The sequence below is a fragment of the Ambystoma mexicanum genome, chromosome 3q (genome assembly GCF_040938575.1).
Source record: "Ambystoma mexicanum isolate Mex_15411 chromosome 3q, UKY_AmexF1_1, whole genome shotgun sequence".
Lineage (NCBI taxonomy): Eukaryota > Metazoa > Chordata > Amphibia > Caudata > Ambystomatidae > Ambystoma > Ambystoma mexicanum.
In genome coordinates, this window is record NC_090926.1 from 1,019,084,137 (window position 1) to 1,019,228,315 (window position 144,179).

The following is a 144,179-nucleotide window of genomic DNA, read 5'->3' on the forward strand; positions in this document are numbered from 1 at the left end:
TGAAAATGCCACATACTGCTCAGTCAAATCAACTGCCACTGGGACTAATCCAAACAGGTTCTAAAGATGCAACAAAATGTTGTGCGCATATAATACAAATGTATATTCTACCTCACTCACCGGAATACCGTCCTCTCACGGATCTTTCCGTAACTTCTGGGCCAATGGTTCCAAGGAAAGCGCAAAAGAGGTGGCGAAAGGAAACAACCTTGTCTCGTGCCCCAACCCAAGTCAAACCAGCAGGAAAAATGACCATTTGCCGTCAACACGATTTCAGACTCGAGCACAGAGCCATAACTCCCTCCAAAATCCGATTCCTCAGTTCAAACTTGTGCAACATTGCCTCTTAAAAGGCCCAGTCAACCCTGTCAAAGGCCTTCTCAGTATCTGCAATGTCAGATTACCCCCTTTCCCTGAGCCCAATTGATCAGATGCAGGGATTTCACATTGTATTCACTCCCTGGAATCCCCGTATAAATCCCACCTGAACCGAGTGGACCAACCGAGGCATGTGTATATTCAATCTGGAGGCAAGGACTCTGGTAATTATCTTGGCATTTACATTAAGAAGCAAAATGGGTCGATAAGATCCACAGGCAAGGGGATCTTTACTCTCCTTAGGTAGCACTGAGATGAGGGCCATCACAAAAGAACCAGGAGCACGTCCCGACAATGAGTTATTATTAAATAACCTTGTCATATGAGGTACCATTACCCCGGCAAACAACTTATAGAATCCGGGCATATAACCATCCTCTCCCGGGGCCTTCCGCCACTGTAAACGGCGAATTGAGGGTAAAATCTCCTCCCTCGTTATAGGGGCATCCATACTTGCCACCTCCTTGGGCTTCAATACAGGCAGAGAAATCCCATTCAGATAGTCCTCCAGAATCCACCTGGCCCTCCCCCCTATACAATGCCTTATAGAAGGAAGCAAAGCTATCCAAAATCCCCTCAGAAGTCATTTCAACTCGGCCACCCGAACCCTTCACCCCCATTATCCATCTTTCAGCGCACTGACCACAAAGGCGGGCCGTCAGTAGCACGTCTGCCTTATCCCCTTTCTCATAATACTTTTGCTGCAAAAAAAGCTTTAGAACTATCATACCTTTCTCCAAGTCTCAGCTCCTCCCTTTTGCCCCTAACCTCCTCTATCCGTTCCTTCACTGCCACATCCGATTCCTGTTACGTTCCTTTCCAGAACCCCAATCTCTTTACGCAACCTATTTTCCACCAAAGTTCTTTCCGTTTTCATCCAGGCCCTTTCCCTAATCAACCTTTCCCTAATCAACTGTCCCCTCCACTTTGCTTTACCGGCATCCCAGACAGTGCACAAATACACCTCACCCGTATCATTAAGGAGACAATATTCCTGAATGGCTTCCTCAAATTCCGCCCTGAAGCCCGTATTCTTCCAGAGCGATTTGTTACATCTCTACAGAAAGCAACGCGCGCTCAGCCTGAGCTACGACAAATCCAATAGCACCATGTCATGATCCAACCAACTAATTGGCAGGATCTCAGACCCAGCGCACTGCCCCACAATTCTCTTGAAATGCAGATAATCAATGCTAGTATATGTCCTGTGAGGCGGTGAGTAAAAAGTGAAGCCCTAAACCGGGGGATGAAAGAGGCGCCACACATTGTGCAGGTCATGGGAATCCAAGCAGGCCTGCAAGCTCTCACACCCCACCGAAGGCACCCTACCACCCACCAATCCCAGAACCAGTCTATCAAGCGTCGGGAAAGCCCACATGTTAAGGTCTCCCCCCACTATCAGATGCCCTTTACATTCTCAATTGCCCTTGATTGGGGGCGTACTTTGTCGCGAACGTGAGTTGTACTCCCTTAATAAGGCCGGAGACCAGCAGTGCCCTACTCATCATCACTTTTCCACGCCACCACCTCCTCCATCCTCAATCGCTAATGAAAAAGGATACCCACCCTGCCCTTCTTGGAAGTACTAGACACCCAATATACTTATACATGGAACATTCCTCTCCTCCCCCTGCAAACAGCTGGTCTGCTGGAGGAAAAGAACATCCATTCCTGTCCTCTGAAATTCCCTAGTTTAGTTGGTGAGTTTAACTCCTTCACATTTAACGTATAAACCCGCAGGCGGCCTGCTCTTTCCCTGCTTAATCACATCCACCATTGCAATATAGCCAATAGTTCAGGACCACAAGATACCGCACTGTCAAAAAATCCAACTTCCCAGGTCATACAACCCCCCTGAAACAATGTCCCTATTCCAGTGCCCAACCACCCTCATTCCCCCACCAAAACATCCAATCCCAACCTCTCTGCTCTCCCCATGGCGTCCAACCCTGCTCAGTTAACATCACGGGCCTAAGACCGGGAAACCTCAAAATGTTGCTCTCAAAACAGAGCACCCCCAGTCAAACAAACCTCTACCCACTGCCCAGTCATTCGGCCAACAGACCGTGAACGCACTTAATCCAACCCCGCCGAGGCTGGGGTTCTAGAACGTTCCCCACCAGATATTCACAATATGAGCCCCTCTACCCTGCCACCTAAAACAACAATATAAGACAGAACAAAACCTCAAAAGAGTTGAAACTTGCAAGAGTATGGCATGCATCAATGAACAGAAGTGGAATCCTACGCATCGAGGGTCACCCCTTGGAGGGGGAGGGTGGGTGTTCAACGTCTGTGAACCAGCGATACAGCGTCGTCTTCTCCCTTTCACCCTTTGAAAGCCATCCCTCTAAGAAAGCCATCACTCTGAGAACCCTCTGCAGCCAGGACTGGGTCATCGTTAGGGCCCATAAGTTCATTCTTGACCCTCTGTACGTCGTCCTCAGTGATTAGCTTATATTTATGCCCCTCCTATTCAAAAGAGAGAAAACCCCAACGATAGTGGATGGCCCTCTGAATCAGCCATTGGTTAGGGGGACACACATTCTCCTCCATGCAAGAGGAACGTCAGACAGGTCCTGATAAAGAGTTATCCTGGAGGGGCCCAAGGAGACCGGACCTACTTGGGAGGCACCCCTATGAGAGCACAGCGACAAACCGATCCACCAAAGGCCAACTTTAGCCCCACCTTGTGCCCCCTCCAAGTGGGAAGCAGCTGCACACACCAAAATTTAGGGGCTGCAGAGCCACTCACCACCAAAGAAGAGGCCTGGCGGGGCATGCACACTGCCCACACCACCCAATGCGATCCCCGCACTTCCACCACACCAGGCCCGAGGCAGGGATGCCACGCGCCTCCCCAGGACTCCGAGCAATGTCAAAGAAGGGATGGCCACCTCACGCCAAAGTCTCTAAAACAAGGGCTGCTAAGTCACCAGGGTCCCAGCACAACCAGGGCATCCACTGCGCAGTCCACAGATCCCAGCAGCGACTCCACGGGGCATAAGGGCTGCGAACAAGCCTTCAGTAGGCAGGGACCAGTGTCACCCCGCCTCCTCCTCCAGCTTCCATCTGCACCACTGAGGCACAACAGCGTCCAATGGCACTGCGCTGGAGGGCCCAAGGGAAGAGTCAGGGCAGCCCTCAGCACAATAAACTAACCTCGAACCTTCCGGGGCTCAAGTTGCTGTCCCTGCTACTGTGTCCCAGTTACTCGAGGGCCTGCAGAATGTCCGGGGCCTCAGATCGCGCAAAGGTCACCAGCCGAAAACTAATGCTGCCAGCAAGGAATGCAACTGGCAAAGCCAACGTTGTCTTTCCCAGTCAGCCTGCACTCACAGGTATCTCGGCCCTGTGACAACCAATCCACACAAAACTTTACCCCGGCGTGCGTGTCATGCTCACCCAGGGGTCTGTAGTGCGGGAGTAGAACGCTCAGACTTGCATCCTTAGCGCACCCCTTGGTGGCCTCCAGTTCCTATATTTTCAATTGCCATCTTACATCTAGCTGGCAGACACATATAGAACCTTGGGTTATCATGGATTGCCTTAGTATCTCTGTACTACTGCAGGGTACACCACCATTAGTTTACCTGTCTGGAGAAATTGTATTTTTCTTGACAAGCCTACTGAACTGGAGATTTAGAATGTGACCCGTCTCTGACAGCTATGCTTTTTTAGTGTACAACTTTAAGCACATCAAGTAGCGCTGCAATTAGCTGTTAAGCTGCAGGAGCTGCCCACCTCTGCCTATTCGGGATATTCAATACAGACTGTGGACATTTACGGCTGTACTATGAGCCATTGGACTCAAGCCCCATCGGTTGACTCCACCCCCTGCCCACCTCCTGACTGCCTCTCAGCGCGAGGCATTACTTTGGTTATTAATTTGGTAATTGGTTTTTGTACTTTTCTTCAGTCCTTGTACAACTTCTGTAGATCATGGAGACTACTCTCCGTAAAGAATGTTCTACTAAGACACAATCCACTTTTGAATCTCCAAAAAATATTCCCTCACTTTCCTTAAATGGAAAACGCTCTTTTCTTTTCATGTCGGATCATACTGAGGAATTAATACCTCATAATGATAGGAGCACTAACCCACATACAGATGATAATATTCCTGATTTAAAAGCATTATGCTCCTTAAAGGCGGAAAACAAAGATATCACACAAGACCCTTTTGCCACTTCCTCAAATTTAAACAATGAACAGAGAACTGTAGCTGAGATTCATGAAAATAAATACACACCATTGGCAGATATTTCCATGCTGGCTCCTGTAATTATGGCAGACCTTGACAAGAGAGTACGTCTTTCTCTTGGTCCCTCCACATCTATCTCAACAAATGGGAAGTACAGAGAACATGTGCACTTTCATAAGTCCAACATGAAGGAGCACACTATCCTACAACAGCGCCCTGATCAACGTGATGCTCAATTTTCACCAAAATTGCATTTTCCTACTACTACTAGTTCCCCCACTGCTGAATATGAGAAAGAAATAAAACCGCAAAGCCACATTTCTGCGAAAGGGATACTGGATACATCAGTTCCCATCTTTATCTTTTTTAATCTGCCCGAAGTTCCTCCCACACAAGAAAATAACGAATATGAACCCTTAGACAGGTACATCAAGGAATTCCCAGTCATTACTAGAATTTTGAATCTCTTAGATCGTGGCCATGAATATTCCCACCTTCTATTACATGAGATAAAAAATGACATTATTTCTAATACCTTAAAACTAACGAAACTTGAAGGGTACATCTTAGCTCAGGAGGCTTGCCATAAACATCAACTGAATTGTCATGAAAGAGCTGTTCTCATTGTAAAAAAGGAACTTTGTAATGGAGTTCCCAATTTAGAAATAATTCACAAGGTATCACAAACTCTAGCTGACCCCTTTCTTCTAAAAGGAATTCCCATGTCATTCGCTCAAATTACACAAAGACAAGGCAATTCAGATAAAGATGAGATGATTAGACCCAGGGGGGAGCCCATTGATTACCTTGACGTTGCGAAAACACAACACGAACGGTTATTACAGGTTAAACAAATTTTAGTTCAAATGAATCCAAAAGCAAAACTCCAAGAGATGTTAGCTACTTCAGAAGTAACAGAAATTAAGACGGTCTCTATTGTAGAGTCTCCAGACAGTCCAACTGTACTTACCAACATCATAGAACAGGCTAAAGTTATTGAAATACAGGAAGATGAAACATCTCCGAGATAAAACTTTTACTACATTTTGAGAAGAGCCAAAAAGAACCATCAGAAAGCTTTAAAAAGAAGACATAAAAATAAAGGGTGTATATCTTGTGCAGAGAAATCGCCAAGGCACAAAAGCCCGGAAAATAAAAATCCCTCCAAGAACCAGACAAGTAGAGAAAAAGTGAAACATAATCTAACTCCATCTGAACAAGTCCTGAAACTAAGCGAATTGGATGAAGAAAGCAAAAGAGTTTTACAGATTAGCTCACCAACTAGACAATGTAGGAGTTCTGATCAGATGGTAAACACAAATAAATGCTTAGATATTAAGCCTAAAGGCTCGGAATTGATTGCACCAAGAGTAAACTCTAATTGCCAGCAAGATTCAAGCTTAAGAAGGGAATTGCGTGGAACAATTTTCTAAATGGCTGGGATGTGTACTTAGTTCAACCGGAAAGTTCACATGCAGCTTTTACGTGGAAACTTGGGTGCTATACTTCATGGATAGATCATGTTTTCCTCCAAGAATCTAGTATGCAAACTAAGGTCAGCACTTTTGAACCTCAATTGGGAGATCATCTAATGATCGTAACTTCTATCCGAGGTCAATTTAAATTTAGGCATAAAGAAACATGCATTTCCTTAATTCAGGTTGGCAGACCTAGATTGTCAATTAATTGGAACTCATCTACTTGTAGAAAATGTACTTCTCTTGTAAACAGAGATCTTTGGAAGAATAATGGGGAGAATCACTAGGAAAGGGGACTCATATTAAAATGGAACATGCAAATGATTGCGATTCACCTACAAACTATGCCTCATGAATTCATAGCACATAAAACACCCAAAAAGGATGAAGTACAATTTTCACAAGAAGTGGTTACACTTAAACAGAAGAAAAACTTTGATATTCGAGAGGCAAGGAAGTCCAATTTGGTCACTAATATAACTACTTATGTGTCATGATGCCTACCTCCAAGGAGCCAGGTCCGACCCAGCAACCCCAGAGGCAGGCATCATTTCCCCCAGGGAAGTGCCAGCGGGCCCAAGCTGTGGCCCTTTGGACGCATTCCTGGCGCCTTAGGCGCCAGGCTCATGTTGGACCCCTGTCCTGGCGCCTTAGGCGCCAGGCTCATAAAGCTAGTCATGTGTTCAAGTGTTTTATGGTGCACTTACCTGATGCAGACCATGCTGCTACATCCAGGCCCTCTTGAGGCCTGAATGGAACTACTGTACCTGTGGAACTACTTTCCCCTGGGTGTGGTCGGGGAAGGATACATACCTGATCGGTGGAAGGATACATACCCGAAACTTCTTCCAAAGCTATTTAAACCATGCCCGATCAGCAACTCACGCTTCGCGTTGTTCTGCTCCTCGCAGCTGGACGCTCACCGTGTCAGCTCCTGCATCTGGACTTCAGCCACGCCTGTCAGCATCCTGGGTCACCTGCTAAGAGAGAATTGGAGAGAAAGAAGACCTTACCTGCTAAAGCTGCATCACGGAGACTTCACACCGACGATCCTGAAAGGGAAGACATCATTTTAAAAGCATTTTGCTTCGATCGCTGCAGCGCTGCATTTCACTCACCTTTCCTGGGCACCGCCATCTTCAGCAGCGATCATCCGGATCCGCAGCCACTTCCCAGAGCCTAGAGAGAAAAAGACAAGAACACAAGGTGAGAGAAGGAAGGGAATAGGAAACGCTCAGTTTCCTTCTAAGACTTACCTGTTGGGTCATTCCCATTTCATTTCGGGTCCTGCCGCTTCCTGGCATTCCGGACCCCGGCCCCTATGGGGAAAAAAGACAAAGACATTGAATGAGCGAATGCAAAGACATTACCCGAACGCTCATCCAGAACTTACCTGTCATTTACTGGAACTGCACGTTTCACTTCGGGTCGGCGCCATATCTCCGGCATTCCGAACCCCGGCCCCTAAGGGGAAAAAGGCATAAGCGTTAGCGCTTGCTGCAATAAGACAATGAGCATTATTATTAAGCTTGAACTTTTGAACTAGCTACAGAACTCTTACAGCGCCTTACCTGAATAGTCAAGCTTATTTGAACTCCCATCAAACCTCAATCCAGTGAAGTAACTGGGTTTCAACGCGCCCCTGCATCAGAAGCAGGATGAAGAACTCATCCTTCCAGACCCTAAGGTGAGACCTCACGGGGAATTGAGGAAGGGGATCGTGGAGGGTTGGAAGGGAGTGGGAGGCTTGAGCATTATTCCGTCAGTAGGTAATACTCCCTTTTCACGCACAGGGGAATATTCCTGCGAGCCAGTGAGTCCATCTTCAGAGTCCTGCGCTTCACCATAGAAGAAGCATCAGCACTCGAAGCCAGACCTGCGCCTCCGTGGGAATCAGGTGAGCGTGACAGAACGCGAAGCCTACCCACAATTTCCCACCCGGGCGCTATGGAGACTTCCGAGACAGATCAGCTGGCCCAGCTTTTGGGGGAATTACGGGCAGAAGTGCACTCAGCCCGCCAGGAGACTAACGCTCTCAAAAGAGAACTGATCCTATCCAAGGAAAGAACAGATGACCTGGCCAAAAGGTTATTGCAGGCCCAGGCAGGGCACACTCCTTTACCTAATTCCGGAGATACTTCCACATCAATGGGTTTGAATAACCTGGTACAAATCAATCTACCTAGACACATGCCTTTGGTGTCATGATCTCTGCTTCCAAAAGGTCAGGGTTTTCCCAACTCCCTTGGAAGCAGATCCATAACCCAGGTTCCGAGTGCCAACCAGTCCCAATTGGGACCTTTTGGACCCAGTCCTGGCGCCAGTGGCACCAGGCTCATAAATATGCCCAGTCCCAGCGCTGGAAGCGCCGGGCTCATAATGCTTGGGTGGACTTACCTGCAGCAGACCATGCTGCTTACTTGCCTGACAGTTGAGCCTCTGATCCTCTTCTGTTTGGAACTACTTTTCCTGTTGGGTGGGGCAGGAGCCACTCCCTAGATTCAGAACACTGGAACTCTTCTGGAAGGCAGGAACTCTTTTCTTACCTAGGCGTGGCTGTGGAAGGAGACACCTAAGCACTACAAGAGGCTATTTAAACCACACCCGGTGGATGAATCTTGCTTTGCGTTATTCTGCATCCTCTGCAGCAGAACGCTCATCGTGTCTTCTGCATCGGATCCTGGGCCTAAGGAAAAAAGGCTTACCATCCTGAATCCAGTCTTCAGCAACACCTATAAAGACAAGAAAGAACAGGTTAGCATTCCGGCATCTGAAAGACAAAGGCTTACCTACTCTTCGTGCGCTCCGGAGGTCTTCACACTGCATTCCGGCATCTGAAAGACAAAAGCTTACCAACTCTTCGCACGCTCCGGAGGCCTTCGGCACTGCATCCCGCATCTGAAAGACAAAAAAAGGTGCGTTTAAAGACATTGGGGAACTTTAATACTCACGTGCCATTACTCCTTTCCACATCTAACCCAGTGGGTATTCCGGCACCCTGCAGCCGCTCCGAACTCGTACCTGCAAAATAAAAAGACAGTTAGAGCGCATCGTGAAGCAGGCAACAAGCGCTTACTTACGTGCTTCCAGGCGCTTCTATTCATCACACGGACTCCATCTTCAACTCACTTCAGCCCGTCATCCGCCATCGCCGGAACCCTGCAAAACAAGAGACATCATTACTAAAGACTTTAAAGACAATAGAATTATTCGAAACTTACCGTTCGTGCAGTAAACGACGGACAGCAGTCCTCTGAAGTCAAGAGGCCTGCGCTACCTACCCAGTGAAGAAACTGGTTACAGCACCCTGCCCCGAGGCAGATGGAGAGCTCGGCATTCACTTACCTAAGGTGAGAGCGTTAACCTTTGGGGGTCTACAGGAGAGCAAAAAAGGGAAGAGATAGGGACACCCCAATAACCCCAGTTCATTAATCCCATATTTTCTATCTGCAGACATCTCACTCTTGAAGTCAGGCATACAATGCACAGAGGTCCAGCCCAAAGAGCCAACCGGGTGCTACACATCACCTTTGAAGATACGGTAGTTGCCCAGTCAAGACCGGCGCCTCTGCGAGAATCAGGTGAGCGTTACAGAACGCAAAGCCTACCGCAAAACTCTCGCCCAGGCGCTATGGAAACCTCGGATACTGACCACCTAGCCCGGTTACTCAGGGAACTAAGGGCAGAAGTGCATGCAGCTCGTCAGGAAACGAATGCTCTAAGAAGGGAACTAATTATTTCCAAGGAGAGAACAGACGGTCTTGCTAGACAATTGCTACAGTCACAAGCCGGACAGACCCCGTTACCCGCATCAGGGGCAAATCTTCCTTCAACATCCTCTATGAATCCAGTGCAGATCAACCTACCGGGGAATGTACCTCTGGCTCCGCCCGAACGATTTTCTGGTGACCCAAAGAGGTTTGCAGTATTTATCAATCAGTGCCGGTTGCACTTCTTATGCCGGCCAGCAGCCTTTCCAACTGATCAAGCTAAAGTAGCTTTTGTACTTTCGTACCTTAGTGGCAATGCGGCAGACTGGTCAATCCCTCTAGTTAATCAAGATGATCCGGTTCTCCATGATTTTCAAGCCTTTCAGCTTAGTATGGAAAAACTGTTCGCAAGACATTCACAGGGGCAGGCCTTGGACAATGAGCTTCTTTCGTTGCGACAGGGTAATCAAGACCTTTTGGCTTATAGTTCATCTTTCAATAGACTAATAGTGGAAACTCAATGGCCTGAGGACAAAAGGATTACGCTGTTTTATAGAGGTCTACGTGGAGAGCTCAAAGACGTTTTAGCCCAAGTAGTGAATCCCCCACAAGACTGTTCGGATTATATAGACTTGGTCGTTCAAATAGATCATAGACTGCAGAACAGGAAGACCGACCGTTCCAAGTTTGATGCTCGAGTATTTTCCAAGTCGCCAACTCCTTCCAAAGGAGTAGACTCCGGGGAACCCATGCAAATAGGGGGTCTGAAAGGTCCTCTAACACAAAAGGAGCGGGAAAGGAGAAAACAGTTGCAATTATGCCTATATTGCAGAAACTCAGGGCACTTTCTTCGAGACTGTCCGGTGAAACCTGCCAAGAAGGCAGTAGGAGCTGCAGTTACCAAAGTTACAAACTCTGAGCAGGGAAACGACCTCGCCCGACAAGAATAGAGGTCCTCTTGCCGAGCGTGAAAACCAGTTCCGTGACCTCGCATTTCGTGATACCTATGGTCCTCATTAGCCCTGATAATCCGGATCGATTACATGCAATTGAAGCTTACGTCGACAGCGGTGCCATCGGCAATTATGTGGATCATGAAATGGTTTTGAGGATGAATCTAACTCTTTGTCCCAAGGCTGTAAAGGACGTCATTACTACAGTGGATGGTACGGAGATAGCCTCCGGGCCAGTAACGCATACCACTCAAGAGGTGACGCTAGTAAGTCAAGATGGACACCATGAGAAGATCGTGTTCGATGTGATCAAGGCCCCTCAGTTTCAGATTATTCTAGGAATACCTTGGTTAGAGAAACACAATCCTCTGATCGATTGGCGAGCAAGAACGGTCCAGTTTCCAGAATGTGTCTCTACTTGTCACCCTCCACCTGGTGTTGCACTGGCAGCAATTTCTTCAGAGACTCCCCAGTTACCTCCCGAATACCTAGAATACCAAGATGTTTTCCGGAAGGATCAGGCTAACTCTCTACCTCCTCATAGGTCTTATGACTGCCAGATAGACCTGATACCTGGATCTACTCCTCCTTGTAGTAGAATTTATGCCCTCACCGAGCCTGAGAACCTTCACTTTCGACAATACCTGGATCAATACCTGGCGAATGGGTTTATTCGTCCTTCCAAGTCCCCTGCTTCTTCAGCTTTGTTCTTCGTTCCAAAAAAGGAAGGAGACCTTAGAACTTGTATCGATTATCGCTCCCTGAACCAGATCACCGTTAAGAATAGATATCCGTTACCTTTGATCCCTGAACTCCTGGACCAAGTCAGAAAAGCATGCATATATACAAAGCTGGATCTTAGAGGAGCTTACCACTTGGCACGAGTAAAAGAGGGCGATGAATGGAAGACGGCCTTCCGCACTAAGTATGGGCTATTTGAATATCAGGTAATGCCCTTCGGACTTTGCAATGCCCCGGCCGCCTTTCAATATTTTATGAATGATGTCCTCAGAGAGCTCATAGATGTGTGTGTTGTTGTCTACATTGACGACATCCTCGTTTATTCTTCATCGGAATCTGAACATCGGAAACACGTGAAAATGGTCCTCGAAAGATTGCGTCAACACAAACTTTTCGCTAAATTGGAAAAATGTGTTTTCAACGTGACTGAAGTTGAATTCTTGGGATTCATATTATCACCTGGCGGAGTACGTATGGATTCAAAGAAGGTCGATGCAGTTCTCAAATGGCCATCACCATCCTCCGTAAAAGGTGTGCAAAGCATGTTAGGCTTCGCTAACTTTTACCGCAGGTTTATCCCCGAATTCTCTCGAATAGTCCAGCCCATCACTGCCTTGTTAAAGAAAAACAAACGTTTTGAATGGTCTACCGAGGCGGAACAAGCTTTCCAGGATTTGAAGACAAAATTTATCTCTGCACCAATCTTAAAACACCCTCGCCCCGAACTCCCCTACATCATGGAAACTGATGCTTCAAGCCTTGCCATGGGGGCAGTTCTATCACAAAAGGACCCGGTAACCAATCAGTTGCATCCCGTGGCATTTTGGTCCCGCAAATTCTCGCCTCCTGAAATCAATTACACGATTACTGACAAGGAACTTCTGGCTATCAAGTCTGCCTTTAAGGCTTGGCGGCATTATTTGCTGGGGGCCCAACACACCGTTACTGTGATTACGGATCACCGAAACCTGCAATATTTGAAAACCGCAAAAGCCCAATCCTCTAGACAACTCCGTTGGGCATTATTCTTTGCCGAGTTTGACTTCATAATTACCTATCGACCTGGTACAAAGAACGGTAAAGCTGATGCCCTTTCTCGGATGGGAGTGGAAGAACACTTGATCAACCCTAAACCTGTACCAATCATTCCCGAACAAAGAATTCTGGGTGTAATCGCCACAGAATCCATAGAGGAAGTTAAGGATAAAGCCAGGCAACTTGTAACTCCAGCAGACATACAGAATTGGCATCTGCAGGGAAAGGACTTTGCAGTAAAGGACAACTTATTGTATTTCCAAGAACGATTATACCTACCCAGCACAGATTTACAGAAAAAAGTAATCTCTTGTTATCACGATTCTTTAATGGAAGGTCATCCCGGTATGGCCAAGACCTCAGAAAAGATCAAGCGCTACTTCTGGTGGCCGTCTTGGAAAAAAGATATCAGAGACTTTATAATGTCCTGTGGAGTATGCGCCCAAAACAAGAGTCAAAAGGAAAGACCAGCAGGCCTCTTACGCCCTATTGACATCCCACCTCGCCCTTGGCATACGCTTTCTATGGATTTCATCACTGATCTACCTCCATGCTCCGGATACAATACGATTCTAGTAATCGTGGACTTATTCTCCAAGATGGCGCATTTCATTCCGCTCAAAGGCTTGCCAACAGTAGCAACTCTGGCCCGAGAATTTCTCGAAAACATCGTCCGACTACACGGTTTTCCTTCGGTTCTAATTTCGGATCGAGGTAGTCAATTTATTTCTCATTTTTGGCGAAGTTGCTGTGATGTGAGACTATCGACCAGTCACCACCCTCAGACCGACGGACAAACCGAGAGGACCAATCAAACTCTGGAACAGTATTTACGCTGCATGCTGCAACAAACTGAACAAACTTGGAAAGACATCCTTTGGATAGCCGAATATGCCTACAATAACTCTGTCCATTCGGGAACTGGGAAAACACCGTTTTTTCTTTTGTACGGCAGTCACCCTCGAACCTCGGAGTTGGATCCCCTCCAAGATCTTGAAACACCAGCAGTAGACTACCTGCATTCTACAATCACCCAAGCCTTCAAGGAAGCTGTTTCTCACCTTCAAAGGGCTAAAGAACAATACAAGAAAGGAGCAGATCAACATCGGAAGGAAGCCCCTCAATATCAAGTAGGGGACCAAGTCTGGTTATCCACCAAATATCTATCTCTAAAAGGGCCACGCACATTCAACCCAAGATACCTTGGTCCCTATTCCATCACTACCATAGTAAACCCAGTAGCGGTCAAGTTGGACTTGCCCCCGCACATGAAGATACATCCGGTCTTCCACGTCTCTCTATTAAAACTCGTGCAACCTCAAACCCGACTAACTAAATCTCCAAAACCCATCCTAGTTGATGGAGAACTCGAGTTTGAAGTCAAAAGCATTCTGGACTCCAAGATCTCCAAATCTAAACTATTTTACCTAATTGACTGGAAAGGCTACGGCCCCCAAGAGAGATCCTGGGAACCTGCTGAATATGTCCACGCTCCTCGCCTAATCAAAAGATTTCACCGAACATTTCCTGACAAGCCAAAACCCCCGGAGAAGCCCGGTTTGGGAGGGGCCTTGAGGGGGGGTACTGTCATGATCTCTGCTTCCAAAAGGTCAGGGTTTTCCCAACTCCCTTGGAAGCAGATCCATAACCCAGGTTCCGAGTGCCAACCAGTCCCAATTGGGACCTTTTGGACCCAGTCCTGGCGCCAGTGGCACCAGGCTCATAAATATGTCCAGTCCCAGCGCTGGAAGCGCCGGGCTCATAATGCTTGGGTGGACTTACCTGCAGCAGACCATGCTGCTTACCTGCCTGCCAGTTGAGCCTCTGATCCTCTTCTGTTTGGAACTACTTTTCCTGTTGGGTGGGGCAGGAGCCACTCCCTAGATTCAGAACACTGGAACTCTTCTGGAAGGCAGGAACTCTTTTCTTACCTAGGCGTGGCTGTGGAAGGAGACACCTAAGCACTACAAGAGGCTATTTAAACCACACCCGGTGGATGAATCTTGCTTTGCGTTATTCTGCATCCTCTGCAGCAGAACGCTCATCGTGTCTTCTGCATCGGATCCTGGGCCTAAGGAAAAAAGGCTTACCATCCTGAATCCAGTCTTCAGCAACACCTATAAAGACAAGAAAGAACAGGTTAGCATTCCGGCATCTGAAAGACAAAGGCTTACCTACTCTTCGTGCGCTCCGGAGGTCTTCACACTGCATTCCGGCATCTGAAAGACAAAATCTTACCAACTCTTCGCACGCTCCGGAGGCCTTCGGCGCTGCATCCCGCATCTGAAAGACAAAACAAGGTGCGTTTAAAGACATTGGGGAACTTTAATACTCACGTGCCATTACTCCTTTCCACATCTAACCCAGTGGGTATTCCGGCACCCTGCAGCCGCTCCGAACTCGTACCTGCAAAATAAAAAGACAGTTAGAGCGCATCGTGAAGCAGGCAACAAGCGCTTACTTACGTGCTTCCAGGCGCTTCTATTCATCACACGGACTCCATCTTCAACTCACTTCAGCCCGTCATCCGCCATCGCCGGAACCCTGCAAAACAAGAGACATCATTACTAAAGACTTTAAAGACAATAGAATTACTCGAAACTTACCGTTCGTGCAGTAAACGACGGACAGCAGTCCTCTGAAGTCAAGAGGCCTGCGCTACCTACCCAGTGAAGAAACTGGTTACAGCACCCTGCCCCGAGGCAGATGGAGAGCTCGGCATTCACTTACCTAAGGTGAGAGCGTTAACCTTTGGGGGTCTACAGGAGAGCAAAAAAGGGAAGAGATAGGGACACCCCAATAACCCCAGTTCATTAATCCCATATTTTCTATCTGCAGACATCTCACTCTTGAAGTCAGGCATACAGTGCACAGAGGTCCAGCCCAAAGAGCCAACCGGGTGCTACACATCACCTTTGAAGATACGGTAGTTGCCCAGTCAAGACCGGCGCCTCTGCGAGAATCAGGTGAGCGTTACATTTGGCCCCGCCTGAACGTTTTGCGGGGGATCCCAAGAAATATGCCGTCTTTATGAACCAATGTCGTTTACACTTTCTATGCAGACCCGGGGCCTTCCCTAACGACCAGACCAAGGTAGCCTTAATACTATCTTACCTCAGTGGCAGTGCTGCCGATTGGTCTATTCCATTGGTAAATCAGGATGATCCCATTCTCCAGAATTTTCAGGGTGTCCAGGCCAGCATGGAAAGATTGTTTGCTCGACACTCTCAAGGACAGTCCCTTGATAACGAACTGCTATCCTTACGACAAGGTAATCAGGATCTTCTGTCCTACGTTGCCACCTTTAATAGACTGGTTGTGGAAACTGGATGGCCAGAAAACAAAAGGATCACATTGTTTCATCGAGGCCTGCGCGGAGAGCTTAACGATGTTCTAGCTCAGATAGTAGATCCACCCCAGGTCTGCGCAGACTACATAGACTTGGTAGTTCAACTTGATCACAGACTTCAAAATAGAAAAGCAGATCGGTTCAAGTACGAAACCCGAGTACCGATCAAAACCCACGCTAACTCCAAGAGTACCGACGTATCCGAACCTATGCAAATCGGCGGCGTTAAAGGACCATTAACACAGAAGGAACGAGAGAGAAGGCGGCAAATGCAACTTTGCCTGTATTGCGGGACTTCCGGTCACTTTCTTCGAAATTGTCCGGTTAAACCACCTAAGAAGGTGGTTGGAGCCACTGATAACGATTTATTGACAACTGATTCGGGAAACGACCTAGCCCGACAAGCGTAGGGGTCCGCTTGCCGAGCTTGAAAACAGACTCTCTGACCTCGCATTTTGTCATGCCAATGGTGCTCGTGGACCCAAAACAGCCTCAGCTGTTGCATGCTATAAAAGCATACATCGACAGTGGAGCTATTGGAAATTACATAGACCGTGAATTGGCTTCCAGGATTAAGCTCCCTCTCCGCCCAAAAGTAACCCAAGATGTCATTACTACAGTAGATGGAACCGAAATAGCCTCAGGGCCTGTAACGCATTCCACTGTTGAAATGACACTGGTGGGTCAGGATGGACATCGGGAAGGAATCGTGTTTGATGTGATCAAGGCCCCACAATTTCAAGTAATTCTTGGAATTCCTTGGTTAGAAACACATAATCCCAGAATTGACTGGCGAGCAAAGAAGATAAGTTTTCCTGATTGTGAACCAACTTGTTGCCCAAGAAATCCAGTTATGGGTCTAGCCTCAGCAACTTCCACCCCTGTACAGCTACCGTCAGAATACCAAGAATTCCAAGACGTTTTTCAGAAGGAACAGGCTAACACGTTACCTCCCCATCGGTCTTATGATTGCCAAATCGATCTGGTACCCAATGCTCAACTACCTTGTAGTAGGATTTATGCTCTTACGGAACCTGAGAACCTACATTTGCGTCAGTATTTACATCAGTACCTAGCCAATGGTTTTATTCGCCAGTCCAAATCTCCTGTCTCCACAGCTCTGTTCTTCGTGCCGAAAAAAGAGGGGGACCTTAGAACATGTATAGACTATCGCGCCCTAAATCAAATAACGATTAAGAATCGTTATCCTCTGCCCCTGATCCCTGAGCTTATCGACCAGGTGAAAGACGCTTGTGTGTACACCAAGTTAGATCTCCGAGGAGCTTATCACCTGGTGCGTATAAAAGAAGGCGACGAATGGAAGACTGCATTCCGCACCAAATGTGGGCTCTTCGAATATCAGGTGATGCCCTTCGGTTTGTGCAATGCACCTGCCGCCTTTCAGTACTTTATGAATGATGTTCTTCGGGAACTTATCGACGTCTGTGTCATTGTTTATATTGACGACATCCTGGTGTACTCCTCTTCAGAAAACATGTTAGGGCAGTTCTTGAGAAATTGCGCCAGCACAGACTATTTGCAAAGCTCGAAAAATGCGTTTTTCATACCACAGAAGTGGAGTTTCCCGGATTCATCCTGACACCTCAAGGAGTCCGAATGGACTCGCGAAAGGTGGACGCCATCCTCAAATGGCCATCTCCTAGCTCGGTGAAGGGAGTCAGAGCATGCTCGGCTTCGCCAATTTCTATCGAAGATTCATCCCGGAATTTTCCAGAACAGTCCAACCCATCACAGCTCTCCTAAAGAAAAACAAACGCTTTGAATGGACTCTTGAGGCCGAACAAGCCTTTCAGGACCTGAAAACCAAATTCACCTCTGCACCTATATTGAAGCACACGCACCCAGATCTCCCTTACATTGTGGAAACCGACGCATCCAGTTCGGCCATGGGAGCTGTCCTGTCGCAAAGAGACCCAGAAACTAACCAACTACACCCTGTGGCCTTTTGGTCCAGGAAATTTTCTCCTCCTGAAATCAACTACGCAATTACAGACAAAGAGTTACTGGCTATTAAATCTGCTTTCAAGGCTTGACGTCACTACCTTCTCGGGGCAAGACACACCATCACCGTAATTACGGACCACAGAAATTTACAGTATTTAAAGACGGCCAAGGCTCAATCTTCACGACAACTCCGATGGGCTCTATTCTTTGCGGAATTTGATTTTGTAATTACCTATCGCCCTGGCTGCAAGAATGGTAAAGCGGACGCTTTATCCCGGATTGGCATGGAAGAACCCAATTCGAGTTTAGAACCTGTGCCAATCATACCTGAACAAAGAATCTTAGGCCTAACTTCATTGCAACTATTGAGGACATCCAAACGCAAGTAAAACAACTTCTAGACTCTTCAGCCTTACTGGAATGGAGTCAAAAGGGTCCTCATTACACCGTTAAGGATGACTTACCCTACTTCCAGGAGCGGTTGTTTCTGCCTAGTAAAGAATTGCAAGAACTTGTGATTGCCCATAATCATGAATCATTAATGGAAGGACACCCTGGTATCGCTAAAACGGAGGAAAAAATCAAACGCCACTTCTGGTGGCCTTCTTGGAGAAAAGACATAAAGTCTTTTGTATTGTCTTGTGAAATTTGCACCCAAAACAAGGGTCAAAAGAAAAGGCCAGCCGGCCTACTTCAACCCTTGGAAATTCCACCGGCACCATGGCACACCTTGTCAATGGACTTTATAACTGACCTGCCTCCTTGTGCTGGTTACAACACTATCCTTGTAATTGTGGATCTATTCTCCAAAATGGCCCACTTTATCCCTTTAAAAGGTTTGCCTTCAGCTTCCACCTTGGCCAAGGAATTTCTGGAGAATATAGTTTGCATACATGGTTTCCCTTCCATATTAGTCCCGGATCGTGGAAGTCAATTTATCTCCCATTTTTGGAAGAAGTGTTGCCAACTAGCACAAATAGATGTGCGGCTATCCACCAGCCACCACCCCCAGACCGATGGACAAACCGAGAGAACCAATCAGACTCTCGAGCAATATCTTCGGTACATGTTACACCAATCCGAGTTAAATTGGAAAGACATCCTTTGGATCGCAGAATATGCATACAACAATTCAGTGCATTCTGGAACCGGACAAACTCCTTTTAATACTTTGTATGGTCACCATCCTCGGACCTCTGATCTAGATCCACCTCTGACCCTGGAAATGCCCACAGTAAATCATCTGCATTCCACAATAACCCGAGCCTTCAAAGAAGCTGCAACTCATTTACAGCAAGCCAAGAAAAAGTATAAAGAAAACGCTGATTTGCACCGAAGTAAAACTCCTCCTTACCAATTAGGAGATCAGGTATGGCTAGCAACGAAACATTTACCCCTCAAGGGCCCGCGAACCTTCAATCCCAGATTCATAGGACCTTATCCCATCAAGGCTATAATCAATCCCGTGGCCTTTAAACTGGATTTACCGTCTAACATGCGTATTCATCCAGTTTTTCATGCATCACTTTTGAAGCCAGTACAACCAGGGACCCGACTGTCCAAGCCTCCAGACCCAGTTCAAATTGAAGGGGAATTAGAATTCGAAGTTAAAGACATTTTAGACTCCAAGGTGTTAAAGTCCAAACTCTTCTATCTTGTTGACTGGAAGGGATATGGACCTCAGGAGAGATCGTGGGAGCCTAGTAACCATGTTCACGCACCTCGATTAATACAAAGGTTCCACCGGAATTTCCAAACAAGCCAAAACCCCCGGAGGGAACAACCTTGGGAGGGGCCTTGAGGGGGGGTACTGTCATGATGCCTACCTCCAAGGAGCCAGGTCCGACCCAGCAACCCCAGAGGCAGGCATCATTTACCCCAGGGAAGTGCCAGCGGGCCCAAGCTGGGGCCCTTTGGACACAGTCCTGGCGCCTTAGGCGCCAGGCTCATGTTGGACCCATGTCCTGGCACCTTAGGCGCCAGGCTCATAAAGCTAGTCATGTGTTCAAGTGTTTTAAGGTGCACTTACCTGATGCAGACCATGCTGCTACATCCAGGCCCTCTTGAGGCCTGAATGGAACTACTTTACCTGTGGAACTACTTTCCCCTGGGTGTGGTCAGGGAAGGATACATACCTGATCGGTGGAAGGATACATACCTGGAACTTCTTCCAAAGCTATTTAAACCACGCCCGATCAGCAACTCACGCTTCGCGTTGTTCTGCTCCTCGCAGCTGGACGCTCACCGTGTCAGCTCCTGCATCTGGACTTCAGCCACGCCTGTCAGCATCCTGGGTCACCTGCTAAGAGAGAATTGGAAGAGAAAGAAGACCTTACCTGCTAAAGCTGCATCACAGAGACTTCACACCGACGATCCTGAAAGGGAAGACATCATTTTAAAAGCATTTTGCTTCGATCGCTGCAGCGCTGCATTTCACTCACCTTTCCTGGGCACCGCCATCTTCAGCAGCGATCATCCGGATCCGCAGCCACTTCCCAGAGCCTAGAGAGAAAAAGACAAGAACACAAGGTGAGAGAAGGAAGGGAATAGGAAAAGCTCAGTTTCCTTCTAAGACTTACCTGTTGGGTCATTCCTATTTCATTTCGGGTCCTGCCGCTTCCTGGCATTCCGGACCCCGGCCCCTATGGGGAAAAAAGACAAAGACATTGAATGAGTGAATGCAAAGACATTACCCGAACGCTCATCCAGAACTTACCTGTCATTTACTGGAACTGCACGTTTCACTTCGGGTCGGCGCCATATCTCCGGCATTCCGAACCCCGGCCCCTAAGGGGAAAAAGACATAAGCGTTAGCGCTTGCTGCAATAAGACAATGAACATTATTATTAAGCTTGAACTTTTGAACTAGCTACAGAACTCTTACAGCGCCTTACCTGAATAGTCAAGCTTATTTGAACTCCCATCAAACCTCAATCCAGTGAAGTAACTGGGTTTCAACGCGCCCCTGCATCAGAAGCAGGATGGAGAACTCATCCTTCCAGACCCTAAGGTGAGACTTCACGGGGAATGGAGGAAGGGTATCGTGGAGGGTTGGAAGGGAGTGGGAGGCTTGAGCATTATTCCGTCAGTAGGTAATACTCCCTTTTCACGCACAGGGGAATATTCCTGCGAGCCAGTGAGTCCATCTTCAGAGTCCTGCGCTTCACCATAGAAGAAGCATCAGCACTCGAAGCCAGAACTGCGCCTCGTGGGAATCAGGTGAGCGTGACATTATGTAGTGATTGAGAACCAAATTTTAATAAGATCCAAGAACGATTTATGACATATTTGCGTTATTATTTCCTTGAAACGTAATCAAAAGATGGTTACTTTGTTATGTAAGCGCAAGACCAAAGATATTTGGAAATACATCAGATCCATAGATAAAGTTAAGAATATAGAATTTGATTCCGCTATTGATGGCTCAACTTGGACTTCGTTTTTTCTCAACAAATTTGCCCTGCCTGCAGAGTTTATGCCTATTGAAAATCCACCTGATTGTCATTTAATTCCAAACACTTGTCCTTGGGAGACTACAGACATATTGAATGCAATTCAAAAGCTGAAGGGGTCCAAATGTGCAGGACCAGATGGTTTGCCTCCTTGTGTCATCAAAGATGATCCGCTCTTTTGGTCGACTATTTTTGGTGACATATTCCAGGAAATGTTTCACTCAAAAGAAATTCTACAGTCTTGGCTCACTTCTATAATTATCCCTTTACACAAAAAAGGATCTATTACTGCTCCCAATAATTGTAGACCAGTCGCCATCATAGACGTAGCTGCAAACATTTTTGCAGCTCTTATTCTTCAGGAGATGGAAACCTTCACCCGTATCAACTCTTGCCTAAGTAATGCACAAGCAGGTTTTAGAAAAGGTATGGGCACTCCTCTCAATGCTTGCATTCTTGCCCATATAATTGCCTGTGCTAACTGCCCTGACAAAAGCCCTATTTTTGTTGCATCATTAGATCTTAAAGCAGCCTTTAATTGTGTTATCAGAGGCAAGTTATGGCAAGAAATGTGCAATGCAAATTACCCTCCTTACTTGATCACCTTGTTAGAGATGCTTCACTTTAACACTAATTTTAAAGTATTCATTAATCGTGATGGCTTTCTAACTGAAGCAATCCCAAGCTGGATAGGAGATAAACAAGGCTGCAATCTGGCAGCCATCCTATTCAATCTCTACCTGGCTGATCTCAATGATATTTGGAACAATGAGAAATCCTTTGCTGCTCGGCTGGGTTCGCTGAATCTCTCCTGGCTAGCCTATGCTGACGATATCCTGCTCTTTGATAGAACTCAGGCGGGATTACAAATGAAATTGGAAAGCTTTTTATTTTATTGTCATATTAACAATCTTACAGTTAATCTGCAGAAATCGAACATCATCATTTTTTGCAACAGGAAAAAAGTCTGTCACTTCACATGGACGATTGAATCTTTGCCTATATCCATTTCGAAAAACTTACCATATTTGAGTCTTATGTTGACAAATAACATCTCTTCCAAAAGAATGAAAGAACTTCTAATGGCGAAACTGCTTCCTTTGAAAGGACAAATGAAAATATTATTTCATAAAATTTGTAATTTCTCGTTAACACCTCTATTTGAATTTTATAATAAAAAGGTAGAGGCTATCATGCTATATGGAGTAGAACTTTGTCTTGATAATCTCAGCCCCCTCCTTCATCAACTTCAAGGTTCCATTTGGAAATACACTTTGGGGCTACTCTCGTCTCTCCCAAATCCAATACTAAGGCACAAATTGGGTCTCAATTCTTTATCTGTAAAATACAACTGCCGACTTATAATAAACTTCTAAAAAATGTTGTTTCCACCCAAAAACTCACTTTACACAGGTTTAAATAAGATGCTCCTTGAAAATAATCCTGGTTCTATTGTTCAGTATAAATTGCGCATGGTCTCTTTGCTAGAGAAAATCAACATGTCTCCTGAAGATCTAGAATTGCACTTAGGTAAGGTAAAAAAAAAAGCTTTTAGAAAATGATTGGGCAGAAAACAGTAATCAACTGCATCGATATTCGTCATTTGCAGAATATTCTAAATTCTTACATAAACAATTGCCACGCTTGCCTTATCTGACGATTTGTCCATGTAAAGAAGTACATGTTATTCAGATTAGACTTCCTACACACAAAGGTGAGAACTAAGCATTTGTGTAAAAATAAAGCTTACACTTTGGATGACATCTGTAGATTCTGTAAACTAACACAAGAATCATTGAAACATCTCTTTCTCTTTTGCACTCATTTTGAAAATGAACGGTGTAGAATAATGAAAGCATTTTTACAAACACTTACCATCTTTGCCAGAAATTGTATTTGGTTAAATTGTATGTGGGGATCAAATAATACTACCATTTTGGTAACTGTAAGGTTGATAAATGTTATAGCAACTGAGCTGGATACAACTGAAATTTAATATCGTAAATGATCTAATTGCTTAATTATAAGAGTTGTTTGTTTTTATGTCTAGAAAAGAGGTTTTATGTGAGTGAGTTGAAATGAGAACCCGATGGACTATGTAAAATAAGGTTTTGTTACTTTTGTTTTTTTTTATTGGAAGTAAGTGTCTTATTGTAGGTTAGAGGTAGAGGTATTGTATTGTATCATATGTTATTTCTATTTTATTATGATAATTTGTATAAGATCAAAATGAATGGTTATGTTACTATATTTGTAAAGGTGCTTTGCGCCAAAAACAAATGAATTTTAATAAATAAAAAAAAAACTTAATATGGTTGAATATCCGCCCCCATTTTGGTTAGGGTGGCTATCTTAATGTTCATGGAAAATTTGTGCGAGTATCTGTACACCTTTTTGCTTGTTTAAGACCTTTTAAAAACATTTCTTGGAATATTGTATTTATAGACCTTTAGATAGTCATTTTCCCAAAATGTGGTATTAGCCTTATCGGTGAAAGGTCTATGGAGGCTGACATGTTGCTGTGTTTAATCTATAATCTTCTTTGAGAAGCATTATGAGTAATACAGTAGACTATAAATATGGCACAGCACCTTCAAACACCCTTTAGGTGTTTGGCTATGCGCAATGCAGCTTGGAGTGGAAAGTCTGTACCAAGCAGTGGTGAGTCAAATCAATTCCTTTCACTTTATTGATGTGCTGGTTTGAGGCTCTAGTTACATTTCATACCTTGTATTTTGCTCGATTTGCAGCGAACAGAGATTTCCCCCACATTATTTCGACCCGCTCATACGTTTGGCATTTCTAAGCATGGCATTTGTTTTTCTTTAAATGTGGGTACATTTAGGGAAGTCCTGTGTGAAATGTACTTTTTTATTGTGGTACAAATTAAAACATCCAGTCGGCACTCTTCTACTGATGGTGGGACTTATTTACAACTTTTTACAGATTTAAATGTGTGTGCTTTAACTTTGAGGCATATTGATAAGTTCAACTGTGTTTGGGGAGTTGTTTCCTGGGGAGCATCCATCATGTACGTCAGTCTTTAATCATGATTGCATCCCTAGCAATACGGCGATTGGTTTAATTAAAGATATTGCTGGTTTCCAGCTCGTTTGGAATAGTTTCCCCTCTGCCTTAATTCCACACGCAATGTACAGCAGCGAGGAGGCGTTGCCGTCTTATTGAAGAATGCCCAACTATGTTGAGCCGTTTTACTTGATTGTGTACATTTGCAGAAAAATGAGGAAGGAAACTATAATTTCTCCATTAAATTGGATTCTCTTGTGAGGTTTTCCTAGATTTAGTGACATTTGCATACAATGTTCCCTATACTTTGGAGGTGCATGTTTCGGAATCTGTACACTGTCCAGGCATTGTGTCCATTCGTCCCTCTTTGGTTATTGTCCATCAGGGATTTCAACATCAGTTTGCATACATATTTTGACATTGGCCGGTGACACTTTTGAGATTAGAGACCTCTGCTGAAGAAGGGCATCTGCCGCAAAGCGTAGAGTCTCATATAATGCACAACTGGGTTTACATTTGGATTTATTCATTGAGGATTATTGAAAACAATACAATGTCATAATATATCTTGATCGCTTTTTGAACCACAACAGGTTTTGAATTGCCATATTGTTTGTGACAGGACAAAACCGTATGCATTATTTAGCAGGTTAGTTAGCAGGTTTATTCTACTACTTAATCTGTTACTATGCTATGTTCGTTGTACTATTTATGAATTGAGGTTTCTTTTTTAAATTTCTTTACTTCTTTTCTTTTTAAACTTTGTACAAAATAAATGATACACAATGTCTTATCTTATGTCATGAATGGCGTAGTCCAAGTTTTCAGAGGACACACATGAAAGGTGCAGGGTGGTGCGACCTTTGATGGTCGTCTCAATCTGGGCCTGTTCATTCTCGGAAGCTGCACAGGCCACCACCAGCATGAATTCCATAACATGTATTGCTGAGAGGCCTAATTGCAGCCAAATGACACCTTACTAAAGGTGAATACAATCACTGCACAGGCCCTGGTGAATAACTTCACCTTCACTTTTGTCCTACACCAAAAAGGCCTTCGGATGTCCTGAGATTGCGAGTTAAGGTGGAAACTAGATTTTCGGCCAACGTTCGTCAGGGGGGCAGGAGGAGTGGTGCTGCGAATGGTGTCCCGATATTCCAAACAGAAAACAGATCCAGTCGAGGTCCACAAACCTGAAAAGCAGATTACAATGCTATGCGGGTCTGCGTTCCTGGTCCCCATATACCCGATTAAGTGTCTGATTAAATGTAGAAATTGTATTTTTCTTGACAAGCCTACTGAACTGGACATTTAAAATGTGAGCCGTCTCTTTTGCAGTAAATGTGTTCCTTTAGAGTCCTTCCTCGCTGTTAGAAGGGGTTTTAAGAATCAACACTTGAGTGGAATTCTGAGAGGCCATCTGTTGACAATTCTCCACTACCTACTTGGAGTAGACACACCTATATTACCAAACACTGACATGCTGGCACTTCTCCACTGCCTACTTGGAGTAATACAAACCATTTTGATCGTGCAATGCCATGATGGCACGCCTCCACTCCCTGCTTGGAGCAATATGCAGCACTATAACCAGTGCCAAAGACTATTCGTAGCGCCGTCCTTGGAACAAGCAAAGATTCCTTTATCCACTGGATACCCATGGACAAAACTCCCTCCTTGGGATAATGAACAACCAGCAAGCAACAATGCCTTTATCCACTGAATGCGTATTGACAAGACTCCCTTCTAGGAGTAAGAAAAACAAGAAATGCTGCTAAACTCCAGCAGTCCTACAGACAGAACCCCAACCTTGGAGTATGGCACTACCACGTTGGTTATTTTAAACTTAAAACTTTAACTCCAGATACCACAGTAGGCTTGAACACCTGCCTAGGTGTGGTTGGTGAAATCCCTTCTTTCACACAATCACATGCTATGTTTGATGCCACGATAAGCTGAGATGGTGCACACCTGTAAATCTCTACTTTAGATACTATACGAGATGCATTGCTTAAATACATCATCAATAGAACCTTAAATACGTTGCCAACAGAAAACATCCTGGATGTGTCCAGGCTGCCACCAGCAGCACAACCTGGTTTATCTAGGTTTGTTCTTTAAATAATTGTGCTATTCTAACCTTCACTTCCAAGCCACTGTACTGTAATTCAGCTGAGGGTTTTTCCACACTTGGGTCTGACTAAGCACTCTCTGGGTAGCGTAGGCTGAGCATTAAAGCTTAGACTTTGAGATCAGGGGTTTGGTGTAGCAGTACAGTTGACAAAAGGGTTATTGTCAAGTGTTGGAGGTCACACATGCAATTAAAAAAACGCATATGCAATGAAAGGTCAAGGATATTAAAAACTACACAAGCAATCATCCACAAACATACACACATACACACACACACACACACATATATATATATATATATATATATATATATATATATATATATATATATAATGGGTTACCCCAAAGGGGGACTACACACGCCTTTACAATTCCAAATAGTTTCAAATAATGATGCAAAGCACAAGCACTACTGTTTAAGAGTCAGTGGGGGAATGAAACATTGTTAGGCAGTTATAATCAATATACCTTATAAGGTATCACGTTTACAAGCCTAAGTTTTTCCTTAGTCAGATAGTTCATATACCAATGCACTAATCAAGTGAGGACCCCCTTCAACATGACTTGGCTAAAGCCAGCCTGTACATTTTTAAAAGAGTCTAACATACTTTAGTCAGGAAACGGGGTTCACAAAGGTAAAGGGATAAGTCACAATTCCATCTAACCAAGGGGATCCCAGGAAGGAATTCCCAACCAGGACACCACCGTTCATGGCGAGGCAAGGGTATTTACATTGATTGGACTATATGCTCTTTGAGTCCAAATAAGGAGAAGTTGGAACCAAAAGCAGTATATACACTCAATCCACAAACTCTGAATCCTGAAAATGCCACCTCCAGGTAAGTAGAAGTAACAGGGGCAGCTGGGCAGGACACAAGACTGGTTAGGACCAATCGTCTAGGGGAGGAAGGCATCTGATGAATGATTTCTCTGGCTGATGTAGAAGGTCTAAAGCCCACCAATGAGAAGGATCTGCACCAGTGGAATAGACAGTGGCTGTCCAATCATGGACAGCCATCAGCTTAACATGTGCCCAGCAATAGACATCCCCATTGCTGGACTGTGGATTGGACCAGACAGGCCCTGTCGCAGTTCCAACCAGTTCCAGGCAGCACACAAAGCAAAGATCGGGAATCCAAGGTCGAGTCCCGTGGAAGTGCATCATCTTATTTGGGAGTTTCTGGCCCCAGAGTTCAGGAAGACGGACAAAAACACAAATGCACAAGTCTTGTACCAGGTGGAGCAACCAATTGGAGTATGTGGTACTCAAAATGGAATTCTCGCCATAACATGAATTGTGCACTGTAGTGCAACGGAAAAATGGTGTAAAACGTGGTCCACGCCACCAGTTTGTCCTATGCACTTGATAGATGCAGTTAAAAGAAAAAGGGACACTAGGGGCCTGATTCACAGATAGTTTTTCAATGGGATTATGACATTATAAAACACTTCGGTGAATCTGACGCCAAGCAAGTGTCCCTGTAACACTCCACTGGATGGGGCTTGTGTTGCAAAGTTAAAAAACACAGGAAAAAGTAAATGGGAGAAAAATATCATCCTGTAATGGCAGTATTTGGGATGGACTAGTGCCCCCAAAACATGTGACCTGAGCATTCAAGAGAAGCTAAAAAAGACCTCACCTCACTCAAAAATCAGACTGAATAACAAGTACATTACGGGTATCTTGAGGGTTCCGTTGAAATCAAGGAAGGGAAAAGCTGCAAGCAGGACATCTTTCCCCAACATGCCCCTATTATTGAATTATCTAATACCCTCTTATCCCATTCTATTCCTTCCTCTCTTTCATGCTGTACCCCGTGTTTCCTTCTACACCTTCTCCCCTCATCTCCTTTTATTCTAGAATGCACATTAAATATGGACCTACCAAAAATACAATTGCACTTCATCCAATGGGCCTAATTCACAGAAGCATTTAATAATAGCAAAGCCCCATTGGGAAACGCTCTGTGAATAGGGGCCAATGTATCCACCTCACCCGAATCTTATTTCAGCACTTGGTCTCATACGAATTGCATGTCTAACAATCAAAACATGTGCCATCTCTAACCTTCAGAACAAATTCCAGTTACACACAAATAGTAAAACATGCATCCAGTTTATTTTGTAATGCCCGATACCTTGTTGGTGAGCAACAAATCCTACTTTCTTAGGAAGATTGGTTTACTCCTACAGATGAGAACATTGTACCAACCTTCCAAAGCTGCCCGTCACTGGATATGAAGAGACAAAGGATCCCGCTAGATTGGTGAGGCTTGAAGGATAAAAAGACATCTTTTAGCTGAAATGCAGTCCGCTGATGGCGAAGCACAGACCCTTCTGACAGTACTTCAACAGCGGTGTCCACACCGAAGCAAACACGGTACAGCACCGTACAGATACTTAACACTGTACATTGCAGCACAGTACGCATCACAATAACATCCGTAACAAAGATCTTATTTACAGGACACAGGTAATGCTAGGGTAGGTGAAGAATGGATCCCATGGGGGGCAGGTGTAAGGTTACCTGGGGTGCTGTGCAATGTGTGAAAGTGAAAGTTCAGTGGGGATCTCAATGTTAACAGGTGACTAATTTTCTCAGCAAAGAAATCTTACAAGAACGTTCTCCTACTTGCTGAAGGGTTTACTTTGGTGGGAGTAAAACGGATATTACTTTTATTCAAAACGGGTCTCTGCATAAAGTTGCCTAACATCACAGCCCCCAGACCAAAGCATACTAGGAATACACTGTACTTCCCAGCACAGGAAGTGCGCTGTATTTCTGGCAGAATATAGTCCCCAACCTTGTGCGCGCAATGAGCAGAATTTGCATTTAAAAAGAAATGGTGAGCAACATCCATTCTTCGACAGAACATATTGCGCTCAGTTTTTGGAAAAATGATAGCAATACATATAAATGTAATGCATTTCAGATTGCTGATAGCACATATGAATTTTCAGTACTTAACAGATGTGTAGATCATGTGCCATTCTAATCCAGGAATTGTGCAATGTCCTTTAACTTAAGTTGTTCATAAATATGTTCAGACTAAATAAACATTAGCAGGGACTTTGGGTTCCTGCTCAAAGTGTTTTCAAGACATTTTGTGCAAATGTTTGGAAATAGAAATTGGTGTATTTTGGAGTTCTTCCCAAGGAGTGTTTGTGATCTTAAGTGGCAAATGGTGCATTCCTAAGCATGCAAGGCCAGTTATACTAGTCGGAACATAGTAGGCTTTACAGATCACTTTACTGGGGTTGCGGGAGTTGCCCACTCAGAATTCATTTGACATGTTATGTCAAATTGTGCATTTTAAAGCACCTTGGCATGTTACGTTGGTGAAAAAGTGGCAAGGAATACAAATAACATTTTTCTGAACCAGCATATTCAAGTTATTTAAAAAAGGAAGCCTGACTATGCATGCCACTTATATGCCCGTTATGCACTTTCTCGCTGTACAAATGAAAACATTTGCATTTTCTCCAGGACACAAACATAGGTACATGGTTTCATTATTTTGCTCATTAATGCATTTGGCAGCTGTGTAAAACATCTGAAAATGACAATTCTTTTAACAATGACACTGCAACAAGTAAAAAGACATTTTCTGAAAAATAATTTGCATGGTGGCAACAAACAAAAATCTTGCATCTACAAAATTAAGCCAACTGGAACCACAACAGGCTCATCGACTAAGATTACTGCACAGCTCAGATGTCTCAGTCTTGGCTATACTCCTAGTGTATCCTCATCCCTTCAGCACCTCCTTCCTGGCAGAAAATTCTCAGAAATGTGCTAATTCCTCTCTACCTTAGAGAGCCCCAGCACGTTTGCTGGACCCTATTTTTAAAAAAATATTTTTAACCTGGAGAGAGTGAGACCTTTTTCCCACCCTCTCATGTATGTTTAATGTGATTTGGACAATGTGTTTCTTTTAACTTTGTATTCTGACAAACTCCATAGGCATCATCTTTACATTGTGACACTCAGCACCTTCAGTGCAGTGGCCCAGGGAACTCTCTTAGATTTCCAAAAGGTTTAAATACCTTCTCTTGGATAAACTACTGTTTCCAAGAGCAGTGAAGTGAAATTGACTTTACTTGCAAATTGTAGCTTTCTAGACCCAGCACACGCTATCTTACAATAGGGTGCTGGATGGGGTTACTTAGTTTCCCCTTTATCTAGTTTCTCATGTTACCCTTTCTACAATTAATGGCTGGTGGCAGTGGTTTACTTTTAACTACCATTGTGTGTTTTTACTGCGGGCTGCAATTGCAGCCTTGGTGAAGCACCCATGGGTGCCCATTTTGTCAAAATGGCCCCAGTCTTCTTTTTTTGCCATTTCTTGTTGGAAAGGTCCTTCTTGAGATTTACTCTGCGCTCCAAACCAGGTTTGGTCCCTTTGTTCGTTTTGTCTTTGGCGGGATTCACAAGTGAAGCCCACCTCTGGCTCCAGTATGTTTGGCAGGGGCAGGAAGTGAGGGAGGTGCCCAAAACTACCTGTGCTTAATCCCCTTGGTTACAGGAATGCACCCAAAGGTGATTGGACGGCTGGCTGTCCCGCAAGGACAGCCTCCCTGCTGTGTGACTGACAGCTAGGCTGGAATGAATGGGAGAAATCTGCATAAAAGGCGAGGCTTTTTTGCTTGGAAGGTAAAGTTGACCTCTGGACGAAGGAATCCGAAGAAGAACTTGGAAGAGATGCCTGCTGCAACTCCTGGACCGTTGGCTTGCCCGGTGAAGCCCTGCTGCTGTGCTGATGCTCCAAATTTGCCTCGACTAGAGAAGCCCTGCAAGGACGACTTCTCCCCTCGAGTTGGTGGGACCAATCAACTCCAAAGTGAACTAGTCTGGACATACTCTCAGAGCTGACTGTACTTCCTTGCTGCTGCAGGAACTGAAGTGACAGGAAGAGGAACACCAAATTGGAGTGCATCACTTTTAAGTCGGACCCGAGCTGCTGGAAGATCCTCCGGACTCCTAGTAAGCAGGACTGACCAAGCCTGAGCTACCTCAACAGAGTGCTGGACCCGAGATGCGAGGAAAGTCCAAACTGGTATCTGAGAGTCCGCAGTGGTGCTATTTGCTCAAACGCGAGAAGCTGAAACCGCGAAGTGCCGCTGAATAGAAGTTTGTCCTTTTCTGTCACCGACCGTCCCGGTGTGTTGCAGGAGTCCCCAGAAGTCCTCCCTCTTGTCCCCACGACTGAGGCACAGGAACAACAGGATCTGCAGAGCCACACAGGAACAGAAGCCAGCTGGAACCATTTCTTCTAACCAAAGGTACTGTACAGTCTAAGAGAACTTGCCTCTTGTGTAGCCTTACTTGATCTCAGTTGAGACTTGTCTTGGTTGCTTCTGTAGAGTTGCTACAGCTTCTTTATCTCCCAAGCCTAATCAGCTTGTGGCCCTACATTGATTCTACTTTTTCTACAAAGACTTCTAAAACATTGTGCAATACTTTTACTTACCTGCAAGAAGTGCTTCAGCTCACCTAGACTTTTGCCCAATTGACTTTGGCCTAGCCTGGCTCCCTGAATGACTCTTCTCTCCTCTGATTGTGTGTTTTTACCTTCCCTCCAGGAAAGGGTTAACTTACTCTGCATTGGGGGGTTCAAAAGTACTTACCTGCTTCAGAATATTTGTGGAATCTCTTGTTTTATTCTAATAACCATTTTCTTTGACATGCTCCTAAGTATTGCTCTTAATGCAACAGTGATATATTAATGTCCACAGTGTCCAAGCTATTTAAGTCACCTGAGGGTGTAGGAAGTGTCTGTGTACCATCCCAAATGGGTATTTGCTGAGTTAGAGAAACTGAGTGTGTGTGTATTTTGGAGTGTATTTGTGTGTTGCCATTATATTGCCCTTTCTGAAGAAGGCTTATTCAAACAGACTGTTAAATTGATATTTGTTTAATAAAGAAACCTTGTGTGTAAGTGTTTATTTGGATACTTGTCACTGTGAATCTCTGTGTAACTACCCTACTGCTCACATTGACCCCTCTTGAGATAAGCCTGGGTGCTCAATCACGCTACCAACTTGTGTAGTACAGACTTATACCAAAGGTTTGGTTCCTATTGCCAGGTCATCAGGGTTGTTGTAGTGCACCCAAAGGGTACTGCATACAATCTTGCCTAACAAACAGCATGTCCCACAGCAACTGTTGAGCAACATTTTAGGGTGCCGCGAGCAACATGTTGCTCCGGAGCTACACGTTGGGGAACTAGGATATGTGGAATGTGACTGCCTCTATCCCAGGCCTTCTAGAAGGATGCCTGTTTTGCTTGCCTCTGACTCTTCTCCAGACCTACATACCTTTTTCGGAGGAAGGCCTGGCATATGAATGCTTCTGCCCCCAGCCTTCTGGACTTTCAAAAGGATGGTTGACATTCAACTGACTCTTTACCAGGCCTTCGAGTCTATCAGAAGATGCCCGATATGCGACTGACTCTGCCCCAGGCTTTCTATGTACTGCTTGCTATGATTTATAAAGCGCTCCATTGCTTCCCGAAGCTCGGTCCACGCTCAGTAAATACTCTAATAATAATAATAATAATAATAATAAGTCCAACCGCTAGGGTCTGTGGTAGGTGACCGCAGGCAGAAGTAGCCTTTTTTGACACTCTGTCTTGGCATCTTGAAGTTCTTAAAGGATAGTTCCGGGACTTTTTTTTTATTGTCCCTACGATTCGGCCATGTGTTTTTAAGCATAACTCGGTAGATCGTAGAAAACTTTCCTATGGACCTTACCCGACTTTTCGTCCATTAACGCACTCGAAATCAGCCGCCATTTTCTGATAATCCTATCATTTCCCCCCATCGCCCTGGCTCACCTGCTTTTGCGGCACTAAATCAAATCCCCCGCCCCTGAGCCTGACATCAGCAGGCGCGTACCACCCATTTCCCAACGCCAAAGCACGTTTCGTGTCAACAATCGCTGCGCCTCAGCTAATGAAGTGTCGCCATGGAAATGGCAGGACGCCTCTTTCCTCAATAAGTATAAACACACCGTTTCACAACACACAGCAGCAGATTTTCGATTCCATTACTCTCTCTGTGTTACTTTGAGTATTCTGTGACTCGTTTCTGTGCTCTGGTCAGCTACCTTCGCCGCTTCTAGGCCTTGTGAACACCTGTACCATCTCTGTAAATTATTTTACTTTCTTTACCACACAATGGCTACAATAATGCCGTATATGTACGAGCCCGAGTACACCGAGGAAGAACTACTGGAAAGGCAAGCACGCGAAAACGATGGGGATTCGGACGGCAGTTGGGAGGACCAGTCAACGGATGAAGAGCCTGGACCATGTCGCATGGACGGCGTCTCCACCTGGTGCACGTGCAATCGGTGCGAGCTAATGCCAACTGAGGAGAACTGCTGCTGCCGTGAAAATTCCGGGTGCTTGGCCTACATTTCGGAAGGCGAGCCAAGTCCGCAATGCACCACCGAGCTGCCAGAGTTCAGGGAAGCCTGCCTCTCACGGACCGTGTTGAGGAGGATGATGGTGCTTATGCATGAACTTCGCGGCACTGTTCGTCCGCGTAATCCGAGTAACAAGTAAGTATACTCTGGTTTTGATGTCAGTGATGCCACTACTATGTCATGGTCGTCTCCCACATATAAAATTACATCTACATATCATTCGAATGCATGTAAATTGGTTCCATATTGTGCATTTTCTAGATAGAATTTTTTTCAAAGCAGAATGACATTTTTTACCTGAATCGACAGTGATAAGAAAGTTTTGTCATTTTAATACAGTTTGCATCTTTCGTTTTCACAGGTGGTACAGGCTGGTGGCCTATCGTTGCTTCACTTGGTGGCTTCACGGGAGGCTCGGACACCGCGTTCGGAGAGTAATACCTGCCTGTGCGGTACTTGCCATTAGACAACATTTCCCCAGCGACAGTGGACAATACCGCGGATTTTCCCTGGATGTGCTGCAACCGGAACTTTACAATGTGTAATGTTTATTATTTATGTTCAATTGAAATTAAGATCTAAAATAAAACCCAACATATATTTTAACAATGGTTGTTTTGATTTTTTAAATGAATCTAGTGTGTCTCCATTGAATAGTCTTCCTGTGCCTTGTCTTGTCACACCACATGTCTCCGGCCAGCATCCTCCCTCACGCTGGCCGCCCACCTTCAATCCACATAACCGTTGAACCCATATGCAGCAGACATACATATGTTATTTTGCGGGTTGGCATCAAGCCTCCCGGCCTTGCCTCCTCCCCCAAAAATACTTACCACACCACTTTGTTCAAGCGTTGGCAATAAAAGGAAGGCCGTTGGATTTTATTGATACAAAACATGGTTATAGGTAAATAATCAATATGGTTGATCATAATAAATCATCCTTTTGGGCACCGGGTACAGAGATGACCCCCTCTGGCGCATGCCACCTTGCCACCACAGGCCAGCCTGCTGCTGACTAACTGCCTAGGCATCCAGGGTCTCCAGGGTGAACTGCACCCATATATTCTCCTGGGAGGGTGAGGTATTTATAAACTCACCCCCCTGCCTTCCATGTACTAGATCCTGCAGCCTGCCTCTTACATGCAGTTAGATGGCCTCTCCTTGGTGAGGCCCTGCGGCAAACGAGTCTTGTCTGCACGACCACCGCCCTAATCCACACCCCCCCCGCCCTATCAAAGGCAGTTCACACCGGGGTACTTGTGCTGCCAAGTGGAGCTGTCAGGGAGCGATAAAGGCCAAGAGGTGCCAAAGACCATGTACACTTCAAAGTGGTCTATAGAGCATGGGTTGTTGTTCCCATGTCTACCTCCAGACCCCGTGTCTCCTGCCAAGCATCCCCCCTCACGCTGGACGGCCCCCTGCAATCCACATAAGTGTGTCTCCATTCACAAGTCTTCCTGTGTCTTGTCTGCACGACCACCGCCCCAATCCACCCCCCGCCCTATCAAAGGCAGTTCGCACCGGGGTACTTGTGCTGCCAAGTGGAGCTGTCAGGGAGCGATAAAGGCCAAGAGGTGCCAAAGACCATGTACACTTCAAAGTGGTCTATAGAGCATGGGTTGTTGTTCCCATGTCTACCTCCAGACCCCGTGTCTCCTGCCAAGCATCCCCCCTCACGCTGGGCGGCCCCCTGCAAACCGCATAATGCCACGACATATACACGTCATTCATTCACAAACACACCCCTGTTTCGAATTCTTTATAACCCACTTCATATTTCTAATGAGAACTTCTTTGCGCTTTGCTAGTCAACCCGTGAAGGTGCTGGTTATCTGCTCTTCGTCTCTGTGAACTTCCGTGACCACTTCGAGGAAACTCGTCAGTTTGCAACCTGTGAACTGCTCCCTGTTCTACGACAAGAAACTACTCTGATCCCTGCATCTAACTGTTTGTTCGTCAAGGTAAGGCCATGTACCATAATCATTTTGCGTCCAATTTCTTTTCGTTCAAGACAGTACATGCAAGGAACTAGTCACATGTTCTGAGTCTAGTCAAATTATCTTTCTATTTTTTTAAAGTTATTCAAATACTTATCCGCATGTGAATAACGTGTATAGTTCCAAGAACCAAAACGAACCTTGCATTGAACCTTTTATGTGTCATTTAATTTTTTAACACATTGGTATTCATAGAGAATTGTTGATCTTTACTTTTCAGAACTTTCCACAATGCCTGCCTGTTCCATTGGCGGTTGCCCTTCGAAGACCCATAATAAATCTGAAGGTACTATAATGCATGTTTTCCCTAAGACAATAGATCAGATAAGAGAATGGGTCCGATATTGCGGATATCCACCGTCTGAGCTTGAAAGTAGAGTCCTAGAAGTCTTTGCGGACAAGAGGGGTGATCGATACCGCATCTGCAGCAGGCACTTTAGCTCAGACATGTACTCCACATCAATGCTAATAAAGAAGAACACACCGCGAGCGAGGCGAAAATTGCTCTCAACCGCTATTCCCACTCTATTCGTCCACATCCCTCCACTGGTGAGTCAAGTTTACGTATTTATCTCTCGGCCTTGCGGTAGTGTGTAGCATTAGCTAACAATAATTTCCCCATTTATGTATCCACTCAATATGAAGGCGGAAGATTCTCCATCCGTGTCGTTATTGCAGTCATCAGCCACTTCAAGCGCCTATCGGGTAATCTTACTTGGCTATTCTGCCACTGACTTGTTTTAGGCATGTAAATCAATAGTTTTAATTGATCGTGTAATTATTTTACCTAATGGTACACCCTTGTACTCGTCCTCTAGTCTTTGTTTTCAGTTATAATTATTGTTATCCAAAATAATGCAAGTACTGTCTTTCAGGGAGATGCTGAGGAGTCCAACGTATTGACGACAACCGTTGATGTCACTCAGATGCTCGAGGTACGTTTCCGGACAGTTCCATCGATGGAGATCATCAGATCTTGCATTCTTGTAGCGTGATTGTTACACACAATGTTTCTTTCGTTTTTAGCCATTGATATGTCCTTCTGTCGTCGCCCTCCTATGTGTCTTCTTTTTTCAATATTGTGTTCATTACTAATGAAAGTCCTATGTTTCAGGGAGTCGATGGAGCATTAGTCCAAGAAGAAGGGGGAGCATGCAGTTACGGGTCGGCGCAACAGCTTGCAGAAGTGTGCACCGCAGTTACATCGTCCCTTAATGTTCTTATGCATTTCGAGGTATGGATACTGACAGTTCGATCAAGCGAAATCATATGACGTGATTACCTCCGCTATATTTCCTTCTTTATTAACGCAAGTACTATGTTTCAGGGAGATGACGGAGCTTCTTCTACAAGAACATCACCCCTAGTAGTTGATGCAGATCTCTGGGTGGTGACACTTCCAACGATCGAGCAAATCGAATCATATTTACATATCCATTATTTATTTTAGACAACTGATCATTTGTGCAGGTCTATTTAGATGAGCCGTTGACGCCTGCACAAAGTTTATGTTCTTTTTAACAAAATAGAAAACCATACTAATGCAATTACTGTGTTTCAGGGAGTTACTGAAGCATCATCTTCAATAATATCATCAATGGAAGTCTATGAGGAGCCCGAGGTATGGATCTTGACAGTTCCATCTAACCAGATCAACAATGCGTGAATAATTGTCGTTTGAATGTTCTACACAAAGCGTTCATTCGTGTTTTGCTATTGAGATGTGAGTGGGTATTGGTCCCCAAGTACATTTTGTGTTTTCTATATTATTATACATACTAATGAAAGTTCTATGTTTCAGGGAGTCGATGGAGCGTCAGTGCGTGATGGATGTGCTTATCATGAAAATATAGTCGTTGCAGCGCAAGAGGAAGTGGAGACGAGTCGGAGCAACAGCGTCCTGATGTTGAAGTTCGAGGCAAGAAAGTTTCAAAGAAAAGAAAGCAAAAGAAGGTTAGTGTCCTGGTCACTATATTATGTTGTTTTTCACTGTTAATAGTTCAATACTGTAAGTTGTGTTTAAACTGAACATCCCTTTTCCAATCTGTCCTCTAGTTGCGAGTGGGTGTACGAACTAGATCTACACAGACAGTGAAGCGAACGAGAGATGTTGCTTGTCAAACCTTTTGGCAGGGACTTGAGACTGGAGATGCATCGTGCCAATGGGAAGAATATGAAGTGATTGACAACGGAGCTATACCACATCCAGCCATTGATAGTGAATGTCCTCCTGGTAGTTCGGATGCAGTCGGAGATCAATTCACAGAATCCACACCCGCAAAAACTAAGACCGCGAGAAAGTTGAAGAAATTGTTTTATTCACCCATCGCCGGAGAAGCAACAGATGTTGCAATGGAAGAGAATGAAGTGGACGACAATGAAACACCATCAATATCACTGAACATAGCGGAAGACGATATCAGAGATTCTACCTTTCATGTGAGTGACATGTCCTCAACGTTACAGGCCGAACCAGCTGGGATACAGAGTGACAGTATAAGGAAAGAGGCCAAATTCATTGTATTCGATAGTTGTTTGATTGATATTATTATTCGGATGAAATGTGGGCATTCGGTTGGTGGGGAAGTATGTGGGGAGCCATTGATTAATGTGACTCGTGCAATTCGAGGCACTAACCTTAAAATACATGCCACCTGTACAAAATATCATCCTTTCTCATGGTCTGCACAACCCATGCTGGGGCAACTGCCAGCAGGCAATCTACTTTGTGCAGCGGCTGCACTTTTTAGTGGTTCAAGTTTTAAAAAGTTAGAGTCTTTCTTCCAGTTTGTGGGAATCCATTTCATTGCGAAAACTCAGTTCTACAAATACCAAACCGATTATCTATTTCCAGCCATTAGCGAAGCTTGGAGAATGGAAAAAATGTCTATTGATAGTACATTCGCGGGCAAACGGTTCAGGCTAGCCGGTGATGGACAGTGCGACAGCCCAGGATTTTCAGCCAAGTACTGCACCTACCACTTTCAGGACATGGAAAGTAAGAAAATTGTGAGTTCGGTGGTCGTGCAGGTGTCACAAAGTACATCCTCAGTGGCCATGGAGAAAGTTGGCTTTGTAGCATCATTGCAAGAACTACAATCACGGGGAATGGTGATCGACCTGATAGCCACGGACAGACACGTTTCAATTGCCAAGACAATGAGAGAAGAGTACAAAAATATAAATCACCAATTTGACGTTTGGCATCTTGCAAAAACAATCAATAAAAAAATGTCGGCTGCAGGTAAAAAAAAAGATATGCAAGATATTTCACAGTGGTCCAAGTCAATCAGCAACCATCTTTGGTGGAGCTCAAAAACATGTGGAGGGTCGTTGGAAATTCTACTGGAAAAATGGCGGTCAGTAATGCTACACTGTAGCAACGTTTACCGCTGGACCACAAACCAACATTTCCACAATTGTGAACATGGCCATTTGTCCACAGAGGAGGCACGGAAGAAGAAGTGGTTGATTCCTTCATCACCCACTCACAAAGCCATTGAAAAGATTGTATTTGATAAAACTATAACAAGAGATTTGAGGGGACTCACGGAATTCTGCCACACAGGAGATTTGGAGGTGTTCCACAATATGTGCCTAAAGTACAGGCCAAAACGATTGCATTTTGGCATGGAGGGCATGATAAATCGGACTCTTCTAGCGGTCTTGGCACATAACCATAATGTTGGCCGTCAACAAAGTAGGACGACCGGAACTTTAGGGACGCTTCGCTACAATAAGGCCTTCACTAAAAGAAGTAAACAATGGGTTATCAAACCAGTGTTTGAGGCTATGCAATATGACTTTATTGAGAGACTTATTGTTGATGTCCTAGATAGGCACATACATGGAGTTGTGAACGAACCTGTGCAGGGGACAACTGCATTGCCACCCAACATTGCCTCTGTTCCATGTCCACCTAAAGAAGAGCTCATTGAGAAATACACATCGCGGTTTAAATGATTGTAATTTGATTGTCTGTTCTCTCGAGTCTCCTCATGTCGCAGGCCCATTGAATATGTGTAGCTATGTATTGTGTAAATAAAAGTGATTGCTCTGTGAGTCCTGTGAGATGGCCTTACACTGAATGTAGCTAACTAGGAATGTGTGCTCGTTCAAAGTGAAGGTCAGCTGCTTTGATTTTTTCTCGGGTGCCGGAATGGCCCACGACTCAGTATAAGGTTCCATTGTTATTTGACCTTGACAGGCCGGGACCATCCCGAAAGACTTCTTTTTGGGGGTGTGTGGCAATAACGTAAGAAACGATAATGAATATAATTTCAGAAACGAAAGCCATTTAATGTTCGTTCATTAGAAGAAATAACGTCGGCATAGAAGGAGTGGTATTTCGGGGCTGCCCTACGCACAGACACAATGGAAAATGCAAATATAATGTAAGTAACTCTCTAGATGAGTTTATACCGCAATTTAATTACTATACAGTAGCTTTAAAGACGGGTTAAGTTGTACTTGTTCGTTCTATGTGGCATATTGTTTTGTACCGCGCACTATCTTGAGGAGAACCATCTCCTTTTACGGAAGCACCTCAAAACCTTCCTCTTTGCTTCTGCTTTCTCTCTCCCTCTCCCCTGCTACAACTGGTCCACTGTCTGCGACCTCGGTCCTGGGCCCTTCCACTCTCCACCTGCACTGCCTCCCTGTCAACCCCTGCACTGGGGGACTGTCTCAGTATCCTACAGCCCCCCCTTGACGTATAATACCCAGTTGCACTGTCCTAGCTATGAAATAATTTCCCGACCTAATATATAAAATGAATAATTTTAATAAAGATCTGATGGTGAGACTAATTTCATTTTTTATGTTTTTAAAACAGGTACATCCTTCATTATTGTATGTGTCACGAGTACCAGACACCGGCGGATGGCTTTTATAACCGCCAGTTGCTTCTCCGCGTGAACAACGTTACCACCCTGACCATTTTATGGGACGATCGCCAAGTACAAGTATGCCCTTATGCGGTACTAACGGCTAGATGCAACATACAGACCGTTGTGGTGGCCTAGTGCCTCGTTGTTGGAACAGCCATGCGATTATCAGTGCGACCGAAGAGCTTATTTTATCGTAAACCAACACCCTGTGTACTGCACACGAACATCGCTTGCCTCAAGACGAACTATTTTGGATCGAGAGCAAAGATAAATGCAATTCGCTGAATATTCTCTAAACATTTGATGTCCAATAAATGTACTTTGCCAAATGTACAATCTTGCCGTTTGCTTTTAAACCACAGTTTCATATTCCGAATTGTGGCACTGTATTGTGAGATGATCTAAGACCCTGTGTACAGCAAAGGAACATCGCGTGCCTCAAAACGAACTTTTTGGAACGTGAGCAAATAAAAATGAAAATCGCTGAATATTCTCAAAACATTTGATGTCAAATAAATGTACTTTACCAAATTTACAATCTTGCGGTTTAATTTAAAAGTACAGTTTCATATTCCCAATTGTGGCGCGCTGTGTTGTGTGAGCTCATCTGTGTTGATTTCCGGGTTCTGTGTGGAGTCGCGTAGAAGACGCCTGGGCGCGTTTGCCTACGCAGCTCAGTCACGTCACGGATAGAGGCGGGGAATATGAATGTTTTGATCAAGTCTGTTTCAGGGGCCGGGGATTTGATTTAGTGCCGCAAAAGCAGGTGAGCCAGGGCGATGGGGGGAAATGATAGGATTATCAGAAAATGGCGGCTGATTTCGAGTGCGTTAATGGACGAAAAGTCGGGTAAGGTCCATAGGAAAGTTTTCTACGATCTACCGAGTTATGCTTAAAAACACATGGCCGAACCGTAGGGACAATAAAAAAAAAGTCCCGGAACTATCCTTTAACTTTGCGGTCCCTGACGCAAGATCACCGCTTTTACCAGTGGCCACACATGGCCATCCTGGCTTACGGCCTCTTAAGCGGCGCTCTTCCTGTGCGCTCCATAAATGGCGCGCTGCAGGCCGCCGGGCATACATGTGGCTCAGGTCTCTCGAGAGATGTCATCAAGAGTACAGCATCCATTTCAGGACATCCCCACACCATCCCTTCTCCTCACACCTCCTTCTGAATCCTTAGTCATCAGTCTTCATTATTCCTGCTCCCAGCATCTCACTCCTCCTCGCTCAGTCGTGAGGTGCCAGGAATAAGAATGATATTTGGTGGGAGAGGAGGGTGACTGGAACAGGAGTAGGGCAGGGCGGGCTGGGCGAGCCCTGCCATTACACCCCCACAACACCAGCTCAGGGGAGTCTTTCAAATTAGATGTCCTCAGCTCTCGGGAGCAGAGTGACTTTTAATAACAAGAGCTGTTGTGCCTATTGAAAAATGTGGCGCTCACCCCCACCCACTTTCGCATGACTAGGGGCACGTGGGGGGAGGAGTGCCACACTTAAGATTCGCTGCCCGTGGTGTTGTGGCTTCTAATGCTGGCCCTCAGGGCCGGGCTGGCTAAAGGGGCGATCAAGCACTGTGGGCACATGACATAAAGGGCACATCACAGCCATCGCCCCTCAGGCCAACCCTTTGCTTTCTAAAGTCAGGGCACATGCACCGTTACTTCGGAAAGAAGGCAGATCATTTCTTTCTGAGCTCCAACTTCAATATTGTAGTGTCCCACGGCACGTCTATGTTTGTGATAGGTTGTCCCCTGTCTATGTCTGCTAGCCTTGGGCTTGGACACAGGGTTCACATAACAGGAAAGGGAAGAGAGTTTGTAGGAGTAAGATAAAGAAGAGTATATTTGATTCCCCCAGCTGAGGGTCGGTGTCGTTATTTGCCTTTGACATTATTGCTGAACATCGTTAACATGTACGAGTCCCGTAAAGAACAATGGCGACGAGGGAGTGAGCTGCGTGCCCCCACGTGGCAGCATTGGACCAAAAGCAACAATCGAGCCGGTCCGTACCCCGCCATCTCGTGCACACGGGCCTACCTCAAGGGCCACACGTTGCACGGGGAGAGGCGTCCCCGCTCGTCCTGCAGAGCACATTAGCTAGGGTGTTCGTTCTTCGAAGGAATAAATGTGCCCACTCAGTCCTGATGAGCGGGTCCACCGGGATGTTTGGTCGCCAGGCGGCGCACCGGACGTAAAGGGGGACGCGCTCCTGTTGAGCGGTCCCTGCCGACACATCTACTTACGGACAATAAAAAATAAAAATAAAAGGGAACGTGCTCCATTCGCATGGCCCCTGCAGACTCGTTTTCCTGGGATACAATTATTTCTGTCAAGAAGGTGTCAAGGACACAATTACTTATTTGGATACAATTATTTCTGTCCATAAAGTGCAGCCCCAAGGACACAAGTACTTATTTGAACAAAGCGCAGTCACCGTGTCAGTGGATGAGCCTGCACTCATAGTGCAGTGTCTACCTGCTTGCTTGCTGCAAGGGGAGGTTTACTGCTCTCCCAAAGTGCACGGACAGTCATAAATCACCAGTACAATTATGGAGCCAATACTTTGAACGCAGGAAGACGCAATAACTTGCAACCACACACTCTTAGAAAATAATGAGCACTTATACGGCTATTTATTCAAAGCTTAGAAGCAACCAGTGATAACATAGAAATAAATCACAGAAGAAACAGAGAATTCAAAAGAAAATACATCACCGTGAGCGTAACTGGATTCCTCATCTCGCCAGAAGCGGCTGGAAGACCCCGATAACAGCCAGGCCGAGAGCACAACAGCCCACAGGTATGCCGGACAGAAGTGTCCCCCCTCCGGCTGAAGTCTCACCTGACCGCTCAGGGGTTCCGCATATATGCACCCTTCAAAAAGGGGTGTCGATTTCTCGAACCTTCTGGCAACGCACTTGCGCATTGATGAGCAGCCGTTGGTTGTCAGCTGGGTCAACCGACAGTACCCTCAAGGAGCAAAGTGCCTCCCTCCTCTAAAAACAAGCACCACGGAAAACAGTCCGATAGCTCATAACAAGACATAACAAAGTTAGCTTTCCCAGCAGAAATGTCCTTGACTGCATACCAGGTTTGGAAAGCATGTTTTCTTCAGCATCGTGAATCTAGCTCTCAGCAAAATGAGTGCAGCTTTTCACTGCGGCATGAATTAAATATCCATCGTGGCTCCGAGCGCTCCCAGAATGCACTGCGCATCAGCGCCATGTTTTAGCTCAAGCATAACAGGAGGATAACAGCACATTGGAGGAGTCACCACCACTACAGACCAGAAACCAGGACCAGCCATGATAAGTGACCTGCAGAACACGTGCACATGTCACTGTACACAATACAAAAGGCAGGCCCTTGCTATAGGCAAGCCCTGAAGACGTGATCATGTCTGAAAGTGAAGCCCACAGCGTCAACGTAACCCGTCAATGTTTTCACCTGGTTTGACTGGTAGAGTGGATGGGGGTCATGAGTCTCTGCAGCTACACGCTCTTCCACCATTTGATATATCAGACACCAGCGGTCTTGCACCACGATGGAGTAGATGGTTGATTACACCACTACCCCAAAGCTTCACGAACTCCTCCCCCCAATCTTCCACCTTCTGTTTGGGAACCAACAGTAATAATTTACTTTCCCGCACTGCCCCTGGAAATAAACTGTGCGGATTCGGGGGTGACCGTATGTTAAAAACATATGAGCTTGTGTTTGTCTGATGGTTTCTACTTTCCTTTTCTGTTTTTAAAGGTTTATTATAAACCAAAAAAAAAACAAACATATGAGCGTTCACTGCAATTGCTGTTACATTTCTATTAAACTGTTTCACAGCCAGTCTCTGTGACTCAAACAGTTAATGCATTTATTTATTTATTTGCATTTTTAAAGCGCTCACACAGCCCGCATAGTGGCGCTGTTCCAGGAATATGTCTTTAGTTGTGTATTTATAACGCGCATAATACCCTGAAGTTTCTAAGTGCGTTCCCGGGGATCGAACCTGTGTTGCTTCGAGCACGTTGCCGCTGAGCTATCCTCCCAGGCATGTGGCTGTTACCTGGAAGGGGTTCGAACTCATCCCATTTGGTATATAATATCATGTTGAACTGTTGGCGATTGTGAAGCGGGACTTTTTATATAACAAAAAAAACTTTCAGGACGGAAAGCTCAATTCCTGGACAGTCCCGGCAAAACCAGACCGTCTGGTCACCTGATACAGCCAGGACAAATGGCTAAATCCTAAAATGGACGTTTTATATGAGGTCTTTCTGGTCTTGGGTGCGTGTAACCTGCAGCCTTTAAGGAGTTCGGGGGCGGATCCTCCATTGTTTCCCTGCTCAACGCCACTTGGTGTGGAGGATTTTGGGCCACGTTGGCATGTGCGCACTCGGCCATAGTGCCTATGAAAGGCAGGTCCGAATGGGACTGGGCAGTCAGACGCATGTCAGGGTGTCAACTTTCTTCCCAAGTACTGGACCCCTATCAGGAAATCTCAACACTTGTCTGTAAACTGGGAATAGAAAGGAGCACAGCCAGGTGCCCTTAGCCCATAGACACACCCTGCCTTTCCGGTCCTGTGGGCTTGCAGCGACGCCGCCATCTGTAATGCAGTTGATTGGCTTGAATGAGGTGAAGTGGCTTTGGGCACTAAATACTATTAAATCTGATTAATTTGGTGTCTTATGCAGACTGCTTAGGCTGCGGCGGGAGAGATCAAGCAAGTACAGATACCATTGGTTTAAAGACAAGTAGCCACTAAAAGCGCCACAGGGTTCCCGACGGAGGGCTGCACCAGATACGCAGGATACTGTCTAGCTACCACGTGCGCCCCGCTCTAATGCGCTGAATGCCCGCTCACCTTTCCATGAACTCCAGTGTCTTGGTACAAAGGCACCACCTGCGATTAGAGCCCTGCTCAGGGGGACACTAGGAACAAAAAGAGCTGGGGAGCCCAATCTGGCTTGGGCCAGCACGGGCTCACAATGGGGCCACTGGCCTTACCCACCCCCCAGATCAGTGCCTGCCCAAAGCAGGGGCCAAGAACGGGGCCCTCATGCTGGCTGCCAAACCTATGACAAATAAAGTATATCACATTTCAACACACATTCTTCCTCCCTGATATGACGGCACATGCAGAGTTGCTGTTGCCTGACTTCCTGTCCCACCTTTCCTCCTCTCATTGATTGGCTGTGTTGGGACAGGAAGTCTAAAGATTTCCTGTTATGGCATTAGGAGAGTGTAGCAGAGTGGGAGCTACCAGGGACTTTGAAGCATTTTGCTTCATAAGGTACATGCTTTACCCTTTCCCACCCCCTCCAATGCTGCCATCCCCCTTTCTCTCCCCTTGACACCAACCACAATTCCCCCAACCTCAGGGCAGGAGCCACCAGCTCCCTTTCTCCACATCTTCCATGTGCCACCATCCACAATTCTCCCTGAGTGTCACCAGGCTCCTTTTTCATGCACCCTCCCTGTGCCACCATCCACAATTTCCTCCCAGCGCACCCTGAGTGCCACCAGCCCAATTTCCTTGCCTCTTCACTCAATCCACCATTCACACAATTCCCCCACGATCCCCCAACGATCGAGCAAATCGAATCATATTTACATATCCATTATTTATTTTAGACAACTGATCATTTGTGCAGGTCTATTTAGATGAGCCGTTGACGCCTGCACAAAGTTTATGTTCTTTTTAACAAAATAGAAAACCATACTAATGCAATTACTGTGTTTCAGGGAGTTACTGAAGCATCATCTTCAATAATATCATCAATGGAAGTCTATGAGGAGCCCGAGGTATGGATCTTGACAGTTCCATCTAACTAGATCAACAATGCGTGAATAATTGTCGTTTGAATGTTCTACACAAAGCGTTCATTCGTGTTTTGCTATTGAGATGTGAGTGGGTATTGGTCCCCAAGTACATTTTGTGTTTTCTATATTATTATACATACTAATGAAAGTTCTATGTTTCAGGGAGTCGATGGAGCGTCAGTGCGTGATGGATGTGCTTATCATGCCGAGTGCCACCAGCCCCCTTTACCTCATAAGCCCTGCACCACCAACCACAATTCCCCTGCCTCGCACAGAGGGCTATCAGCCAGATTTCTCTCCTCCCACCCCCGCGCCAGCATCCAAAAAATACGGACACTAACCTCTCACCCCAAAGTGGCACCCAACTAGTTCGTGTAAATCCTTGTGCGGCAGGAATAAGCGTCCTTGGTAATAAGGTAAACCATTATCTATGGTAAAGTCTGATCCCTTTTGTATCCAATCCTGTAGGACTGTAGGGTCCAGGAGTTGTTTCACTCTGACTTGAATGTCTTCAAGCGTCTGTAACGAAGTCATGCCTAGAATTCTCTGTTCGGGAATTATTGGTACTGGTTCTGAGTTTGTATCAGATTCTCCCATTCCAATTCGGGATAAGGCGTCTGCTTTGCCGTTCTTGCAGCCAGGTCGATAGGTAATCACAAAATCAAATTCAGCGAAAAACAAAGCCCATCGGAGCTGCCGTGATGACTGAGCCTTGGCGGTTTTCAAATACTGTAAATTCCGGTGATCAGTGATCACCGTGATGGTATGTCGAGCGCCAAGCAGGTAATGCCGCCAGGCCTTAAAAGCGGACTTTATGGCTAACAGTTCTTTGTCAGTGATTGCGTAATTAATCTCTGGTGCCGAGCATTTTCTGGACCAAAATGCTACGGGATGCAGTTGGTTGGTTACAGGATCTCTTTGAGACAGAACTGCTCCCATGGCTAGGCTGGATGCGTCAGTTTCGACGACATACGGGAGATCTGGTCGTGGGTGTTTCAATATAGGTGCAGAGGTAAACTTAGCTTTTAAATCCTGGAAGGCCTGCTCGGCTTCTTCAGACCATTCAAAACATTTATTTTTCCTCAAGAGTGCAGCAATGGGTTGTACTATGCGTGAAAATTCCGGGATAAACCTGCGATAGAAATTGGCAAAGCCGAGCATGCTTTGAACCCCTTTTGCAGAGCTAGGTGATGGCCATTTGAGGATGGCATCCACTTTTCTTGAGTCCATTCGGACTCCTTTGGGTGTCAGGATGAAACCGAGAAACTCAACTTCTGTGGTATGGAAAACACATTTCTCCAGTTTAGCAAATAGTTTGTGTTGGCGAAGTTTTTCCAGAACTGCCCTAACGTGTTTTCTGTGATCTGATTCCGAAGAGGAGTACACTAGAATGTCATCGATATAGACGACAACACAAACATCGATGAGTTCCCGAAGGACATCATTCATGAAGAATTGGAAGGCAGCAGGCGCATTGCACAACCCGAAAGGCATTATCTGGTATTCGAATAATCCAAATTTTGTACGGAAGGCTGTTTTCCATTTGTCGCCTTCTTTTACGCGCACCAGATGATATGCCCCCCGGAGATCTAACTTGGTGTATATGCAAGCGTCCTTCACCTGGTCAAGGAGTTCAGGAATCAGAGGCAGAGGATAACGGTTTTTAACCGTTATCTGGTTCAATGCGCGGTAATCAATACAAGTTCTAAGGTCGCCTTCTTTTTTAGGCACGAAGAACAAAGCCGAGGATGCCGGGGACTTTGACGGGCGAATAAAACCATTGGCGAGGTATTGATCCAAATATTGTCTCAAATGCAGGTTCTCAGGTTCGGTAAGGGCATAAATCCTGCTACAAGGGGGTTGTGCACCGGGCACCAGATCGATTTGGCAATCGTACGATCGGTGAGGAGGTAATGTGTTGGCCTGTTCCTTTTGGAAGACGTCCTGAAAGTCCTGGTATTCCGGAGGTAATTGCATGGAGGCAGAGGTTACAGATGCTAGATTAATCTTCAGGTTTTCTGGGTAGCATGTTTGTGCACAATCCGGGAAGGTTATTCTCTTAGCTCGCCAATCAATTCGAGGATTATGTGTCTCTAACCAAGGAATTCCAAGAATAACCTGAAACTGTGGAGCCTTGATTACATCAAACACAACTGCCTCCCGATGGCCGTCAGGACCAATAAGTGTCACCCCAGTAGTGGAATGTGTTACCGGTCCAGAGGCAATTTCAGTTCCATCGACTGTGGTGATGACATCTTTGCTGGTTTTAGGACGGAGAGGGAGGTTAATCCTAGAGGCCAATTCACGATCCACATAGTTTCCAATAGCCCCACTATCGATGTATGCCTTTATTGCATGCAACCGCTTAGGCTTTTCTGGATCTACGAGAACCATTGGCACAATGAAATGCAAGGTCTGAGAGTTAGTTTTCAAGCTCGGCAAGCGGACCCCTACGCTTGTCGGGCTGAGTCGTTTCCCGAAACAGAGTCTTCATGGTTTTTATCAGCGGCTCCTACCGCTTTTCGGGGCGGTTTTGCCGGGCAATCTCGTAGAAAGTGTCCAGAGTTCCCACAATAAAGACATAATTTTAACTGCCGCCTCCTTTCACGTTCCTTTTGAGTTAAGGGTTCTTTAACACCTCCAATTTGCATAGGCTCAGAGACATTAACTCCCTTGGGGTTAGCATGGGTCTTGACCAACACCCGGGTCTCAAACCTGGACCGATCTGTTTTTCTGTTTTGAAGTCTGTGATCCAATTGGACCACTAAGTCTATATATTCTGTGCATTCTTGGGGCGGATTTACAACTTGGGCCAAGACATCTTTAAGTTCTCCGCGTAGACCTCGATAAAATAACGTGACTCTTTTATCCTCTGGCCATCCCGTTTCCACAATTAGTCTATTAAAGGCTGCAATATAGGATAGGAGGTCCTGACTGCCCTGTCGCAGGGATAGAAGTTCGTCATCCAGAGCCTGCCCCTGAGAGTGTCGAGCAAATAACCTTTCCATGCTTGCTTGAAATCCTTGAAAATCACGGAGAATCGGGTCATCCTGAGTAACCAGTGGAACTGACCAATCAGCAGCGCAGCCGCTGAGATATGACAATACAAAGGCTACTTTGGTCTGATCATTAGGGAAGGCCCTAGGTCTGCATAGGAAGTGCAAACAACACTGATTCATGAATACGGCGAATCGTTTGGGGTCCCCAGCAAAGCGTTCAGGTGGGGCCAGCGGCATGTTTCCAGGTAGATTAATCTGCACAGGGTTACTGGGAACCACAGGAGCGGGGTTCCCTCCGGAACAGGGTAGAGGAGTTTGTCCAACTTGACCTTGCAAAAGCTGTCTGGCCAGGTCATCAGTTCTTTCCTTTGATATTATTAATTCCCTCTTGAGGGCATTAGTCTCATGGCGAGCGGCATGTACTTCAGCCCGTAATTCCCCCAGTAATTGGGCCAACTGATCAGTCTCAGAAGTTTCCATAGCGCCTGGGTGGGAATTTGTAGGAAGGCTTTGCGTTCTGTAACGCTCACCTGACTCCCACGGGGGCGCTGGCCTGGTTCGCGCTGCTGTGACCTCGTCTAAGGTGATGCGCAGGGTTCGGAAGACGGACTGGACCGGGCCCCAGATCTGGCTTGTCTAACTCGCAGAAGTGTCCTTCTGTAGGTGAGAATATGGGGTTAACTGTCTGCGGGGTAATGCAATCTGCCTCCCACTTACCCCTCTCACCCTCCTCAAAACCCTTCTGTGCTTCCCCGTAGCGTCTCACCTTAGGGTCTGGAAGGACGAGCTCTCCATCCTGCTTCTGATGCAGGGGCGCATTGGTATCCAGTTACGTCACTGGATTTTCGGATGGGTGAGAACCAAACTTGCTTGGCTTCCAGGTAAGTTTTCTATAAGTGGTTCCCCTTGTGTCCATGCATTAATGTTCTAATGCTAGTGTCTTTTTCCCCAGAGGGGCCGGGGTACGGAATGCCGGGGAACAGGCACCGACCCGAGGTGAGCGGTGAAATCCTTGTGGAAATCAGGTAAGTCTTTAATGAGTGTTTTGGTAATGTCTTTTCATTCACTCATTAACACTGATGTCTTTTTCCCCTTAGGGGCCGGGGTCGAAAATGCCTGGATGCGGCGCGGTCCCGAAATGAAAAGGGAATGACCCAACAGGTAAGTCTTGACATGGAATTTTAGCTTCCCTTTTCCCTTCTTTCTCTCACCTTTGTTCTTGTCTTTTTCTCCCTAGACGCGGGGGCGCGACTGCGAATCCGGATGGTCGCTGCTGAACATGGAGGCGCCCTGTAAAGGTGAGTAGAATGCGGCGCTGCAGCGATCGATGCGATGTGCTTTTAAAAATAAATGTCTTCCTTTTCAGGATTGTCGGCGAAATGTCTCTGGGATGCAGATTTAGCAGGTGAGGCCTTTTCCTTCTTCTGTTCTCTTGTTCCCTTCCTTTGCAGGTGATTCAGGATGCTGGCAGGTGTGGCAGAAGTCAAGATGCAGGAGCAGACACGGTGAGCGTCCAGCTGCTAGATGCAGAACAACGCGAAGCACGTGTGGCTGATCAGGTGTGGTTTAAATAGCCTTGGAAGAAGTTCCTAGAATGTGTCCTTCCTCAAATCAGGTATGTATCCTTCCCCGACCACGCCCGGGTGGTAAATGAGTCCCACAGGTAAAGTAGTTCCTTTCAGGCCTCAAGGAGGCCGGGGTTCTGCAGCATGGTCTGCATCAGGTAAGTGCACCCAAACACTTTCATAATGAGCCTGGCGCCTATGGCGCCAGGACTGACGTTTTCTATGAGCCTGGCGCCATAGGCGCCAGGACGCTGTCCAAAGGGCCCCTATAAGGGGTTGCTCGGACCTTCCCCGGGGACTTGATGTCCGCTTTCAGGGACGCAGGGCCTGAGCCGGCTCCCCGGGAGCGGGCATCGTGACACGCCCCCCGGAGACGCCAAGAAGACGGGACCGAAGGTAGAAGCGCTGAGCCCTGGTCTGTGGGCGCGGCCCGAGGCGTCGTGGGAAAACCTAAGAGAGGCGGCGCTGCAGCCAAGAGAGCGGATCACCCCGGGAGAAGTGGCAGCACGGCACCAAGGAGAAGGGACCCGGACGCCAAGAGGCCCGTGGCGAGGAGTGGAGCGAGAGCCCAGGGGTCGCAGCTGACGCCGCCGGGCTGAAAAGGAGACACAAGGTGAGGAGCTAGTGGGGAGGGCTGACCCAGCCATACTGTAGTACCCTTGCACCCTGGGGCCTGGGCAACCTTCCCCCCGCAGGGCCGAGCCCACACGGAGGAAGTAGACGCCTCAGCGCAAGATAGAGAGGAGCCTGCAGCAGAGCACATAAGGCACATGAGGTGGACTGGGAACAACTACCGTGGGCACCGAGTGGAGGCGAGAGTGCAAACGTGGAACAATTCAGTGGCAGGGCGGGCCCTGCCTGTCCCACGGCGCTGCGCAGGCGGAGGACCCGGCTGAACCGGGCTCTGCCTCGGAGGAGACTGGGGGTTCCCCTAATCGCAAAACGCACTGTGGGCGCATGAGGAAAGACGGCGTCCTGACAGGGCGGAGTGCCCGGGCATTGTGAGCCCAGCTGCCCTATAAACAATAAAAAGGGAAATAGGTAACCCACGAGGTCATTACAGGCCCACGAGACCACTCAGCTCACCCCAGGGAGGACGCTTGAAACAATGCCAAGAGCCAAAAAGACTCCCTGTACGGTGCCCGCGGCGGGTGCAAAACTACTGCGCTACCCCTGGGTTATGCACCGCCCGCGGCAAATGCATAGCACCAACTGAAAACTGAGAACCCCCAACCCCTGGTGTGATGTCCACAAAGGGGACGAGGGATAAACAAAAACAGACCACCATGGAGACCTATGCGGCTGGAGGACTAACGAGACCCGATTCCTGCACCAAAGGCACCGAAACAGCGCTGCCTGAACCTCCTGAAAAGGCGGCAGAACCAGGCAACTCACAGATCCTGGAGGCCATTAAAACGCTCCAAATGACGATGGAGAGCAAAATTGATGCAGGGCCTACTACGACACAGAGGCCAAAACACAGCTACTGAAAGATGTTGATGAACTGGTGCTTAAAGTAAACACTTGGAGGATAGGGCTGAAGAAGCCGAATGGCGTGCACGTCGAAATAACATTAGAATTCTAGGCCTGCCAGAGGGCATCGAGGGAACCGACCCCACAAACTATGTTGAGAATCTCTTAATGCAAGATATTGGAGCAGAGAAACTCTCACAAGGCTTCACCACCGATCCCTCACCAATCGGCCTCCCCCGGGGGCTCCACCTAGGCCAGTAATAGCAAAAGTGCTGAATTACAAAGATAGGGAGGCAATTCTGGCCTTTTCAAGATCAGGAGGCCAGATTCGAAGAGACTCTGCGAAGATAGCCATTTATCCCGATTATACTTTCCAAGTCCAAATGAATAGAGCACAATTTATCTATACAAAAGCAAGATTGAAGAAAACAGGCCTGCGCTACATGCTCTTATACCCTGCAAGATTGAACGTGCTACACGACAACAAAGTGCTTTTGTTTGACACTCCAACGGAAGCCAGCGAATGGATGGACGCGAAACAGATTCAAGACCTTGAAGAGGAAGGGCACAAACTGCACTAAGCCATACCCGGGGGGACCACATGTAAGGCCAGCCATCAGGCGTGGAACACAAAACAGGCAAGACCCACATCTAAGCGCACCAAGACTGATTTTCCCCAGGAGCCATACCGGATATGGACTGCTCCTAACGAGGAAGCAGCCGAAGCAGATTTCTTCTGCCCCCAGGAGAACCTTGGGTTCACTTAACCCGCCCGTAGGGACCACCACTCGGTCAAATGGAGCAGAAACGGGGTAGTCATAGCGGGGGAAACCTTGCTGGACAGTTTTTGTTACAGGGAAGTTTAAAGTTGAGGGAGGGAGGGAACACAGGAGTTGGTGTTATAGTTTGGGAATTACACAGGGAAAGGACAAGACCACTAAGAGCTTTAAAAAACGCTGATACCAGAAAAGGAGCCACCAGAGGCGACACCCTTGAGAACATTTGGGCACTCAAAGCTCATGGCTGACAAGATTAGAATTATGAAGTGGAATGTCAGGGGAACAAACAGCTTTGTCAAACAACGCCGCATCCACGCCTTCATAAAACGGAGTAAGGTCGGAATTGCTTTGCTGCAGGAGACACACCTGGATGCACGTAAGCTAGAAACACTAGCCAAAACTTGGAGAGCAACATTGATTGGCTCCACTTACTCCACGTACGCCAGAGGGGTCCTATTTGGATTGCTCCAACAATCCCCATTAATATAATACGCAATAAGCACCAAATAAGATGATGAGGGCAGGATGGCCTTGGTACACGGCACCATAGAAGGAAAGGAGGTCTGTTTAATCAATACTTAGGCCCCTAACCATGACGCCACAGTCTTCTACCACTCATTACACAGACGGCTCAGCCCTTACAGAGATAGCACCCTGATCTGGGGGGGGCACAACTGCACTCTGGTCCCCCGAAAAGACAGATCAGACAATAAACACACCCGCCCATCCCCACCCGCCAAAATATTAAATGCACTGATGCAACAGCTTGAGCTTAAAGACTTATGGAGGGAGCAACACCCTGAAAAACGGGAATACTCCTTCTATTCCCCCCCGCACGCTGTCTACACCAGGTTAGACTATATATTCGTAAGTGAAGAGCGACTAGCCATTTTTGAGGACACACAATACTTAGCCAGAGTGTTGTCGGACCATTCCCCACTAGCAACCACCTGGATGGTGTTCGCACCCAGGCCCCCTGTACCCACATGGAGGCTTAGAAGTTATGCCCTGCTAGACCCAGCCTTCCGCGAACAGATAAGGAAAAGCACACACGACTTCTGGCAGATAAACAAAAACAGCGTGCGACACATAGGTACAGTATGGGAGGCGTACAAAGTGGTCATGAGGGGAGAAATGATTGCAGCTATAGGGGGAGCCCAGAGATCCATCGTAACCTCACGAGCACACACTGAAAAAGAATTGGTGGAATTAGAAGCGAAGGCCAGCTTAGACCCAGAACATATACAAAAGAAGGTCAAGCTCAGACAGCCTGTTTGACGTACTGGGAAAAACTGGGGAAACTTAGCTGCACAAAACATATTGAGAGGACCCATGCTCTTGGTGACAAACCAGGGAAACTCCTAGCTTGGCTTTACAAACGGGAAGTCCCCAGGACGCCGATTTGCCACGTCTGCGGGCCAGATGGTGCAGTAGAACATACACAGACCGGAATAAACTCGGTGTTCTCCGGGTTTTATCAGGATCTTTATGCCAGCACCACGTCTCCTACAGACATCGAAATAGATGATGTCTTAGACATCATCAAACTACCCAAATTGGACGCACAAATGGCAGAGGCCCTGGACGAACCCATTACCCCGGAAGAGGTGATGGTCACCATCAGATCCCTGCCGTCCGGAAAAGCCCCATGAACCGATGGGCTCCCAGGGGAGTTTTATAAAGCGTACGAGGATCTTAGCCCAAGTGTACAATGAAGCGTACGAAGTAGGCACCCTCCCAGACACCATGAGAGAAGCCGTAATCATCCCACTATTAAAACCTGGCAAGGATGGAGAGGAGTGCGGCTCATACAGGCCCCTATCCATGTTAAATTCAGACAACAAGATCCTGGCGCCACTACTGGCGAGAAGACTACGTAAAGTAGTCCCTCTACTGATCCACCAGGACCAGACGGACTACGTGCCAGGGCGAACCATTACCGAGAACCTGCGTAGATTACACCACGTTATTTACAGCACCAATAACAGACCCGGGGAATGCATAGTGGCGTCCTTGGGTGCAACTAAAGCTTTCGACTCAGTTAGGTGGAACTGGCTATACGCTACCATGACAAAGATGGGGATAGAAGCGGCCTTCTTAAAGTGGACCAAACTGATATACACCGACCCCATGGCCAGAGTGCACACGAACAACACATACTCTGACAAATGGCACCTCTACCGAGGCACACGGCAGGGATGCCCACTCTCCCCCATGCTTTATATCATAGCTATCGAGCCTGTAGCTGCATACCTACGACAGGAATATGGAGACGGGGGTATAGTGATAGACGGGGTGACCCATCTGGAGTCGATGTACGCTGATGACCCACTCCTATACTTAAACAACCCGGAACACATACTACCTTACATCCTGGAGACACTAGACGGGTTCCTTAGATATACGGGGATCCAAATCAATAACGAGAAATCATGCCTCTTCCCCCTAGCGGCTTTCAGCGAGGATGGAGGTGAATGTCTCCCTTCTATGGCCTTCCAGTGGAAGACCACATCCTTCAAATATTTGGGAATCACTATCCACCGAGACCCCAAAATTGAACACACCTTTATCACGGTAAGAGACAGAGAAAGCCTAGAAAAATCAATGGTCTTCTGGGGAAAATTGCCGCTCTCAGTGGCAGGAAGGGCTGGCCTTCTTAAAATGGTGGCGCTGCCCCGACTTTTACATTGCTTCACCAATGTCCCATTCAATATCCCCCCGCAGTTCTTCACAGATCTAAACAGGCTCTGCAGACGATTCCTCTGGCAGGAAGGAAGGCACAGAGTAGCGCTAGAAGTGTTACAGAGACCCTACGACAAAGGAGGTCTGAAAATCCCCAATTTTGAACTATACTACTTGGCAGGCCAATTGAAACATGCAGTGCAATGGATGGCGGACGAGATCACAACTGATACCCGATTCCTGAAACCGGCTATCTCCCAGACGCTCCTCAGGGACCTATTCTGGGTCCCAGCAAGCGCAACACAAAACAGCCCCTACTTGGTGAAATTGGGGATACAGATCTGGAAACGAGCCAGCAAGACAGCAAAGATAAACGACCCATACTCCCCTCAGATCCCTATTGCAACTATTATGGCAGGCAGACCCTGGGGACAAAAAGAGGTAAAATGGGAGCCCTGTGTAGTGGCTACACTTGGGGACTTGGTGAACGACCAAGGGATCCTAACATTCGCTGAGCTACACGAAACCACAGGGCTGCCAACAGGACAGTTCCTGCTTCATAGAGCAGTCGTGCAAAGGTTTACGGACCGATGACCAGAGGTAGAGAACCTAGAAACAGGGCACGAGATCATTGAGAATATGCTGAATGCAGCCGAAGGAGGACATAAAACCTCAAGACTTCACGAAACATTAGTGGACAGCATAACCAAACAACAACTTAAATGTAAAGCGAAATGGGAACATGAGCTGGGCCTGGAATTTGAGGACAAGGAATGGGAATCCATAACCCACTACCACAAAAAGGCCTCTAGGAACGCCCGATTGCATGTTATACAATTCCACACCATCAATAGAGCGCACCTTACACCAGAGGTGATCTCCAGATTCAGAGGGGCAGGAGTTACCGAATGTCCTAAATGCTATGAACCCTGTTTTGGAATGACACACATGTTTTGGGGATGCCAAATAATACAATCCTTTTGGACACAGATTGCTGCAAAGGTGGCTGAGGCAGATATCAATCTAGAAGTGCAAACACCAACGGCATGCATCCTGGGCAGATATTAAAAAAAGTAAGAAGAACAAACCCCTAAACAAACTCAAGGGTTTGATGTATATTCTAGCGAAGAGACGCATTGTTATGGGTTGGAAAAGCACTAAAAGCCCAAGTGCGGTACTGTGGTGGGAGGACCTTCATAAATGGGTGACGGCGGAGACTGGGGCGTGGGAGAATGCATTACAAGAACAGAAATTAGACACCAGCGAAGACTTACATCAATGGGTGGTGCTCACGGTGCCATTATTTAACCCGAGGGAGAAAGAAGCCACCACAGACGAAGCATGCAGCCCATGAGTGGAGTCTGGTAAAGGCAAAACTGAAGGACAAATTTTGGTCTTGGGAGGGGGAGGGAGGGGAGGGAAGGGAGGGAGTTACAGGTGAAATCATAAATGACACATTGATGATGCTTACATTTCTGTTTATGTTGTTTAAAATCCAATAAATAAATTTAAAAAAAACCAAAATAGATTAATAGTTTAGAAACCGATATTCATCCCTGGACTACTGGTGCCCCGGAAATTGATTCTTCACATTGGTGGCAGACGGTCGGATTTAGTTGGAGCCTTGCGCACAGCTTAGTCACCCAATGATAAAAGTACCTTTGCAGGCAACATTTAGACACTGCTAGGTATTGTTCAATAATCATGGATCTTGACATATAGACTGTGAACGACATGACCAAGGATGCCCTGCACTTCCAATGTCAAGAGAGGGGACTTCCCAACAGCACCAAGGTTAATAAACCTGAATTGCTGACTAGCAGCCTCCAAGCTTGGGTAGAAGCAAGGGCGGTTGGGGAGAAGTCCTCAGGGGATGGGCTAGGCCCGTGTATCCGAATGAAGACCTTCCAGGATGGGTAGTGGAAGATGACGAGGAAGACAGCATGAGCGGCGTTTCTCGCCAAGCATCCCTCTGGGGGCTAGTGTGGCTTCCCAACACTCGAGAGTGTCCATGAGGTCAGGGGCTACTGCTGCATCCCACAGGTCCCAGGCCTCGACACCGTCTCTAAGCGGTCCTGTAATTGTTCTGGCTGTTAACAAGGTAGCAGCCAGAAAGCTCCTGCTGGTGGAGAGGAGACTAAAGCTAGAGGAACAGAAACAGTGGGACAAAGTCACCATAGTGCTGTGCAAGCTCACGCTCGAAGAGAAGAAGGGGGCCAACAGATCCACTAGCGGATGCAGCGGTATGCCCGGGTACCCGGATAATCCCCAGCGCCACATCCCCAAAGACTTAGTGTAGGCTTAAGAAGTGGGGAAGGATATTTTTGACTGGTTTGAAGCGCTTGGGCTTGCTTTTCAGCTGCAGATGGAGGATGAGGTACTGTGGGGTGCAGCCCTGATGAATCGCTTACCGATACCAGGGACTGATGCAATTCTTCAGTTCACTCCTGAGGAAAGGCTGTTTATGAGAGCATTTAGGCAGCCTTCCTCCGGAAGTTCTGTAAAACCCCTGAACAGTTTCTCAAGAGCTTCAGAGAGCTTGAAAAGAAAAGTGGGCAGACATTAGAAGCGTTCACACATTTGTTATTGATATATCTGAGCGGGTGGGTGGCTGATAACAAAGTTGACACATTTAAAGGATGAACAATTTGATCGCGTGTGAGCATGCATTGAAGAATTATGAGGTTGACCTACACCAACATCTTGTGGACAAGACTTTCACGGACCTTAGGGAGCTTGCATTGGCTGGCGAAAGGTTTGTGAATACTCAAGTCCAGAAAAAGGCTCTTGCGAGCACACCCAAACCGGAAGAGAAATCTTCAGCCAAAAAAGTTAACAAGGATGGGAAGGACAAAGGTCCAACCAAATCCTCTTCGAAGTCAGGTCCCCAAAAGAATGAAGGTAAATCCCAAAACTTTAGTTCAGCCGTACACACTGAAGAGAAGAGCGCTGGCACCCCTAACACTGGGACTCCTGCGTTCTCACCGGCCAAAGGTTGTTTTGTGTGTAAAGAGCTGGGCCATAGGAAAGAGCTTGATTTCTGCCTGCATGTAAAGGTATACTTGTGTTGTGTTTTGCTCTAGGAAATTGAGAAGTTACTTGGAACAAATGAGATACCTCGTATCCTGTGATTGTGTTTCTGCATATTACATCGTGTTTTCAAGCAGAGAGAAAAGCACTCTCATTTTTAGATTTCAGGTTGCTGTGCCGTGTTTGTAGTTCTTTAAACCTACGTTAGCCAAAAATCAGGTGCACAGTATTGGAGGCGGTGTAGCTTCTATTGCTAAATCCAACCTCCACCTCTTTGAATCTTAAATCAAGTGTGCGGGTTGTGAAATATATCATTTGAAGCTTAGTTCTAATTACAACTGCCGTGCCAATTTCATCTTGATCTACTGCCCACCCAATGACATGCCAGGTTTCAACTGCTCTACCATCTTGCTTGGGGATTTTAATAGATGGTAAAGGAATCCAAATTGATAAAGAAGCTTTAGATTTAGAACAACATTTAAAAAACCTGAACTTTACCATCCTTAACACAGAACCTACGCACTCGGGAGGTAACACTCTAGAATGGGCTCCTGCACGAAACATCTGCATGAGCGTTATTCATACCAAAGGCTGTATCTGGTCCGACCACTCTATTATTGAATGCTCCATTTCTCTTTCAGTTCAACCGCTGAAGATCCGCAATACCCCTAAAAGGGTAAATAGTAGGAACGTAAGAAAATTTGATCAGAACAACTTAAACAGTGTTTAGATGCTATTATGCACACCACTTCAGACTCAGATACCCCAGAGATACTGGCGAGTACTTATGAAGAACAGTTGACATGCCTATTAGACAGAACAGCTCCATTGAAGTCTAACATTGTCAGAAATAAAATATGCCATCAGACATAGTTTAACATCACTCTCATTCCTTAAAAAGAGAAAAAAGGAAGGCAGAACGGGCATGGGAAAAAGATAAAACTACATAGAACATGACAGCATGGAAATTATTACAGAACTCCTAAAAATAGCACATTTATGACGCAAAACACATTTATTTTAACAACCAGATTGAAACAGCAGGCAACCATACTAACCAACATTTTGAGATATATAAGAAGCTTGAGAAGCCGCCTGCCAACCTCAGTCCTTCACCCCCTCAAATGAGGACTGGTGTACCATACAAAAAGCCTTCTCAAATAAAATGAATACAGCCCGTGCCAAAATAGCTTGTGACAATGAAAATGAAACTCCTTTTGCTCCTTAGGTGTCAGAGAAGAGAGAGGGCCACAGCTTCGGCTTTAAATAGACATCCGAAGATGAAGTGAGGACATTTCTTAATAATATGCGCCCTACTATCCCAGCCAAACCGGTATTAAATAATCCTGAAGTATTCATCCCTTTCTTAACGCACTTTGTGAATGCATCCTTTAGTCATAACTCTGTACTAGATTCCATCAAGCACGTCATAGTAGCCCCATTGGTAAAATAAATCTGGCCAAAATCCAAGAAACCCCAACAATCTGCCACCTATTACCAACACCCAATTTCTATGGAAGTTGATGGACAAAGTGGCAATTATCCAACTCCACCAACATCTGGAATGTTCAGGTATTTTTCACCCCAATCAATTGGGCTTTAGAGCCAACCATGGAACTGAGAGTGCTTTGTTAGATCTGCAAACCCACATGCAGGGCACTATTGAAAAATGTGGAGTCAGGGCTGCTGATTCTTCTAGACCTATCAGCCGCGTTCGATCTGCTGGACCATGGGTGTCTCCTGAATATGCTAGACTTGATTGGGGACTGCTCAACAGAAGCGATTAATTGGATCCAGTCATTTCTGAGCAATAGACAATCTCGTGTGTGCTGGGGCGATGCCAGCTCAGAAACAGAACACATTGATTGTGGAGTCCCACAAGGAGCCTGTTTGTCGCCAACACTGTTTAAGCTATATGTCAGACCTCTCTGTGATCTCTTCACAACTGTGGGGTCCCACTTTACAAACTATGCGAACGACACTCAACTCGTGATGGAGCGGAGTGGATGCTATAGTACAGACTCAGCAAGACTTGACTATATATATGGACTAATTAGGAATTGGATGTCCAAAAATAGGATGTGCTTAAATAGCACTTAAACCAAGCTGCTAATTTTTGGCTCCACTCAAGCCAGAGCCAAACTCAGTCTACAGCACAAAAGCCTGAACATCGATGGTATCCGCATTGATGTTGTTGAGAAGGTTAAAACGCTTGGAATTTACCTGCACCCGTCTCTTAGATCTGAGGCTCAAGTTGATGGAGTGATTAACAGTGCACAGTACCACCTACGGGTGCTAAAACATGTCAAACCTCTCTTGTCACCCAAGGATCAAGAGACCTTAGTTAGGGCAGTCATTATGCCAAGCATTGATTTTTGTAATGGCCCATTTATGTGGAGCGGACAAGAAATGCCTGAATAGGCTGCAAGTCCTCCAGAATGAGGCGGTTAGAATTGTTTGTGACATCACTAGAAAGGACCATGTGACTGATGCTAGGAAAAAGCTTCTCTGTCTCTGGCCCATCAATGTATTTATGGATGTGCGCCTGGTTACCTCAAGAAGCAAATGAAACTCTATGCCCTATCTAGATCACTTCGATCTAGCTCCAAAGGACAATTCGAAGTCCCAAGAGCTAAAAGAACAAAGGGCCTAGGCCTAGGGCGTCACTTCCCCGTTCTTGAAGCCCAAGCTTGGAATAACCTTCCCACAGCACTGCGATGAGAAAATCGCTTCCTGTGTTTCCGGAACCCTTTAAAGACCTTCTTTTTCAAGTAATATCCCGCTAGTGCCGACTTTCTGTTAGTTGAGGCGCCCGAAAACACCTAAGAGATAAGACTCGTTGCTTAGTCATTTACTGACAATATTTTATGTTGTCCTGTTGAAGCAGGTCCTTTTTTGTCTGTGTGCGCCCTGATGCTTGCAGGCGCATTATAAATAAACAAATGGGATTATGCTGGCAAGGGCTTACCCAAGCAAGCCATAGTGAATGTTGGACTCGTGGAAGAGACCATCATTAGTGTGGGCCTCCTACTAGGCCAGGGAGTGGCCGAATGTGGATTGGTTACACTGAGTGGGAACAGTAGCGGGTCTCCAGAAGAGATCCTAGTTCCCAATAATACTTGACTCTATTTAGAACATGTGTACATCAGATCCGCTAGGGGGCGCGGCGCAAGATGGCTGCAGGCTAACGGAGCGCCAGCAAACACAGGGACGGCAACGCAAAAATATGCATGAAATAAACGTATGAGGGTGCAACAAATGTCAGGGAAGTGAAGCGCTTTCGTCCAGGATCCAGAGGACACTAAGCACAAGTAAATCGGACCACGGAAACCGGAGATAATACTAGGAAGCATCTCCGGCTCGCAGCATGGCCTAAAGCCCGCCAAATCTACTCCATCCTGGGAAGGCAAGCCCACCGGCATTGGACTGCCTGCATTGTGCCAACACGGGCTGTGCCCCCGACAGAGAAGGAACGGGCTGCCTGCCACACCTCCCAAGCAAGCCTGAGCTCACCCGCCACCGTGGCTCACCCCCATGAGAAGCTCACCACCCTGACAAGAGAGAAACCCCCCCCGCCGAACACAACGGTCATGCGCTGGACATACTATCCAGCGGGAAGCAGGGACAGCAGACCCAGCAACTCCGCACCTCTGGGCACCCCCGGACCATCGGGCCTTCCAACAACTCACAGCCCGCACAGGGGCACTGCGGCCCCCCCACCGAAGAACACCGCCACAGTCTGACCAGACCGGCCAGCAGACGCCCACACAGGCCCGCCTCCAACAGCATCCAGCAGCCGGGGACCAAGCACCTAATAAGCGGGGAAAAGTTGGGGGGGACTACTCAGAACTAACAGAAAGCAGACATCCCCCCCGTAGGGGTGCGGGCGCCACATCAGCGCGAACCCAAAACAGACAATACCAGCGCAAATCCAGCACAGCCCCAGGTGGGACCCCAGCGGCTACTCAACCCCCCAGCAAATAGTGGGCATACAACCTACAACAGCTAACCCCACAGGCATCACGCCAGGCTCCCCAGCCCCTGCAGCACGCCATCATGAGCCCGCTCCCTCCCTTGCCTGCCTACATCCTAACAGAGGACCGGAGCGGGAGCCTCACACACGCCGCAGCCGGCGGACAGGAGAAGCCAGGACACCAACCCCGACACTGGAGGGGTAGGGGCAACCACCGACAATCAGCAGATCACACTGCTGCCTACTTGGCGTTCAGCTGCCCTGCAGCGTGTGGTGCTGGGGACCCGACAGCCTGCCACAGTGCCCGAGACCTGGACCGGGAGCAGCGAGGAGCCACGCCAGTAGAGGACAATACAAGTAAGAGGGATAGGGGGGGAAGAAGGGTTTAGCGAGTGGAGGCCGCCTCATCCCCAAATGGCATTAAGGGCTCAGCTAAGCCAGAAACTGGGGCGACTCCGTATCAGGGAGGCCATAACTCTGTGACCCGCACAAAAGTCAGCGGAGGGGCACCCATCAAATAAGTGCATAGGACACCCGCAGCCCCCCCTGGTGGGGCCTCCAATCGCCAGATGGGCGGAGGACCCCTCAAATCACTGTAAAAGGGGGAGGGCAAGACTCCCACATGAAGACCTGGACCCTTCCTGTACCCACACTCCTATAGAGTGGCGCTGCGCCCACGTAACCACCTCACACAATACGGGGGGCTCCAGCTAAAACTGAGCAAATCGCTGCACAAGGTAGCCAGGCAGCGGTTAGGAGTCGTGTGTGGTGGGCTGGTGTCGGCAGCCCACCATACACGGCCCCTAACCCCCGGCGGGCCTGACTTCAAACTCACCAGGGCCAACTTGCCCCAACCTAACCACCCCACAAACCGACAGACGCGACATAGCTTTGCCGCCCCCTTGGGACACCGGCCGCAGGACCAAAGGACAGGCGGGAAAGCATGCTGCACCTCCGGGAGGGACCCCTCAAGTGGCGGCAGGCACAAATAATTATCTGGGGGCCAGGAAGCTCTCCCCCAACGCACACAATCACTATCAAATCCAAGAGGGCAGCGCTCCTACACAGAACCCAAGTTGGCAGATCCATAAATTCAGCTACCAACAAGAGGAGGACCGGGCAAAACAAGCCGCGCAGGCATGCAAAAAGAAATCCGCGCCCCAACAACAATAGAGAACCCAGCACCCGCTACACCCAGCCAACCACGGAGATTCTGTCGAAACAAGGTGGAAATGGATGTCCAAACGTAGTTGCAGACCATCCTGGAGTAGGGAATCAACCCTGTGAACTATTGGTCAGCAAATTGGGATTTAACCCTGTGAATTTTTTGGACACTTGTTCAGGTAATATATTGGTCAGGAATTGGAGTGCGCGCCTCGCCCCTGCTTTTTTGAGCAGTTGCAGACCATCCTGGCTGAGATGCGAATTATTGGACAAAGGACCCAAGAAACAAACAGCACGGTACTGGACATTAAGCAGGACCTGCCAGAAGTCCAAACTCGCCTATCAGCGCAGGCCGAACGTATCAAGGACAATGAACAACGTATCAGCGCACTGGAGGACAACTATACAACAACGGAAACGGACCTTGATGGGGTCATAAGGGAGGTCCAGAGACTGGGCGGGAAATTAGATGACCAAGAAAATCGCTCTCGCCGGAACAACCTCCAGGTGGTGGGCCTACCAGAAAACACAGAAGGGACGGACCTCGAGACATACATTCGCTGCTTTTTTCGCGAAAAATAGAGAACCCACAAGACCTCATAATCAAAAGGATCCATAGGGCACCTATACCTAAACCAACGCCGGATCAGTGACCCCGGATCGTGACCATGCGCCTACTCAACTTCCAGCATAAGATGCTGATCCTTAAAGCATACAAGGCAGCAGGCCCCATCAAAGTAGGGCCAGCCGACATCCGCATCTACAATGACTACTCACTGGAAGTCTCCAGGCGCCACAAAGAACTTAACCCGATCTTCGAGGCCATGAAGGACTCAGAACTCTGCCACTACTTAAAATTCCCAGCAACCTGGTGTGTTCAAATGGGCAAAAAGTGGCATAGCTTTGAAGATCTGGAAGCAGCCTGGCGCCTACTCCAGCAACATGAAATAGTCACAGCAGACTTTGAAAGGCCAGCACCAGCTTCCCAGACGCTCACCAGCCAGGAAAGGTCGCAAACAAACGGGAAATGGCAGAAGAACAACAGACGTGCAAAAGGCTGGGGGCCAAAGCGCTGAAATCTCAATTTATCACCGACGTACCACACAAAACTCCCAAATGCAAGAATACCGCCCGTGGTTCCAAATAGGGACCGGACTGGCAAATAAATCTCTGCATCCTGCTGAAGAACGCAGTCACCGCATATCCTACACAGTCAAGCAACTATGAGCCCCACAATACATTAGCCGTCCCCAGGCAAGGAGAGGCGGACTGAAACCTCGTCTGGCTCTTTGGGCAGCAAGAGGCACCCTGTGTAGGGTGTGGCATGTGGTGAGGGAGGATGCAATGGGTAGTGCCTTCCCCCCAACTCCTGCCTGGGTACAAGTGCCATCTGTTGGGATCGGGTTACTGGTTAGGCCTACCCAAACAACGTTTGAAATGTTTGGTTTGTTTGAAAGTTTATTTATTTATTTATTTTATTTGAAAAAAACTTGTTTTTACATAGAGAAAAAACTTTTGTTTCAAAAAGAAAAAAAAAGGCTAAAATCCTTCATTAAGTAACAAAATTAACGTACCATTCACATCTCTACATTAAAAGACAGAAGGACAAGACTTTGTCTCAAAGTTCCGTAACTCTCTCTAGAAGGTAAGTCTAACGTTGGAGTCATAGTGAGTTGCTCACTCCCAGGGCAAATCAGCGATGCTACCAAAACACTGCCACCACAAACTGCCACAAACTAAGTCAAATCCACAGATAAACAACAGGCCAGCAAATCGTACTCACACAAACTATGGCACTCGGCATTAACCTTCTGACACTAGACATCCAGGGCCTGGGTCACCCCATCAAGCGCAAGTGAATGCTTAACAACTTAAGGGTCCTTCAGGGGGATATAATCTTCCTTCAAGAAACACACCTGTGGAGCACGGAGTCAGCGAAGCTACAGAGGGGATGGGTGGGGACAGCGATTCATTCCCCATATCACGGTAAAAGAGGGGTATCCATTCTAGTCAACAAGCGGATCCCGTTCAAGGTCAAACACACAGTTACTGACAAGGAGGGTAGATTCATATTCGCGCAAGGACTTACGTACCACCACACCATCATGCTCCTCAACATCTATGCGCTCACTACTGACACCCAGCATTTCTTCACAAAAATGTTTGTGACCTGTACACAGTACATGGGGAACCTCATATTCATAGGTGGTGACCTCATCCTCACCCTTGACCCCCTCCTTGATCACCAAAGGGACACTACGGGCAGCGCCAGCTCACTCAAGAAGCGGACGGCTATACAGACCATAATACACAACCTCTGTCTGATCGACATATGGAGAAACACACACGACCAACAACAGGACTATACGTTCTATTCACACCCACACAACACCTACTCTCGGTTGAATTACTAGCTTATCCCCGCAAACTCACGCTACCTTGTCAAGGATTGCACGATCCTCCCGACCACCCTATCAGTCTATGCCCCAGTTCGCCTACCAATCACCCTCTCAGACAAACAACACCAGCCTCCCCCCCTGGAGACTTAACCTGCGCATGCTCCAATACCCCGACCTGGAGGAACACCTAGCAAAGGACACTGAGCGGTTCTGGGAAGCCAATCTGGTTCACGATTACTCTACCCATAAATTCTGGGACGCCTTCAAAGCTTACATGAGGGGACAATGTATATCGAGATGGGCGCACAAATGTAAAGCGTGGGGGGAGGAAGCAGCCCACCTAACGGAGGAACTAGAAAAAGTAGAGAAAGTCCACAAAAAAAATAGGAATAAACTACTGAAGCCTACACTAAACAAACTCCGCTCCAGAATCGTCCAGCTATCGACCGATAGGGCCCAAAAACCATACAACAGCTGGTCTCAGTCATACTACGTAGAGAGCGATAAGCCCCTTAGGTCAATGGCCCTGGCCCTAAAACAAAGGCAAGCAGCGCAAACAATAGTCTCCATTCAAGACAAAGAGGGGAAACATCGGCATGGGGACGCTCAGATTAATGCAAGATTCAAAGAATTTTACCAAGAATTGTACACGGCCTCCGACACCCCCCCAGCCCGAGATATTGATTGTTTCCTTGACTCTATTCAGATCCCTAAAATCCCCGCAGACCATGAAGCAGCCTTGGGGGTCGGAATCACGGCAGCAGAAATATCTAACGCTATAACCGCACTGTCCGCGGGTAAATCTGCTGGACCTGACGGGATTCCCATAGACTTCTATAAGGAGTTGAATGAAGATGTAGCGCCCAGGCTGGAGGAAGTGTTCAAGGAGGCAATAACCCTAAGCCACCTGCCACAGTCTATGCTCGCCGCAAATATTATAGTCTTTCACAAGGGTGGGAGGGTCCCGGCAGGGTCCCGGCATTATGCGGCTCATACAGGCCCATCTCTCTTATAAACGCAGATGCCAAGATCCTAGCGAAATGCCTAGCTAAGCGCATTGAAAACAGCCTCCCTAGCATCATCCACAAAGACCAAATGGGCTTCATACAAAATAGACACTCAAGCGACAATATAAGAAGACTGCTGCATCTAGTTGCGGACGATAGGGACCCAGATCTAATACTAGCAGTTGATGCTGAAAAGGCTTTCGACAAGGTACAATGGGAATTCATATTCAAGTATTGCCACGATACGGCCCCCCACCCCCATCTCGTCCAATTGATTAATCTGCTCTATATGGGCCCTACAGCTGCCATAGTAACCAATGGCATTACCTCCCCCGCCTTCATACTACAGTCGGGCACGCGCCAAGGATGCCAGCTATCACCAATATTCTACGCCCTGTCCATAGAGACAATCGCCATCAAGCTACGGGCCGACAAGGGCTGGGCGGGGCGGGCATCGTGCAAGGCAGGGAGGAACACCACGTATCCCTCTACGCCAACGATATGCTACTCTATATTAGCAACGGCCCCACAGCCCTCCCATACATCCGGACACTCCTGATAGAGATAGGGCCAATGGCGGGATATCAAATTAACTGGAGCAAGTCCGAGATCATGTAGCTGTGGCCAGATATCCCCTGGGACCCGGGGGGGGGGAGGGCTGCCCCCTTCTCTCTACAAACACAGCATATTAAATACCTCAGTATTCTCATTAGCACCTCACTGGGTAAACTCAGGGACCTAAACTATCCCCAGACAATAACTGACATATGCCAAGACCTAAAGAGATGGGACATCCTGAACCTCCCCAAGCTCACGTACATCGCAATGATGATCCCGGTCCACCCAACAGCCATCTCCCTAAAGGAGTTAGACAAAGACCCAAGTTCATTTGGAGAGGGAAGAGGATGAGAATCCGCCTCTCAGTCCTTCAAGCCGCTAATACGAACGGTGGACTCGCCGCCCCGTCCCTCAAAGCATATTACCAAGCGGCGCAAGTGTGCTGGATGAAGCGATGGCTTGATGCAGCAGACGACTCCAGCTGGAGGGTAATGGAGGTCGAGCTGATGAAACCCCTAAACCCAATTGAAACAATGGCCACACCTCCAAGTAGGCTCCCGCCCAAGATAAGAAACCACCCCATACTCGGACCAACACTCATCCAATGGCACAGACTCAGGGCAGCACAAGGGATCCAAACTAAGCATGCACCACCTTTGTCCAGTATCAGGGAGGTATTATCCTATGGGCTAGCACGCAGAACTCACCCTAAGCAGGACCTAGAATGGGCTAGCGTTAGGATAATGAACATACTGGAGGGGACGACACTGCAGAAGTTCCAAGACGCTCGCACATAACTCGGCATAGGGACGAGCGATTGGCTCACATACCACACTATTTGCTCCACTATACGAGCCACATTGCACATCCCCCCAGCCCATTAGACCACGCTTCACTGCGAGACGGAGATGGAGCGACACCTGGATTCCTTCCCTTACCTCCGTACATTCTACCAAATGGCAATTCCTAATAACCAAGGTCGGAATTATACATTAGCACGCAACTGGTCTGAAGACCTGGGGTTCCAAATAGAGGTTTCTGACCAGCTAAATTACTTCACTGCTATACCACAGGCTTCCACCGACCTCAGGAATAGAGAGATCCAATTTAAAATAGTGCAGCGGCTATACTTCACCCCTCCACCCAACATAGGATGGGGATCTCCCAAACAGACAATTGCTGGAGAAAATGCGGCGCATTAGGCAGTCTAATAACAAAAAATTATCCAAAAAGATAAACAGTCAGACTTATTCTGTAAGCAACCAGTAGACTTCCCTGTTGTTTCTTATGTCTGCTTCCCCATAGGGTCCAGTTGTTTTGTCGCCCTGAGGAAGACATCTTTTGAACTTACCGCCCGGCAGGTGGCACTGTTGCTGAAACGTGTTGTGGATGTACATTTGGACACCAGCACGTAGGCAGACCTGCTATGTGACTGATAAGCTCAACCAAGAAATGTAAAGTTTAGAAATTCTTGATTTCTCTTTTTTTTCATAAAAACTGTTTTTTTCACACAACTTATTTTTTACAACTTTCTGCTCACCTGTTTGTGTGATTTTGTTTTTAATTGTTTTAATACATGTTCTTTTTCTGTGTGTATATATATATATATATCAGAACACAAATTTAGCTAAAATATGGCGCTCTGCCTCTAAAAGTGGCTGGTGCTAGGAAAACGAATTTAGCCAAATCCGTTAATTATCAAAAACACACAAGCCCCTACGCGGTTGTAACACTACGAAAAAAACAACATATCAGGCAAGTACAAAAAGATCCCAGCACACAAAACCGTGCTACTTTAAAATAACATCTTTATTATAACGAATCACAGCACATCATTAAAAACAAAGGTGAAAGCATTCACCCCTGTGACAGCCATAAGGTAGCATAAAAGTCACTACCTTAATCTGATCTGCTTTAATTGCCAAGTTTGGCAAGACACCTACCCAATATCTTAAAAGGTTCAGGGAATTTAAGAAAAGAGAGAATGTTTCTTGGGTTGACTGGGTGAGTGCTGCACATATGAACATGATGGGGTGGATTGATGGATACAAGGTGAAAACGTTTGTTGAATTGTCCCACCTTTTGTTTTTTGAGCATTTTTCTGAAGCCTGTTCACCAGAGCTGCATCAGTATGTTGCTGACCAGAACATTTTGGATCCCTTTAAACTGGCCAGGCTGGCTGACGAGTGGGTCTCCCACCGGGTGTCCCCTAAGGACTCCAGTGGGAAGGACAAGGACAAAGAAAAGGGGACCTCTCAGAAAGCTGAGGAGTCCCAAAAGCAATCGCAGTCGGGTAAACCAAAACCTTCTTCTCCTAAGACCCCAAAATCTAGTGGGGATAAATCCTATGTGGGTGGGAATAAGAGTAGTGGTCCACCTGCTGCAAAGCAGGCTCCCAGTGGTTCCAGTACCGTACCCCACATTCCTGGCACTTGTTGGGACTGTGGGGCACTGGATCATAAGAAGGGTGACCCCAAGTGTAAAGGTAAGGCACTTGGAGTCCAGGCTGTCAGGCCACTGTCCTCCACTCCTCTACGGGGATAACATTCAGTGCTCCTGTAGAGATTTCCTTAGTGTCCCTTGGGGCCTGGGACCAGTATGCAGAAGTACTAGCGACAATCCCACAGAACACCCGTAGATTTTTGAGAAGTGTCCTCTTGAATGGCCAGACTTCTACTGGATGGAGAGACACTGGGGCAAGCATGACCATGGTGGACAGGACTCTGCTCAAGCCAGAGCACTATGTAGGTGCTCCTCTAAGAACCACCAGGTTAGCTGGTTGGCCTCCCAAATTATCGCCTGGAGCCTTAGTCACACTCAGGATTGGAGACAAGACAGCAAAGCTTCCTGTCCTGGTTCAGGACAATGTCCTTGCTAACATTCTGTTAGGAAATCATCTAGTAGAGTTGGGGTTGATCTCTGATGGTCTCCCCATGACTGCTGCTGCAGTCACTAGGTCACAGGTGACACAGGGTCTGGCTGTGAGTCAGGTACCCAAGCCAAAGGCGAGGCCTAAGGCAAGAAGATAGAAGAACAAGAAGGCCACCTCTGTGAAGGGGGCCGCTTCTTTTCCTGCTGTTCCTACAGCACCCATAGGGATCCATGCTCCGGACGGGCTGGGTCCAGTGGAAAACCCAAACTCAACTCATGAGAGAGAAGAGGCAGAAGACCCTCCTGCGGGAGAGGTGCTCAACCCGGAGGACTACCTAGACCTTCAATGCCTGCTGGCTGAAGGGGGACCCTCCTCGGTGGACTTCTGTAAGGGACAGAGTGAGTCAGAGTCAGTCTCTCTCTCTCTCTCTTTCTCTCTCTCTCTCTCTCTCTCTCTCTCTCTGGCCCTGTCCCAGGCATAAGGAGAAGTGCCCAGGACATTCCGGATCTATTGGGAGGGTGAGCTCCTTTTTAGTGAGCCCACTAAGTCTGAACTTGGTGCCCTCAAGAGGTTGGTGGTACCCCAGGTTTACAGGCCCTTCCTGCTGCAGTTGGCGCATGAGGTGCCCTTAGCTGGTCATCTTGGTACCAAGAAGACTGAGCAGAGGCCCTCTGCACATTTCTAGAGTCCCACTGCAGGACCTGCCCAACTTGTCAGTTGTCTGGCAAGACTGGAGGCAGTGTCATTGCCCCACTGCAGCCGTTGCCAGTGGTTGGCACACCGTTTTAGAGGGTGGGCATCAACATTGTCGGTCCCCTTGACCCTCCCACTTCAGGTGGACATCGGTTCATCCTGGCCTTGGTTGATCATGCCACCAGGTACCCTGAGGCTATACCCCTTCGGACTGTTACTGCCAAAGTGGTTGCCAGGGCTCTCCTGGGCATTTTCACCCGGGTTGGATTCCCTAAGGTTGACAGAGGATCCAAACTTATGTCTAGTTACATGAAAACCATGTGGAAAGAGTGCGGGGTAACCTACAAGTTCTCCACCTCTTACCATCCCCAGACCAATGGTCTGGTTGAGAGATTTAATAAAACTCTCAAGGGCATGCTAGGGACTCTTCCAAAGTGCCTAAGGAGGAAATGGGATCTCCTCCTGTCATGCCTACTGTTCATTTACAGAGAGGTACCTCAAGAGCGTGTTGGCTTCAGCCCCTTTGAGTTACTCTTTGGACATCCCATGAGGGGGCCCCTTGCCTTGATCAGAGAAGGTTTGGAAGCCACCCCTCCAGGTCCTGCCAAGCAAGTGGGGGACTATGTATTAGGCCTCAGACGGAGGATGACACCGATGATGGGTCAGGCGACAGCGAATCTCAAGGCCAGCCAAGAATTGAATAAGTACTGGCATGACCTTAAAGCCTCGCAAGTGGATTGGACTCCAGGCCAGGAGATCCTTGTGATGGAGCCTACCAATCCTCAAGCTTTGGCAGACAAATAGACTGGACCCTTCCGGATAATCTCCAAGATCGGCAAGGTCAATTATCTGGTTGGCATGGGAGTTTATGGGGTAGCCCCTCAAGTATTCCACGTCAATAGGCTCAAGCCTTTCCATAAGCGAGCGGAGGTCTCATGTCTCTTGCTAGCTTCAGAGCAAGAAGAGGATGAGAGTGAGCCCCTTCCTGATTTGCTGCATAGCAACCCTCAGGACGGCTCAGGGGAGGGAGTACATCTCTATCCAGATCTGACCAGAGAGCAGCAGAGGGTCTGCAGGGTTTTGCTCTTGCAGTATGCCTCTCTGTTCTCACTGACACCAGGCCGTACACTGTGGTGGCAGCACGAAATTGTCACTGGTGACAGTGTGCCTGTCAAAAGCAGGTGCTACTGTATGTCAGATACCGTTAAGAACCACATCCAGGCAGAGGTTGCCAAGATGTTGGATCTAGGTGTTATTGAACCCTCAACCAGTCCCTGGTCTAGTCCTGTGGTCCTTGTCCCCAAGGCAAGTTCCCAGGCAGGTTCCAAGCATTGGAGGTTCTGTGTGGACTACAGAGGAGTCAATGCCGTCACCAAAACTGATGCGCACCCATTGCCCAGGGCTGATGAGCTTGTGGACACCATAGGTGCTGCCAAATTTGTGAGCACCTTTGACCTTACCTCAGGCTATTGGCAAATAGCTCTGACGGACCATGCCAAGGAAAAGACGTCGTTCCCAACACCTGAGGGACTCTACCAGTTTAGTGTCATGCCTTTTGGGTTGAAGAATGCCCTTGCCACCTTCCAGAGATTGGTCAATCATGCGCTCAGTGGGCTGGAGGCCTTTTGTGTGGCCTACCTAGATGACATTGCTGTCTACAGTTCCACCTGGGAAGAGCATTTGACACATCTGGATAAGGTGTTGCAGGCCTTGAAAAGGGCTAACCTCACTATCAAGGCCACCAACTGCCAGATAGCTCAGGGGAAAGTCACGTATCTTGGTCATGAGGTAGGAGGGGATCAAATCAATAATTGTGGTACCACTTAGAACTGTATATATTTGCCATTGTAGATTAACTGAGCACAAAGTGAGTTATTGTGATTAAGTATATAACTTAAAACTTCATTATATAAAGCCTGTGCTTTCACTAATACAGTGTGTGGACATTCCTTTGTGGGTGCTTGGGGACTACACTGCACTTAAGAACCAGCCCACATCACCTCCTGAGAAGCTAGGCCTTGATTGCTCGACTACATTACCAATAATAGAGAATATTGGCTGGGATCATCTGTGCCTCTCCTCTGCCATATAGAGAGCAGGAGTACAGACACCCCACTCCAGTCTTTACACCCCAATCTTGGCAGTTTGTGTGTCCCACCCACCCGTGCCTGACTGTCAAGCTTGAGGTCCGCCTACATATTGAAATAACTCCCCAATATGTGGCCCAAGGCTTCAAGCATTATCTTTGGGAGAGTTTTCATCAGAAACCTCAGTTGACCCTGGTTCGGGCAGTAGATTGCGGCAAATGTGAACCCCACTTTCTTTATAGTCCCAGAAACCAGGAGGGCCCTACCTTCCTCATCAGCCAAAACCTTTGTAACCTCCATTCTTAGCCCTTTACTCATGAGAATTCCCACTACCGCTTTCCTCAGGGGCCCAGAACCCCAGTATTCCTGACCCAGCGCACCACCATGGACCCTCTGTTCCTCCCCTCTAGCGTGTTTAGTCTCTTGGAGAAACATCACATCAAAGCCGGCACTACGAAATTCCCTAGTCACCAATTACTTTTTCGTGGGTGAGTTCATCCCCTTGACATTCAACGTCCCCACCCTCAGGTGACCTCCACACGCATCATCTGGAACTACAGCCATCCTACTATTCCCCCCCCCCCACATGGGTCCCCTTTGCTCTCCGGGCCGCCAGTGCGCATTACTCCTTCTCCCAACAACCGAAGACCAGAACTTTGAGAAGACTCGTACCCTAACCCTGCTGGTGTCCCTCCTCCCCTCCTAGTTACCGAAATGGGTGCCTGACTCCTCCTGGTTGACTTCACCAGGATAAGATCGGACCACCAGCTGGAACCAACTCCCCTCCAGTCCTGTGCATACAGCGCCTCATTACCTTTGAACTCCCCCCAGCCCCACGAACCAAACTGAACCGCAACTATTCAGGCTACATCCGGCCTGCGCCGTCTGCAAATAGCCCTTTCAAACAAACAGCTATGACATGACACAATGGGGGTCCACCTGGTCCTATACCACCACCTTACACTGCGCAAGAGACCTCCCAAGTCATGTATTTTCGTCCTGGCTGCCTTTCGGCAATTAATCAAGTATCTGCCATAAGCGATGTGTTCAGCTTCCTATATTTCCTGGATTCTGGCATCCGTCTTCTTCTGGGTCCCTTGATCTGCCACTGCCGGTCACCTTCCTCCTTGTCTCCCTGGTTCTTTGAAGTGTCGGCTTCTCCAATCAACTCCCCCGTGACCCTCCGAATGTCTTCTTCCATCGTCAGTCGGTATTTGTGTCCATCTAATTCAAAGGAGATGGAGAATGGAAACCCCCACCTGTACCTCACTCCTTTCTCATTTAGCCACTTAGTTAGGGGCGAGCGCATCCTCTCCTTGGTTAGGATCAAGGAGGACAAATCCTGGAAGATCGTTACTCTGGATGCGCCGTACATGACCGGGCCCCTCTGTTTCGCTTTCTCAAGGATTTTCATTTTGTGGGAGTAGTTATGAAACCGGGCGAGGACTGACTTCGGACCTCCTATCGCCCCACCCGCTCGATTAAATTCTCTCTATCATAGCTTCATCAATGGTGTCATCCTCGAAAACCAGTTTCGTGACTTCATGTAATATTCTATTCAAGTCTAGCTCCGTCTCCCCCTCCCTGTCTGGTATTCCGAAAGGCCTTAGGTTGTTCCGCCTTTCGCGGTTTTCTGAATCGTCCATTTTCATTCTGTCCTCCTCCTCACGTTGTTCCATTTCAGACATCTGCACGTCCAGTTGTGTCTCTAGGTTATTGAGGGAAGATTGATTGTTCTCGACTTCCTCAAGTCTCTCCTCCATTTTGTCTATTCTTTTGGTGATTTTATCAACACTGCTTCAGATGTCTGCCCTCCTGTTCCCGATTTCTTCCATCAATTCTGAAACATCTTTTTTAGTGGCAGCGGATTCCTTTGAGGCAGTGGCCATATTGGTTTGCAATGGGGCTCCCACTCCAGGACGACCCGGTGCGTATTTGTAGGTGGCCAACTTCAGTTTCGCCTCCATGCACTCCTTCATGTTATTCAAAATGGGTCTCCCCTTGGGCACTCCCAGTCCATTCCCAGCGGGTGATGGTGGCTGGTGCTCTCCTTGCATCTTTCCCCGGCAAGGACCTCAGACTCACCAGATGCTGCTCCTCTCCATGACATGGGAGGCGGGCACACGCCCCGGTTTCGGGGGACCTCACCTCCCTGCTCCAATTTCGGAAGCCCTCTTCCAACTCCAATCGACAGCGCAGTGCCGCAGCTGGGGGAGCCTCTCTCCTGTGGCCTGGTTCTAAAAAACCCAGTTGTCTTTTCCCTTGTGTGGGGTATCAGTGTTGAGCTCCCTGATACCCCGGTGTGTCCTTGTTAGGGAGAATTCCCTTATAAGGCTAATTTCCCAAACCTAGTGAGACCCCCAGCAGCTTTGCTGGATTTTTGGGGTTTGTTTTTTTCTCCTGCTAAGAGTGGGACTCTTTTCTTCCCACTCTTAGGCATGATTTGAGGTATGTCTTTGACTTAGTATGTGTTCATGGGCTATGGGGTAGCCTTTTTACTCCATAGGGTATCATCTGTTTTACTATGTGTGTTACACAGCACCCTCAGTGCAGTAACACAGGGGTGTCATAGTGACCCCCAAACATAGACTCCATACCCTGGGACTGACTACTGTCTCCCAGGGCATGTAAAGTCACCATTGACTTTACTAGTCCAAAATTGTGAACAGAACCAGTACAAACCATCATATTGTGATATAAGTACTGGAAGGGGTTAATTCGATTGCCCCTAGGTCTGTTTTCAAGGGGGCACTGTCCAGTCCCCCCTTGTCGAGTTTCTGGCTGGTGGCAGTGGTTACCACACGAAATATTCCACCAGAATATTCTCAATGGGATTTTCCCATTGATTTTAAACGCACCACTTTTTGGTGCAATGTTAAAGATACCGCCGGTTGGGTCTTTTTGCCAGAACTCTTTTCTAAAATGGCGTGTGTGTCCGTCTCTGTAACTCTAACCAAGGTCGAGTCCTTTGTTCCACTTTTTGGCGGGCTTCTCCACAGAAGCCCTCCAAATAGTGCCACTCTGAATGGGTTCCACAGGAGGGGTCGAGGGGGGAATTGGCACCCTGGACTGCATTGCCTTAGCAACTCAAGTCGCACTCTACTCTGATTGGCCAAGTGGTGAGCCGCCCAGCTCACCACTTAGCATGTGTGAGTGACAGCTAGGCAGTTGAATGGGGTTTTTTTCTGCATAAAAGCAGGGCCTTTGGGACTGGAACTTCAGAAGTCGCCACAAGACCTAAGAATCCAAAGAGGGAAGAAGCTGAGCCATCTGCAACGACGACACCACCGGTGGAGCCCTGCTGCAACAAACTCACCACTTTCCCAACGACAAGAGAAGATCTTCTGCTGGACGAGTCTTCTTCCTTTGAGCTGGTAGGATCAACTAGTTCGCCCTTTTCGTCTTCCAAAGACGTCTCTTGGTCGATTCGCCCGTGCCAAGCACCCCAGCGGCCGGATAGCCAAGCTTCACCACTTTGACCGCGAATAAAAGGAACACACATTTTAACTGGAGAACTCCGCGGCTGGTTTCATCCCTGTGCAGTGCATCGACTCCAAGTTTCCTCCTCGACGAGATCCTCTCATCCCCTGGTCGGAACCACGAACTGCAACCACTGCCAGGAACAACTGCCACCGCTGGAGCTTCCTCTCTCTTTCAGGTACTGTGTTCTGCCTGGCCTCCCTTTCCATGGATTGCTAAAGATGACCCTTAAATCCTTGGCTTTTCAACTGAGTTGGCTCCAGACCTTCTAACTTTACTTCTTGAAACACCCCAACCTCTTTTGAACATTCTGCAAAGACTTTTAGTGCAATTTAAACTGTGTGATCTTGGGCACATTTCGCTTTGCTCCATTTAAAGTGGGCCTGGCCTATGAACTTTGGTTCTACAGTCTATGCTGCCTTTATTCCCTTGCTTTGAACTCCTAAAAGTGTTGGTATCTGTATTATTTTTATGCCCTGCCTTTTTCTCTCCCTTTAACTGAACTATTGGAGTGCCATCTAGGTTATGAGCTCACATCTGTTTTAACAAATAGTGGTGCTTTAACCCTGACTTGTCTGATAGTTATCAAGGGAGGTGTTGATACTTTACCTGACTGTGTTTTAACTTGCTTTTGATTTAGAGTGCTAGTGTATTGCCTAAAGTGTGTTTTAAATAAATAATTGTATACTTTTGATACAAAGCTCTGGTCAGTGTTTGTTTGCTTTACTGTGTTTTTAGCCCTATTGTGTATATTCTATATACTGCCCTACTCTTCTTGAGAGAAGTCTGACTGCTCAGCCACAGCTACCAGGTAAATCTGGGTGGTGCAGACTGCTACCAATTGGGTTTACTGCTTACTCCTGTAGTCTTAATCTTTTTACAGTGTTCCCCAAGGGAACTGTACAGGATTCTGCCTAACAGTCCTGCTTATTACTTTTGGCCCCTGTTGGGGGTTTGTCCTTGGCCCCAGGCGTGCCCGCAAGCCCCCACCCTGAAAGGACCACACTGCTCACACGTCCTTCCAGTTCGGGCTTCGCCCCGTTTATTATACAGCACGCGGTGGCGTGCAACGTCATGCTGCCGCGTGCGCGTCCCACAAGGGGCAGCGCCACACTCCTCCTTTTTCGGAAGTTTTGGGAAGGTCACATAACTGCTTTTATTACTAAACACTACAAACCCCACAACACAATAACGGCAACATTTTACGCCCATACCCCTTTAATGTCAGCCACCCGGGTCCCCTTTAGTCGGGCATACTGTCCACATGTCCCAGCACGTATTCGCTGAGGTAAGCAAGTTTCCCTCGCCCAGCCCTCTGGGGGTACCTCCCGCTTACCTCCGGCACGGGAAGTCCTTCCGCCGCAGTCCCCCGGACAGGGGAATGCGGTGTGCCCAAGGGACCTCCAGCGTCCTCCGGCACCTCCGCTACATCCGGGTCCAGTGGTGGTTCAGTTTGTGGATCACCCAGCTTCTTAAAGAAACTGACGTTTCGGGTGACGGCAGATTTTCCATCCGAGGCCGTCACCATGGACCCCTTTACGGCTACCACGTCCAATGGCTCTGGCTCATAGGGGAGCGAGAGCTTACCATGGGGGTGTCGGTTTCGAATGAGCACCTCATCTCCCGGTTCCAGCCGCTAGGGGCGAAGACCCCTTCGCAAGTTCTCCTGGTCAATCCTGACCCGCCTGTCGGCCTCGACCTGCTGGTTGTCAATTACGCCCGGCTCCTTCTCCCGGACCTCGGGCAGTAGGCCCCGGGGACATCGCCTGAACAGAGCCTCCGCCGGGGCTACCCCCGTGGAGGCATGTGGGGTGGTGCGGTACACTCGCAGGAACTGGTAGAGGGCTCGTTGAAGTGGCTGCCCTTGTCCATGGGCAATCCTGAAGGTCTTATTGAGTGTCTGCATCAGTCTTTCAGCGTCACCATTAGCTCGGGGCCACAGCGGGGATAGCTTCCTGTGCTGAATCCCGCAGCTCTCCAGGAACTCCGAGAACCGCTCACTTTGGAACGGCGACCCATTGTCCGAGCACAGAGTGATGGGGAAGCCATGGGCCGCAAAAACATTCTCCACGGCCACGACCACGTGTTCGAAGGCCACCGACTCCACGAACTCCACCTCCGGGTATCGTGAGTACTCATCAACGATTACGAGAAAATGGGTGCCTACGGACGTCGACCCAAAGTCCGCATGGACGACCTCCCAGGGCCGGGTCCCCCGGGGCATCGCCTCGATGGCCGGCTCTCGTTGCAAGGGAGAAGCCGCCTGGCACCACACACAGGCCGCCACAAAGTCATCCACCCTTCTTTCCAGTTCCGGGAACCAGACCTTCAGCCACAGCCTCGCCTTGGTCTTGGCGGCGCCCTGATGTCCATGGCGGGCCAAAGTGATGACCTCCGTTATCTTGGATTGGGGGACCACTATGCGATCACCTCGGAGTAGGAGGCCCGATTCCGAGAAAGACAGCTCGTCCTTGACCTTCCACAATTGCTCGAGCCCTGTCCTCGCCTCCTGGGTCCGCCCCGCCAGTGCCTCCAAGATGGATTTCCAGGAGCCGTGCTGCATTGAGTGCTTTAGGATCTGGAAGCACTCATCCTCGGCCGCGGCCGCCTCCAGGTCCGACAGGGGCATCGCATTCGGCGTGGCTCCCTCCACCACCATTCGAACATGGTCGTCGGCCTCCTCCGCACAGGTGTCGTACTCCTCTCCCCTGCGCACTCCAGGATGCTGGGAGAGGTAGTCTGCTGCGTTATTGGCCCCGGGCCGATACACCAGGGTAACTCTTTACTCAAGCAAGGCAAGCATCCACCTCTCAATCCTAGCCGGGGGCTTCGAGGATGACCCAGCCAGAATGGGAAGCAATGGTTTGTGGTCTGTTACCACGGTCACTGGACGCCCCAAGATGTAGAGTCGAAAATGTCTGCAACCCCAGAGGACCGCCAGCGCCTCCCGCTCGATCTGGGAGAATCGTTGCTCTGTCTCCGAGAGCGCCTTGCTGGCGTATGCCACTGGGCGGACGCTCCCGTCCCGGTCCACCTGAGTCAGTACAGCCCCCAGGCCGAACGGACTGGCATCCACGATGATCTCGGACGCCAGCGCCGGGTCTAAGAATGCCATGGTGTCCTCTGCTGTTAAGGCGCTCTTAATGTCCTCAAAAGCCGACTGCTCAAGTGGGCCCCATTGCCAGGTCGACTCCTTTTTCGTCAACGCCCTGAGCAGCTCGGACCTTGACGCGAGATTTTGAATGAAGCGCCCGCAGTATGTCACCATACCAAGGAAGCTCCTCACGTCGGACACCGACTCGGGGGGCTGCGCCTTCTTAATGTCCTGAACCTTCCTCGGATCGGGCGACACCCCCCCCTTGAACACGAACCCGAAGAATTCGATGGAGGGGCGCGGGAACTCACATTTATCCCTATGAAGGGTGAGGCCCAGTGACTGAAGCCTCTCAATGGTCTTTCCAAGCCTCCTCAGATGGTCCACCTCTGTCCTTGCGAACACCAGAATATCATCGCTGATATTAAGGACACCCTCCAGATCTGCTAGGGCGCCCCGTATAATGTTCTGAAATACTTCTGCAGCCGATGACACCCCAAAACTCAACCTCTTGTACCTGTACAGCCCACGGTGGGTGGTAAACGTTGTTATGTACCGGGACTCTGGGTGGAGGACAACCTGATTATATCCTGCTCGAAGGTCTAGCTTGGAGAAGAAACGGGCCCCTTGTACTTCAGCGATAATGTCGTCGATGGTAGGGGTGAGATGCTGCTCCCTCTTAATGGCCTTGTTGGGTAGCCTCATGTCCCCACAAATCCAAACAGAGTCAGGTTGTTTAGGTTTTCTAGCCACCACAATGGGGGACACCCAGGGCGTCGGGCCCTCGACCTTTTCGATAATGTCCAGACTCACCAGGTTGTCTAACTCCTTGTCCACCTGCTCCCTGAGATGGAACGGCACCCTGCGGTGCTTCAGGGCGTTGGGCTGTACAGAGTCATCAATGTGCAGCCGGACCGGGTCACCGGTCATCTTTCCAATGCCGTTGAAGAGGGCAGCATACTTGTCCAGGAGGTCATTGATGTCTTCCAAGTACACTGAGTACGCGAAACTGACAATTCCGAGAGCCTCGGCAGCAGCACAGCTTAGGAGAGTGTTGTTACTCACAGGGGTCACATAGAACCGAGCCCTGATCCGGGAGCCCTCATGCTCCACACTTGCCACGAAGGCACCGTCCAGCGGTATTGGTTGTAGTCCTCCAAAAGCGAATATGCGGGCTCTCGGCGTAGCCAAGTCCGGGGGCGGGTCAAGGGCATCATAGTGTCCCCTGGCCATTACATTGACCGACGCCCCTGTGTCCACCAGCACCGGGACTGGAGAGTGGTTAACCTCCACCACACACCTCGGCTGCCTCCTGCTCTTCCCCTTCAGGACTTCCACACTCGAGACAAAGAAGATGTTCTCTTCCTCTTCCTCATCTGCTTCGTCCACCTGGGCCTCCTCTTCACCTTGCTCCACCTGGGCCACATTTGGTGGTCGGCTCTGGCGCTGAGTCCATGTCCGGGCCGGACCTCTAGGTACCATCACGGGCAGGGCCGCCTTGCACACTCTAGAGAAATGGTCAGGCAGGCCGCACCTGCCACATGTTCTTCCCGTTGCCGGGCACTCCGTCGGGTGGGCAAGGTCATAGCCACACTTCTGGCACGACTCCCCTGATCTTCCTGCTCTGTCCTGGGGTCCTCCGCCCGGCCTTCTCATTCCTCGGCCGCCTCGCCACACAGCACACACTTCCTCTGACTTTATTGAGCGGGACCCCGCCTCCATCTTGCTGGCACGAGCCTCTGCCACCTCATGACATCGGCCCAGTTCCAATATGCGGGGCAGAGTGATGCCTGGCTCTCTCAGGACCTGCCTCCTGAGCTTGCCGGAGGAGCACGCCTGAATCAGCATCGTGCGCATCATGTCCTCCGTGTCCCCCCATGCACAGCCCAGGGAGAGGCGGCGCAGGCGACCACAAAAGGTGTCCAGTGTCTCATCGTCCTTTTGTTTGGCCGACAGCATGACAAATCTTTCATAGTCCACGTTGGCAAGGGGCAGAAAATGCGCAAGGAGCACCGCCTTGGCGGCATCATAGGATTGGTCCACCGGAGTAAGCGACTCAAAAAATTCTTGGACTGCAGGCCCGCCGAGTACAGCATAGTGGCCACCATGCTGTCGTCGTCCGTCACCTGAGCAGCCCTGAAATACATGTCCAGGCAGCCAACCCACCTCCTCCACCGGGGCCCCATGCTGGAAGGTGGGCCCGATGCATCAAATTCGGGAATGGGCTGCAGGGCAGCCTGGGCTCGTGCCTGAGCCATGACAGGGAGTCCTTGCTGAGCACCTGGCTGTGCCACCGGCAGCACCTGGGGTACAGGAGCCTGAGCACCTACTTGCAGGGGCAGCTGTAGAGCCGCCACTGGTTGTTGAACTGGAAACACTGGGGGCTGCAAAACCTGCTGATGTTGCGCCGCTTGGCCACCATCCTGAGGAAGCTGTGCAGCTACGGCGGCCTCACCCTCCTGATCATCAATGTCACTCATGGGCTTGAGCGCACAGGCACCCTCACCTAGTGTCCTGAGGGCCGCACCTCAACCACCCACCACCACCATGAGGACAAACAAAAGCCTCCCCCCCTCTTCCAGGCACAGCAACAGTCCAAGCTGGGGGAGAGGCGGTGGTGACTTGTCCCTCGCTCACCTGGGACAGCTTCCAGCCACAAAACCACCGGAGGAGAAGAAGACACCCACTGCAGCCAACCTCGTGATGATGAAGGGGACAAAGAAGAAGCCACAGCGTCCTGATGATGAAGGGGACAAAGAAAAATGCTGTGTTTCCACCTTGCCGTGGTCCACAGGGGTGTGGATGTTCCAAAAATTAAGCTACAATTGTGGAGTGGACTAAACAGGCCCTGCCATGATAGTCCTTCCCCTAGCTTTCACTCGACGTAGGAGTCCGAAAACTGGATTAAAATTCACAAACCAGGCATGGCCGTGCAGGTTAGTCTGCCTGCAAGCAGAATATCAAAAAATTAGATCTGGATCACCTTCACCCTCCAAACCGGAGCCTGATAAAGTTCCACGGCCTCAGAGACAAAATGGCCGACAGCCACGTGTACGATCCGCAGCCACGGCGTGAAACGAAACATCCGAACGTTCCGTTTCAGGGAAAAATTCCGGAATGCCTTCACCGCCGGGCCCGGGCATCCGTTGACACTCGTCGCCACTGTTGGGGGTTTGTCCTTGGCCCCATGCGTGCCCGCAAGGACCACACTGCTCACACGTCCTTCCAGTTCGGGCTTCCCGGTCGCTCTGCGGCGGCCGGGAACGCCCCGTTTATTTATACAGCACGCGGCGGCGTGCAACGTCACGCCGCCGCGTGCGCGTCCCACACGGGGCAGCGCCACAGCCCCCTGGGCCCCACCTGTCACCCACTTAGGGCCCCCACACATGCTATGAACTGATGACTTCTCTGCAGGGGGCAGTGGGCTTGTCCCAAGCAGCTAGGTCTGCGCCTCTGTGCTGGGAAGCTTCTCTGCGGGGGAATGCGTTTTGTGTGCCCTCACATGGGCCTCTCCTTCCCACTTGCAAGCAGAACGTCGTCTCGCCCATTGCTCTCTGCCTGCTTCGGGGCCTGAACCAGCCCCTCCTTCCTCCTGGGGTGGTGTTGCTCCCAGGGTGTGTTCAGGCAGTTGTCTCCATCCAACACCGCTGGCCACCCTTGTACCCAGGTCGCTGCGGGGGCCTCTGTGTCCATGGGGCGCCCACCCCCAGCAGGCTCGCCGCAGTCCTATACAGGATCCTCCCCTCCCCGAGCGGGTTGGTTTGTCCTGGCCTCACCGATGCGGGCCGCTTCTCTGGACGTGCAGGGGACGGGTGCCCTATCAGGACCTCCAACAGCCATACACAATGGACCCGGGGGTGCACAGACTCACCTCCCCTCTATCCACAGGTCTGCCTTCTTCACTCTGCCGGGACAGTGGCCTTGCCGCCGGAGCTCCTGCAGGCCGCGTCCCTCCTCCCCTCCTCCGCACAGCTTTCAAAACCGGGCTTTTCCACTTTGACTTTCGCTGTTCCAAGCAGGTGGCGAATCTCCAGTAATACCGGGCCAATTTTCACTGTTCTCCCTGCAGCAGATGCGGTGGGGGTTCACATCCCCTCCTGTTCTGGTTGGGGGGGCCTATAAGTGGGGGCTCAAGACACTTTAGGGGACGGAAGTATGGGAGGATCACACTGAGGCTCCATACATCAGTGCGCCCCCTGGTGACCTCCTGAATCACACATTTTAATACACTATTTGCCCTTGATACGGTTGATATATGATTAAGAAAGCGAAGACATCCAGGGCACCTGGTCCAGGAGGGCTGAGTAATTGTGTGATCAAGGAAAACCCTGAGGCTTGGGCTACGCTTTTGTATGTTCTTCTTACAAAACTAATTGAACTACAACAAATTCCTGATACTTGGCACGTGGCCCATACATTCCAATAAAAAAAAGGAAATTAAATGGATCCCAGAAACTACCGCCCAATAGCATTATTAGACGCAGAAGAGAAGATATTTGCTTCTTTAGCATTGCGAGAATTAACATCTTGGACGGAATGGACGGGGATCCTAAAACCTTTCCAAATGGGATTTAGGAGGGGGTTGGGACTATCCTTCTTGGGTTGATTCTGGATTTAGCTCAGCATATAGCCGGTTCAAAAGGTGTGTCGGATATCTATGTGGATAGCATAGATCTTTCACTTGCCTTCAATACCATTAACCGGGGCACGTTATGGCAAAAACTAAAATCTTGGAAGATCCCCCCTCTCCTAATTATCCTGATAAAGCAGTATTCAAATACTAAATTGCGCATTGGGCTTAATTTGGATGAGGTGCTTTCTGTCACAGTAAACACCTTTACAGGCCTAAGACAGGGGTGCAAATTGGCCCCTCTTATTTAATTTATATTTGTAGGACCTCAGGGAGTATTTGACAAAGGCCTCATTGATTTCTCCTAAATTATTTGGAGTCAAATTCACCTAGATTTCTTACGCAGATGATATCGTCTTGTTCAACTGCTCGAGGGTCGGGCTTCAGCGAATGTTCCACGCGTTTTCTAAATTTGCAACTGAGCACAGCTTAGTAGTCAAGGAAAAAAAGACGAAAATAATTCATTTTAAGGCAGGTACAAAAAATACCTGGCCAGTTGGTGGTTAGCTAGTAAGAAATTGGATGTAGTAGATTCACTTCCGTATTTGGGTTTTACAGTGATTTCCCGGCTGAACAGGGCTATTCTTCTGGCCTTGATTAGGAAAAAACATTACAATTAGGTCATCAAATGAAACAGTTTCTGAATCAGTATAGGAAATTCACCATAGAACCTATATGCAAGATCTAAGAAGGCAAGGTAGTACCGGCCTTGCTATATGGCTTAGAAATTCATTAAGTATTATTCCCAATTGACATGACCCATTTTGAGGGGTTGATTTGGAAACTTGCTTCCTATGTATGTTCCGATGTTTTTTGTGGGTCATGAATTAGGTCTGGTATCATTGAATACCAGACTACTATGAAAGACTATTGCTATGTCTGAAATTTCGTGATCCCCCAACATTTTGTATTATTTGTGGATTTTGCCCCTTGTACTAGCGAACCAGAGAATCGTTATGTACAGGTATGCAAGACAATATTTTACAAATGGGGTCTTTTGCCACCAGATGATTTGATGAATATGCAGGCTTTTAAGAGGAAGCTCTACCAATTACATTGGTGTGATACATGTACAAGCATCAGTAAATATAAGTATGGTGACTTGAGGTTAGTACACAAGCAGGTTGGTGTCATGGCAGCTTACCTACAGCGATTTTCTTCCGCGACTGCAAAAATGAAGATTTAGATTTAATTTATTAGAAACAAATGAAGTATTGTCCCTACGTAGTAAAATCAAAGGGAAGGTTTTATCGATTTGCAGATTTTGCACAAGTGAATGCGAGACTCTCAGGCATGTAGTTTTGTATTGTCAGAACCTAACGGAGGATAGGATATTTTTCTTTGGTCGTTTTGTTCACTCCGCTGAATTTATATGATCTGAGGCTTTATGGGAAAGACTACATACTACAAACTCTGTTGCCCTGATTATTGCGCTTCTGCAGTTTAAAAAAAAAGACTGGCATTATTAAATAAGACTAGAAGTCTAGGTGCTGGTCAAAATATAGGCTGGATGATTTTTATGTGATGTATGATCAAATGACATTGGATTTGTTTATAACATGTTTTAATGATGTTCTTTATATTTTGGTTTTAAAGATTTGAGTGTAAAAATTCACTTTTGTGTAAGGTTTATTTGTAAACCGTTAACACAATAAAAAATTCAAAAAGAATATGGGACATCAGGGGCCTGAGGTGAAACCCTGCCTTGGGAAACCAAGTACAACCATGAGGAGTTCACTTGCAGTTAGCCAGTCCTTTTCCAAGGCTTGGATAAAACTGCCTGTATATGTGCTTCCTGTCTACTAGAAGGAACACTTTCCCCTGCCTAGTACAAAGCTAGGCTACTATGAATGTCAGATCTTGGGGTGGAGGTAGGTGAGATTTCTGCCAATTCAGCAGGCAGCCATATTCCTCCTGAGCCTGACACTTCCTCTGCAGGTGAGTCTTCCTCTGGGAGGCCTTGACCAGTCAAAAATCTGGATGCCATCCAGATGGAGCCATGCCACTGTGGGAGCCACCACCTTTGAAGAAACACTGGCAGCTGTTTGTAGCCCAAGTGGACACCCCTGAAGCTAATAATGTCTCCCTGGCCCCCACAGCAAATCTGAGGAGTTTCTTTGACTGGGCGTGATCACAATGTGATGGTAGGCCTCCAGCAGATCTCCCGATGACAACCATTCACCCCTGGACAGCAATGAATTTCTGTAGGGGATCCATGATGAAATTTCCCCCTTTATGAATGCATTCAGGGCTTTGAAATCCAATATCAATCTGAACTTGCCGTAAGGCTTCATGATGCAGAAGACTATGGAACAGAACCCCTGCTGTTCCTGCTCTGGAGCGCCTGCTTCCCCGCCAGTGGGGCTGTTCTTGAGAAAAAAGTGGTTGTTTTCTCAAGAAGTTCTAGGATAGCCTCCTCCATGGCTGTTTTTTGATCTTCCCTATGGGCTATGTATCATGGTCATGCATGACTGCACTGGTTGGTCTAATAACTCTACCTGTTAGCCCCATCATACTGTCTGAGTGGCCCAGGCATCTGCAGACCACTTTTCCCGTGTGCTGAAAAAGTGCTGGAGTCTTCCACTCATCAGCCGGTTTGTCAGGATGTCTGCCTTTTAGCAGGGGACTTTGTTCTTCCATGGCTGGCCCGGTACCCGTGGGCCTTGCGAATCGACCTGGGCTTGTATCCGGATAACTTCATGTGATTCTTGCATCCTGATGATCTATGACTGGTGGCTGAGGAGGCACTCTTTTTCCTCAGTTTATCTGCATGTTTATCAGCTCAGAAGACCTTATGGAGCTTGTCCAGTAAAGAGTGACCAAATAGTTTATTTCCTTCAAACACGATTTTTAGAGCTATGTCCCTTTGAGAGAACTCCGTCCTCCAGTCTCTTAAATGGCTATGGCGTCTGACCAAAATGCTGGCTCCCATCACCATAGCTCCACTTCTGACTACATTTTATGCAAGGTCAGAGAGGATTTCAACCTGCTTCTGCACATCTGTTAGTAAAGGAGCACAATTGGTCCTTTCCACCATGGCCTTTTGTAGATACTTGAACCTGGATAGAACTGTCTGACAGGTTATGGGGCTTGACCCGGTCAGGGGACAAGGACCACACCCGTCCTGGGGTAGGCAGCCTCCCAGGGTGTAGGCCAGAACCGCTACTGCCCCAGAAGCCGAGTGATGTAGTTGGGATGACCCCAGTCCCCGAACTCTTACATGTGTCTTGATTGTTGATTCAGGTAATACTGTCATCACCATCACCTTACACCCTCAATTCGACCAAGTTCTCTTTGCTTTGTTTCAGAATTACATGTACTGCCAAGCCATGCAGTACCGGGAGAGCCCAGCAAACCACTGGATAAAGCCAGCGACTTCCGGACAGATTCTAGCACTCTGGTGCCGGTGAAAAGAGAGAAGTGTTATTCATTGCAGCCCAAAGTGAGAGGAAAGCTACATCTATAGACAACAGAGAAAATAACAGAGACTGTTGTGAGCAATCTGCTGGTTTTCTCACTTGTTTTCCCCAACAGTCCTCTCCTCAGGTGGCCACTGAAAGGACAGCGCTTTCGGATCCCGACCCTGGGGGCGGATATGCGAGGGAGGATCACCTGGGAGGAGGATACTTAGGGGCAGGGGATGAGAACCCCTTAGGAGAGACGCAGTATTCCCCATTTCACTTTTCCCATGAAACCGATGTTCCTCAAACTTTCATGGGATATGTTAAGTCCTGCTCCACCCCTTCCCCCATTTCCAATAAACACTGGGAGTAAGAAGAGGCAACTGAGAGCAGTGGCGATTACCTCTGAGAAACACTTTAAGAAGCAGAGGAAATACTACTACCACCCACCACTAGGTTGTCCCACTAATAAAGCCAGACAGGGTCAGGTAATCAAGCACAACCAAACACACCTGACTTCACTTAACTCTAGCTGGGAGCATAAAGGCAGCAGCCAGAAACAGCATTTTAAGTGAGCTGTAACTGCAGAGAGGACCTGCAGAAGGAGGGAGCAGAAGAAGCTGTGGAGAGAGTCCAGAGAAGAACGGAAGGGCGAGGCGCTGGCCCAGTGCCCATGAGGGGCGGCAGTGCAGCTGAGGAGCCGTGTCTCCCAAGGGCCAGAGAAGGCAGACTGCTGTCCACTGCAATGCCCGTTTCCCCTGAGCATGTGAAAGCAAGCCCAGGTGTCTGAGGGGCAGGTGGAGAGACCCTGACCGTCACCCAAATTCCCAAAGAACTGCCCACCAGCGCTGGATTAACCGGGTGAGTCTCGTGACCAGACAAAGAAAGGAACCTGGTAAGCATGTGTGTGGCTGGAACGGTGGAAGGAAGCATAAAGATTAATGAAGGTGTAAGGCATTCTGGGACTCGTAGTTTGGGGAACAGCATGAGTAAAGAGCCAGAAAATGGAAATGCCCAAGATGAACATCATTTTGGGACTTGCGGTGTGAATGACAGCAAGATTCAAAATTCCATGAAAATATATGTGCAAGAGGCACGAGAGAGAGAAAGAAGGAAGAAAAGTCAAGTATACATTTGCAAGTTGTTTAAAAAAAGGAACTGCGAAAACAGACACCAGCTCTCCGAAGGTGCAGGGGAGCTGTGTGAGGCTCGAAGGAGGAGGGAAGTAGAGAGCAAGTGAAGGGGGGCTGTGCAATAGGGGTAAAGCGAGCTAAGACCCCAAGAAAAGTGTGTGTACATTGACATGCTGTGAAAGGCCCTAGAAGAACAGAGGCCCTGCACAGGGCTAAAATAATACTGTGCACTGTCGGAGGTCTCTAGTACCAGGAAGTAGGGAGAGTTGTTGAATTGTTGGGGAAGGGAACCCCATTGTGAAGTACTAATGAACTGCGAAGTGTCAATATTGAAGCGGAAGGAAACCCCAGAAGGAACCAGAGCAAGAGAGAATCTTGTGACCCCTTTAAGTTGTGAACTATGAATTGTGAATTTCCTGAAAGAAGGTAACAAGGAGGGCTTCAGGAGAAAGAGAGCTCTTAGTTCTTAGTAACCGGAAGGAACTTTGTTTGGAAGGAACAAACAAGTTACTTACCTGTAACTGTTGTTCTCCAGCATGGGCCTGGCATGGATTCACATGCTCATGAATATTCCCCGTCGTTAGGCTGGGAATCCTCGGTAAAGAAAAAATCAGTTTCAGTTTCGTTTCTGAACTGTCTTTCTAGTAGTAACCAATCACTGGTCACTGGGTCATACTGCCCCCAGCCAATGACTGCCCTCTACCTAAGCCCCTCCTCTGGCAGCCATCCTCAGATCTGGTAGCAGGTAAAGTGGCAGTAGGACCAAGAGGAGTGCCGCAGAGGGGTAGGAGGGAGGGTTCGCATGTGAATCCATGCCAGACCCATGCTGGAGAACAACAGTTACAGGTAAGTAACTTGTTCCTTCTCCAGCATGGGGTCTGGCATGGATTCACATGCTCATGAATACAAGAAAACATAGCAGTACACACATGCACAACCACGGGAGGTGGCAAGGCTCAACATTAAGCATTACATCAACTCAACATTAAGCATCTCTTACCTCCTCACCAGGCCTACCTTCAGGCGAACAGATTGCGCAGCACTGCCTGGCCGACTCTGGACTCCTCCCTGGAATCCCGGTCGACGCAGTAGAATCTCGTGAAGGTGTGCGTCGACTTCAACGTAGCAGCCCTGCAGATGTCCAGCAGGGGCACACCAGATAGGAACGCCGTGGTAGCAGTGATCGCTCTGGTCGAATGGGCTCTCGGACGGCCGGGCAACGGTCGGTTTGCCAACCGGTGACAGTGCATGATGCAGCCGGAGAGCCATTTGGAAATGGAAGCCTTCGAGAGGGCCTTCCTTTGGTTCACAGGTCCAAAGTTCACACACAGCTGTGATGTCTTCCGAAAACTCTTCGTGCGGTCCACGTAGAACTTCAGCGCTCTAGCTACATCTAGCGAGTGCAAAGTCCTCTCGGCCGGCGACGAAGGCGATGGAAAGAAAACAGGCAACACCAAGGGCTCGTTGAGATGGAAGTCCGACGACACCTTGGGCATAAAGGAGGGGTGCGTTCTCAGCACCCCCCTCGTCTCGTGGAAAGTCAGGTATGGAGGCTTGCAGGAGAGGGCCTGGATCCCTCCCACTCTTCGTGCGGAGGTGATGGCCACAAGAAACGCTGTTTTCCACGACAGGAAGTTCAACGGTGCCAAATGCATAGGCTCGAATGGGGGCCCCATGAGTCTGATCAACACCACGTTGAGCTCCCGCGGCAGGAATGATCGGAATAGTCCCTTCATGAACCCCTTCACAAGGCGACGGGACCACAGGGATCTTGATTGAGCATGGGCCAGCCCCGCCTTGGCCAATGATAGCAAGTACGGCAGTACCTGTGGGGCCGTAATCTGCAGAGGGTTAATCTTCTGTGCCCGGCACCAGACAGAAAACCTCTTCCACTTGTGTCCATAGCACTTGAGAGTTGAGGACGCCCTGACCTTTGCAAGCACCTCCTTGCAGTCCGCCGGGATATCGTACCCTCCAAACTCTCGTGCTGCAGGAGCCAGGCCTGCAAGTTCAGCGACCCCGGGTCGTGGTGGAGGATGGCGCCTCCTTCTATGGCAAGGAGATCTGCGTCCGTTGGCAGTTTGACTGAAGGGGATGCTGACATGTCCAGAAGGTCCGGGAACCAGATCGGTCTCGGCCACGCCGGTGCGACGAGGATCATCCTGCACCGAGACAATCTGAGTTGGTTGATGAGTCGCAGCAGCAACGGTAACGGTGGGAACGCATACAGGAACAGGCCGTCCCAGGGGAATGAGAAGGAATCGCCCATGCTCCCCGGCTGGGGAAACCTGCTGGCGAACCTCAGGCACTTGGTGTTCGTCGCTGTCGCAAATAGGTCGATCTGGGGTTTGCCCCATCGTTGGAAGAGCAGATCCACTTGATCCTGACGCAGCTCCCACTCTTGGCACGAGCGCAGCTCCCTGCTGGGTGAGTCGGCGACAGTGTTCTTTATTCCTGCCAGGTGGAAGGGTACCAGAAACATCCCCTGGCCGACGGCCCAGTGCCACAGATCCTGGGCTTGCAAAACGCACAGTCCTTCTCCACGTGTGTTTTGTCTTCGTGAAGGCAGTAGTGGCATCGGGAATGCTCGTCCTCCTTGAAGAAATTTTGTAGTCTGCATCCAGGGCAGTTCCTGAACAACTTGGATCCGTGCGCAGTGTTCCCTTTGTCCTGGGCCATGTCCACGCGGGTAGGCCTCAAGGTCTTCTGGAATCCTCCAAGAAGTGAAACTCGACGATAACTTGCCTCTTGAGGGGCATAGAAAATTCTGAAACGGGTCCCCGTTGATCGGAAGTAGAAACGGTGGAGCTTGAGGCTCGACTGACCGAAAAAATGAGATTAAACTCTCTGAAAAATCGCAAAATGCAGTAAAAGCTCGAGGGCTATAGCACGAGGACTTCCAACACTTGAACGTGCGGTAGAAATCTGAGGATGGCTTTCAGAGGAGGGGCTTAGGTAGAGGGCAGTGTGACCCAGAGACCAGTGATTGGTTACTACTAGAAAGACAGTTCAGAAATGAAACTGAAACTGATTTTTTCTTTACCGAGGATTCCCAGCCTGACGACGGGGAATATTCATGAGCATGGAATCCATGCCAGACCCCATGCTGGAGAACTATTGAATTTGAAGAACCTTTAAGAAACCATTTATAATCTGTTTAAGTCTACGGAATTTTGTTAAATCCAGAGTTCCTAAGCTTGGGGAAGGGAGCTGTGTACCAGCTCCTCTACCAGCGAAGATACCAATACAAGAGAGCTGCAGAGCCACTGCAGCGCCACCTTGACATTTCTTTTGATTCACCCCTTTTTTTTTTATTTAGTCCAATTCCATACACATTATTGTTATAGTAAAGTTAGGGCAAGCTTCGTTTTTGACACGGACATCGTTATTAGTTTGATTGACTTTAATTTCATGGATGAGATCACTCTCATTATAAAAATAAGGCCAGTTAGGCAGTAACCATCCCATCCCTTTTTAGTTTTTTGAAACTTGAACATTTGTGTCTGTGTTCATCTCTGATCACCATGGGTTCCTCACACTGTTAAAATCACCTTGCACCAAAGGGGGAAGAGCTGTAAAGGGCTTATGTAGCGTTGCACTACACTAACCCAACCATGGTGGAAAAGATACACAGAGATTGCCACCCCCAGAGTCAGGTGGAACACAGACCTAACTGGGGGTGGAGATAAGAGCTGAAACAGACAGTCATGGGTATAAAAGACCCGTAGGAGCAAGACAGAGTAAAAGGTGTTGGGTGACCTTAAGAGGCGTGGAGGTGGATCGAGAGACCAGACAAAGGACGAAAGGTGGAGCGGACTCTGTGGAGAAGTTGGATGCAGGTGAGATACTGTGTGTGAGAGAGAGAGTGGTGCCAAGTGGAAAGAGTGTAGCTGTGTTTGTGAGGCTATATGCGAGAATCAGTGTAAAGGGTGGAACGAGGTAGTGTGGGGTGAGAGTGCAGAGAGTGGAAGGAAGTATTGTAGTGTGAGGGTGTAAAGAGACAGGGAGAGAGAGAGATTGTGAGGGAGAGAGAAAGATGAAAGAATTGTAAAAGGGACGGTTGGAGAAAGTAGTCAGTAGGGGAGGGAAATGGTAAGAGATAGGAGTGTGGATAGAGCAGAGAGATGGAAGAGGAGCGAGGTTGGTGGAGAGAGAGGAGAGGAGGGATGAAAGTGAGTAGGAAGAGAGAGGTGAGGGAGTGAGAAGACCGGAAGGAGTAGGTGGGTAGAAAGAGGGATGAGATGGTGAGAGAGAAGGAAAGAGGAGATGAGAGAGGGAGTAGGAGGAGAAAGGGGAGTGGTGAGTAGGGAGCCAAGATCAGGAACAGAAGTTCTAGGGAGAGAGAGAAAAGGGGAGTATCTGATTCAGCCAACTACCCATCCATATTATCAACAATTAAGGCAGACCTCCTAAGATGGAAGGGGCTTAAGATTTCATGGATGGGCACAATGGCGGCAGTGAAGATGGTGACACTCCCCAGATTACTCTACCTATTTCAGGCACTCCCAGTGGCGGTCCTGAACAAACTCCTCTGCGACCAATGGAAAGCAACGGGCGACTTTATTTGGGAGGGCAAGAGAGCACTGATCAGCCGAGCAATACTGATGTCCCCACAGGGGGAAGGTGAGATAGCGCTCCCGAACTTTAGATTGTACTGTGAGGCATCCCAACTGTGAATCATACAGGACTGGTCCACGGAGAGAGGGGGGAAACCAGTGGGTAGCAATGGATTGGGCAGTCGCGCGGCACAACCTAGCAGAAGTTCTGTGGCTGCTGCAACAACATAGACTGAAGCAAATTACTAGGCTAGTGGCAGAAACATGGGACAGACTAATAGGGAAGTATGGGATCACGACCTTCCCGTCCCCATTCACTCCCATACTCAACACCACAGACTTCTCGCCAGGGACAGAAGCAGGGGTGTTTAAAATATGGCGGTCAGAAGGAATCCTAGAAGCCTATGGAGACACTGGAAGATGCATAATCCTCGACATGCTCAGTGGAATTAAAGATGGCACCTGCTCGACAATGTTACCACTAACTAGCATTGCAGGTCTAGTCTTCCATTCAATATGGAGAGCACGCTGTATACCATTCATTCGTACTTAAGTACCAAGAACAGACAGGTAACTGCGTTGCTACTCTACTTCTACATTTAGCATTGCTCCGAACTTGCTACTTTCTCTCAAACCTTCCCGAGGTTATACCCTTGCTTGTTCGTAGTTTTTCTCTTTCTGCCTTAGTAAGCGGTGTCTCATTCCTCCGGAGACCTGCCTCTTCTGCCGCCCTCGGCTCCATTCTACTTTTCGGCTCCCTGCCGCTTGCACCGCCCTCAGCTTCATTCTACTTTTCAGCTCCCTGCCGCTTGCGCCGCCTTCAGCTTCATTCTACTTTTCAGCTCCCGGCCGACTGCGCCGCCCTCGGCTTCATTCTAACTTTCGGCTACAAGCTGCTTTAACCTCACTTGTCTCCATTCTACTTTTCGGCTCCTCGCCTCCTGCGCGGAGTTCGACTCCTCTTACCTTCTGACTTGCTGCATTTCTTCGCCGCCCTTGGCTCTCTGTGCTACCTCGCGCTTTGTCTTCCAGAATCTTTCTCCACTCTCCTTCCTATCTGACATTTGTCAACTTACCTTTTCCGTTTCCTTGTCCATTCCTTTATTTTTCTGCCATTCTGTAGTCCTTTTCTTTTTTTCTTCTTCTCAGCCTTTTTCATAGCTCTCAACCATTTGTCTCGCAATGGCGGGTGAAATCACCCGATTATGTTTTTGGCGGGTGAGACGCCCATTGGAATGAATGGGCGTGCAGGAGGCTTGGCGGGTGAGTCAGCGCTTTGCAAGGCGGGTGACACCCGCCAAAAGCGGGTGAGTTGAGAGCTATGCTTTTTTGGTAGCTTGGAATTCACGAAAGGGTACAGTTCCAGTGAGAATCCTTTCCTGCATTTTTCTTCTTGCCTTTGGACTCCAATTCTGCCATGATACCGCTGCAGCTAATCTTCGCTCCTCCACGTGGACGTTTGAAACACCTTTCCATTGGACTTCCATCTTGCCATCTGATTCTGGGTTTTCTTCCCCACAAGGGTTTCCCAGGGGGTAGCCCCCTGGTTGCACAGAGCACAGTTGTATGGTCTCTGGACTTCCGGGGGGACGCCTCTTACCTCTCCAAGACTACCGCTGAACCCGAAGACCCGTGAGTACCATCATCGGTGAAAACAAGGATTGTGGTGTTTGTAAGAATGGCAGGAGGTGGGGTGCAGGAAACGGCGAGACATATTTCAGGGTTCTACTATCAGACCTTACATGGATTGGAAACAGTGCTTTGGGGTGGGAGAAACCAAAAGGCTTAGGTACTTCCAGTTGCAACATTGGCCTCAGAACCCAACGATTAAGGCAGCGACCCGCCGCAACCTAACCGCATTTGAAGAATTCCTAGTGACACAGGACGGAACTAAGGGACTAATTTACAACATATGCAAAATGTTGGACAAAGCTATTCCCCTGGCGACATGGCCCTACATGGAACGATGGGAGGGAACAGTGGGAAGGGAACTGTTGAGGGGGATATGGGAGAAACTATGGAACAAAATAGCAAAGGTAGTTAAAGCAACTGCAGGAATGCTGGTACAAGCTGCTTTAGAAGTGGCATTATACCCAGGCGCCACTGTATAAAATATATCCCAGTGTTGGAAGGGGTATGGCGGGGAGGGCACATGGTCACACATTTGTTGGATATGCCCAAAACGTGTACTTTTCTGGAGGGAGGTACAGGAGGCTCAGGCCCAGGCATTTGGGGATAAGGAAATTATATCACCAGACATGGTCCTATTGGGGTTTGGTGGAAGGAACCGAGAAGGGTAACAGGTGGGGTCACAGGAAAGTGAGGACAATATTAACCCTGCCCGCAATGCTACTAATTGGTCAGAGGTGGAAGGGAGAGACCATCCCCACGTTTCAAGACTGGCTGCGGAAAGTGTGGGACTTTGTGGCACTAGAGTGGGAGACATACGCCATGAATAACAATCTGACACATTTCTCCAGAGACTGGGAGGAGGTCCTAACCTTCCTAAAATAAGATTTCAGAGTACAATGGTGTCCACAACGCTTGAAGCTCCTAGATTTGCACCATTCAGAATGTCACTGAAACCATTTGTGTGGGAATATTAGCGCCGGACACTCTTAGGAAGTCCAGAGGAAGTTAGTTATATAAGGCCTGCCCTCCCATCGTAGAGATATTAGACCAGGCTTTAGGGGTTACCAATCTCTAGGATTCATGCTAACTGTGGTTGAAAGGAAAGCCTGGGTTGGGGTGAAGGGAGCCCGGAGAAGGTTGAGAGACCAATTTGAAATACCCATTAGTCAAGTCTACCTGCAAACTCAAAAGCATTCTGAAGTCAATCTTAAAGTGCTATTGATAAAAACACTTGAACCATCATTTGGACTCAAGATTATTATGACCATCTGTCACAACTGTCTCAGTTGTATAAGAACTATACGCATTTGCCCTTAATCCCAGATAGGGAGACCTGTGTACCATTTTTTCAGGGCTGCGTTCAGCTTTTTGTCCACAGAGTCCCTGACTAATGCTTCTTCACCACCACGGAGGACCGGCTGGTTAGGATGTTGTCTACTTCAGGAGCTTCTGGGAGGACAATGTTTTTACCTTTTAATGGCTACAGCTTAGATGTGAACTAGGGCATTGTGATGGGATCTGCATCTTTCCAATCTTTCAAAATCGTGTCTTTGATGTCAGAGGTAAGTGGAAGACCCCACTTCAGGGTAAGCGTATGCTGCCCATAGCTGCAGGCTCCAAAAACCCAATGCTTTCCCCAGCTCCACCTCCTCTCTGTCCAAGTATCTGCATGTAGGATCTTTTTCATCTCCTGAGGCATAGGTCATTGTCCGCAATGTCAAGGAAGAGGATGATGATGGGAAAGAAGACAAAGAAACAAAGAAGGGGACTACCATGCCTCTTTCGTTTTCTTGCCTTCATGTCCATGACTGGCCAGCGTCACAATGTTCTTGATTTTATTTCTGGGATGAAGAGAACTTCAAGCCCAACCAATTCTTTTCTCTTTATATGCCCCCTTTTATCCACTTCCGAGTCCTTCAGATACTTACATTTGTCCTTCCTTTTCCCTATCTGAAATACAGCGCCTACCCAAAACCAGCCTGAGAGGAGCCTGTAGCGTAGAGTGGACAAAGCACCTCACTCGACACTGTAAGGGCACAATAAGTGTCAATTCAGTAACCATGGCAATGCTTCAGGCTGTGCCATCCCATTCCTACACAGAGGCCGCACCTGCACATGTTTCCCAGTTCTCTGCCCCAAAACATTCCCAGAAATACAGCCGGCCTCCTGGATGCAGGTGGGAGGTACCGGCCAGAACAGATATTGGCCTGCCTCTACCCCCACCTTACCATAAGCCCCAGATGTGGACCGGTATCCGCTCCTGGGCCGTTGATCCATGGCGCCATGTCCCCTCCTCACTCATTGGCCTAACGCCAACAATGCTCAATGGAGCTCCCTTGCTCTGCTGTCGGCCCAAGAGCTTCACCAATCATCTTGGGAGTCATATGTGCTCAATTGTGGCCCCTTTCCCTGCAGGGAGCCCTAAGGCATACCTGTCAATCTTGTCTCTCCTGCCCCGCAGGCAAGGATCTGCGCAAATCACAGAACGTTGCTCCTAAAATCCCACAGTGGAGAGTAGCTGCACATCGAAGGCTCCTGTTCGGAGATCAGGAATATTTTTTGACAAATTATAATAGTTAAGTGGAGATATTATACCTTCATCCTGGGGTGGGGTAAGGTGGAAAAGTTCAAAAGAATGTTTCCCATTGGGGAGGCGATGGCTCATAGGCAAGTACTGGGACGAGGAAGAAGAACATGGAGCAGGAGGTAATGTTGAATTACCCTGCAGGATGAAACTTTCAGATTAACATCTTGTATCTGGGGTGGAAGTCTGGTCTCATTGCTCTTGCCTGTTTTCCACCTCATTTTAAGAGGAACCAACTGTAGTGCAATCTGTGTTAGCGGAAATCATTGCCCTTATCGCTGTTCCTGTCTGAAGGGTTACAGATTAACTTCCATTTAAGGTGGGAGGAGTTGTTTGATAATTTAGTGGCTAATTTTGTTCTCTCTTCTGTGCAATTCGGATCCCTTCTTTAGCATTCTCATCAATCATTTCTGCTGCTATTGGATTGTGGCCAATATGCGTGATTTGGATAGATTTGATGGATTTGGAATGGTTGTCTTTTGTAGGTCTTTAGTGCTGTTAAGATGCTTTCATTCTCTTATTTTCTCAAGCTTTGGGATGACTTCCTCGGTGCTTGTGGTTTGACAGTCCACACTCTAGGGTACCTAGAATGGCCGTCGACAACTATGAGAAGTTCTGATCTTTTGGGGAGTGAGCAAAAATCATGACTTACTTTTTCCTAATGGTGGGTGTTGCCCTCTTCCTTGTGTGCATACAGGAGGAGGCCTTCCTGTGGGTTAGATGTTTGACACAGGACCCATGATTACACTACATCTTCAGCCTTTTAATCAAACCATGGGAGCGTCACCTGCATAGGTAGCCATCATTATTATTATTATCGTTGTAACTATGCTGTGATGACATTTCCTTCCATTCTCATACACTATTTGCTTCTTCTACTGATTTTTTCCTTGAGCTCTCCCTCCGATCATTTTCAAACCAGGTGATAGCTGTGCTTAGTTTTGTCACCTTATATGTCAACCATTTTTCATTTTTTTCTCCGGTCAATGTCATACTCTACTGCACACCAACTGGGAACCCAGAAGATGCTTGTTCCCCATGGTAAAGTGCCCTTGAGAGGTACACCTGGTTTATTTTGTAGTATTGTAAGGCCTTTTTGATCAAAAGATAATGATATACCCTGTATCACATTAAATAAATAAATGATGGGCTTCATGATCCGAGAGAACTACCCTCATCAAAAGAGCCGTAGGGATCTCAGTTGTGGCCCCTCCAATCAGAAATCAATGCTTTTGATTCAGGTGTGCGGAGTCAGTTGGCATTTCCATGGCCCTATTCAAGTGCATCTATGATATTTTTTTTGTGAGGAGCCATTACAGTCATCCGCACAAGTTAACTGCCTCCTGCATTTATTTGGGATGTGTTAGTCTCAGATGCAGAAACAGAAGATTGGTGGTATTCTCTTGCTAGGGTGAACAATCAGATCAGCGATGTTCCCTTAAAAACGAGGGCTTGGAGGCTTGTGATCAGTTACTGCTGTGAAATGATGTGCATGAAGAGATGGGAGTGATGTATGAGGCATAGCACTGAAATTGCTTTTTGGAAGTCTGTTCTGCAGGAGTCTGTGCTCTACAGGCATAAGCAAAGCTGAACGTTCTGCCTTTTAATTCCTATTATGTAGCTACATCTCCTAGAACGCACCCACTCTCATCTAGTATTAGCTCAGTGTAGCTGTGTCAAAGTAAAACATGGTGGCTTTGGTAGTGAGTGCATCTTTTATTGCGTATTTGATTTATGTATTTTATTTAATGAAAATTACAGAGAAAACAGTGCATTTTGGCACAAAAATGCTTCATAACCTTTTAACGTCGATTTACAGAGTGGAGGACTGGTGCCCTTAACAATGGTTGAGAAGATGTGGACATAAGACCAGATGATGCAGGGGAGGTAGAAGCATGACCAGGGACAAGGACAGTAGAGCATGGTATAAGAATGGGATAGTGGAGGAAGTGCTATGTTTGAGGAAGAAGGGGTGGGGGATAAATACTGTGGGGTTGTCGTAGAGAGGTAGGAGGAGAAGAGAACAGGGAGATGTGGTGGTGTAGAATTCTATGCAAGTGGTTCTTCAGAAAGGAGTAGAGGTAGGGGGTTGGATTTAAATAGAGAGAGTGGGAGTAGTGTGGGAAGAGAGAGGAAGAGCATTCCAGAGTAAGGGAACGAGGAAAGGAAGAAAGCAGAAATGAGAGGGTACGCAATGGGCATGAGAGGTGACAAGGAGATGAGACGAGGACGATCGTAGGGAGCAAGAGGGTGAGTAGGGAGTGAGATGGGCTTATAGGTAGGGTGGGGCAAGTCCATGTACAGTTTTGAAGGTGATGAGAATGAGTTTATACTTTGCCCTCGGTCTCATAGATAACCAGCCTAACTGATGACGGGTTGGGAAGGTAGAAGTGAAGCTGGGAAGGTTGAAGAGTGTATGGACAGGAAAGTTGAGAACTTTCTCTTGAGCTGAAAAAGCATAGTTGGGAAGGCCATAGATTAGACAGGCACAGTAGTCAGATCGAGAGAGTACTAAAGAGAAGTTTAAGCGCTTCGCAGTGTTGAAGGGAAGAAGATGTCTTATTTTTCTGAGGTAGCAGAGATTAAGTCTGGCCGCAGGTGCAGATTTAGAGATGAAGAGCGAGATGTTGTGAGATGCGTCTAAGTTTATACCAAGGTTGCAAGCAGAAGCAGAGTAGGGAAGGTAGTCTGGAGAGACGAATAGAAGAGGGGGAGAGAAAGAGATAGCTTGTTTGGAATGAGAGAGAGAAATTCAGTGTTAGTGGAGTTGAGCATGAGTGAGTAAGATGCCATCCAGTATTTGATGGCTGAGAGACAGTAAGATATTTTTACGGTAGCTCATGAGATAAGGAGGGAAAGGAGAAGAAGATCTGAGTGTCATAAGCAAAGAGTTGATAGGAGAAGCCATAGGAGGAGATGAAGGTGCCAAGAACAGAGTAATAGAGAGTGAAGAGAAGTGAACCCAGGACCAACTCTCTGAGAACACCAACAGTAAGGGGATGAGTGAGGAGCCAATGCTGTTCCTGGAATCCGGGAAGTCTCTGGGGCGAGATATGAAGCAAACCAAGTGAAGGCCCTGTCCCTGATGCCAAGGAGAGAGAGTGTTGAGAGAAGGTCAGAGTGGTTGACGGTATCGAAGGCAGCAGAGAGGTCAGGAAAATAATAATAGATGAACGGTTAGCATGATAAGTGGAAGAGATGTTGTTGCTGACATTGAGGCGAGCTGGCTCAGTAGAGTGCAGACGTTTGAAGCCATATTGAAGAGAATCCCAGAGGTTGTGTGTGTCAAGGAACTCATTGCATCGGTTAAAAACCACATGGTCTTTCATGGATTTTAGAATAGTGAGGCAGAAGAGAAACAGGACAATAGTTGGCAGGACAGTTAGCATCTAGGCCACGTTTCTTAAGTATAGTGATGGCAATAGCTGACTTGTAGGATGATGCAAAAGTGGCACTGTCAAGAGAGGAGTTGAAGAGGGAAAGAAGATGTGGAGCAACAATGGATGCCATGAATTTCACGAGATGTGGGGATAGAGTGTCGAAGGGGGCATATGAAGGGTAAGCCCTGAGGAGAAGATCAAGAATCTCATTAGAGTTAGTGGGGGCAATGGAGGACATTGTCGCAGGAGAGAAGGGTAGAGGTGGTGGAGAAAAGTGAGCAGGTGGGTGATAGAATGTAATTTGCAGGGGTATTTTTAATGTTGGACATTTTTTAAGCAAAATAGAGAGCTACATCATTAGCTGAAAGAGTAGAGGAGATGGACAAGGGTTTAGGAGGTGAGAGAATTGAGTTGCTAGATTTTTGTAGTTGCGCAATTTTGAGAGGATTGAGAATAAATGAGAGCGAGATAGATGTCACGTTTGGCGAAGTTGAGAGCAGAGGAGTAGTTTTAAGGTGCAGTTATAGAGTTGAAGATCCGAGGAGTGTTTAGATCTTTGCCAAGTGCAAATTATTTCCTCATTTATGTATTCCGGGTGCGGATTGGTAGGTGTAATCCACAACCGTGGAGGGGCGGGTTTAGGAGTGAATGTAGTAGGAGGGAAGTGCGAGGAGAAGGGAGCATTAAGAGCAGCGTTAAAGTTAGTGAAGGCTTTATCAGTGGATGGAACAGAGAATTTTGCTTTGGAGGAGAGATAGTGGTGTAGGTCAGAGAGGTAGACAGAGAATTTGGAGATAAACCTGCGCTAGGTAATGGAAGTGGTAGATGTTGAGAGGGGGGTGGAAGTAGGAGTAGAGATTGAGGCAAAGATGATGGAATGATCAGAGGGAGAAGGAGCATTGGAGATATTAGAGGCAGAGTGTTGAGAGGAGATGAGAAAAAGGTCAAGGGGGTTACTGTTTGAATGGGGTTGCAGAGAGAGGACAGAAGAGAGCGAGTCGTTAGGAGATAAGAGCTAAAGTCACTGGACAGAGAAGTGGAGATAGAGGGGAGGTTAAAGTCACTAGTGACAACGAGGTGATGGAGAGGAAGGGAGTCAATTAGTTGGGAGTGGTGGTCAATAATTTGACCAGTGGGACCAGGTGGCGGGTAGAGAGATATAAAATGAATGCCATAGGGAGCAGTGATTGAGGAGATAGAGCATTCGAAAGAGGGAGAACTAGCAGGAGATCGGGGAGTAGGAGAAATAAGAAGGTCGGAAGATGCGAACAGTCCTACACCACCACCCCTACCAGTTAGGCAGGGAGAGTGGGTGAAGGCATAGGTAGGGTTGTGAAGGGAAGCAAGGGTTGCAGAGTCTGAGGGAGAAAGCCAGGTTTCTGTAAGGGTAATGAAGTCAAGAGGAGAAGAATGGGAAAGAAGGAAGTCAGAGGTAGTTTTGTTACTGACATGTTGTGTAATCCAAAGAGCAATATAGAGAGAGTGAGATATAGAAGCATTTTGCGTTGAGTCTGCGACGTAGAGGCGCGCTGGGGCTAGATGCGAGAAGAGGAATTGTGATGAAAGTTAGGATTGGAGGTTTTGTGAATAGAGGGAGTAGGTGAGTGAGAAGAGGGATGGCGTTGAGGAAAAGAGATGATAGGGAGAGAGTTTAAATGGTTTTTAGTAGAGGAGAATGAAGAGATAGTAAGGGCAGTGCATGGTGAGGGCGGTGCTGAGCACAGACATAATTGGTATGCACAGACTGTTCCGCCTTATCCCGTGATATAACGTGGGGAAGGGAGTAGCCTAGTTCAGCAGTCCTGAACTATGGAAACCCTTTTTGGACATTTCAGTTTATGCTACACTCTTTTGTCATACATATTTGTCCCACACCCTATTGTTATACAGAGTAAGGATTTGGCAATAGGTTTTTTAGTATAGGTCATTTTGTTTTGACACGACACCACTAGGACAGTGTTTTCTTTATTTTGATGGTTTTAGCTTGCTCCATCTTCGATTTAGGCTTAGATTAAGCGTTTATCTCACCCTTATTCTGTTTAATAAACACCCTTGGATTATACTCCTCGTGTCTGTCGTGCTTCTGATAACCATGCCTTCCTTACAAGACACATATCCCTAGTGAAGAGCAGTTATAAGGCATCTTTAGCAGCAGAATGGCTTTATTGAAGCACCAACATTTCAGTAAGATCATTTATTTAACTAGTGCAATACAAAACGAAAACCCCTTGAAAGATTATACAGATAGGTGAACATCAGCACTTTGGCATCGAAAGGTTATCAGAAATACATTTGTTCTTTAAACCAATATTTATGAAAAACAGAATTTATAAGCAGCCTTATTCCAAACTCTAGAACAAAATTGACAAAAACGTAATTTGCAGTCTGCTCTTTAGAGGGGCAAGGCAGAATTAAGACATGTATCTTACATAATGTACGACGAGTTACCAGGACATGATTCAAAAACAGAACATAAACATTATGAAATATCAAGGAATGCATAAACAACCTTACCATCCAGTGTCTGGATATGCACTAGATGTCGGTCAAAGAAAAGGCAAGTTAACAAGTGCAGAAACCATGGCATGTACATGGGCAAATAAGATAAGAACTTTCAACACTTAAGAGTCAGGTAATGCAGGAAGATGTGGCTGGAGTGCTTTAGGCGGGTTTGTGCAGTCTTGATTCTTACTGTGAAGATCAGGTTGCCAGCGGATGACAGATATAATTTATAAATAACTGATCAATATGTGCTCTGAAGTACCTGATCTGAACAAGAAACACAATCCATGTATAAGAGTGTGAACGAGTAACTCAAAATGGACCAGTAGACTTTCTGTTCACGGGAAAATATGCATTTCGTCCCCTGTATTCTTGGTTAGTTTGAATATTCAAAAGACTAAAATATCAATATAAAAAGCTATCAATGCATCTACAAAGAACATTTATTGTAGGCACCTCTGAGGTGGAGTGAAGGATGGTGAGACTATGCTGCACCCTTAAACTACCAGTCACGTGTGAGATGCTCCAGACCTTGCTCTCCAGCGAACCCCAAATATAGCCTGGTAGCCACTTAGATCAAGAGGTGGGATGGGCACTAAACGAGGATTGAGTAGGATTTAGAGGGAAAACTAGTGCAAAGTGGAAGAAACTGCTTTGGGAAGTGTTGGTGCGCAAATACTGCAAGCTGTTTAGTTGTTCTTCATGTAGGACAACTGGCAAAGAAGGCTACGGAGAGGCAGCTAATGCGATTCTATGTTAGGGCAGCTAAGTGCTGTTGGACAAAGTTGAAAACGTTTACATTAAGTGCCTGGTTTGGGTTGTGTAACTTAACAGTGTAATACCCCATCATAATAACTATTTACACCATTACGAATACTTACATATGATAAGTGCTGCAGAAAACAGCGAGGGAGAACAGGCGCATGCCTGGTATTAGTACTGTTCCAGGTATGCAGCCAGGCCACTGAGTGCAGTGTAAGAAATAGGAATCGGGGTGTCCTACTCATTCAAGCATGGGCACGGAAGAGCGTAAGAAAACGGTGCAGTAAAATCAGCTATGCTGTCATCTTTGGGCAAATGTCATATTATTCTTTTTGGGAGGGTTGTTCAAATGGAATGTTTTTTGCATTAACTATTGTCAACATTAGAAGGAAAGACAATAGTAGGTTTGAAACAAAGTTCCAAGTGCTCTATTGGATGGCTACAATAACCGATCCCACAGGAATCCACTGTGCTTTTTGGTGTGCATCACCCCTGCTATGCACATGCTCCTGTTATGAAACGGAAAGGAAGGAGAAATACATAGGCACTTTGAGAGTCATCAGTGCAAAGTGCTGGGCAAGAGTTCAGCCGCAGTGCATCCAGAAATGATTCCCCATCATGACACATAGGCACCTGCCACTGGTTCAGAATTGCTCATTACTACAAAACAAAGTACAACATAGCAAGCAAAAGCATTGTGCTCATGGGTGCATGGCAACACTGAGGCACAGAATAGCTCCGCAGGTTTAAGACGCACAGCAATACAACTTCTATGCAGCCAAACGATGTATAGTTGCTGCAGTGTCTCTCCAGCGGGGTGGTTAAAGGACCAGAGTGAAGTATCCAGCATTGTAGCAGTCAACCAAATAAGGATGGCGTCAGTGCAGTACAGTGGTGTTTGTCCCATTCACAATGTCTGGCGGAGCTATTTGTCCACAGGCAATGGTTCTTTTGGAGTGCAAGATTGTCCAGACGTTTGTCAAAGCACAACTCCAAACCTGAGGCAGTTTTGTTCCTTCATAGTTCCCAGAAAGCAGCGCAGGACGCTACTGAACGTCTGTGCTGGAGCAGTCCAGGAATGTAGGAGGTATGTGCAGCAGCGTTTACATGGAAGGCAGTGCATCTCAAACTTTACCAGTCAGGTGAGCACTTATGGTCAAATATCTTCATAAGGAGTGTCTGGAAGACCTGGTTAACTTTTCACTTTTGGCGATCACGTCTCATAGCCGCTGCTGCCTTCCAGGCCTCCACGCATTGGGAAAGGAGAATCTCTCGGGGAAACAGGTCCTCCAGCTCTACGTAGGGTTCCTCTCTTTTGGTCTCGATGTAAGAGCCTAGGGTCTCGTATAGGCTGCAAGGGAGAAACAGAGAGGGTCATGCAACAGACAGACCACCATCCCTCATTTGCAGATCAATCGGATACACAATAATCAGTGAGCTAGCAGAAGCAAAGCCACTCCAGGAACTACAGAGAACCTAACATGCCTATGGGGCCAGTGTGAGAGGCTGCTGAGTGCAAGCTGTATCTGTCAATGTGGAGCTATTTGAGAAACCTTTACCATTGCTTGTTCGTAAAGTAAAGCTAATTTAACGAGCGAGGTGTTATACCCAACCACTGAAATATGGAAATAGGGACAGTAAAAGGGAGGAAGGATGGAGATTATGAAGAAAGAACAGAAGAGTGAGTAGGAGTAGATTTGTTAATGCCTTAGGTTTTTAATAGAACTCAAGTCTTGGGTGGGCATGACAGAGTTCACACTAATAGAAATCGACATTTAGTCAAAGGGTCAAAAAGCAGCGACAGTCACATACAGAGCATACATTATCATCATTATTTCATTTAGAGACTAAATGGGGCAAGGAGGCTGCCTTAGCCGTCTCCCCCAGAAAGGCCCATTTCACCCTAGCTGTGTATAACTGGAAGACCTATAGTATCCATACGGTGCATCACGGGCCTCCCTATTATATAAATTAAGATTGGTGTACACACGGCAGCGTTTAAATGATGGGTGCCAACAATAATTAAGCAATATTACCTGGTTCCCAGGGCTGTAATGGCCAGAGCGCAAGTTAATAGGCTTGAGGGCGGTGAAGCCCTTCAACAATGGTCCCTGAGCCGTAACAACACAATGCAGCCCTTGGAACCATATACTATTGCATCAACCCGCGAGTATATGGTTGTGTGTGTGTGAAAGTGTGCGCTAGCATTTTGACAAGCTAAAAAAAAGAACAGCAAAATAAAATGCCTACCAGGGTAAAAAGGAAAAGGGACTACCTGTTTTCCCCTTTCCATTTCCCTGGCAGCCATGTCCCTGGCAAAGGAGGTTATGGTAAATAGCGAAAAGTAAATGGTTTGGGGAAGTTGGGGAAGGGGAGAATTATGGGGGAATGGTGGTTGTGGGGGTCTATTAGAGCAGATGGAGGAAAAATGGCTGGGGTAGTTATCGGTGGGAGAAAGGAGACAGAAACCAGCAGATGGATGGGAGCACGCTGCTTATTCTGAACGAGGGCTTGGATAGTTTCAGCCTGCGTTGGTGCAGATTAGTCCATGCACTTGCCCAAAGTGCTAAGCAATAAATGCTCCATCCAAAGGGCATTAAATTATTGCTATTAGACCATTTCACATAAAGAAGGTAGAATGTTCTTTTAAAAAGAAGAATACAAAAGAGAATCATTAGAATGCTGCGACAGTAGATTTATACCTGCCATTACAGCCGTCTGGCACTACATTGGCTGCCAGGAACTGCCAACATTCCAATTTTCTAACTCTGCGTTAGACCCAATCTGGCAGGCAGGAACAGGTGTTATCGACCCAGTGCCCGAGTTTAAGGCCTGAGCAAAGCGAGCAGGTTTAACGAGTGTCCCCGCGCTGTTTAGACCCGATCCGGCACACCAGAGAGTCTTAACGCTATTAGCACCCTGGGTTGCCAATCCAGTAACCCGGTATGCTGAGAGCGTTGTATTTTCTTTCAATGAACGGGGAGCCTCACGGCCGTTCATTAAGTAAAAATACTTCATTAAGATGGTTGCTTGCCATGAATCTGGACGACGGGGCCCCTCTTTCATGTCCATGAAGGCCACAACGGACCAGGCGTGGAAGCGGAAGCAGCTGCGGCATCTGCCGCCTCTGCCATCAGGTAAGACGGGGGAGAGGGAAGGGACAGTGGGGGGAAGACGGTGGGCAGGTGAAGCAGCCGTCAGGCAGCTTGGAACGTGGGCTTACATCGGGAGATTCAGCCTGTGTTCCTTGCTTACAGATTGGCTGCTTCCCCAGTGCCGGCTTCTAATTAAGCTTTAAAAACCAGGCCCGAGGGCTGTAACAGGCCTTGTTAGGAGGGTTTTTCAGGGTCACTACCTAAGGTAGGACTTGGAAAAGGAAATCTCGAATTAACAAGCTTATTCACAATCCCAGTTGAGCAAAGTGTGATGCTGGAAATGCATCAGAGGGCCAGGGCCTCCGTATCCTTGTCTTTTACTGCTTTTTATCGTGTGTTCTGTCGTGTTTTCCGTGCAGGAGTTCATGTGGGACTCCTGGCGGTGCAGCTCTCTCTTTTGGTTTGGTGTACAGACCCATGGGATACCCTTATGGCATCCATTGGAGGGGGTACAGCCCTGTGCCGCTAGTGTATGTTTTTGGGCGTCTGTGGCCCCAGAGCAGGGTATGGGCTGGTGGCAGCTTCATGCTGAATTTAACAGGTGCTCTGAGTATCCTCCATTTTGGGATAACCAGGCCCTGTCATTGGAATCAGTAGATTTCTGATGGAAACAGGATGGCCCCCTGTGGCCTCTTGACTTACATCGCCTGTTACCTCTGTCCCTTCCCCCCGACTGGTTGTTGGGTGGAAGTTCCATATATGGTAGTTTGGGGAAGTGCCGTTGATCTGAAAGCTGCTGTGTCTTCAAGAACAGATCCAGAGAGGACCTGGTTAGGCACCCTCTTCCCGAGCTACGAGGGACCATCGTGCACTGCTAACCTTTGCCGAAGCTCCCTGGAAGTCAGACCCTCGACAGGCTGCCGACCGGAGACGGTGACCGCCAAGGAGAACGAAGAGAAGCACCGGACATTCCGTCCACCGTTGTCGACCAGGGTTCGCAGATTTGCTATAACCGCTGGAGGCCCGTCGAAGTTAGTTGCCCAGAAGCGGGGACTGCTTGATGCTGTGCCGTCGACGACTGGAGCCACAATGCTCCTTTGATTAAGACATTTGATTCCCGGACTCACTCGTCCGCACCGCCGACCGCTTTATCCCGCCAGAGAAGGCCAGGCCGTCGACTCGCCGAGGAACATCCACCAGTGGGTTTCCCGCCACCCAAAGACCGTTGACACGCCGGACAACTCGACGCCCTTGCTGGGCCACAGTTCTTCATAAACTCTTTGCGGTTCTGAACTATCGACAACAAGGTGCCCCGTACGCCTCATCCTTGCAGGGTGTCTTCGACTCGTCGTCGACGAGCACCGTCTGGACCGAAGCTGCTGCCTCGTCGCCAAGTTCACCTTCTCCGAGGCCCATCGACAATCCGTGGCTCCTGCTTAAAAGGGAGTCACTCAAGAAAGATCCATCGACGCCTCCCCTAGGAACTCTGCTATTCAAGGTACTTTGGGGTGGTAGAAACACTTTAGAAGTAAATAAGACTCACTGAACAATATATGGACTGGGCTTGTAGTATATCTTTATTTTACAGGTTGCCCAGGTGTGGGGGAATATCCACACAGAACTGTGTCTAGCGGTAGGGGCCAGTATTCTGCCAATTGTTCTAACCAACTGCTTTCCTCCTATGTCTATTGTTGGTTACCTTTATTAATTGATTTGTGTGACATTTGACCAGAGTACAGTTGATACACTTTAATGAAATCTGATAATAATGGTGGTACCACTTAGAACTGTATATATTTGCCATTACAGATTAACTGAGCACAAAGTGAGTTATTGTGATTGTGTATATAACCGTGAACCTTAACTATATAAAGACTGTGTTTTCACTAATACAGTGTACGGACATTCCTTTGAGGGTGCTTGGCGACTACACTGTACTTAAGAACCAGCCTGCATCACCTCCTGAGAAGCTAGGCCTAGATTGCTCTACCTGCGCTACCCTATAGAGAATCTTGGCTGGGGTCCTCTGTGCCTCTCCTCTGTACAGAAACCCCCCTCCAGTCTTTACACAAAGCCACTCTCTTAAGTAGCAGTGACCAGCAGCAAGGCTTAACTAAGGAGGAAGGGGCACTGTTTTGTACTGCAGTTAACGCTTATACTTGATAAGAAAAAGACTCACACAGGAAAGTTATGAAAATAACAATCATGTATTAAACTCCTACACTACAGCACGCTTTAAATATGTTAAGGTAAGTATAATACTTCGGGACATATACACAACACACAGTTCAGAACCCCACTATGGGTTACGCACTACTTTAAAATCCCATGCAGTTGTTCACAAAATACGTTTTTCATAGTCTTTTAGGTGTTCCAAAGAGTTCCTGCGGGAAGAAGTGTGTAGCCAGGATGGCTGTTTAGTGCAGGTAATGTATTGAAGTAAAGGCAACAATGCAAAATACGTTCTTTACAGTCTAAAAGTGAGTTCCAGTAAAAAGAAGAGCATCTCCCATCACTAGGCTTCTCAAGGATGACCCGCAGAAGTACTAACCCAGACATCACCATCCTGGGACAGCCCCAGATAGCGCAAAGATAAGGTTTAAGTTACTAACCTGTAACTATAGTTCTACAGCATGGGTTCACATGCTCATAAATATTGCCCGTCATCAGGCGGGAATCCTGGGTAAAGAAAAAATCAGTTTCAGTTTTATTTCTGAACTGTCTTTCTCCTAACAACCAATCACTGAGCTCTGGGTCATACAGCCCCCAGCCAATGACTGCCCACTACCTAAGCCCCTCCTCTGGCAGCGATCTTCAGATTTGGTAGCACGTAAAGTGGCAGTAGGACCAAGAGAAGAGCGGCAGAGGGGCAGGCGGGAGGGTTCGCATGTGAATCCATGTCAGACCCACGCTGGAGAACAACAGTTACAGGTAAGTAACGTGTTCCTTCTCCAGCCTGGGGTCTGGCATGGATTCACATGCTCATGAATAAAGAATACATAGCAGTACCTCACCAGGCTCACCTTCAAGCGAACAGGTTGCACAGCACTGCCTGACCGACCGACTCTGGACTCCTCCCTGGAATCCCTGTCGATGCAGTAGAATCTAGTGAAGGTGTGTGTCGACCTCCACGTAGCAGCCCTCCAAATGTCCAGCAGGGGCACACCAGACAGGAACGCCGTAGTAGCAGCGATCGCTCTGGTCGAATGAGCTCTCGGACGGTCATGCAACGGTCGGTTTACCAACCGCTGACAATAGGTTACGCAGCCGGAGAGCCACCTGGGAATGGAAGCCTTGGAGAGGGCCTTCCAATGGTTCACAGTGCCCAAGTTCACAAAAAGTTGCGACGTCTTCTGGAAACTCTTCGTGCAGTCTATATAGAATTTCACTGCTCTAGCCACATTTAGCGAGTGCAAAGTCCTTTCAGCCAGCGACGAAGGCGTCAGAAAAAACACAGGTAACACCAAGGGCTTGTTTCGATGAAAGTCCGAGGGCACCTTGGGCATGAAAGAGGGGTGCGTCTTGAGCACCACTCTTGTGTCGTGAAAAGTCAAGTAAGGTGGCTTACAGGACAGGGCCTGAATCTCACCAACCCGTCGTGCAGAGGTGATGGCCACGAGGAACGCTGTTTTCCACGACAAAAACTTCAGTGGAACTGTCTGCATAGGTTCGAATGGAGGGCCCTTGTGCCTAGTCAGCACCACATTAAGTTCCCACGCCGGGGCTGGAGCCTTCACAAGCGGGAAAGGACGGAACAGTCCTTTCACAAACTCCTTAACCAGAGGGTGAGACCATGACAACCGTCCCGGAGATCTGGTGTAGCGGGAGATAGCCGCCAGATTAACTTTTATGGAGGCATGGGCCAGTCCTGCTTTGGCCAACGACAGCAAATATGGTAGCACCTGCGGAGTCGTGTCTCGGAGAGGGTCGATCCTCTTTGCACGGCACTAAACGGTGAACCTCTTCCATTTATGTCCGTAGCATTTTAGAGTAGACAATGCTCTGGCCTTGGGAAGCACCTCCTTGCAGTCCGTTGGGAGATCGTAACCCCCAAACTCTATTGATGCAGGAGCCAGTCCTTCAGGTTCAGCGATCCTGGGTCATGGTGCAGAATTGCGCCTCCTTCCCTGGCGAGAAGAGCTGCGCCTACCACCAGCTTGACTGGAGGGGGCACTGACATGTTGCGAAAGTCCGGGTACCAGATCTGACTCGGCCACGCTGGTGCAACGAGGATCATCCTGCACTGGGACCGTCTGAGTTGATTGACGAGTCGAAGAAGCAATGGCAATGGAGGAAACGCATACAGGAACAGGCCGTCCCAGGGGAATGAGAATGCGTCCCCCATGCTCCGTGACTGGGGAAACCTGCTGGCGAACCTCTGGCACTTGGCGTTCGTCACCGTCACAAACAGATTGATCTGGGGATTGCCCTATCTGCGGAACAGGTGGTCCACTTGGTCCTGGCGAAGTTCCCACTCATGGCAAGAGCATAGCTCTCGGCTGAGAGAGTCGGCGACAGTGTTCTTTACTCCTGCCAGATGAAATGGAATGAGGAACATCCCCTGGGCGACGGCCCAGTGCCATAGGTCCTGCGCCTCTTTGGAGAGCGCTGGGGATCTGGTGCCCCCCTGTTTCCTGATGTAAAACATTGCAGTGGAATTGTCTGTGTAGACCCGCACCACCTTGCCCTTGAGGGACGGAAGGAAGGACTTGAGGGCCCAAAACACTGCCCGCAGCTCCAGCACGTTGATGTGCAACATCTTCAGGCCTCTGGTGTGGGCTCCCCATCCTTCCAGAGAGGCGTCCGTCGTGACCGTCTCCTGGTGCGGTGGGGTCTGGCAATCCACGCCTCCGGACAGATGAGTGTGCACTCCCCCCCATCTTGTCGCTCGGCGGAAGCTCTCGTCGAGCGGGATCTTGTCCTGGAAGCTTCCTGACACTTGTATCCAACGGTCATCGAGGAACTCCTGTAGTGGACACATCCGTAGTCTGCAGAGCCGGATGAGATAGATGCATGACGACATCATGCCGAGCAGAAACTTGATGGTCCTCACTGTGGCGACCTGCAGCACCAACAGCCGTTGTGCCTTGCCTAAGATGGCCGCCATCCTCGCCTCAGACGATGACGCCGGGCACACGACCGCGTTGAGCCAGGATCCCAGAAGCAGTGCGTCCTGCGATGGAGTCAAGCAGGACTTTGCATAGTTCACTGAGAACCCCAGGTCCGTCAGAAGGTGAACTGTCCTCGCCGTGTGGTCGACGGCAGCTTATCTTGATTTTGCCCGGATGAGCCAGTCGTCCAAGTAGAGGTAGACGTGGATCCCCTGCAACCGCAGATGGGTCGCCACAGGCACCAGGCACTGAGTGAAGATCCTGGGTGCCGATTTCAGTCCGAAGAATTGTTAATGATTCCCTTGGACGACGATGCGCAGAAACTTGCAGTTTCCCTTGTGAATGGGGATGTGGAATTACGCATCCTCCAGGTCCAACAACGACACAAAGTCTCCCTCTTCCAGCTGTCCGAGCACGTGTTGAAGAGTGACGATTTGGAACTTCTGGGACTTTATGTATTTGTTTAGTCGTCGCAGATCGAGAATGGGCCTCCAGCCCCCGGTCCTCTTTTTCACGAGGAAGTATCTTGAGTACACGCCCGGAGCGCCAGAGCCGCCTTAGGACAAGCTCTATTGTGCCTTCCTTTAGCATGGCTCGCACCTCCAGCAGCAGCTGAAGGACGTGGTTTTCCTGCCAGGCCACCAGTGGTATTCGGGAACACTTCCGTTGAACTTCCAGGGTGTGTCCGTGGGCGAGAGCATCCAGCACCCAACTGTTGGTGGAGATAGTCTTCCACACACTGACGAAGTTCACCAGCCGGACTCCCACCGAGGTGCCCGGGTGGGGGCCTGACACCACGGCCGGTTCACTCCTGCTTGGACGTCGAAGGGCCGCCTTGGGGACCTTGGCGATGATGACGTCCTCTTCCGAAAGCCCTGGTTTCCTGGGCCGAGGAGCGGGAGGGTTGTCGGTTGAAGAGGAGCTCCCGCCGAAACCCTTGGATCCTTGGGACTTGCTGCCTGAGGGCTGAAAGGACGGGCAGCACTGTTGAAGAGTGCCCAAGGCATGCGCCGTCTCCGAGTCCGTCTTTATGGCTTGTAGAGACTCAACCACCGCCTTCCCGAAAAGGTTGTCTCTGTCAAACGGCATGTCCAAAACACTTGCTTCAACGTCCTGTCGAAAGTTGGCGGTCTTGAGCCAGTCATGACAACGAAGGCAAACGCTGTTGCCCATCTGGCGGAATCCAGCATCGGCAATGGCCGTGGCCACCGTGATGGCGTGGTCCGACGCCACCTCACCTTCCTGTAGGATTTCCAACGCTTCTGACCTCTTGTCGTGGAGGAGGAAGTCCAGGATGGGAGTGATCTTGAAGCAGAGTTCTCTGTTGTAGCACGCTACGATAGCGGCCGCAGAGTAGATAACACGTCATCCCATGGCATCTAACTTCTTTCCCTCACTGTCCAGAGGGGTGGAGGCCACAGAGGAAGAAGCGCAGAAGACTTCATCTTGGACCTTGCTGATACCACAGTCTGGAGATGGTTGGGCCCGCAAGCATTTGGGGGCAGAGTCCGGCACCCTGTACTTCTCCTCAAAGTGATCCCTCTTCGCCAGGGCCGTAGAAGGGTTCTTCATGAGGGACAGGCCTTCATCCCAAATTTCATCTAGGAGCGGAACTGAGAGGATGGTCTTTCTCTTCGCCTTGCGGCACTGGTAAAGGAAGCCCTCCTTCTTCTTCTCCTCTGGAGCGAGCTGGAAGAGCTCTGAAGCTCTGGAGATCATCGCATGAAACAAGCCTATCTTGTCCGGCAGAGAGGATCAGGGCGGCGGCGACGGGACGTCCCCCATCCCACCGTTGTCATCCGTGCCAGACGTGTCGGGGGTCTGTGACATCCAGCGGGGGGGGGAGAGGGAGGTGAAGGGTGACAAGGTTTGGCCGTCGCCGGTGTCACGGGAGGGAGCGCCGGTGAAACAGGCATCCTCATCTGTATCTCGGAGACCAGCGTATGCAGCGCAGAGAGAATGTCCACTGACTGGTATCTAGGAGGCAATTGAGGAGGTTGTGTTGGCAACTAAGGCGGAGGTAGAATAGGAAGCTGGGGAAGGAGGCCCAGGACCCCATCGTCCTGCTGCTCCCCGTCGCCTTCCTCAACAGTATCCTCATCGGCGCCCTCATCGTAGGGCCCGCTCCCGACGTTCTCCTCCACCTGGGTGGTTTGAAGGTAGGTGAGCTCCTCCTCCGATGAGATGTCCGTGCTCTGGAGGGCCTCCTCGTCTCCGCCCCCTTCTTCGCAATCAGAGGGGACAGATTTGGGGAGATGACTGGCATCTTCTTCTCTGGGGTCTTCGCTATGCGTTGGAAAGAAGACTCCCTCCTGACCGGGAGGGACACTCTTGTCTTCGGGGGTGCGCCCTGCAGCTCTGCCTCAGCGGGTTTCGCAAGGGACGCCACCACCCCCTCGATGGAAGGCTGGGCCTTCAGGATCAGGACCAGTCCCTTGTCCTGCTGGGCCTTGGTCGTCTCGGACGCCTTGTCCTGCTTGGCCTTTTCCTTAGGTTGAGGGTCAGAGCCCCGATCCCCCTTGGCCTTCTCGGGTAGGTCGGTCTTGGGCTTCTCCTTAAATTTGCCCTGATGGTCCGACTTCTTCTTGGACGAAGAGGAGCGTTGGCTGGTGACAGAAGTCACTAGAGACGTTGGACGCGCCTTAGCCGCCAAGGAGCCCGCTGCAACGGCCCTCAAAGTTCTTAGAAGCCCACTCAGCTTTCTTGGAACCTAGAGAGGCATGCTCACGGGACTCACCCGGTGCAGCGGCCTTGGCCTGATGCCGCTCCTTCAGCCGCCTATGCCGATCCTTCAGCGTGCGGGTCGTCATCTTCTGACAAAATGCACAATCTTCCTCCTTGTGTGTCGGGTACAGGCAGTAAAGGCACTGGGAATGCTGGTCATCCGAGAAGACATTCCGTAAACCACAGTCGGCGCAAAGCTTGAACAGGGGTGCTGAATCCTTCTTCTCCTCCGACATGATCCACACGGCATAGGCCTGAAGAATCTTCTGGAAGCCTCCACGAAGAAACTCAATGAAATACGCCCATGAGGGGCGCTGAAGAATCCGAAAACGGGTCCCCGTTAATTGGAAAGATGATCGATGGAGCACAAGGCTCGATTGACCGAAAAATAGAGTAAAACTCTTCCGGAAAGTAAAAAAACGCAGTAAAAGCTCGAGAGCTAAACACAAGGACTCCCAACACTCAAACTTGCGGTAAACATCTGAAGATGGCTGCCAGAGGAGGGGCTTAGGTAGAGGGCAGTCATTGGCTGGGTGCAGTATGACCCAGAGCTCAGTGATTGGTTGTTAGGAAAAAGACAGTTCAGAAATGGAACTGAAACTGATTTTTTCTTTGCCGAGGATTCCCAGCCTGACAAAGGGGAATATTCATGAGCATGTGAATCAATGCCAGACCCCATGCTGGAGAAATAAATAAAATATGGCAGAAGTTTCGGGGCTGTGACCCATAGCGGGATAATCTGCGTCCTGCACCACACAGAGAAGCGTTTCCATTTATGCCTGTTGTACTTCAAAGTTGACAAGGCCCTGGTCAGGATGTCTTTACATTCATCGGGTAGAGCATAACCCCCAAACGCTAGGGCTGCTGGAGCCATGTACTCAGGTTCAGAGACTCTGGGTCGTGTTGCAGAATTTCCCCTTCTCTCTGGTGAGAAGGTCTGTGGACAGAGGTATCCTGATGGACGGGGCCACTGACCGACGCAGAAGGTGTGGATACAAGATTTGTCTCGGCCATGCTGGTGCGACGAGGATCATCCTGCATTGGCACTGTGAGTGCGTTGATCAAATGTAGTATCATCCTGCAGCGGCACTGTGAGTGTGTTGATCAAACGCAGTAGGAGAGGAAATAGGGGGGAAAGCGTACAGGAACCGCCCCTCCCACGGGAAGGAGAACATGCCCCCCATGCTCTTCGGTTGAGGGAACCTGCTGGCGAACCTCTGGCACTTGGTGTTCACTGCTGTTGTGAAGAGATCGATCTGGGGTCGTCCCCATTTGTCAAAAAGAAGATCCACCCGGTCCTAGCGAAGCTCCCACTGGTGACAAGAACGCAGTTCCCTGCTGAGCAAGTCTGCGTTGGTGCTCTTGACTCACGCCAGGTGAAACGGAACAAGGAATATGCCTTGACGAATGGCCCACCGCCACAAGTCCTGGGCCTCCTTGGAGAGTGCCGGTGAGCTGCTCCCCCATCCCCCGTTTACAGATGTAGAACAGGGTGGTAGTGTTGTCTGTGAAGATCCCCACCACCATGTCCTTCAAAGATGGCAGAAAAGACTTGAGGGCCAAGAATAGAGCTGGTAGTTCCAGGACGTTGATGTGCAGGTCCTTTTCCTCCGGTGGTCAGAGGCCTCTGGCGTGCAACTGTCCGGTGTAGGCTCCCCATCCCTCTAAAGAGGCATCCGTGATGACCGTCCCCTGGTAAGGAGGAACCTGAAACAGAGATCCCTGTACGAGATGCTGCCGAACAACCCACCACTGTATCGCCCGACGGAACTCTTCGTTGAAGGTGATCTTGTCACAACACTTGCATCCACCTCGCATCCAGGAACTCCTGGAGAGGTCTCATGCTCAGTCTGCATAGGCGAACAAGGTTGATGCAGGAGGACAACATGCCCAGAAGCGACCTGATGGATCGCACCGTCGCTGTCTGGGCTGATGACAAGCGCTGCATCTTGCCTTGTATGGATTTCACCCTCTCCTCCGAAGGAGATGTCAAGCATGTCACCGTGTTGAGCCGTGCACCTAGGAATAGAGTGTCCTGAGACGGCTTCAAGCAGGACTTTGGATAGTTTATGTAAAACCCCAGCTCTGTCAGCAGAGGCACGGTTTTCCCTGTGTGCTTACTTGCCAGAGATTGTGAGCGGGAACGCACCAGCCAGTCGTCCAGGTAAGGGTATACGTGAATGCCTTACAGATGAAGATGTGCCCAGGCACTTCATAAACACTGCACGGGCCGACTTCAGGCCGAAAGGCAGAGCCTTGAACTGGTAGTACTGACTCTGCACAACAAACCGTAGGAACTTTGGTGCTTTTTGTGAATGGGGATGTGGAAGTAGCCGTCCTCCGGTCCATCTATGTCAGAAAATCTCCTTGTTCCAGGTGTCCGAGCATGTGCTGCAACATGACCATCCGGAACTTTTGGGACTTTAAGTACTTGTTGAGAGAACTAGAAAGTATCTGGAATATACTCAGAGCCCCGAAGCCACTTCGGGACCACACCTCCTGCATAAGCTGGGGCCTATGTAGTGCTTGCTGCTCAATCAAAGGAATATGAGGACACCTGCGTTGGAACTCCAAGGTGTGCCCCTATCCGAGAGCGTCCAGCACCCATCTGTCCATGGGGATCTTTTCCCACGTGCTGACAAACTTAGTCAGCCGGACTCCCACTGGAGTGCCTAAGTAGGGGCACAGAGTCAAGGCCGTTCAGGCCTGCTTGGGGGGAGGTGTTCTGCCTTGCGGACGGCCCCCGCCGCAGACCTCCGCTGCCTTGATAGTGCCCCCTGTACACTTGAGTGGAAGAATGTGAAGGCTAGCTGTAAGGGTTACTATAACTCCTTGAAGATCTTCCTGTCTTTCCTCCGGAGGAGCAAATGGACGAGGATTGTCGCTGTTGCAAGCTTCGGAGGGAGCGTGTCATCTCAGTGTCGGTCTTTATCGCCTGCAAAGACTCGTAGACTACCTTTCCGAAGAGGTTTTACCCGTCGAACGGCATATCCAGTACCTTAGTCTGAACGCCCTGGCGGAAGTTTGTAGCCTTCAACTAACCTTGACGGCGCAGTTCCCCATCTGGACCAATTGGCTAGGGCGTTCGCTGCCTTGATAGTAAAGGCTGCCATGTAAATTATCCTCTTGCCCATCGCATCCAGTTTCTTCCCCTCCTGGTCCGGATGTACTATGGCTACCGATGACGGGTTTGCCGAGCGTTTCCTAGCTGCGGCTGAGACCACCCAATCCGGGGAGGGCTGAGACCTTAGGCACCTGGAAGCTGAATCTGGCACCCCGTACTTTTTCTCCAATCCGTCCCGCTTGGTTGGGGCCATACTTGGATTTTTCATTAGGGCTAAGCCCTCCTCCCAGATATCGTCCAGGAAGGGAATGGACATGATGGCCTTTTTCCTCGATTCGAGTCTTTGGTACAGGAAACCCTCTTTCTTCGTCACCCCTGGAACCAACTGAAACAGTTGAGGGCCTCAACATGACCTAATGGAAGGATCTAACTTCATCCAGCAGGGAGGCCCCATGGGGCTCGTCCTCGTGTGGAGACTCCCCCGTCAGTCGCATTGAAATTGTTGCCCTTGTCGGTACCAGTAGCCGTGGTAGCTGTGTCCGTGCCTGTGTCCGTGTGCGGATCCAAGGCTCCGGGAGGAGTCTTCTCGTGATGAGACGGCAGTGGCAGAGGGGTTCAAAAGCGGCTGAGGACCAGCGCCCCCTTTGGACTTCCTCCTTCTGCGGGGGAGAGTTTACCCTCAGGGGTTCTGGAGCCTCCCGTGGAGGTACTGGCCCAGATGGAGGCATCCTTTGCTGGATTTCGGTGACCGGTTTCTGCAGAGTTGATAGACTGTCCAGAGACACGTCCCTAGGTCTAGGGATGAACAGAGCCAGCAGAGTGGGATCCGGGCTGATGCGTCTCCTCTTCCGCACAGGGGACTGAGGTTCTCCTCCCCTAGATCCTCCCACTTCGTGGTCTGAGTAGCACACATCGAGCAAGTCATTCTCCCGCTCATCGGTACTCAAGTAGATCTGCTCCAGTCTATCTGAGGTAGCCTGCTGGTCCACATACCTTGGAGGTTCTACAGATCGGACCGTTTCCCTCTCCCTCAGGAGTTGCTTTGTCGGAGCAGTCGCCTGGTCTTTCCCTAACCCCGGCTTCTTTGCAGCGGTCTCAGCAGTCGTATCTCGCCTCGGAGGCAAGGACACACTTTGAGCGGTCACTACTTACTTTATGGACCTGCTCTCTTTGGTATGATGCAAAGTCTTAGCTGGCTTGTCCCTCGTTGGATTATCCACGGACACAAAGAGTTTGGATGGGGTTAGTGACTTTCTCTTCGAAGATTCTCCTTTCGTTGGCAGGTTCACCATAGAGGTTGACGGTGATGGCGATCGCCTTTTGTCCGAATAGGGACCCACATCAGCGGGGAACCCAGAGGAGCTTGCATCACAGAGCTTGGCCTTCTCTTGGACCCACGCGAGCAGTGCGTCCTCAAAGGATCTCGTCCTCCTCCAAGAGGAGCCTCGGACCGGCCGGTCCTGAAAGTAGCTTCACCTTGCCTGGCTTGAGCCACGCTGATAGTCTGCTGTATCAGTCTTTTTATTTTCCTCGAGAAACCACGGCACACCCTGATTCCCTCCTCATTGTGGTCCGGGTGCAGGCAGTATAAGCATTTATGGTGCCAATCCCACACAAAGACGTTTCTTAAACCACACTTTGTGCAGAGATTGAAGAGGCTTCGACCTTCCTTCTTCTCTTCAGCCATGCCTAGAGGTGCAAAGTAGGCCCAAGGCCGGGCCTTCTCGAAACTCTGATGATCCAACGGTGGATGAAGATCTTTTCCCGTAGCAGAGCCCTGCTGCCCATCTCCGTCCTTCATCGGAGACGATAAGCAAAAATCAATCAGACTTTTAATTATTTTGGGAAAAAATGTGCAAACAGGAAAATAGCTCGGAGAGCAACTTGAGAACTCCCAACACTGAAGTGTGTGGTAAAAATCTGAAGATGTCCACCAAGGGTGGAGCTTAAGAAGAGGACAACCATTGGATGAGGGCAGTATGACCCAGAGGACAGTGATTGGTTTAGAGAAGAAATACAGTTTTAAAGTGAAAGTGAACAGTTTTTTCTTTTACCGTGGATTCCCAGCCTGACGACGGGGAATATTCATGGCATGTGAATCCATGCCAGACCCCATGCTCTGGAGAATTAGGACATTCCACTCAGTCCAAACGGGGGCAGTATAATGGGGGGGGGAGGTTTGAGCAGTCCAAGATATAGGGGATCACAGACCTCCGAGCCCCTTTTAAGTTAGAAACGGTCCCAGGTGACAGTAAATTGCTTGGGAAACCAAGGCTCACTAGTAGTTGCTGTGCAGCATCGTCATGTAGCGGGTTTAACAACATGCACCATGATCGCCATTAGGTTCCTTTTCGAGACATCAGACTGTAAGGTGGGGGACACACACTCAGATTTGGTTCCATGATGAAGGAGATCCCCTCACAGAGATGTTAACGGATGCACTTCTTGCATTGACCCTGGATGGAGTTAGGAGTAACTCAGTAAGTTGGCGATTGAACTTTGGTCGTCCTTCGGCTCGTCTCCTGGTGGAGGGCAGCACAGTGGTTTCCAGAGTCCCAGCAGAGCCTTGAGGACACACACAAAAAGTTCCAGCCATTTGGCTCATTAGAAGTCCTTGGAATGACAAACGGATGGTTCCAGGCTTAGCAGATCAAAAGCAAAGATGCATGCTCCCAAGACTGAAAAATGGTGATGTACCTCGAGTAGGACAGGTGACTGGTTGAGCCCACTAGTCTTGGGGAGGAAGGCACCTCGCAGCAGTGTTCCCTGTTGATATGAAGGAGGAAGGTTGAAATTTGCAAAGTAGTGTTATAAGCTGATCCAATGCTGGTTTCTGAAGCAGTCCTCCCGAGTCCCTCTGCCGTCTTCTTCGGATCTCTTCAGCCCCAATGGCCGACTTGGTTCAGGGAGTAATTTCACTGTCCAGTTCATCTCCTTATAGCCAAAAATGGCCTGGGGGCGACTCCAGCCCTTCAATAAGGACACATTGCAACATTCAAACTTGGAGGTGGCTGTCCAACAGCCAGACTTACAGAATATGCTCATCAACAAGTAAGCCCCTGGAAGAATGTGGATTGGAAGGCAGACAGCCCCATCCTCACCTCCTGCCAGCACACACACAAAGGAGAATCTTCTTTCAGGAAGCCGGCAAAGCCTGCCAAGGTGAATGAGGAAAGAGAGCCCTGCCCTCAGGGAAAGTTAAGATGGCGGCCAACAAAGGACAGGCCACCTTTGAACGAGGCTTACAACATGAAGAAGGGACACTTTGAGTATATGGTCCCCTTTGGTGCATTATCTCAGCTGTGAGTGCAGTCCGGGACAATGCATAAAATAATAGGTACACAAATAATAACTGCCACCGGCCTGGTTCGGAGGATGCCTTGAAAGTAGCAAAAATTCTACTTGGAACAAAGAGAAGGAGACACAAAGTGTCCCCACAGCATTCCATGCAAGATAGCTTGTGCTGCAAACAGTAAACACAAAAGTCATAAAAGGAAGATGACCCTCCTGCACTGGTGTTTCAGGAGCTCACCAGTGATCCCAAAATGCCATTGCAAAAAGGACTCCGAGTCCCTGCCAACACACTATATAAGGTGGGGTGCTGCCACAGGAAAGCATGGTGCCAAAACTAAGGGGAGAGGTCTCTGCACACTGTAACCTTGTAAGAAGAGTCCAGTGGTCCCAGAAAAAAGTATATGCAGGTAAGTGAGAAAGTCTCTGAGGATGTTTAGCATTGCCAAAGCCAAGTCCTTGCAAAGCCCTACCTTTGAATGATGTGAACAAACAGACCAGACAACTGCAATAATAGGACTGCCATTAGAAGCTGTCGGAAGTGTCCCGGGTAACATCCTGTGGGATGATTAGCTTTGCACAAGGCCTCTGCAGACCACCCCTACTGCTGTAGCTGCTCTCCTGTATGAAGTGGCTCCTTCCTGGAGGTTTGCCTTCTTCATCGTCACGAGTCTCGCCGGCTGCCCCCGATCAAGTTAAAGTTCACTGCTGCCGATTTTTTATATGCCCTGTTGGTCTCCTTTCCTCATGGGACCAGTAGTGGCTGGTGTCCTGTGGAGCCTGGGCTGTCCATTTGGAAATACTTTGGAACTGTCCCATTGGAGCAAAAAACTTTGTCTAACCAGACCCAATCCTAAAGCTGAAACTAGCCACTGCACCTGAGGCAACTGGACCTCTTGCGAGCAGACCTATGGCAGAATTAAGTGGCCCCAGCGAATTTGAGTGAGCTGTGGTGGTCACTCTGAAAATCAGAGTTCAGGGCAAGAGCTTGCATATCGGTTTTCTTGCCCCCTTAGACTGTAGAGATTGTAAGGGAGTATTGTCCACTCCCTTGCCTGGTTGTGGTTTGGGAAGTTCTGGTCAAAGATCTTCCACAGGTTAACTTAACCCCTGGTGTAGTGGAATTGGAAGAATACCCCAAAAACCATTTTACTTGTCATGAAAATCCTAAAGTGCTTTCATCTTTAAATGTAGTCACCTGTTCGCTTTGGCAAAACCTGTTCTGTGATTTTTGAAGACTTCTTACCCCTACACAGGTACTCAACCTGGACCACTGACTCATTTAGAGGCACTAGGCCAACTTACCTTGTAGGGAAGGACCACTTAAGTGATAGGGGATTTACATTTACTATTTTAAGTGTAAAGTGTGGATTTCCTCAATTTGAGATCCCTAACTGTTTATATGTGTGTTTATAAAGTGGTTTTGGCACATATATTTACATTTAGTATCCAGTCCCTTGTTCTGCCACACCGCTCTAGTCAGGCCTAAATGTTGTCTCTTTTTCTCCTGACTACATTATTTACTTTATTCACAATCCCCTTGCCGACGATTGCGTCCAAGAATAAGCTATTTCATCTCTGAAGCTTCACTGCCCTTTATTGGTCACTATTTGATTAGACTATGTGCTGAGTACAAAGGAGTTCAACAAATGTATGTTGCAGGTGTTAGTGCAATAAAGCCAGAATGAAGTTTCACAAATAGTTAGAGGATCGTGTACAAATTCCCCAAGATATTTAGAGATTGAACGCCCCAGAGTCGAACACTCAGTCAACAAATGCTTGGCTGTTTCCAAACATTCAGGCGATTTGCATAAGTGGCAAACTCCCTCACTGGCAGGGATCTTTTCCCTGGCTCCTACTTTATACAGGGTGGGTAATTGCTCCAGACGGAACAAAATAATGAAACGTCTGAGCCTTTTGGTGGGGCAGAGATACAGATATGCTTGTGGTTGCATAAAATTATAAAGTCTATATTTTACGAAGTGAAAGGTCTTTAGGCTGCTCAGGTGTGAAAAATTCTCTAACCAGTCCCATAGGTCCACCTTTTTGCTGAGCACTTTTAGAACATCCTTAGAGACAGTCACCCCACTGTGCGTCCAGCCTATATCCATGAGAAATTTGGTCATGTCTTTCAGGAGGGGAGAAGTGGTGTGTTTTTTGCTCACTTCTTAATGGATCACAGCCAATAACGGATTGGCAGGGCTGCCCTTCATTTTAAGATAGAATCCTGCCCTCCTTTTGAGTACCAATGCTTTGAGTGAGGGAAGGCCCAATTCAAGCCTAATCAGGGCCACTGGGACACTCAAGGTAATCCCAGTATCCGGCGCCAGAATTTACCCTCCATCACTTGCAGCCAGGCAAAATCGAAAGAGAGAAGAGACTCAAGGCCGTAGGTAATCATGGGCGCAAACACTTGGATGTATATGTGTCTAGTTCTCCACAAGGTAAAGCCGCCCTGCTTGTTTGTGAACAAAGATATTAATGCTATTACTTGCAATGCCCTGGTTATACGTCCTTGCCGGCACATGGGATAATCGCCCAACGGCTCAATTTCCACTCCAAGATACCGGTAGGATGGAGCGTAGAGTATATGGTTATTATGTACCCATAAATTGACTCGGGATGCTCTTTTCCTAGTGAATCTGAGTACCTTTGTCTTGTCTAGGTTTATAGTCAAGCCATTGTACTTAGCGTAATCCCATAAGGTGACCGCAGAGCGCCTGAGTCCAGCTATGGTATTATCAAATACAACCAGATCATCAGCATATGCTAGGACAGTGCATGGTGCCTCACCAATTTTAGGAGGGCAGTTGTTAGCCTCGGCAAGTGCTGCAGGGATGTCATATACGTAAAGGTTGTAAATGAGGGGTGCAGTTACGCATCCCTGCTTTACCCCCCTGTTCTGGATCACCTGTCTAGTCATACTGCCTTCCTGGTTTAATCTGAGGCACGCAGAGGTATTATGGTGCAACTGTCTTAGATAGTATAAAAGACCAGGCGGGCAACCCATTGTTTTCAGCTTAGTCCATAGCCTTGCTCTAGGGATAGAATCAAAGGCAGCCTTGAAGTCAATGTATAGGGCATAAAGCGGGGGCTGCCCCTTGCTAAGTGCCCGTGTGCGAAGCATGTCCATCACCCAAAGATTGTGAGACGTGGAAAAATCTCGCCGGAAACCACATTGGAATCTGCTGAGTATATTGGTCTGTTCCACCCACTTCTGCAGCTCACTAAGCAGTAATGCGGCAAAGAGTTTTCCTGTGATGTCAAGCATAGAGAGGAGCCTGTAGTTGTTAGGATCTATGCGGCTACCTTTTTTGAACACAGGGACGAGAATAGCCGTTTGCCAGGAGCAGGGAATAGTCCCCTGAGCTAAGATCTTTTTGAAGAGAATAGAAAAGAGGTGTGCCCAAAATGCAGGGTAGTTCTTAATTACTGCATTGGCCAGCCCATTAGGGCCGGGGGCTCTAGAGGCCTTAAGGGTGACTATTTTGTTGTGAAAGGCCTCCGCTGAAACATCAAACGGCGGGGGGAAGGGAGACTTCACTTGAGATATACTAGGAGCCTCCGCCTCTCCAGAGTTACGATAGGGTTGGCTAATGGTCCATTAGCCTTCTCTCTATTCTCGTTTAGGAGTGACCATATACTACGAGAATTTCTAGAGCAGATGGTTTGTACGAGCCTTTGATATCTGTTATTCCTCTCTGATATTTTTATGCTCTTAATGCAGGCTCTATATCTATATTTAGCTTTTCTGACTTTCTCATAGTAGTCGGCTCCCACTAAGTTCATGTTCTTGAAACCCCGAATCTCAGCGCTGTACCCTCTCTTGGCCTCCTGGATTCCCTTGTTATAGGGGATATTTCTGCCCCCAATCTTTAGCATGTGCCTCGTTTTTATAGTGGCATCTAGGCCAGAGAATCCCAGAATCCAGTCTTCTATGTCATCTACAGTCATGAGATCGAAGTGAGGTAGACCCCATAAGGCGGCGGGTCTAAGAGCTTCAGTGACCGCTCTTATGTTCTTCTCTGACCAGACTATCCTAGTGCCAGAGCAATTGGTTTGAATACTACCAATATTAGAATGGGAGGTGGAGTGGGAAGGGAGGTGGAGTGAGCAAAGAAGCAACGCATGGTCGCTCCATTTGTTGGGAGTTACACTCATGTCAGCAACTCTGGACTGCATCTCGGGGCACATAAATATGTAGTCCAGGGTACTGCACGATGTACCATTAGTCCAAGTGTGTTTCCCAGGCCGATCTCTCAGTGTGCGGCCATTAATCATGGTAAGATCCCATGAGTCGAACAGTTGCAGCCAGCCTAACCCTTCACCCTCCCTTCTTCCATGGGTCATCAGGCATCTTGTGCTAAGGTCGGGATTAGAAGATACCAGGAGGTCGCCTGTCATATGGCAATTAAAATCCCCCATGACCACTACCGCAATGTTGCCAGGCCTCAGTGACCAAGAAGACAATAGATCCTGAATTGCTTCTTGTAAAGGTTCTCTTGTCACAGCACCAGGGGGGTTGTAGAGGTTAATCAATAGGAATCTACACAAACCACCTTCATTTGAATAATCAACCTCTACCGCCAACAGATAGTCTTCAGCTGTACACCGTATCTTTCGTGAGATGACCGTATTAACCACCCCTGTAAGTAAACCCCCAAAAGGGCGACCCTTGTCACCCCTTTTAGCAAGTGCCTGATATGTAACGAAATCATCAAGTAATAGGGTAATATAGGTTCATTGTGAGCCCATCATGGCAGCCTCCACATTGAGCCTAACTGGTTTAGGCCACTATAGATCTCTGGATTATACCTCTTACTTTTTGTGTGGGTGACTATGGCTAAGTGTCAGTTGTACTGACCAACCAGTATGGTTAGTCATTTGACCTTTGCCTCCAGCTCCTTAGTGATTGTCTTGCTGGCCTTTCACCAGTCATTTTGTACACAGGTATTTAACCTTTGTCCTGTCCCTGTTGCACACTCTTACTTTCTTGTTCCTGTTGAATGCCAGAGGAATTGGGGATTCGCAATAACATTTTCCCAAATTAGCAGAGTATGTCAAGCCCATGAAAACTCCCCAATGCACAAACCAAAGACTCAGCCATGGGACAAAGTTTACTGTCTTTATTTTTCCATAAAACAGGAAAAGACAATTCTCAAGCAATCTCAGCTCCCGAACCCATGTCACAGGGTTTTATGCCCTAGTGACGTCACAAAAATCAGGTTCACCGCAGAAACTTACAAGGTATCCCTGTTGGTCAGTTCAGGTTAATCAACTATAGAAATTCCATATGTTAGTTATCCCATTGCCTTACCAGGTCAGGTGGCTCCTCCTGAGACTACCCCCAAAAGTTACCCACTACATCGTTGCAGGGTTGTAGGACGACCATTGCCCTGTCTAACATTTTATACCACCTCACAAATGGAGCTTCTGGATTGGCTAGAGCGGGTCCTTCCAGGCCTGTGACCCTTTCTGGTCACAGATCTCCATATACCTTTTCAAGTTAATGAGAAGGGTTATCGAGTGATGCGTGTTCCATATTGCTGCTACTGGTCTGATCACCTAGCCTGAGAGAGTGCCTGCAGGCCGCAGTTTTGGTGGGCAACACTTGTATCATTTCACTCTGCCTCGGCTAGGAACAGCTTCTCTTCCCACCACAATTAAATGGATATTGTCTTGCTCTACTGGGTCACATGTGTAGGGGCCGCAAAACGGAGCACTCCTGTCTCCAATTATGAGGATTTTATTCTGAATTCTTGCAGGTGGCTTGGCTCTCGAGAGCCAGGAATGTGTCACCCGCCCTTCTCCTTGGCTGTGAGCACCAGCTCTGTGCCTCATGCTGCAGTGACCGTGTCTCACCTTCCATTTTGAGGCCTGTTTCCAGCCTCATTCACTTCAGTCAACCTGTATGTGCCCTATGTGCTTTCATGGTTTGGTATGGTTAGTTGCAATAAAGCATACGCAAGCTTAGTCCACATATTTTATGCGTCTTGCGGTTTCGCTTTGGCGAAAGAAAAGAAAGGTTCTTAGCATTATGTAAATGTATCTGTCCTAAACCTACAGGAGTTATAAGCATGTTGTTCATGTCTACAAGCAATAAACTAGTGTATGTCTGTGTAACTTCATGCATGATTGCAGATTTGCTTAATGACTAACACGGCTATATCGTGGTGTCTCTAATGACATCATCACTGCCCCCGCGAAACCATCAACTGGATACAGTTTAAATAGCTGTCTGAGAGAATATCTCTTGTCATATCTGTGATACATTGGTGCATTTGGTGACTGGCCAAACAACGAGATACTAATGCTAGTGCTGCAGCTAACACCTTCAGCCTGTTGGCCATCCACGTTGGTATCCATGAGAAGATGTAGGTCAGCCAACTTTCATCCTTTCCTGCAGCATTTGTCTCTGCCTCCATTTTAGCATGCAACTCTGATAATCTGGTAACCGCCTCATTGAGTGTCCCATTGTCTTTGTCATTTGCTGGAACTAATGTACAGCAAGAGGACCCGAGCTTGGCGCAAATTCTCCCTCCATTGCTGTTAGTAAATCTAAAACCTATCTATTCTGTAGGCCATGAACCTCACTGCTCGGAGCTCTTCTTTGATTGTATTGAACCCCTTGACGGTCAAATTTATTGTCTGCATCAGCTTCCACCTCGTGATCTGGAGCCATTTTGCGATTGTGCTGGCCTTCATTGCTGGAATGATGGATGCAAAGAATATTTCTGTTCTGCTAAACAGTCTATGGCCCTCATTACAACTCAGGCGTTAAGGGTTAACGCCACCGTTAACCCTTAACGCCTGATTCTGATTTTAACGCCTGCTTTTAGCAGGCGTTAAAATCCATGGCGCTAACCCGCCATGGCGCTAATTACGCCGCCGTAATTTACGGCGGCGTAATTAGCGTCTTCCCCACTCCCATTATGCCCTATGGGGCAAAAATGGGAATGGGGAAGGGAAAATGGGAAATGGGGATTTACCGCCCCACTCACCTTGGAATGGGGCGGTAAATCCGCCATCCACCATGGTGTAAACAGAGTTTACACCATGGTAGTAAAGTTGGTGCACTTAGCACCAAGATTGTAATGACCTCCTATGTTCAGGTGGTATTGCATCCAGTCAGCTCTACAGATCTCTTATTCCTTCTGTTAGAGTCCATCCTGGGGGAACCATCTACCTTGATATCCTGCACCAGTGAGCACGGCCCTCCCCAGTTGGGTGGTTACTTCACTTATGCGTTTGATCCGCAGGCCCAATAGTGATCCATCAATACAGCTGTTCAAACCTTCATACCTGGAACTTTTACTGTCTGCTTACATTCCTTATTTTCTCCAACGTTTACTGGACCATCGTTCATAATGCTGCTCCCTTAATCGGTATTATGGGCATTGGTCCAGCTTCATTCTCTACTCATGTCTGTAACTTCGCACTTGATTCCCATTCTTGTAGACATTTGTCATTTTCTTCTTGTACTATTCGAACTGGAACTGTGAGGAGCGCATGTGCCTTGCTCCCCACCACTCCTTCTTTCCATCGTCAGCTGTGTATACTTGTCGTAAAGATGTAGAGTCAAAAGAAGGCACAAAATATCACTTATTTTAATAATGGTACCCATCACTTACTCCTCTTCGGACTCGTGTGTAGCTCCAAAGGTGATGAAGATTGCGCCTGAAATTCATGTAAAATGCATAATTACATTGTTAATATGTTAGCTAAAGCTCCACGGGTCTAGTATTCTGTGAGTGCAATGAAGAACAGTCGTTCACACACAATACGATTCAAGGGTGTTAGGGAGAATTCTCAGAAATGTGCTAATTCCTCTCTACCTTAGAGACCCCCAGCTCTTTTGCTGGACTTTTTCATTTTTACCTGGAGAGAGTGAGACCCTTTTTCCCACTCTTGTATATATTTTAATGTGATTTTAACAATGTGTTTCTTTTGGTTTTTGGAGTCTGACAAACTCCATAGGCATCTTTTTACATTGTGTCACACAGCACCTTCAGTGCAGTGGCACAGGGAAGTCTTTCAGATTTCCCAAAAGGTTTAAATACTTTTCTCTTGGATAACTAATGTTTCCAAGAGCAGTAAAGTGAAACTGACTTTACTTACATTTGTAACTTCCTAGACCCAGCACACACTATCTTACAATAGGGTGTGTTTGCAGCTGCAGTAAAGCACCGTTGGGTGCCATTTTTGTCAAAATGGGCCCGGTTTTCTTTTTTGCCATTTCTTGCTTGAACACTCCTTCTTGAGATTTACTCTACGCGCCAAACCAGGGTTGGTCCCTTTGTTCATTTTGTCTTTGGCGGGATTCACGAGTGATTATGTCTACATAATCTATGTGGAGATGTTGGAACGCACCCAGTGGGAAAAGTATGGCTCCTCTCACTACATTTAATGTATGCCCTGCAGTGAAACTCTTGCAAATAACACAATTCTCCACAAACACGATCCACTAAATTGAGACAAAACCATTTTTCTCCAAAGTGAGCAGCAAGTACATCCTTTTCCATGTGGGTAGGATGGGGTAGTTGTGTGAGTGAAGTCTGTAATAATGCTAGTGGCCGCACCAGCTTGCCCGTACTCTCCTATCGTCATAGGGCGTCTGATGAAGATATAGAGCATCCCCTTCTCACCCATTTTCATCCCTTGGCGCACCTCCATGCAACCCCATTAATTGTCTCACTGGTAACGTGCTGTACCCTTCCTATAACAGCATTGTGCGCACACAAACACGCGTGTGGGATGGAGTATTGAAATCTTAAATGTCAACAAATTATGCTGAGTGCTTCGCTGCGGCTTCTGCTGCTTCGTTGCCCCTGGAGACGCGGTACTCCCCTCTTGTGTGGGCTTGGCACTTCACGACCGCTATGCCTATTGGGAGTTGGAGCGCCTCTAGGAGTCTACCCAATAGGGGCGCGTGCTGTACCAGCATGCCGTCAGCATGCCGGAAGCCCCTTCTTAGCCTGTGTGACAATCCAGAATGTACTGTAGAAGTCACGTAGCCGGAGTCCGAATACACTGTCACTACCTGGTCCTTGCTCTGTTCTAATGCCAATATAAGAGCCACTAATTCTGCTGCCTGTGCTGATAAATGTGACGGTAACTGTGCGCTTGCTACTACTTCAGCTGTCCCATCTGCCTTTATTTACACTACCGCCGTTCCCGTATGTCTCTCCCATGTGGTTGGTCTATACTTGAAGAACCGTCAATATAAAGTACTTCTCCCCCCTCAATTGGCTTCTCCCTTACCCTCGGGAGGTCGTCATACTGCTCCATGTTTGTGGTGCAATGGTGCACATCCCTCCTCTATTGGCTCAGCAACAAAAGCCCTGCATTTTACTACCTTTATGGCTTGATTCGATAGTATTACTTCGTACCCTGAGGCCCTCGCTGGGGTCAGTGTACTCTTGGGTCATTTGAGTATTGCAAAGAGAGCATGCTCCATGAAAAAGGTAGTGCTGCACACCATTGTGATACTCGCTGACTTCTCTACTGCGAAAGCAGCAGCAGCCAGTGCTTGCTCACAAGAGTAATGTCACCTCATCACTATATCTAACTTCCCGCTATAGTATGCCAATGGATTGTGTCCTAAAGTAGTCTTCTGTGTGAGAACTGCGGTTATTACTACTCCATTGGAGTGTGAGAACAACTTTTGTCCTGATAATTTGTCCTAATAATCTGGGATCCCTAGCATGGGAGCTATGCATATTGCTTTCTTCAGCTCCTCAAATGTATCGGTCATTTCTTCTGTCCATTGTAGTGTGCCCTCCCCTCCTTATGCTTCTTTGAGGGCACTTATCAAAGGTCTCTTATACTGTCATGATGCCTACCTCCAAGGAGCCAGGTCCGACCCAGCAACCCCAGAGGCAGGCATCATTTCCCCCAGGGAAGTGCCAGCGGGCCCAAGCTGGGGCCCTTTGGACACAGTCCTGGCGCCTTAGGCGCCAGGCTCATGTTGGACCCCTGTCCTGGCGCCTTAGGCGCCAGGCTCATAAAGCTAGACATGTGTTCAAGTGTTTTAATGTGCACTTACCTGATGCAGACCATGCTGCTACATCCAGGCCCTCTTGAGGCCTGAATGGAACTACTTTACCTGTGGGACTACTTTCCCCTGGGTGTGGTCGGGGAAGGATACATACCTGATCGGTCCAAGGATACATACCTGGAACTTCTTCCAAAGCTATTTAAACCACCCCCGATCAGCAACTCACTCTTCGCGTTGTTCTGCTCCTCGCAGCTGGACGCTCACCGTGTCAGCTCCTGCATCTGGACTTCAGCCACGCCTGTCAGCATCCTGGGTCACCTGCTAAGAGAGAATTGGTGAGAAAGAAGACCTTACCTGCTAAAGCTGCATCACGGAGACATCACACCGACAATCCTGAAAGGGAAGACATCATTTTAAAAGAATTTCACTTCGATCGCTGCAGCGCTGCATTTCACTCACCTTTCCTGGGCACCTCCATCTTCAGCAGCGATCATCCAGATCCGCAGCCACTTCCCAGAGCCTAGAGAGAAAAAGACAAGAACACAAGGTGAGAGAAGGAAGGGAATAGGAAAAGCTCAGTTTCCTTCTAAGACTTACCTGTTGGGTCATTCCCATTTCATTTCGGGTCCTGCCGCTTCCTGGCATTCCAGACCCCGCCCCTATGGGGAAAAAAGACAAAGACATTGAATGAGCGAATGCAAAGACATTACCCGAACGCTCATCCAGAACTTACCTGTCATTTACTGGAACTGCACGTTTCACTTCGGGTCGGCGCCATATCTCCGGCATTCTGAACCCCGGCCCCTAAGGGGAAAAAGACATAAGCGTTAGCGCTTGCTGCAATAAGACAATGAACATTATTATTAAGCTTGAACTTTTGAACTTGCTACAGAACTCTTACAGCGCCTTACCTGAATAGTCAAGCTTATTTGAACTCCCATCAAACCTCAATCCAGTGAAGTAACTGGGTTTCAACGCGCCCCTGCATCAGAAGCAGGATGGAGAACTCATCCTTCCAGACCCTAAGGTGAGACTTCACGGGGAATCGAGGAAGGGTATCGTGGAGGGTTGGAAGGGAGTGGGAGGCTTGAGCATTATTCCGTCAGTAGGTAATACTCCATTTTCACGCACAGGGGAATATTCCTGCGAGCCAGTGAGTCCATCTTCAGAGTCCTGCGCTTCACCATTGAAGAAGCATCAGCACTCGAAGCCAGACCTGCGCCTCCGTGGGAATCAGGTGAGCGTGACATATATGTGCTGTAGACAAATACACAAGCTCTGCAATAGTTAGAGACCTAAAAACTGCTGCATATGCCTCACTGTTGTAGGTTTCTGCGTCCTACGAATTGCCTCTGCTATTTCCGGTGTCACGCTCTGCCCATCCTGCGAAATTAGCTGTCCAATGTACAGCACCTTCTTCTTACAGTACTGTAATTTCACATGATCTACTGTGTACCCCTTATCTGCTAATACTGCCAACAGTCATTTCTGCCCTGTATCTCTGACTTGCTGCAGATCAAAATGTCGTCAATGTACTGTATAATGGTACATTCTAACTGTACGTTGCCTAAATCCATGTTAGGGAGAATTCCCAAAAATGTGCTAATTCCTCTCTACCTTAGAGACCCCCAGCTCTTTTACTGGACTTTAGGACTTTTTAATTTTGAACATGGAGAGAGTGAGACCCTTTTTCCCACTCTCTTATGTATTTTTCTGTGATTTGGACTCTGTTTCTTTTTACTTTGGAGTCTAAAAAACTCCATAGGCATCATTCATCTTTACATTGTGGCACACAGCACCTTTAGTGCAGTGACACAGGGAAGTCTTTCAGATTTCCCAAAGGTTTAAATACCTTCTCTTGGATAAACTACTGTTTCCAAGAGCAGTGAAGTGAAATTGACTTTACTTACATTTGTAACTTTCTAGACCCAGCACACACTATCTTACAATAGGGTGCTGGAGGGGTTACTTAGTATCCCCTTGGTCTAGTTTCTCATGTAAAATGTTTATGTTACCCTTTCTACAATGAATGGCTGGTGGCAGTGGTTTACTTTTAACTAATGTGGTGTGTTTTTACCACGGGTTGCATTCGCAGCTGCAGTAAAGCACCCTTCGGTGCCATTTTTGTCAAAATTGACCCGGTCTTCTTTTTTGCCATTTCTTGCTTGAACGCTCCTTCTTGAGATTTACTCTACGTGCCAAACCAGGGTTGGTCCCTTTGTTCATTTTGTCTTTGGCGGTATTCACGAGTGAAGCCCGCCTCTGGCTCCAGAGTGTCTGGCAGGGGCAGGAAGTGAGGGAGGTGCCCAAAACTCCCTGTGCTTAATCCCCTTGGTTACAGGAATGCACCCAAAGGTGATTGGCCGGCTGGCTGTCTGGCAAGAACAGCCACCCTGCTGTGTGATTAACAGCTAGGCTGGAATGAATGGGAGAAACCTGCATAAAAGGCAAGGCTTTTTGGCTTGGAAGGCAAAGTCGAACACTGGACGAAGGAATCTGAAGAAGAACTTGGAAGAGATGCCTGCTGCAACTCCTGGACCATTGGTTTGCCCGGTGAAGCCCTGCTGCTGTGCTGAAGCTCCAAATTCGTCTCGACTAGAGAAGCCCTGCAAGGACGACTTCTCCACTTGAGTTGGTAGGACCAATCAACTCCAAAGTGAACTCGTCTGGACATTCTCTCTGAGTTGCTGTACTTCCTTGCTGCTGCAGGAACTGAAGTGCCAGGGAGAGGAACACCAGATTGGAGTGCACCACTTTAAAGTTGGCCAAGAGCTCCAGGAAGACCCTCTGGACTTCCAGGAAGCAGGAATGACCGAGCCTGAACCACCTCAACATAGTGCTGGGCCCCAGATGCAAGGAAAGCCCATCTCATCAGCCAAGAACCGCAGTGTTTCTATTTGATATAGACGCGAGGAGCTGAAACCGCAAAGTGCCGCTGAATTGAAGTTTGGCCATTGCTGCTGCTGACCGTCCCATTGCAGTGCAGGAGTCCTCCAGACATCCTCCCTCTTGTCCCCACGACTGAGGCCCAGGAACAACAGGATCTACAGAGCTGCCCAGGAACAGAAGCCAGCTGGAACCATTTCTTCTAACCAAAGGTACTGTACAGTCTAAGAGAACTTACCTCTTGTTGTGTAGCCTTACTTGTTCTCAGTTGAGACTTGTCTTGGTTGCTTCTGTAGAGTTGCTTACAGCTTCTTTACCTCACAAGCCTAAACAGCTTGTGGCCCTAAATTGATTCTACCTTTTTCTACAAAGACATCTAAAACATTGTGCAAGACTTTTACCTACCTGCAAGAAGTGCTTCAGCTCACCTAGACTTTTGCCCAAGTGACATTGGCTGGCCTGGCTCCCTTAATGACTCTTCTTCCCTCTGATTGCGTGTTTTTCCTTCCTTCCAGGAAAGGGTTAAATTACTGTGCATTGGGGGTTTCAAAAGACCTTACCTGCTTCAATGATCTCTTGTTTTATTCTATAACCCTGTTCTTTGACACCCTTCTCAGTTTTGCTCTAAATGTACCAGTGATATATTCATGTCCACAGTGTCCTACCTATTTAAGTCACCTGAGGTTGTAGGAAGTGTCTGTGCGCCATCCCAAATGGGTACTTGCTGATTTAGAGAAACCAAAAGTGTGTATTCTGGAGTGCATTTGTGTGTTACTATTATATTGCTCCTTCTGAAGAAGGCTTATTCAAACTGAGTGTTAAATAAATTAATAATTGTTTAATAAGGAAACCTTGTATTTGGATAACTGTCACCAACTCCCCTACTGCTCACATTGACCCCTCTTGAGATAAGCCTGGCTGTTCAGTCACACTACCAACTTGTGTAGTATAGAGTTTGGGTTCCTAATGCCAGGAGATTAATGTTGTTGCAGTGCACCCAAACGGTACTGCACCAAAACTTGCAAAATAATCCATCTGCAGGACCCTACTGAATATGGGAGGTGACTCACAGCATAGTGTGTTTCCACTTCCTGTTTCTATACAGAAACCAGGTCAAGTCCTGTGATTCTGGGTGAAGTGGTATAGAGAAGAAAGCATTCTTCAAATCTATTACCGTGAAGTGGGAAGCTTACATGGGAATGCTACATAGAATAGTCACCCGATTTGGGACTAGAGGAAATTCTGCCTCTACAATCTGGTTCAAAGGGTGCACATCCTGTATAAGAAGCCATGACCTCCCTGTTGACTTTTTCACAGGGTACACTGCGGTATTGCACTGCGATTCCGATGGTACTAGGATGCGCTGTTTTTATTTTTTATTGTTATAGCTGAAAAATATCAACTTTACAACATTTAAAACATCAAACAATTTCAAACTTTTCAAATATAAAAAACACAAAAGATCACGAAGGATCACAAAAGAGAAGAGCACAACATAATATTGCACACCTGTAAATATGAAAACATTAAAATAATATAAAACTAGTCAATAGCCTAAAAGTAGATAAAAAGAAAAAGAAAACATTCATTTTTGTACAGGACGCACAGTCTTTGTTGCCAGATTTAAGACTCAGCACCTGAGACCGCAGTATTCTCTCGCTGCTTAAGCTCATGCAGAAGCGCTAGTGCACACATTCTTACTTTGACAGAGTAGCCACAATAAATCATCTGCCACAGAGTGGTAGGGGTTTTGACTTCATGTTGATCAACAATTGCTTTAAAGTGATGTTTCACTGGCACTGCAATTGTCTCAAATGCCTTCAGGGATACTGTTTGGCCCTTGGTAAAATTGCTCCTGGTTAAAGCTTCATCTTTACTGCCCTATCCCTTTCAGTAGCCCCACGTCATAGGGACCTGTGGTCTATAAAACACTGGGCACCACTCCCAAGTCTTCCTCGACAAGTGGTTCTTTCTGCAAAATCTTTGTGATCTGATCGATCGTCCTGGAACAGTTCTTAGTCAGTCAAGTCACTCAACCTGTACCCCTCCCCTACTAAAATCACTGTCCTCCAGTATTGTCCTGTGTCATCTGTCCCATGTAGTGTTTTCCTGCCTTGCCCCCATTATTACTGCCTCGATTTCTATTGGGACCACTTTCCCCTCAGGATCATCTAATGGAACATCTGGCCTGAATATATACTCGTTGGGTAATCGCCATAGCTTTCCCTGAATCCCTGGAAGCCATGCTATCAATACCTCCACTTCATATTGGAATAGTTCAACATGTGCTGGTAACCCCCTTTGTACCATGTGCCCACAATATGCCTGAATATTCGCCCTCACTTTATGTAATGAATCACTGGTGTTGAGCACACTATCCCCTGGTCTGTAAATGAGATGATCATGTTGAGTTTACCCATTATATCTCTTCCCATGATGTTCACTGGTGTCTGTCAGGAATACAATATTGGCAAAGCCAAGTCATGCTCCCCTATAGAGAGTGAAAGTTTGTCTGTAAAAGGAACCAAATCCGTCGCCCCGGGAAAATCTCTGTGCATTCATGGCGTTGCCTGACATTGGGTCTCTACCTTCCTTGATACAGGATCTAGTTGCCCCCATGTACACGAGAAATGAAAAAGTGTTGTCAGCTACCATCACCCCTATACGTGGTTCTTCTGCTGGGTTGGGTGTAATCAATAGGATTGAACACATCAGGTCACCCCCGTCACCTAGCTTCCGAATGAGAGTTGATCCTAGGGAGTCTGTGAGTATCAGTGTCCCAGCATCGTGCTGTGCTGCTGCTGGTGGCTGCATGTGTGTCTACATCTGCTGTGCAGGTGGGGTGCTTGTGGGTATGGCTGTGTGGCCACCTGCATTTGTAGTGCTTATGGGTATGGCTTTACGGTTCACTGCATTTTTGGTGCCTGTGTGTTAGGCAGAATCCTGTGCAGTGCCCTTAGGGACCACTACACACAATTAAGACTACAAGTGATAGTACAATTTCACCTTTGGTACAAGCCTGTACTACACAGAGAAAGTGGTAGCAGTGGCTGAGCAGCCAGACTTATCTCAAGAGCAAATGAGCAGTAATAGAGATTACACAAAGGACTACAATTACTGTGACTCAAGCAAACACTGCCTCAAGGTTTCTCGTTAGAAAAATATAATACATTTATTTTTTAAACCATTTGTTAACAAAACACTTCACTTCTATTAAATTAAAACCACACTCCAAATATACTACACACAACCAATTCCCCTTGTTCAGATCAATTCAAGGTAAGTACATTGGGATGTGACAGACCAGTGTTGTGAAAAAAGACGTTACCGTGGGTCAATACGTGATCACTTTTTGACAGTAATGACAGTTCGGTCTTACGAAAGAAAGGCATACTCGCGGGAAGAAATGTTACCGAAGTCAAACACACTTAGCACATGAATTAACACAAGAGAATAGGGGATAGGGGATACAAAACATAGGCAATACTTTTGTCAAGGCAGATAGAATCAGAGGCTACTTTTTAAAATGTAGATAAAAGTCAATAGGCCTGCGCCAATGTCAAATGGAACAGGGGTCCTGTTGTCGAAGATCACAAGGTTAGAACAGTTCACGATTCGAGATTGCCAGGAGTACTTGGATATTGTCAAAAGGGGAAGCAAAAGTTATAAGAGGGAAGGAAGACAAGGACAAGCCTTTGGTGAGGAAAAAGGTTCACCCTAATTCCTCAAAGTTGGACACAGTACCTTATTCGTTTGAAGAAAAGCTGGTGCTACGGCAGTTGTTCCTGGTAGTTCCTGCAGACTCATGGTTCCTGGAGCTTCAGTCGTGGTGACAAGAAGGAGGACGTGTGGAGTGATCTGCACTACCCAGGGATGAGGCCAGCAGCAGCGAAACAACAGTGAATAAAAGGTACACTCCTTCAAAACAGGAGAGGCTCCTCACATAGCTATTCGGACCACTACAGCTGTGTGCAGCGATTTCGACCAAGAAGAGGATCCTCTGGCTGTGGAAGGTGAGCTGGTTGATCCCACCAGGCTCAAGGGGAGAAGACTCCGGACTGGATCTTCTCTTGTCGTTGAAGGGTATTTAGCTCAGGACTGCAGCAGGGCTTCACCGGGACTCGGGAGTGCAGCAGCCGTCTTCTTCTCCGCTTCTCTTCAATTCCTTGCAGTTCCAGTGGCGACTCTGACTTCCAGCCCAAGAGTCCTGCCTTTTATGCCAAAATCCCCCATTCACAGAGCCTGGCTGTCAATCACTCAGCAGGGGGGTTGTCCGGCCCGGACAACCACCTCAGCCAATCGACACAAAGTGAGACTTGGGTCTCCAAGGAGGCCCTGTGCAGGGGGTGACTAAACCCCTCCCTCACATTCAGCCCACCTAGACACTCAGACGCCAAAGGAGGGCTTCTGGACAGAAGCCCGCCAAAGGTCGGCGAACAAAGAAGGCAAACCTGGTTTGGCGCGAAAAGTAAAACACAAGAAGGATTTTAACAAAAAGAAATGGCGATAAAACCCGACCGGAGCCAAAATAAAAAGTATTTGGTCAAGCGGGTTTAAGTTCGAGGCTAATACAATAGCCTAAAACAGTACTACATTTATATACTATAATCGCGGTAGAAAAGATAGGGTAGGTACCACTGCCACCAGCCAAGTCTTAGGCCCTCATTACAACTGAGGTGCTAAGTGCACCAACTTTACCACCATGGTGTAAACTACGTTTACACCATGGTGGATGGCGGATTTACCGCCCCATTACAAGGTGAGTGGGGCGGTAAATCCCCATTTCCCGTTTTCCCTTCCCCATTCCCATTTTTGCCCCATAGGGCATAATGGGAGTGGGGAAGGCGCTAATTACGGCACCGTAAATTACGGTGCCGTAATTAGCACCAAGGTGCCTTAGCACCATGGAACTTAACACCTGCAAAAAGCAGGCGTTAAGGTGGGAATCAGGCGTTAAGGGTTAACGGTGGCGTTAACCCTTAACGCCTGAGTTGTAATGAGGGCCTTAGTGTTAAGGGAGCAAAACAAAGCTCCAAGAGGCGCAGACAAAAAGGAGTAGGAATTAACCCTTTCCAATACTCCATGTAACATGGGGTGTATTGGGTCTGCAGTTTAAAGTGACTATATAAAGTTAATGGCAACTTTACATGTTTCTGGGGGACAGTAGTCAGCCCAAGAAAAATGGAGTCAGGGGGCAGTTTTAGAGACAACCCTGTGTCACTGCACTGAAGGTGCTGTGTAACACAAACAAACTGCTGGGCTTATCGAGCGGCTTGGCTCCAGAGCCCAAGATCACACAAACAGTAGACATACATATGGCAAAACACATGTAAGAGTGGGAAAAAGGTTCACACTCTTACCAGGTGGAAAAAATAAACCCCAGAAATCCAGCAACGCTGCTGAGGGACTCACTAGGTAAAGGAAATTAGCCATAAATGAGAATTCTCCCTAACACTGTGTCATAGGCTGATATGCTTGCATATACGCATCTTGGTTCTGTGCTTGTCGCTGTTTTTGGTCTTGGGCATAATAGTCAGTCTGTTCTGTCTGGTATGTGGGTTGGTACTTCATTCCCCCATTCTGTGCATCCCACTCCTGCTTCTGCACACTCGAGAGATGTGCCCTATCTGTCCGCACACCCAACACTGTGGTTGTCCCCCATTGGTCTCTGATAGCCCCCTACAAATCCCTCTGGCCCTTGCTGCATCTGATGTCCATACCCTCTTCCCCCCGGGTGCTCCTTCTCTCCCTCGTATCCCTTGGTGCTATCGCCCCGCCCCGCAAAGCCTCTCCCCGTGGGTGGCGCTCTATACTGCACCTGCGGCACAGCTGCTCCTTCCGCGCAGGTCAACATCGCCCCTTGCATTGTATACTTCGATAACTTCTTCTGCACCAGCTTTGCTTCCTCCTGTTTTCTGTCCTCACGCTTATTTCTTGCGTTCTCTTGCATCTGCCTACAATAGTGTACTATAGCAGGCTTAATCTCTGACCACGTTTTTGGCCTCCATCTCCACTAATCATTTGAGCTGCCTTTACACCGGTTCAGGTAACCCCCGACACAATATTTGATAGAATAACCCTACTGTTTTGTCCCACGGTTCACGTGTCTCTGGCCTCCATTTCTCTTGAATAGACTGAATATATTGAATCAGATCCTCATCCTCCCGCATTTTGCAAGCCATAATCGCGCTAATGTCCAAGGTATCTGGGTACTGCATCCTCGGAGCGTAGCTCACGGTCGCTCGACAATTATTGAACAGCGAACCATCGTGCGCTGTGTTCTGTACTGTTACTCCGGGGTAACCTGCTCTTTTCCATACATCGTCTGCAACCTCCCGGAGAATTGCTGAAACCAACCTCTTTATGTCACCCACCGCTAATGTCATACCTGCCATCAGTCTCTCTAGCTCATATTTCCCCTTCCCAGGCCCTGCAGTCAACGATGGTAACTAACACCTTAAATTGTCTTTGGCCATTCGCTGCCATGGTATATATTGAGTTTGCCCTCCTCCCTTGTCTAATAGTGGGCACTGAATCGTCCAATTCCTTCACTTTGTCTACCCACGTCTTTGGTGGCAATGAACACCGTTGTCATTTCTCCCTTCATTTGCCCTGGCAGATTTCTAAGCCTCTGCGTGTATGGGGTGATATTGTCCGTGCTGCGCGATAGATCGCTAGGACGCTGCAGTCATGCCCCTTTACTCTCCCTTAGTCCGTCCATGGCCTTGGCTCCCCATACTGTGTCTGTCTGGGTTTATCCATCAGGAGCAGCGAGAGGGTCTCTTCTCTCCATTGTCCCCATTCCCCAGTAGGTCATTATCGGACCCTGTATCCCCATCAGTACCGTCAATGTTCTCCTGGAAGCTAAGCCTCCTTAATACCATGCTTCCCTGCTGCTTTCCCCTTGACTGCTGACCCATACTTCCAAGTTCCCCCCTCAAGGAGAGATTGATCTCATCTGTTTCAATCCCTGAGGTAGCCCTGGTGCTCTTCCCGCATCTGTCTCGTTCTCCTCTCCCTTGTGTCTCCCTTTGCTCGTCGTCACTAAAATATGCTAAACCCATCTTTACTTGCGGTTCCGTGAGCGTGTCACTCCTTCTCTTTGCATCCCCACTCCCTAAGAAGTTGTTCCACTTCTACCTTTCTTTTGTCCTTCTTTATTTGCACTTGTCTTTCCCTTTCTTCTTCTGCCTTTCTTCTTGTTATGTCCTCAAGCTCTCGCTGTCTTCTCGCTTCCTGCTCCTCTCGCTCTAGTGCTTCTACATTCTGTTTCTCTCTGCGCATTCTTTCATTCTCTTCCTTTTCTACTCTTTCCTGTCTTTATACTTCTTCCACTAGCGCTGCCCATTCTCTCACCTCCTCTGTCTCTTTGTTAACTACAACTTCCCTGCTATCTGTCTCAGTCTCTCCTACAACCTTCCCATCCAGTTTAAGCAATATCTGCCCGCCTACCCATTACTTCGGGTCTATGGGCTCCTGTCTCTCCAGGCTTCCCCCTTTCCCCAAGTAATTTTCCTTCACCTCGCATGTATCTCGCTGCGCTCCTTGCCTTCGCCGCCTGTGCTCTGCGTTCCCTTAGTCGCCTATTCAGCCTCGCTTTGCCACTCCCTCTTACTATATGATGGAGGTGCAAAGATGGGATTGGTGTAACCCAACGCTGCTTTTATTGACCTCACAGGGTATAATCCCTGGGTCCCCGCTGTTGCTCCTTCGGTCTTTGTTTGAGGAAGAGGAGGGGAAGCTGAGGGCGATTCACTCTCTGCCTCTCGCTGGTTCAGCATCCATTGTCGTCGTTCCAGGCCCCCTTCCTCGTCCTGAAACATCTTCCATAACTCTAATATGGACATTTGTTTGCTTAACTTCTTCCCCTTGTTAGCCTCATGTATATACGTGTGTAATTGTTGCTGCACGCATTTGGAGAAGCTCCCATCTTTTGGCCAGGACTTCGCCAATTTGCTATCTGTGCCGCAAGTCCATTCTGTGCTATATTTACATATGTTGTCCTTATATCGTGGGAGGGACTTGCACATGTGCTGTATGGGTGTGTGTCTCATGATTTTGCCTGAATACATTATATATCAATACTTATTTGACCCCAACTCGGGATTTCGACACATCCACCATTCAAATACACTCCATATCAGTTAATAAATATCTCTTATGGCTATAAAATCACCACTTTTAGCCTTAGCCTCTGTGGCTCTTGACGAATACCATGGGTGTGCTCCCTTCTGTAGAGCTCCGTCCCTCAATTGACAACTCTGCTCATGCGCGTTACATACTCCACCCCAAAGGCACGACCACTGTTTTAAAGCTCCATTATAGTTCTCAGACCACCTAAAAAAGCTCTGCCCCTCACGTGCACCTTAAATCTTATACAAGAACCTGACTGGTGCCGTCACCGCTACAGTAAGGAAGAAAAAGAAATTGCTGATACCTGCCACTTCAATATGTCTACCTATACACTCCCCATATATACGTCCGTCTTCCTGTCCTCCTAACAGGGAAAACCAATAAACCATGTGATCTACTTGTGCCTACAACATCTCCACAAGACTTAAGGAGAATACCTTCCGCGATAAAAGCTAGCATTGTACACAGTGATACCTTCATCCATGACCCGAGCTACAACGCCCAACCCAGAGGAAATCCGATATTTATCTATCTTCTGTCATCCTGTGTAACACCTGTGTACGAGCGCGATATGACAATGCCTTACTTACCGTAAAAGCATTTCTGATGGTTGTATCTGCTTAGATTCACATGCTGTGCATAGTCCGACATTTACTGTGTTTGTTTTTCGTAGTCGAAAAGGGGACGTCGACAAGGTGTGTCTGTAACACTATCCCTATAGTGACGTGCAGTGTACCCACAACCCCTCACGCGTCGAGGTCCCTCTGTTTGTATTTTTTCTGCCCTGAGGGAGCCTTTTATACGTTTGTGAGTACAGAAAAGAGAGAGAGATGGAACAAGTTACTTACCTGTAACTGTTGTTCTCCAGCATGGGTCT